Genomic DNA, 115,880 nt, shown 5'->3' with positions numbered 1-115,880 from the left:
TTTTAATTATGTAATCTATTTTGATTATAGCTATTATAATATCTAGTCATTTGGAGGACTTCTAGAGCTGAAGTACTGAATCCTTTTTGGACTTTTAATAAATTTGAGTTATTTTTCTTTTGGTTTCTCACTTTTCTAACAACTTTTATCTAACCTACTAAATTTGAATTATTGAAATTGATTTTAATTGTTATATTAGTAAAATATTAACATATGTGGAAACTGGGTTCATGGGAAGACAGATTGTTGCCTGTTTCACATTTAATTGAATACAAATATCACTACTTTAAATAAAGCGTCCAAAACTGAGAAACAGTGGATTCCAATTGATTCTCCCGATTATGGGCATTACATCAATAAAATACTATCTATTTATGGGCATTTTACTCTGAATCATTACATTTATGGGCATTACATAAATGTTTGTAACTAAAATTGAAAAACTGTTACACTAATATTTTTACGAAAGGGAAACTGGGTGTCCTGTATTTAATATAAACTGATTTTTGTGAAAGTAAAAAACATATTGCCCATAACATACCTGCTCTTTATGATTTTTTTACATTACATCAACAAAATACTAGCTATTTATGGGTATTTTACTCTGAATCATTACATTTATGTAAAATACATAAATGTTTGTAACTAAAATTGAAAAAGTGTTACACTAATATTTTTACGAAAAGGAAACTAGTAAATTTTGTATTTAACAAATTTTAAATATGTGAAAGTAAAAAAGTTTTTGCCCATAACATACCAGCTCTTTATGAGTTTTTTTGCATTACATCAACAAAATACTAGCTATTTATGGGCATTTTACTCTGAATCATTATATTTATGTAAAATACATAAATGTTTGTAACTAAAATTGAAAAGTGTTATACTTATATTTTAACGAAAGGCAAACTGGTAGATTTTGTATTTAACAAATTTTAAATATGTGAAAGTAAAAAAGATTGCGCCCATAGCATACCAACTCTTTATGGATTTTTTGCATTACATCAATAAAATACTAGTTATTTATGGACATTTTACTCTGAATCATTACATTTATGTAAAATACACAAATGTATGTAACTAAAATTGAAAAAGTATTACACTTATATTTTTACGAAAGGGACACGGGTGGAATTTGTATTTAACATAAATTAAATATGTTAAAGTAACATTACAGGTGATTTTATTAGTTACTTAATTTGTTGGCAAGAAACGAGGTTTCTTTTGCAAAATTTGTTCATTAGATTTTTCCAAATAATTGGGGTATAAAGGTAAATTTTTACAATCTTTTGCTAGCAATAGGCCCTAATTTCCTCCTAGGCAGTGACCAAGCTAAGATCTTTTTCTTGGGGGGGGAGGGGCCAAAATGATTGACAAACAAAATTATTTTAATATGTTATGTTCAAAATAATTTTCATCTATTTAAATATATGGCATCCTAAAATATCAAATATTAACTTTAATTATAAAGCTATGTCTGTTTAACAAATATGTAGTATAGTCATAACTAAAATTAAGACAAGAAATAACATATGATTAAATATCTTATACGAAAAAATGGACTTTTCATCCTCAAAGTTTGGGTGGTTGGTCAATTTCATCCTCAAAGTTTCACCTCAAACACATTGCATCTTCAAAGTTCCGTAATTTTGGCAAATTAAGGACAATTGACGGGAAATGAAGAATTGATCGTTAGAACCAACGATTTTACCCATAAATGGTACTCTGTTCTTATAATGGAGGAAAGTCATAAAGAACTAGTGTTTCATTGGAGAACGAGTTTATTTTTATTTTATCCGATAAATAAATTTGTTTATGAAAAAATGGGTACTCTGTTCTTATAATAGAGGAAAGTCATAAAGAGCTGGTGTTTTATTGAAAAATGGATTTATTTTTATTTTATCCGATAAATAAATTTGTTTATGGAAAAATGGGTACTTTGTTCTTATAATGAAGAAAAACCATAAAGAGTTGGTTTTTTTATTGAAAAATGGATTTATTTTTATTTTATCTGATAAATAAATTTATTTATGGAAAAATGGGTACTCCGTTTTTATAATGGAGGAAAGTAATAAAGAACTGGTGTTTTATTGGAAAACGAGTATATTTTTATTTTATCCGATAAATAAATTTGTTTATGGGAAAATGGTAATCTGTTATTATAATGGATGAAAGCCATAAAGAGCTGGTCTTTTATTGAAAAATGAATTTATTTTTATTTTATCAGATAAATTAATTTATTTATAAAAAAATTGGTACTCTATTCTTATAATGGAGGAAAGTTATAAAGAACTGGTCTTTTATGGGAAAGTGATACTTTATAGAAAGTGGTCGCGATTTGGTTTATGAAATTATCCCAAATAAAAATTTAGAATAAATTTGTTTGTTTTGAAAGTTGTATAACGGTCATTAAAACTCCAGAGATTGGCAAAAAATTTTTGGGATTGCAGAAAGGCAAAGGGAAGAAGGAGAAGAATGGAGCTTTTCGTCCGTTGCAATTGTTCCGTTAAAAATGGCTCCATTCGGTTTTATCCATTTTTGTTAGGTAAAACCGTTGGTTCTAACGATCAATTCTTCATTTCCCGTCAATTGTCCCTAATTGGCCAAAATTACGGAACATTGAGGATGCCTTTCTGCAACCCCAAAATTTTTTTGCCAATAATTCAAGGGAGAAAAAAGTGTATTACTATAGTTTAAGGGGTAAACTGCAATTAAATATATAGTTAGTCATGATTTTATTGCATTTAACCCCAACAATTAACGTTAGGCATAGTGTATCCTGGTGCAAAAACTTCAATTATTATAAGCACTGGTTATGACATACCGAATGGGTGTGGTAATAATAAAAAATTAGTTTAAATGTCAAGCATACAAAGGTACTTGAAAATACTTTCACATCAGTGCTTAATAAATAGTTGGCAGTTTGTTTTACGGTAACCAATTTTGTTTCCAAAACTTTTAATAAATGAAACTAATTTTGTCTCCAAAACTTTTAATAAATGAAAATTAAAGAATAGGAAACACTAGATAGATATGGCTTTGCAAAAACTTTGATATAATTATTGTGTATACGAATTCAAATTCATTTGCTTATTAATGAATTTGAATTTACGTCTAATTGAATTAATTATAAATAGGCAGTCGAAATCTGTCCATTTAATAGCCACTAATTAATTGGTTTTATTTAGCTACCCATTTCAAACTAATAAAATCACATATCCATTTGGATTAACATGGTGAATAAGAGAGCAATGAAAAATAGAAAAATGTCGAGGGGAAGTGCTGCATGAACAGAGAATGTAGAAGGGAAGGGAAATAATGTTGTGCTTTGCTAGCAAATAATAATAGTAATTCTATTACTATTATTATTATATTAAAGGTAAATCCGCCAACCGCACATATAATTTAGGTATTCAGGCAAAATCTTAGAAATAGCTTTATTCAGGCAAAATATGCTCCAACTGCACAAAAAAATGGCCCATTACACCAAAAATTATTTTTATTATTAAACAAATTCAACTCACATACATGTATAAGGAATATTTATGGAATAAACAATTAAGAGATATTATTATACTCCCATTTTTTCACTTCACTTCCCCATGTAAAGTAATTTTTTTAATGTTAGTAAACTTCGTTGGAATTAAATTTGTAATATAAACCTTAGAGTTTTTGAAATTTTGTATAGTTTTGCAAATATTAGGGAAGGCCGTGTGAATATATCAAAAACCTATAGGAGGTTTCTACAATTATGTCTAATTTTATAATTAACCAAAGCAAAAGGCAAGCAAATGCATGTAATATTTTACTTCAAGTAATAACAAGTTTAATTCAAGTAATAGTAAGTTTTTATACATAAATAGTAATTATTACTGATAACATAGCAAATTTGATTAATAATCAAGATTTACTGATTTATGGGACACATGTACTATTTTACTTTAAAACTTATCTCAAACTAGTATTAGGAAGTTTATTTGAAATAACGATAAGATGTTTTATCAATAATTAAAGGTTAGTACCTTAGTTAATAAGTAATCATAATATACTCGTATAATACATGATTATAGGTATAATTTAAATTTTTTTTGCACTTATTTATTTTTAAATACTATGAAAAATAGTATGAACTAAACCTACTCTCCAAAAAGTAAATTTCGGATATAGAGTAGTAATTTATTTTTAAAAAAATTAAGTTGCATATTTATTCCAATTTATGCATGAAAATACATCGATCGGTGCTCTCTGGATGCGTCCAAACTCCAGTGAATGTCTTTAAACTAAATTCTAATTAAAGTAGTATCCAAGATAAAAAATACTACTCGTATAAAAAAAATCAATATAATTTCGCTAATAACAATTAAATTTGAAGTTTTAAAATATGCGTAAATAGTAATTTAGTATAAAAATATAATTAGTATGAAGAGTATAATTGGCATAAATAAGTGTATTCAGTAAGTCAATATTGTAAACCTCCCCTGAGGTTTCTCTTCATTTCGCTTGACACCCCTAAAGTTCTAAAAATATCACTAACCTACCTTATTTTTGTTGTTTGTATAGCAAGATTTTTAAATATCCTAACTACCCTTTTGCTCGTTAGATAGGAATATTCGTAAACCACTTTGTTTATTTGAAAAAAGCTATCATTATTTACATGGTATTTCTTTTGTATTACTACTACATCATAATGCTATAAATCACGGATAAAACTAAAAATTTGAAAAGTAAAAATGAAATTTGAAAACAAATACACTTGTATAGTCATACCTCATTTGATCACAATCACAAAAACTACAAGAAAAACAAAATTCTATTTATTATAATTTAGAAATACATTATTGCATAGTTATCCATTATTCCAGGTTCAAGTGCACAACAGTTTACATTGACATTTGCAAGTCTAATTGTATATATGAATTTACCATATATATATATATATATATAGACATACATATGTATATATATAATTATATAGTTTGAAAATGTATGTATGTATACACATTGTAAAAAAAAGTAAGAAATTTAGAGAATGAAAGAAAGATTTAAAATTTAAATATGATGATAATATTTGAGAATTCTTCACTTTTGATATTGACATATTAAACTACTATCACGAAAAATGAAATTTTACTCAGGGGAGTCCAATGATATTTCAGATAACGTCATCCGAGGCTCTACAAAGTTATCCAATTCACAATATATTTATATAAAGACATACATATCCATATATCTATATATATATGTATAAATGTATATTTTTAAAATGTATGTATGTGTATACACGTTCTAAAAAAGGTAGGAAATTTATATGTAAATGAAAAAAATTTAAAATTTAAATATGAGAGTATTATTAGAGAATTTTTCACCATTGATATTGGCATATTAAACTGCTGTCACGAGAAACGAAATTATACTCAGTGGAGTCCAATGATATTTCGAAAATATCACTCATCCGAGCTTGTACAAAGTTATCCCATTCACAAAAGTATATATATAGACATACATGCTAGGATATATACAAATATATATTTTTGAAGCATTTATTTTAGCCGCCAACTCCATAACGAATATGTTTTTCGTGGTAATTCCTGTTTATTTTATATGCGTACAGTGTTTAGTTTCTCCGTCAAGCTTGGCGCCTTTTTCAATGCCCTTAGTTTCGCTCGCGGCCCTCTGCCTTTGGCAGTTGATTATTTTAGGCACTCCACCTTTCCCATTTATGCTTTCAAATGCCCCCAACTTTTCATATGACCCTTCCACTCAACTTCAACACCCAACCGCTGTTCAAGTTCTAGGTTATAAAATGCCTTTACTCGTGTCCATCCAAGACACATTTCCTATCATCTGTGGCCACAATCGCTTGCCCCGTCTTTTCCCTTACCTTTCCACACCTCTTTTTTGACCAATAAACATACCACAGCAATATCCAACCAACCATCATCTTTTGCTAGTGAATTCCATCCATTAGAGAAAATATAAATCAATCTCGTCCAAGATGGCAGACGCAATCCTATCCTTTGCAGTAGAGAATATAGGCAAATTGATTATTGAAGAAGGAAACTTTGGCGTTAGCGAGCAAGTTAGACTCCTCCGTGACGATCTCGAACGGATAAAAATATTCTTAAGATAAGCAGATACGAAACAGTCTGCAAGGGACACTGTACACCAGTGGGTTCCGCAATTTAGAGCCGTCGCTTATGAAGCAAGTGATTTGGTTGAAGATTATGCTTTGAGGCTTTCAATTTCAAGCAACAGAGGCTTTACAAGTACTCTAAAGAGGATGGCTTGTATCGCCACAGAAGGTTACACCCATCATGATTTGGGTGTAGAGATTCAAAGTCTGAGAACTAGGATCTCTAATCTCACCAAAAATTTTGGCGAGTATGGGCATGTAATGGCCAGAGTGGAGGAAGGGGAGTCGAGTGCTCCATCCAGGCAACAACAATTAAGGCACACTTACTCCTTTGTGGCCGACGAGGATGTGGTTGAATTGCCTAATGATGTTCAGGTGCTGGTTAAATATTTGCTGAATGAGGTGGCAGAGCACAAAATAAGCGTGGCTTCGATTTTCGGCATGGGTGGTATAGGCAAAACGACTCTTGCTAGAAAGGTATATCACCATGGAAGATTGCAGGATTATTTTAAAGGTTTTGCTTGGGTTTGTGTGTCACAACAATGGCAACCAAAAGATCTCTTGTAATGCATTCTACTCAAGCCTATACCTGAACAGAGCAATCAGATAATGACGAGCAAAGAAGATGAGCTGGCAAGGCTGCTTCAACAGCACTTGCGAGCTAGGAGATGTTTGATAGTCCTCGACGACATTTGGTCAACAGAAGCTTGGGATTGCCTAAAAGACGCAATCCCAGTTTCGGAGCATGGATCCAAAATTTTGCTCACAACTCGTAATAGAGATGTGGCAGCACATGTTGATCCAAATGGTTATCACCGTCAACTGTATTGTTTGACCAAGGAAGAAAGTTGGGAATTGCTACGAAAGAAATCATTGTGGGCGAGTAATGGTGCAGGTAAAAATTTTAAATTTTCTCCTTTATTCACATTAAATGCATTTCACGTAGAAGGATATGTGTATTTGTGTGTGTGTTTGTGTGAGACTGAGGGTCCGTTTGTTTCAGTGTAAAATTTTTTCCCAAGGAAAATATTTTCAGTGAAAATCATCTTCATAGGCAAAAAAATTATTTCCGTTCATTTTCAGATGTTTGGTGCACTTTTGAAAAATAGACCTTGAAGACAAAAACCCACAAAGAATGTTCCCCTCAAAGATTCGTCAGTTTCCTTCCGCCAACGACCAGAACTCCCATCCACACCTATATCAATTCTTCACCCCAATCCAAATACTTCAAATTCCAAAAAATTAGATAATGCTCCATGATCAAGAAATCCATAGTATTGCAAACCCATTACCATTACAGATCATACCGATTACCTAATCACTATGTCAATGGAAATTGCATAAAAAATGAGATCCTTATCATTGGCAGAGTTCTATCAAATGAAGCACTTTACTGATGCTTACAAACAGTACTAAGAAAGATAAGGAAGATGGGGAGGTGTCTTGTGGTGGTGGTGGGGGAGGTGGCTGTGGGTCTAGGTTAGGCACAATAGATAATTTTCAATCATGATCTGAAAATTTTCGATTTAGTAAAGGATCATGAGACTGATAAGCTCTCAAATTTTTTCCTGTTAAAGGGATCGTGAGGTTGATGAGCCCTAAGAGTTTATTGGAAAATAACTTCAGTACAACAAATGTGGAAGTCATTTTACTCCTGATTGCGTAAAAGATTTTCCATGGGAAAAAATTTTCCCAATCTTTTTGGCTGCCAAACACCAGAATTTCTTGAAAATATTTCTGGAAAATATTTTCAGTCCAAACAAACAGACCCTGATAGTCCTACAATTTCATCCTCATGGCAAATAATTTTAAGTACATTTTTGACTTGCTAACCAAGACATATAAGACATATTTCTTGTATATCAGTGCCAATTTTTTTGATAGCCTTTCTGAAATTTTTAACAATTGAAATACTACAATGGAAACATAAATCCTTTTGTATTGTCACCATTTACTTAAACGGACTTGTTCAGTTAACAGACTGTCAAGGTTTGTGTATAATTGTTCAATGATAACATGATGCTAATGAATGATAGATGCGTCGTAGTTGATATTAATTTAGTTTGTTTAATGCTACACAGGTTGTGAAGATTTGGACAAGATGGAAGAGTTCGGGAAGAAAATGTTGCAATATTGTGGGGGTCTTCCATTGGCCGTGGTGGTTCTAGGTGGAATTTTTAGAACTAAAAAAACACTCTGGCAATGGAATGAAGTGCATGAGAATATCAAATCCTATCTGGCTAGGGGAGAAAAAATTGGAAAAGAAGGAAAGGTGCCAAAGATTTTAGCTTATAGTTACTATGACCTCCCTTGGCAACTAAAACCATGTTTCCTTTACTTGGGTAAATTTAGGGAAGATTCCGACATTGGAGTAGAGAGTTTGTATCAGATGTGGATAGGAGAAGGTATGATATTTGAGAATGATAGAAGGGAGCAAGAAACAATGATGGATGTTGCAGAGCGTTACTTGGAAGAATTAGCAAACAGATGCATGGTTGAGATTAAGTACAGGAGGAGGGGAAGCGTGCAGTGACAAGGTTGGAGTCATGTCGGCTTCATGATCTTATGAGAGATTTGTGCTTAGCCAAGGCAAAAGATGAGAATTTGTACAAGGTGGTCAATCGAAGTACTTCACGAGATTCTCCTCCTGCAGTTGTAGCACCGTATGGTTTAGTCCTTCGTTTGCTTCCAAGAGATGGAGCTATCTCTAAATACAACTTTCTGCCAAAAGAACAAATTAAGCATCTTCGCTCATTCTTGTGTGATTCGTTGGTGTCCCAAGTTAAGAATTTGAAGATGCTCAGAGTTTTGGCAATTTTATACTTCGATATGGCCTCCCAAAATTGTTTTCGCAAATCACCTCTAAGATATGTCGGCAATCTTATCCATTTGAGATATTTGAGATTGAGGGGTGAGGGTATAAACTTGCCATATTCCTTGGGCAATTTAAAGTGTTTGGAAACTCTCGATTTATCTGGTAGTTCTTCTTCTTGTAGAATACCGAACGTGCTTTGGAAATTGGAACGTTTGAGATATCTTTATCTTCCAGACTGAAGGTGGTGGGACGCTTACCCTAAGCTGCGGTTAAGCAAGCAGCTGGAGATACTTGAATCATTCGATAACAGGTTTTGCTATCCTAAAGAAGTATGCAAATTATGGAATCTCAGAGCTTTCAAAGCAATAGTGTATAAAAATCTTGGGGACCTGGAACACATCATCAATCAAACTTGGATTGCATACGCATTAGCTCACTTAGAATCGTTGACTTTGATTTTGGCAGCAACAGGGGTTTGGATGTTCTTTCAAGGGTGTTGTTTAGTAGGAATATTCATGAATTACAGATCAGCGATAGTTTATGCAAGAAATTACCGGATTTCCAATCCCATGTGTTTCCTGATCCTGCAAGACTTACTCGATTAGAGCTGTATTATACTTATATTGAGGAAGACCCAATAGGAACACTAGAGAAGCTTCCTAAACTGAGAATACTAGAACACTAGAGAAGCTTCCTAAACTGAGAATACTAGAACTTGGGTCATATTCTTTTCTGGGCCAAGAAATGATCTGCCACTCAATGGGATTTCCCCAACTAAAACATCTTGGGCTTCATCGTTTGTGTAATTTACTGCAGTGGACAGTGGAAGAAGGGGCCCTGCCTAAGCTCTCAAGTTTATGGATTGGGGTGTGTGAAGAATTGGAAATGATTCCAGATGGGTTGATATATGTAACCACTCTAAAAGAGTTCAACAACAGAGTTATGAGAGAGAATGGTCAACAAGGAGCAGATTATGATAAAATAAGCCATGTGCCTTTGGTTAATATCCGCAGGTACTCTTTTTTTCCTTTTACCTTTTCCTTCTCCAATTTTTCTCCTTTTAATATTCAATCTACGGTTCTTGAAATTCCCTTTTTCTTAGCAATCTCAATTTTGATAAGCTTCACCAACATCATTCAATATTTTCTTTTGTCTTTTTAATGACTATTGCATTTTTTATAACTTTTTTTCCCTCTTCGGAAGAAACAGGATCATAGTATTTGCTCTGTGAGATGCTTTTTAATCCAAATATTTATTTTTGTTTATCTAAGACATCATCTAATGCAATTCTTTTTCATGACCAGTTAACGAATTTTGGTGAAGAGGGAGTAAGCTCATATTTGAATGCATTGTGTTCCATCCTGTAAGGTAAAATCAAAAGATTTTGCTTATTTCCTCATCTGTGGAATTGGATTGACATAATCTCTCACGAATTAAATTTAGTGGATAAGTATGTGTCACCGTCGTATAATGTGACAGAATGTTGCATGGCATAAAAAGTGCCTATCAACTGCTTAAACTATTTGTTCTTTCCATTTAATTGTTTTAGATTACCATCCCTATTTAACCAAATATCTTTGATTAAACTTAAATCTGTTTAGATAGAGAAGGATCAGGTTCCCTTCAAGTCTTATTGATATCAAAACCAACAATAAGAACTCGCGTTAATTCAATCAAGACTATGTACTTTAATTTCTAGTACAAATGGCATGACATGTTTGTTGAGTGATAATGCACTTTGATTCCTAGCCACCAAGTCGACTAGGGCTAGGTAGAGTTAGGATCTTTTTTCACTTGGAAAGTTATTGGATTTTTTTTACATAATTTAATACACACACGTAACTTTTTATATGTATAAATTTATTCATTTAGACCAATTCCTGTATATAAATATACATCAAACATTGAAAGAAATATAATAACCATACAATCGTATTAATCCTACCCCAATCCCCCGTTGAACTACAAAGTTAGTGTTTCAAAGTGGTACAGTCTAGTTATCTATTATAGAATTTTATGAGACTACGTATTAATATGGGGAGAAGAAACATAGGATTCTCTTGCCCAAGTGTCACTTAAGTTCTCCCTTAGATATGTTTTTATGCATATCAATTTGTCATTTTACTCTTTCTTTATTCTCTGTTTTTTCTCAAAACATTTTTAGTTGTCACTCCTATTTTCCTAATATATATATATATATATATATATATATATATTTATACTTGTTTTGCAGTAAATGAAGCAGTTGATCAACCCCCACCTTGAAGTGATCCTCTCATTGCGTAATTATAGCTATACTATTACTTCTTTTTTTTTTTTACCGGATTGCTACATTTGGGTTGAGTCCTTTTTTTTTTGTGTGACTTTTTGCCATAATGCTGCTGAGTTAACATTTTACTCCATTCACAACTGTCTTGTAAGAAAAAAAAAATTACCATGACTTGCTTTTCTCCCTCTCACATCAAATTACTGATGTTAATGGAAAAACTAAAATTTCTCCTAAGCTTCTTTTGGCCAAAGATGTTGAAATGAAGGATGATGAAAATAAAAAGAAAAGAGAAGCATTAAGTGTCTTGTCTTTTAAAGTTGCCGAGGAAGTCCTTGTTTAGTAGATCTCATAAAATACAGGTTTTGGATTCAAAACCTGACATGATTTAATAGGTCTATCAACCTCATATCAGCCCCACAACACTAACATGGATGTAACCGGAGTTGTAGGCTAGAGTAAAACCTAATTCAAGTAGTGAGTAATATGTTATGCGATAAACTAATCGTGAGTTATTGTAGTGACATGACAAAATTTTGGCCCGAAAGGAATCCATCTTCAATAAATACAGAAGTAACTGTTCCCAAGTGTTAAATCAAACAAAGGCAAAGAGGGGCTGGTGGAGTAACATTGCTCAAGCATTTGATGGATTCTTGATGACTTCCCAGTGGATCCTCTATTTGCTTAATTGAATTGGTAGTGTTTTTGTTATATGAACTCACTTTTGTGCACTGCTACATTTTAGTGAGTTGTTTTTGCTTATTCTCATGCTGTGTTTTGACAACGTTTGTGAGTAGAAATACAACTGTCTTCGTAACAGTTTTATCCAACTTTCAATTTGTTTTCCAAGCAACTATAAGTTACTACAAAGTTATATTAATCAGTCAAAGTTTCCCTAGGCTGTGCCACGAAAACAGTGAATTGAAAATAGAAAGCAGAAGTGTCAACAACAGCATGAAATCTCAAGCCTTTTTTTTTTTTTTGGGCTTTTTCCGTTGAAATGCATCTCCTAGTTTCTACTCGTTCTTTTATCCACTGCTTCACTGCAAGGGATCATCTACTAGTTCCACGGCTTCACCTCTCCACTCCACAAAACTTATTAGAAATCTCACAGAATCACACTTTTGAAGGTGCAACTTTTCCCTGTGGGCCGCCAACATAACTTTTGACTCTTAGTCATAGCTAGGCTCATAGCTACTCACTTGGTCCCGTGAATGAGGAATTTTTCCGGGATGTTTGCGTGTAATTTGCACGAAGAAGTACATGGTGACGTATTGATATTATTGTTTGTTCAGTGGTGTTTAGATTGTAATTTTCTATCGAAATATTTTTTTATATTTTTTATAAATATATTTTTAAATTATTTTTTCTTGTATCAAATTGTTTTTGTTCAGAAACTGAAATAAACACACATGCCCTATAATTAGACTAAACACACCGGAGTTAACAGTTAAATCGGCTCAAGAAGAGCAATCTAAGCGGGACCTATAAGAAATATCCATCCAACCAATTGGTTCTTGTATCAAATTATTACGGTATATTTTTTAAAAAAAAATTAAAAATAACGATTCAAAATGGGATTTTAACTTCTAACTTTGCAGTTTCACGTTTGAACAACTGGGCCCTATCTTTCATGCAAAGCAGTGAAGCTTATAGATACAAATATTATTTTAGGTGAAAGATACACATAAATATGGGACCTCAATTGACTGAATCAATTGGTGAATTTAAATTAGATAAGATAAAATCCTGTATACACTTTATAAAAAAGAGAATGACAAAAAAAAAAAAAAAAGATCGAGATGGCTTATAGTAATTACTGGCTAATTAACTAGGTAATAAATTCTATTATCATTAAAAAAAAAGGGCTTTAGTGAAAAACTGAGGGTTGAATTTTGATAAGATTTGACCCCTTTTTGCCCAACTATGGTCCCTATCCTATAAGTATAGTTGGGTGGCATATAAAGCTCCATGAATCGAACAATCAAAATTGTTCCAACCCATGAAAAAAGTGGAGCCGTTCCCTAAGCAACTAGTGACTTTAAGGGTATTATTTTCAACTGCAAGATGTGAACAATATTGGAGGAGCCAGGACCCTAAATTAGAGAGCGCAATATGGGAGTATCATTTTTCGACATAATAACACTGTTTGATACACATTTTTGTTACATGTATCGTTAAATCTAATTTTGTGACTTTAGTTTAGCAATAAGACCATTCTACTTATTTGAGTTACGAACATAAAAATTTTAGAAAAAAATTTTAAAATTATTTCTTATTAGCCTTAACATACATTTTCCAACATTTTTGTGATCTCAAATAGTTCACATAAAAAAAATTGCTATAGTCAAGTAAAATTTTCAAATAACTTTCAGTGCAAATGGATCAATGGTTATATAACTTAAAGTAGATCCAAGAGTCCAACAAAAGATAATTATTATGATATCTTAATAGCTTAGGGGGCAATGCAACTATAAACGGTAATTTTACAAAATCTGGGGGAGGAGGGAGGGCAAATATAATATAATTTAAAATCTTCACAATTTTCCTAAGTCTGTCGTGATCTTTACCAAAGTTAAGGGGTTGTAATTACCCACCTTCAACTATATATGGCTCCGTTGGGTGTGAAAGCCTGGAGTAGCAGAACAAATATTATCCCTCTGGATTACCTATTTACCTTTATCTAAAATTTTTTAAACTCATAAATTCATCCAATTGTGTCATTATTTTTCTCTTGATCTCTAGATTAACATACTAAAAATGGTTTTCTTTTTGTGAATACCTTGGCATTCAATTTTCTCGAAACATTTGAAGAATGAAAAATGAATCAAAATTGTAACAAAATTTGTAAGTATCAATCAGAGGGTGAAACTTAGTCAATTTCACACGAAATTTATATATAACTAATACAACTAATAAAATAGACTATGAATGGTGTTGATTTTTGAAATAATTTTTATATTAATATTGTTGGAGTATAATGAAGAGAAATTCTCTCCAACACTAAGAGCACATGTTAATTCCATCAAGGCTATTTAGTTTTTATTAATTTTTTTGAGCCAACACTATTTAATTTTATTCTCAGTACAGCATTACATATATTTGTCAATGGCAAACACTTGGGTAGACTCTGTCTACATAGATTTAGCGGTTCAAAATTTATCACATCATTTCATTAACTCAAGTATTGGAGATGTGGCAAATTTGGACTATCAAATCTACAAGTTTAGATCTACCCAAATTTTTGCCTTTATCAAGTGGTTATATACTTTCTTTTTTTTTAAAAAAAAAAAGAGGGGCTTCAGCCCCTTATTTTATTAACCCACAAGTAAAAAGTACACGGAGCTCATGAAATGCCGAAGTGCTTACAAAACCTCAACGTCGGAGAAAGGAAAAAAAATCTAACTATATGCTTTTAAAAGCCCTAATGTGCGGAAACAAACGGAGGTCCATTCCAAAAGCAGCACGAACACTTCTTTACTGAATTCGCATCCCCTCAAAAGAATCAAAGAAGCAAGAGCATCAGCTACTGAATTCGATTCCCTAAATACATGAGAAAGATCAACCTGTAAATCGCCAAGGTTCTCAATGTATTAAACAAGGACCACCTTACGGACCATCTCCACGAAGCAGGTGAATCAAAACTGAAGAGTCAGTTTCTGCAAGAAAAGGGCGATAACCCTGATTCCATTCTTACTTACATTATATACTCTGATTCCATTCTCACTTACATTATATCAAGTGGCTATCTATTCTTGAATTTTGTGAGGCTACATAATTTGGGCAAAACAAACATGGGGTTGGTTTGGAAATTTTTTTTTTCAAATATTATTCTACTTGTATTATAAACATAATTTTCAATCACCTTTTTATCTCATACATATCATATCACAAAAAATACTAAGTATTTAGTTAAATAATTTTACAAACAATCTCCTATCCAAATGCACCCATAGATACTCGTTGGTGAAGTACATCCTCAAACCTTTTTGTATGCGTATTATGTCCTTTTTTAAATCTTACTTTGTTCTCTTCTTTTTTCTTCTTTTTTTTTTTACGTCTTTTTGTTTTTTTCCTTCAGGCTTTTTACTTGTGACTCTTAATATAAACTTAATGTTCATACTTGTTTTGCACAAAGGGAACGCTATTGAAAGAGTATCCACCCGCAATACAGAGAGATGCCGTGATGGATTAATTGAAATGCTGAAGTAGTTGATGAACCCTGACATGCAAGACAATCCTCCCTCCTGTTGCCTAATTAAAGATAATGTTATAATGATTGAAGAGGCGATTTTTGGCGGGTAGTTGGACCGACCTAAATCAGACCTCTCTGGGTTGAGGTGAGGTGTATCCTCGTGGCCGAAGTGGATGGCGGGGCTTCTCCCCTGGTATCACTCCGACGATTAAGTTAGTATGAGAACGAGAAAGATAATAGTATATGAGAATGAACAGTGTGTCTTACTTGTTGGGAGTGTGTAGGGTATTTATAGAGTGAGAGTGGAAGGCAGGACGGAGGTCTTATGCCGGTGGGACCCATGTCCTGCCATTACGGCTCTGCTCCCTGTCAGATGGCCTGACTCTGACACTGTAGCCGCCCGGACAGGGTGACGAGGAGTCCTTTGCAGTAGCCATTAAGTGCAACAGTGCTTTTCAGATAAAGCACACTGAGCCCGGGTGATGTCAGGTGTCCTGACATCATCAGCGTGCAGCTGAGGTGGAGGTGCCGAGATCACCTACCCGGTAGACTAGGGATTTAGCCGAGCTTAGGGGATAACCCCGAGACGCGGACGAGCTCTGATGAGGGACGAGGTGAGTTCACCTCGGGCATGCGGGATGGCCGAGGTGAGCCTCCTCAATAAGCCCCCCAAGCATCGGGAGCTCCGGGCTAGGGAGGTTCCGAGGCTTCCTTGTGCCGAAGTCGTAGAAAGTCGGAGTCCCGAAACTGCTCCGAGAAATGCGGGGACGTGACACGTGGGCAGGTCAGCTGATAGGACGTGGTCACTGGTAACCGTCGCGTCGTGAAGTAGTGGGACGTTTCGTGCAGAGGGTGTCAGCTGAAAGGACGGGGCATTAATGAGGAGAGAGGGAGGCACGGCGTTTTGAATTCGAACGTGGCCGTCCTTTCGCATTCTTGCCGCCTCTTCGGATTCTCCTGGGGCCCCTATAAATAGGGGGTCCCTTTTCACCAGCTCCCCACACTTTTTCCTCTTTTGCTGAAACTTGCCAACTTTGCGGGTGTTGCCGAGGTCAGCCTTCCCAGCCGAGATCACTGCCGAGGTCATCAACTTCGTCCAGTTCCGTAGACAACAGTAAGTATCATTTTTTCATTTCGTCTTACACACATGGCCAAAACGGCTAAGACCCATAGAGAGACCGTGACTCCGAGCTATCGGACCGAGGTGAGGCCGGATCCTGAAGAAGAAGCGACGACGTCCAGCTCGGATGGGTCGACGCCGAGCTCTGGGGAAGGATCCACCGAGGAGGCCCGCGAGGAGGTTGACGTCGAGTTGGAGTCATCCGAGATGAGCGAGGGTGGCTCCGAAGTGGCCTATGATGAGGAGCTCGGTGTCGAGATACCACACGACGAGGACGCACTGGAGCCTGTCGCTCCCGAAGATACATCCAACATCGACTTCGGCAAGATGCCGAAGTTTAGAAGTCGCATCGGAAGGGATAGGGCCGTGAAGGTGATAAACAATTACCCTTTCCGGTCGGGGTACGAGATCACACCGCCCGGGGTGGATGACTCAGCCGAGAAGCCCCCCATTGGCATGGTGGCCATCTATGTCCAACAGTTGGAGGCCGGGCTGAGGATGCCCACGTCGAGGTTCTTCAGGGACTTACTTCGTCACTTCGGCGTGAGGATTACCCAACTCACCCCGAACGCGATCCGCATCATTATTGGGTTCGAGATGCTGTGCCGACATCTGGAGGTGACTCCGTCTGTCGACCTCTTCCGCCGATGCTATACCCTCAAGGCGCACGGGACGGACAAGGGATGGTTTTATGTTGGCAATCGGAACAATGCCATTCCGAAGTTGGTGGTCGGCGCTCCCAGCTCAATCAAGAATTGGAAGCGTGACTACTTCTTTGTGTCCGAAGTGGACTTCCCCAGGGGCTTTTGGTGGAGGCCAATCAAAGCGAAGGCCGATCCCTCTGCTGGGGATGCCAAGGAGGAGGACTTCCAGAAGCTGATGGGGTCGGGACTTCGGATATACAGTCTGGACTACCCCGAAGCCGTGCTGGTTGACGGGGGAATTAGCCGAGCTTTGATTCCTCCTGACAAGACTCCCTTCACCTCCACTAAACTTAAGATACCTTGTAATTTTCTTTCATAGCTTTGATTTCACTTCGGTTAAGGCATATGATAATATTTGCTCTTTGTGCAGTGACCAAATTGTCCGACATCATCACGTCGAGCTCAGGTGCCGAAGTGGCAAAGAGGTCGAAGAGGAAGAGTTCCGGCGAGACATCGGCGCCCCCGCCCAAGAAGAAAACACAAGGGCAGCCTCCCAAGACGTCGGCCAAGGAGACCACCCCCACCACGGCAGCTCAGAGCAGTTCGGCTGCTGCTGCCGCAGGGTCCACTTCGGTACCAGAGGGGGTGCCACTAGGGGTGACCACGGCACTTCCACCTCAACATGGCCGAGGCAAACAGCTGAAATCTCCGGTCAACGCGGTGACGGCGACTTCGCTCTGGAACCGGTACCATAGCCCCCCAGTGTTTTCTGGGAAGGATAAGTCTCACTCCGGCGAGCAGTGGTGTCCGGATTGGTCGCTCAAGGTCAACGACCGATGCTCGAATCCTCGGGTCGCCCAAGACCTGGTGATGCAGTCTACTCTGCCAAGAGACTTGGATTTCACAAGGAAGCTGACCCCGGCCGAGATGCTCCAAAGCGTTATGGTGACCACGGCCTCCAACACAGCCTTTGTGGCCGAGATGGCACATCGGTACTGCGAGTTGCTCGAGGAGCAGGACACCGGCAAGCTGCAAGATCAGATTGCCAAGTTGAAGAAGAAGCTGGTGGTGTCTGAGTCTGAGAAATCCGAGCTTCAGAGGCAGCTCAAGGAGGCCGAGGCTAAAGGGGAGGAGGCCGAGATCACAACCAATAGTCTGAGATCCGCTCTTGAGGAAGAGCAGAAGAGGGCCGAGGAGGCGAAGAAGAATCACGAACAATCCCTTGATAGCGCGAGGACCTCGGCCGTCGAGGATTTCCGGAGGTCCGAGACCTTCATTGGGGATCTCGGCCAGCTGACAAGGCCATCCTTCATGCTGGGCTTCACTTCGGCCATAGACCAGGCCGCAGCTCATCTGCCCTCCGAGGCTTTGGAGTCCTTGAGGAACAGTGCTCACTATAACGAGGACTCCACGGAGCTGTGCGATCGGATGGCCGAAGGCATCCGAGCCGGGAGGAACCTGGCCGAGGTTCAAGACGAGTTCAACAAATGGCTGTCTGAACTCGACGAAGCGTTCGAGGAGGAAAGAGGAGAAGAAGCCAATGTAGGCCTCGGCGAAGGGACGGGTGAAGTGCCTGGAGGGAACATCGGCGAAGAGCATGGAGAAGAGCTTCACCCCGGTGGAGAGGAGGCCGGAGAGAAGGCTGCCCAGGAGGGAGCCGAAAAGGGGAATGGAGCCGAGACAGGGGTCTAGGCTCGTGGGTCTTAAAGGGGTGGCCGAGGTGGAGAGCGCTTAGTAGCACTCCGACCTCGGCCTTGTATTTTTTGTAACGCTCCTTTGTTGAATGAAAGTTTATTTCTTTTCACCTCCGCACTTTAATTTCTTGCTTTGACTTCGTCTGTTTTGACTTCGTCTGTTTTGACTTCATCCCTTGCTTGTCTCTCTTTATTTTTTAATAACGTGAAACCGATGTTGAAAAATAACGTAGGATCCGAAGTCATATCTTGATTAAAAATTCAAGCACAATACATTTTGAGGTTCTCGGCGTGCCAAGACCTCGGCACTAATGAGCCATCTCGGTAGCTCAGTTTACAATATCCCTTGAGGTCAGACTCCACAACTCGGTAAGGGCCTTCCCACTTCGGGCATAGTTTCCCTTGCGGTTCAGCTCGGCTGACTGAGTTTTTCCTCAGAACCAAGTCTCCAGGCTGGAATCGACGGTGCCTGACACGGGCATTGTAGTAGTGTGCCACTGTACTCTTGTAGGAAGCTATCCGGGCTGAGGCGAGGTCCCTTCGCTCATCGACGAGGTCGAGATCCAACTGCCTTTCTTCGTCGTTCACCTCGGCTGCATAGGCTGCGAGCCGAGGGCTGGGGGTAAGGATTTCGGCAGGGATGACAGCCTCGGCTCCGTATGTTAAAGAGAAGGGGGTCTCTTGCGTGGCCGACCTCGGCGTGGTCCGATAAGACCAAAGGACACTAGGGAGTTCTTCGACCCAAGATGTTCCAGCTTGGTGTAGTCGAGTCTTGAGGCCATGCAAGAGAGTTCGGTTGAAGTTTTCTGCTTGGCCGTTGGCCTGGGGGTGGCCTACCGAAGTGAAATGTTGTTTGATGCCAAGGTTTGTGCACCAAGTTTTAAAGGGGTTCTCGGCAAATTGCCTCCCATTATCCGAGATGATCACCTGAGGTATGCCGAAGCGGCAGACGATGCATTTCCAAAAGAATTTTTGTATTGCCAGCCCGGTGATGGTCCTCAGAGGCTCGGCTTCAACCCATTTGGTGAAGTAATCCACCGCGGTTACCAGGAAGGTATGACCCCCGACGGCTCGGGGGAAAAGACCTATGATGTCTGTCCCCCATTGCTCGAATGGCCAGGGTGAAGTGATGGGAACCATGAAGTTTGTGGGCTGGTGATGTTCGGGTGCGTGGACCTGGCAGGAAGGGCAGCCGAGAACGAGGTCCTGGGCGTCTTGCCGAACTGAAGGCCAGAAATATCCAAGAAGCAAAGCCTTCTTGGCTAGCATTCTGTGGCCGACGTGAGCTCCACACAAGCCCTCGTGGATCTCTTGGAGGACGTGGCGTCCTGTCTCGGGAGTGACACACCTCAGCCATGGGCCGATGTAGGAACGTTTGTACAGCTCTCCATCGCGGAGAGCGTACCGAGCCGCCTTGCGTTGTATTTTTCTCGCCTCGGCTCGGTTTTCAGGGAGGACTCCTTGACCTAAGAAAAGGATGAACGGGGTCATCCATGATTCTTCAGAGTGCACGGGGCAGGCCACCTCTTCCACGTATCCTGGTTCACTCAGGACTTCCACTAAGACAGTTTTGTTGAGGTCAGAGAATGACGTAGAAGCCAGCCGGGATAAGGCGTCGGCTCGCTTATTCTGGGAACGGGGTATTCTTTGGATTTCGAAGGACTCGAAGTACGCGGTGAGTTGGTGTACTTTGGAGAGGTATCGTTGCATGGTCTCATCCTTGGCCTCATACTCACCAAGGACTTGGCGTACGACGAGTTGGGAGTCACTGCGGACGTGGATTTGTTGTGCGCCGAGCCTTCGGGCCAGTTGGAGTCCAGCGATTAAGGCCTCGTACTCGGCTTCATTATTGGTGGCTGGGAAGCCAAAGCGGAGGGCGTAAGAGCACACTTCTCCCTGAGGTCCTTCAAGGAGAAGTCCAGCTCCGCTGCCGTCCCCATTAGAGGATCCATCCACATACAATGTCCACAGGGATGGGGTGTTCACCCCGGCAAGGGAAGAGGTGGACTCTGGACCTTCCGTGAAGGTGAGCTCGGCCAAGAAGTCGGCTAAGGCTTGAGCTTTTATGGCGGTGCGCGGCTCATACGACAGGTCGTACTCCCCTAATTCGACGGCCCACTTAGTGAGGCGCCCGGAGGCCTCGGGTCGAACCAGTATCTGTCGGAGAGGCTGGTCGGTCCTGACGGATATGGGATGAGCCAAGAAATAGGGCTTCAGCCGCCGAGCGGCGTGAACTAGCCCCAGCACCAGTTTTTCCACCTGAGTGTATCGGGTCTCCGGTCCGCGGAGAGCTCGGCTGACATAGTAGACGGGCACTTGGGTGCCCTCGTCCCGGATAAGAACAGCGCTGACGGCCTCATCAGCTGCGGAGAGGTAGAGGTAGAGCTTCTCCTCGGGACGAGGTGAAGCGAGAGTGGGTAGGTGATGGAGGTATTGCTTCAGTTTGTCGAAAGCAGCCTGGCACTCTTCCGTCCAGGCAAACTGATCAGCCTTCTTGAGCACCTTAAAGAAGGGCAGAGCTTTCTCAGCTGATTGGGACAGGAAGCGATTCAGCGCGGCCAGGCGTCCATTTAGCCGCTGGACTTCTCGGATGTTCCGAGGTGGGGACATGTCCTGAATGGCTTTCACCTTGTCGGGGTTGGCCTCGATTCCTCGGTGGAAAACCAGATACCCCAAGAATTTTCCCGAGGTGACGCCGAAGACGCACTTCTTGGGATTCAGCTTCATCCTCGAGTCTCGCAGGACACCAAAGACTTCCCTCACGTCTGCTAGAAAGGATGAAGTGGCGAGGCTTTTAACGAGGATGTCATCCACATAGGCCTCCACATTGCGGCCGATCTGATTCTGGAAGAGTCGGTTGATCAGCCTTTGGTAGGTCGCCCCGGCGTTCTTTAGCCCGAAGGGCATGGTAGTGTAACAATAAGTACCTCGGTCGGTATAGAACGCCGTTTTCTCTTGGTCCTCCTCACTCATTCCTATTTGATGATACCCTTTGAAGGCATCTAGGAAGCAGAGGATTTCATACCCCATCGCCGCGTCGACGAGGGCGTCTATCCTCGGCAGAGGATAGCAATCTTTGGGGCAGGCCTTGTTGAGGTCGGTGAAGTCGACACACATTCTCCATCCTCCGGTGTCCTTTTTTACCATGACTGGATTGGACAGCCAGGTGGGATATTGGACCTCGTGGATCATCTTGGCCGGCAAGAGATTGTCGACCTCATCCGATATGGCTTGGCTACGTTCGGGGCCGAAGTGCCTTCGTTTCTGTCGCACAGGTCGGGCCTGCGGGTCAACGTTGAGTTGGTGAGTCATGAGCTCGGGTGTCACTCCGACCACTTCATCCGCAGACCACGCGAAGACGTCTCGGTGGTCTTTGATCAGAGAGATCATTTCTTCTTTCAGGGGTGGGGGGAGTCCCGCCCCTACTTGGACCACTTGGTCAGGTTTCGCTTCATCCACGACCACCAGTTCCACCTCATCCCCGGGCTCCAGCCTGTTGGGCTCTTCTGCCTTCTGAGGGTCGATGCAGTCTATGGAGAGGACCGCTGGCCTCTTTTCTTCTGACCTCGGTGAGGGCCGGGGGGTGACTGCTGCTTGAATGGTGGCGAGGTAGCACTCCCGGGCGGCGCCCACATCGCTGCTTACCTCGGCCACCCCCGCAGATGTTGGGAATTTAAAGCTCAGGTGGTAGGTGGAGTATACGGCTCTCAAGGCATTGAGCGTGGGCCGACCTATCAGCATATTGTAGGGGGAGTCTGCTTTGACCACCGCAAAACTGACAGGCACAGTTCGGCAGCGTGGATGACGCCCGATTGTTACCACCAGGGTCAGCATGCCTTCCGGGTGGACGACGTGTCCCCCGAATCCCACGAGGGGAGTCCTGACAGGAGTGAGTTGCTCCCTGGTCAGTTTCAAACTTTCGAAAGTCCGGTAGTACAAGACGTCTACCGAGCTTCCGGGGTCTACGTAGACCTTTTTGACTACTTAGTTGTTGGTGAGGACTTCAATCACAAGAGCCTCGTGATTGCTGGAGGCCGCAGGAACGGGGTCAGCGGGACCGTAGGTGATGACCTCGGACAGCCGAGAGCTCGGCTCGGCCACCTCCATCTCGGCCTGGCGGTAGGTCCGCTTCCGGGAGTTCTGGCTGTCTCCTCCCGTTGGTCCTCCCGCGATGGTTTTGATCACCCCGGCGATGTTGGGGCCGTAGCCCGGTGAGCCATCGCGTGGGGGCTGCTTGTCCTCCCTACGGTCTTCGGGACCTCGGCAATGCATGTTCGTGTCCCGTCGGTCGTCGCGGCGGGGGCCCCGGTTCTCCCGGTGGGAGACGCTTCGGTTGAAGCCTCCATCCTTGCGGACGAATTGCTTCAGGTATCCCTGCCGGATCAAGTTTTCGATTTCCCGCTTCAGGTCATTGCAGTCTTCAGTCTCGTGCCCTACATCACGGTGGTAGGCACAGTAGAGGTTCGAGTTCCTCTTATCTCTCCTCCCCGGAATTTCGGGAGGGTTGCGGCCGATCTGATTCTGCCTCATCACAGCCAGGACGTGGGTCCGGCTCGAATTGAGGGGCGTCAGCTCGGCGTCCGAGGTGGACGATCTGCCTTTCACGATCCGGTCGAAGACACTTCGGCGGTCTCGGGGTTGGTTTGAAGTGCCACTTGGGCCTGGTTCACCTCGGCCAGTGTCTTTCCTCCTCCGGGGATCTTGCCCCGTACGAGATGCTTGGGCTTCTCGCTTCATGCGATTTACATCTTCACTTCGGATTCCCTGGTCCACTCTTTCCCAGAGCTCCCGGAGTGTACGGGGGTACTGCCGATGGATTTCGGTGTTAAAGATCCCTGCTACTAACCCGTTGGTGAAGGCAGCAATAGTTACCTGCTCGTTCTGGTCAGGTATCTGTACATTCTCCTCGTTGAACCTTTGGGCGTACGAGCGAAGTGACTCGCCCTGACCCTGTTGCAGGTTCAAGAGGTAAGCTGAAGTCTTTGTTATTGGTCGAGACGACACAAAGCGGTGGATGAACCGGTCTATCAGCTCATCCAGGGAGGAAATGCTCCCCGGTTCTAAACTCCAGAACCACTTCCGGGCGGTCCCGTGCAGGAAGATGGGGAAAGCCCGACAGATCACGGCGTCGGGGACGCAGTAGAGTCGGAATGCGGAGATGAAGGCACGGAGGTGATCCTCGGGGTCACCTCGGCCGTCATAGGTGTGCAAATTTGGAAGCTTAAAGTTTGGGGGCACCATCTCCCCATTGATGTCATCAGTGAAGGGCGGAGCCCTCATGTAGTCAGTAGCTAGGCCCCCGGGGCGCCGAGGTGGATCCTCGGCGCGTTTCCCTAGCAGTCCTCGGGAAAATGCCCGGGAGATGGAGGCAATCTTAGAGGTCGCCTTGGAGGAGGCGCGCCTGGAGGTACTCCGAGAGAGGCGCCCCTCGTCGGAGTCCTCGCCTGAGGGCACTTCAGGGGACTTCGTCGGTCTCCTCTTGGAAGACTCGGCTTTTTCTTTTCCCTGCCTCTTGAGGTACCTTCCTAGTTCCTCAAAGATGTTGGGGTTGTCCGTGACAAACTCGGCCATCTTGGCGATGGCCTCCTCATTGTTGGGCTGGGTCCTTTGGGACCCATGTTCCTCAGAGATACGATCTTGCTGGGCTCCGGATGTCTGCCCAGCCCCAGTTGAGGGAACTCTTCCGCTTCTGGAGCGCGTGGATCTCATTTTAGCAGTAATCTCGTTCCCACAGACGGCGCCAATTGAAGAGGCGATTTTTGGCGGGTAGTTGGACCGACCTAAATCAGACCTCTCTGGGTTGAGGTGAGGTGTATCCTCGTGGCCGAAGTGGATGGCGGGGCTTCTCCCCTGGTATCACTCCGACGATTAAGTTAGTATGAGAACGAGAAAGATAATAGTATATGAGAATGAACAGTGTGTCTTACTTGTTGGGAGTGTGTAGGGTATTTATAGAGTGAGAGTGGAAGGCAGGACGGAGGTCTTATGCCGGTGGGACCCATGTCCTGCCATTACGGCTCTGCTCCCTGTCAGATGGCCTGACTCTGACACTGTAGCCGCCCGGACAGGGTGACGAGGAGTCCTTTGCAGTAGCCATTAAGTGCAACAGTGCTTTTCAGATAAAGCACACTGAGCCCGGGTGATGTCAGGTGTCCTGACATCATCAGCGTGCAGCTGAGGTGGAGGTGCCGAGATCACCTACCCGGTAGACTAGGGATTTAGCCGAGCTTAGGGGATAACCCCGAGACGCGGACGAGCTCTGATGAGGGACGAGGTGAGTTCACCTCGGGCATGCGGGATGGCCGAGGTGAGCCTCCTCAATGATTGTTGTAATTTGCGGGATTGTTGGGTTTCAATGGAATTTCTTTTGCTTCTTCTCGTGTGGTTTGATTTTTGACGACATTTGTGTCATTTTGCATGTAATATCTTACTTCATGCTGCAATTGTTGTTGTAGCATAATAAATTGCCAGATTTTGCTTTTCATCCTCCTGCCATTTCTCAAATTACTGGTCGAGACTAGGGCTGCAAACGAGCCGAGTCGAGTCGAGCTTTGAGCTAATCGAGCCGAGTCTCGACTAAATTTTACCAAACTCAAGCTCGAGCTCGAGCTCGACGAGCTGGCAATTTTCGACCTCGAGCTCGACTCGAATCAAGTCGAGCCGAGCTCGTGCTCGAAAAAAATAAAAAATAATTATTTTATTTTTAAAAAAATAAATAAAATAATATTTTTTCTGAATAAATAATAAAATATTAAGGATATATACGTAATTTCACTATGAAAATAAAAAATAAAAAAATATATATATAATATACGTAATTTTATTATTAAATAAAAATAAAAATAAAAAATATATATATATACTCAAGCTTGCGAGCCGGCTCGCGAGCTAACGAGTTTAATATTTCGGCTCGCGAGCTAACGAGTTTAATATTCTGAGTTCGAGTTCGAGCTCAAGTTTGACTCGAGCCGACTCGAGCTTGACTCGAGCCGCTCGCGAGCGGCTCGATTCGTTTGCAGCTCTAGTCGAGACAAAGATTCTCCTGAATTGTCTTGTCTTGGCCGAATGCCTGGACATTAAGGGTGATGGAACCAAAAAGAGAGAAACATAACTGGCTTGTAAGACCAAATTTCCAGCCCTGCTTTAATATAAGGGTAAATTACTTTTTACTTTCTTGTAGTTTGATGTTTTATTACATAACCCCTATGTTTTAAAAACTTATATATAACCTTTTCGTGGTTTGAATTAAAGTGCTACCGTTTAGTTTTTCCATTACAACTAATGGTCAATAGTAAAAATCAAAATCAAACTAATGAATTGATAAATTCATCGTTTCACTACTGTTTTTTCTTTTTCCTTTTTCCTTTTCTTTCTCTCTCTCTCTCTCTCTCTCTCTCTCTCTCTCTCTCTCTCTTTTGTGGAGAAGAGATGATTTTGAAAACCTATACTTTGGCCTTTAAAATCTCAATTTTCTCCAAATACAATAGAGATGGAAGGAAATAAAAAAATAAGAAACAAAAAGATGAAAGGAAAATATAAAAAAAAATAAATAAGAAACAAAAAATACCAATTCTTTTTTGACTGCAAGTCTCATTATAGGTTTTTAAACCAAATCTTTAATGGTATTTTTTATTTCTTATTTATCAATTTTTTATTTCAATTTCTTCTTTTTCTATGTTTGGAGCAAAAGAAAATCTATGTTTGGAGCAAAAGAAAAAGAAGTAATGAAACAATAAATTTTCAATTTATTAGTTTGATTTTTGACTTTTTACTATTAACTGTTAGTTTTAATGAAAATAATTAATGGTAATACTTTAATTCAAAGCATGAAAGGGCTATGTATAGGTTTTTAAATCATGGAGGATTATATGGTAAAATAATAAACTACAGGAGGTAAAAGATAATTTATCCTTAATATAATCATTTCCTTTTAGAGGAATGCCCAAATTTTGTACTTACAAGCACATTGTTCAACATATGGACTAGATTTTACCACAGCCTACCGCTCCAGTTACATTTATGTTGTGAAATGGTATTAGATTGATAGACATAAACTTGACAAATCATCTGAAGCTTTTAGGTTTAAGGGCCTCAAAAGATCAACTCTTATATAGTATGGTATGTTAGAGCCATGTTATAGCATGAAAGACCAATTAAATCATGTGCGACTTTTGGGTTTTAAGGGCCTCAAAAGTGTGTAGTTTGATCTCAACCAATTAACTTGTGCCGTTTGAATTGTTTTTTTAAGAGTTTTTATATATAAAAAAAATATTGTACCGATTTGATGTATATGAGATAAAAAAAGTGATTAAAAAATATATTCAGAAAAAATATAAAATTCTATTTTTTTTTTAGAAGACTACAATCCAAACAACGTCAACTTTTAACAAAAGAGAAGCCATGATAAATAAAGAAAGAAATAACTATTCCAAATGTTAAAATCTAACAAGACAATGAGAGGCTATGCGCATTAGTTGTTAGGTTTAATCCCAAAAAATTGACAAACGAGAATAATAAGGTTCTTGCCAACTTAATAATAACAATAATAAAATAAATAAATCAAACAGAGAAACACAAGAATTTACGTGGTTCGATCCAATTGACCTATGTCCACGGGCAAAGGGGTAGCATATTTACTATAACTGAAAGAGAGTACAAAAGAGATAGTATAAAACCCTAGGAAATAATTCCTAGGTCCAAAAGGCATCCAAAACTGAAAACACAAAAGAGATTAAATAGCACTAAATGGTCTAAAGGCCCATGACTTGCTCTTTGGGTTTGATACCAAACTAAAACTCCTCTCTGGGGTGTGAGCCCCCAAAACTCTCTTGGACTAGTGCATATAGCACTTGGGCTGATATCCTTAGCACAATTAAACTCATTTAATTTCACTATATTGATAACTATCACAAGGAGAGATTTTTTTGTTAAACTCCCGATGTGGGATATAAAGACACACTTAACAAATCTCCACCTTGGCATATATCCAACATCAGCAAATAATAGACAAATAACAAACAAGCTTCACCTGCTCCATAAAAGTTCCAATGGATCTCAACAAACCACAAAAGTCCCAACGAACCACAACGAGTCACCAACGAACCAAGATATAAAAGGCTCAATAGGTCCCAATGAGTTAAATCTCACAAAAGGTTCAACAGATCCCAAAGGGTTAAAAACCACGAACATAGTAATCTTACTCCACCTTCTTCTCAAAACCCTCAACAAGTTCCAATGGGTCAAATAACTCTTCTTCAAAACCTAACTGAACTCCAACGAAATTTTTTTTTTCTTCACCCTCTGTAGCGCCCAAAACCTGTTATTGTCATCAAGAACCTAAAATCTGACCTGACCCAAAACCTGAAGCTCTAATACCAGTTTGTTACGTTTGGTCCCAAGAAATTGACCAACGAGAATAATAGGGTTCTTGTCAATTCAATAATGACAATAACAAAACAAAAAAATTAAATAGAGAAGCACAGGAATTTATGTGGTTCGGTTCAATTGACCTATGTCCACGGGTGAAGGGGTAGCAGATTTACTATAACAGAAAGAGAGTATAAAACCCTAGGAAATATTTCCTAACTCCAAAAGGCACCTAAAACTGAAAACACAAAAGGGTCTAAATAGTACTAAATGCTTAATGGTCCAAAGGCCCATGACTTGCTCAATAATACCCTTAGCACAATTAAACTCATTTAATTTCACTATATTTATAACTATCACAAGGAGAGATTTTTTTTTTTTGTTAAACTCCCGATGTGGGATATAAAGACACACTTAACAAATCTCCACCTTGTCATATATCCAACATCAGCAAATAATAGACAAATAACAAACAAGCTTCACCTGCTCCATAAAAGTTCCAATGGATCTCAACAAACCACAAAAGTCTCAACGAGCCACAACGAGTCACCAACGAACCAAGATATAAAAGGCTCAATAGGTCCCAACGAGTTAAATCTCACAAAAGGTTCAACAGATCCCAAAGGGTTAAAAACCACGAACATAGTAATCTTACTCCACCTTCTTCTCAAAACCCTCAACAAGTTCCAATGGGTCAAATAACTCTTCTTCAAAACCTAACTGAACTCCAACGAAATTTTTTTTTTCTTCACCCTCTGTAGCGCCCAAAACCTATTATTGTCATCAAGAACCCAAAATCTGACCTGACCCAAAACCTGAAGCTCTAATACCAGTTTGTTAGGTTTGATCCTAGGAAATTGACCAACGAGAATAATAGGGTTCTTGTCAACTCAATAATGATAATAACAAAACAAATAAATTAAACAGAGAAGCACAGGAATTTATGTGGTTCGGTCCAATTGACCTATGTCCACGGGTGAAGGGATAGCAGATTTACTATAACAAAAAGAGAGTATAAAACCCTAGGAAATAATTCCCAACTCCAAAAGGCACCTAAAACTGAAAACACAAAAGGGTCTAAATAGTACTAAATGTTTAATAGTCCAAAGGCCCATGACTTGCTCTTTTAGTTTGATGGCAATCTAAAACTCCTCTCAAACTGAAGAGTGAGCCCCCCAAAACTCTCTTGGACTGATGTATATAGCACTTGGGCTGGTACCTCTAGCACAATTAAACTCACTTAAGTCCACTATATTTATAACTACCACAAGGAGAGATTTCTTTGTTAAACTCCCTATGTGGGATACAATGTCACACTTAACAATAGTACTAGTTCTCAAGTAACTAGATGTTCTAATGTGTTTGGATTATGCATTATTTCCACATTATTTACACACACTGACTTGGTTGTATCATCAATTTATTTTTCAATAATTTTTTCATCTCACATACATCATATCAAAAAAGTGTTACAGTATTTTTTTACAAAATTATCTCAAATAATTTACTATCCAAACAATTCAGACGCAATTCTCCATTTGCCAAATTGAATTAGTAGTGTTTTGATCATGTTAATTTGCTTTTATGCACCGAATTTGGGAAAGATTTATCAATGCATTGCTCCACGTTTTACTTAATTAGTTGTGATTGCTGTATTCTCATGTTTTGGTCTGTTGTCATAAAACTTGATTCAAATGTGGATTTGATTTTGAAGCAAGATAAATTACTTTAATACCTTTGGTCCTTCATTGCAAAGCAATATAATTAGTCATGCTTATCCTGGTCACTACGCCTTGAGATTTTGATTCAATGATTAAAGTTTAAGGTGGTAGACATAAAAGATCCTGAGTTAAAGCGTCACTGTATGTGAATATCTCATTTCTTCTTCCATTACTTGTAAGTTTATTTATGCTATTATTTAGTTACGTATTACTCCAATGATTATATGGCTACTTTTAATTTTGTTTAAAAAATTGCACAAACTACCGAGCCTCTTTTCTAAAGACCGAGGAAGGAAGAATGCTTCTATTGCTTTTGCTTTCATGTCCATAGAGCTTTGGCTTTCATGTCTCTAATTTGCTATTTTGCTTTCATAGTGGTTTGCTTTCATTTCATGTTCATGGTGCTTTTGCTTCTTTTTTTTTAATTAATTTATTTCGGTAGGACATAGCGCTTTTGATTTCATGTTCCCTGTGGGGACGGAACGAAATAATGCACCGTGTTGTGGGGACGGAACGAGCTGGCCAGCTCCTTGAAAATTCAAATGAGCTTGTCCGTGCAGAAATTCAATAGCATACAAAGTTTCCAGACTTCCAATGTCAAGATGTGAAAGCCTTCTAACATTTGCCAATATCTGAGTCAGATAAATTGCTCCCCTTGCAATGTAAAAATAAAACCATCATCTTTTGCTAGTGAATTCCATCCATTATAGAAAATATACATCAATCGCATCCAAAATGGAAGAAGCAATCCTATCCTCTGCAGTAAAGAATATAGGTAAATTGCTTATTGACGAAGGAAACTTTCTACAAGGCGTTAGCGGGCAAGTCAGGCTACTTCATGACGATCTCAAACGGATACAAAGGTTCTTAAGATATGCAGACACGAAACAGACTGCAAGGGACACTATACAACAGTGGGTTCCGGAGTTCAGAGCTGTCGCTTATGAAGCAAGTGATCTGGTTGAAGATTATGCTTTGAGGGTTCAAATTCGAAGGAACGGAGGCTTTACAAGTACTCTAAAGAGGATTGCTTGTATACCAGCAGAAGGTTATACCCGTCATGATTTGGGTTTAGAGATTCAAAGTCTCAGAACTAGGATCTCTAATCTCACCAAAAATTTTGGCGAGTATGGAAATGTAATTGCCAGATTGGAGGAAGGAGAGTCTAGTGCTCCATCCAGGCTGCAACAATTAAGGCGGACTCACTCCTTTGTGGCTGAGGAGGATGCGGTTGGACTGCATAACGATGTTGAGATGCTGGTTAAATATTTGCTGAATGAGGTTGAAACAGAGCACAAAGTAAGTGTGGCTTCGATTTTTGGCATGGGAGGTATAGGCAAAACCACTCTTGCTAGAAAGGTATATCACCATGGAAGATTGAAGCATTATTTTAAAGGTTTTGCTTGGGTTTGTGTGTCACAACAATGGCAACCAAAAGATCTCTTGCAAGGCATTCTACTCAAGCTTATTCCTGAACAAAGAAATCTGATTATGACGAGCAAACAAGATGAGCTAGCAAGGCTGCTTCAACAGCACTTGCGAGCTAGGAGGTGTTTGATAGTCCTTGACGACATTTGGTCAACAGATGCTTGGGATTGCCTAAAAGATGCAATCCCAGTTTCAGAGCATGGGACCAAAATTTTGCTCACAACTCGTAATAGAGACGTGGCAGCATATGTTGGTCCAAATGGATATCACCTTCAACTCCGTTTTTTGACCGAGGAAGAAAGTTGGGAGTTGCTACGAATGAAATCATTAAGGGAGAGTACCGGTGAAGGTAAAATTTTTCCGCTTTATTAACATTAAATTCATTTTATGCAAAATGCCAAGGTGTATAAATTTAAATAAATAAATAAATAAATTATATATATATATATATATATATATATATATATATATATATATATATGCATGCATGCATGCATATGCCAAAAAATTATAGTCCTACAATTTCATCCGCATGACAAAAATTTTGAGGACATCTTTGAATTGCTAACCAAGACATATAAAACATGCTTCGTGTATACCAGTGGCAATTTTTAATGATAGCCTTTCTGAAATTTTTAACAATTGAAATACTACAATGGAAACATAATTCCTTTTGCATTGTTACCATTTAGTTAAACTACTTGATCTTTCTTTTTTCCCAGATCCATATAATCCAGTAGATTTAAGAAAAAAAGGATCTCTTAGAATAGCCCTTTTCCTTGACTATTGATAGGTCTCAAGTCTTTACGTTGGGAGACTTGTTCGATTAACAGTCCGTTAAGGTTTGCGTATAGTTGTTGACTGGTAACCATGATGCTTATTTCTCATTATGGAAGATCTACTGTGATTGAACCATAGATTATATGAGAAATGAATGACAGATGCGTCATTGTTGATATTGAATTAGTTTTGTTTAATGCTGCACAGGTTGTGCAGATTTGGCCAAGATGGAAGAGTTAGGAAAGAAAATGTTGAAAAACTGTGGGGGTCTTCCATTGGCCGTGGTGGTCCTCGGTGGAATTCTTAGAACTAAAAAAAGCCTCAGAGAATGGAATGTGGTGCATGAGAATATCAAATCTTATCTGGCTAGGGGAGAAAAAATTGGAAAAGAAGGAGAGGTGCCAAAGATTTTAGCTTATAGTTACTATGACCTCCCTTGGCAACTAAAACCATGCTTCCTTTACTTGGGTAAATTCAGGGAAGATTCTGACATTGCTGCAGAGAGTTTGTATCAGATGTGGATAGGAGAAGGTATGATATTTGAGAAAGATAGAATGGGGCAAGAATCAATGATGGAAGTTGCTGAGCACTACTTGGAAGAATTGGCCAAAAGATGCATGGTTGAGATTAAAGTGCATGAAGGGAAGCATGCAGTAACAAGGTTGAAGTCATGCCGGCTTCATGATCTTATGAGAGATCTATGCTTGATCAAGGCAAAAGAGGAGAATTTGTATAACGTGGTCGATCAAAGCACTTCACTAGATTCGCCTCCTGTAATTGAAGCACAATATGGTTTAGTCCTTCGTTTGATTCCACAGGATATCTCTGAGTACAACTTTCCACCAAAAGAACAAACTAAGCATCTTCGCTCATTCCTGTGTGATCCGTTGGAAGACGAATGGCAATATTTTTCAGGGGTGGAAATGATGTCCCAAGTCAACAATTTGAAGATGCTTAGAGTATTGTCAATTTTATTCTCCGATATGGCTTCTCAAGATTGTTTTCTCAAATCACCGCTGGGATATGTTGGTAGTCTTATCCATTTGAGATGTTTGAAATTGAGGTGTGCTGATTTAAACTTGCCATCTTCCTTGGGCAATTTAAAGTACTTGGAAACTCTAGATTTATCTGAAAGTTTTAATTGCAGAATACCGAATGTGCTATGGAAATTGGGGCGTTTAAGATACCTTTATCTTCCAAACTTCAAGAACTTTCAACCTAAGCTGCGGTTGAACAAGCATCTGGAGATACTTGACGCATTCGATAATGAATTTTGCTATCCTAAAGACATATGCAAATTATCAAATCTTAGAGCTTTCAAAGCAAGAGTGTATTACAATCTTGAGGACTTGGAACAGATCGTGAATCATATATCAGACTTGGACTGCATGCGCATCAGCTCACTTAAAATCATTGGCTGTAATTTGGCCTGGATAGACTCCAACAACTCGAACAACAACAACAGGGGCTTGAATGTTCTTTTAGGGGTGTTGTTTAGTAGGAATATTCATGAATTAGAGATCATGGGTATTTTGTGCAAGAAGTTGCCGGACTACCAATCCCATATGTTTCCTGATCCTGCAGGACTCACTCAATTAAAGCTGTTCAATACTCAGATTGAGGAAGACCCAATGGGAACACTTGAGAAGCTTCCTAACCTACGAAGACTTGAATTTCACTTAGAATCTTTTCTGGGGCAAGAAATGATTTGCCACTCAATGGGATTTCCCCAACTAAAACATCTCTGGCTTGAAGATTTGGGTGACTTAAAGCAGTGGAAAGTAGATGAAGGGGCCATACCTAAGCTCTCAAGTTTACGGATTGAGTATTGTGAAAAGTTGGAAATGATTCCAGAGGGGTTGAGATATGTAACTACCCTAAAAGAGGTTTCTCTTGCGGGAATGCCTGAAGAATTCAACAATAGAGTAAGGATAGTGAATGGTAAACAAGGACAAGATTATCATAAAATAAGCCATGTGCCTTCAATCAATATCCGCAGGTACTCTTTCTCTCTTTTTACTTTTTCCTCCTCCAATTTTTCTCCTTTTAATTTTCAATTTACCGTTCTAGTTCCAATCACAAATTTGATAAGCTTCAACAACATGATTCAATATTTTCTTTGAGTTTTTAGTGACCATCGTGTATTGTTATATCTCTTTTCTCCTCTTTGAAGGAAACGGGATCATACTACTTGTGTGAGATTCTTTACAGTTTTAGCTTCCAAATATTTATTTTTCTTTATCTACAACATCATCCACTGCAATTCTTGCTCCTTGACTAATTAAGGAATGTGGTGAAGAGGTAGTAAGTTTATATTTGAATGCTTTGCCTTCCATCTTGTAAAGGCAAAATCAAAAGATTTTGTTTATTTCCTCATCTTTGGCATTACATTATCTCTCATAAATTAAATTTAATGGATAAGTATGTGTTATCGTCATATAATGTACTCATCAACAATGTTGCATGGCTTAAAAAATGCCTTCCAACTGTTTAAACTATTTGTGCTTCCCATCCCATGTAATTGTTTTAGATTACCATCCTTATTTAATCAAATATCTTGGAATATTCTTAAAATCTGTTTAGAATTTGATGATAAAGAATGATCATGTTGCCTTCAAGTCTTATTGATGTCAAAACCAACCATAAGAGCACGTGTTAATTCAATCAAGACTATTTTTTTTTATTCGTCATCCCTAGTTCCTAGCCCTAAGTGGATTAGGGCCAGATAGAGTTAGGATATTTTTTTTCACTTGTAAAGTTATTGGATTTCTTACATAATTTGATATGCGTGCATGTTATATGTATAATTTTTTATATGTAGACCAATTCAATTTTATTTATGGGCAGAAGAAACATAGGATACTCTTGCCAAAGTCTCGCTTAAGTACTCCCTTAGACGTGTTTGTATGCATATCAATTTTTCACTTAACTCTTTCTTTATTCTCTATTTTTTCTCAAGATTGTTTTAGTTGTTGTTACTCCTATTTTTCCTAAATCATACATTCATACTTGTTTTGCAGTGAATGGAGCAGTTGATCAACCCCTCACCTTCAAGTGATCCTCTTGTTGCCCAATTATAATTATACTAGTATTTTTATTTATAGGATTGCTACATCTGGGTTTTGTCTTTTTTTTTTTTTGGGTGTGGTTTTGTGTCATAATGCTGTTGAGTTAACATTTTACTCCATTTACAACTGTCTTGTAGGAAAAGAAGTGTGTTTTTGTAATATGCACTGCTACATTTTAGTTGTTTGTGAGTAGAAATACCACTTGGGATCCTCGGTGACATGTTTTCTATGCCAACCCAATGCCACCAATAGTGTTGCGCCAAGTGTCATGTTATTATTTACACTTGTGTTAAACCAAACCAAGCTGAATTATTAGAAAATTAAAGTGTAAATAATAACATGACACTTGGCGCAACACTATTGGTGGCATTGAGTTGGCATAGAAAACATGTCACCGAGGATCCCAAGTGGTAGAAATACAGCTTTCTTCGTAACAGCTTTATCCAACTTTCAATTTGATTTTCAAGCAAATAAGTTGCTGCAAAGCTACATTAATCAGTTAAAGCTTCCATTGGCTGTGCCACGACAACAATTAGTTGAAAATAGAAAGCAGGACTATCAATACTAGCATGAAATCTCTAGCTTTTTTTTTTTTGCTTTTCATTTTTGGGTTTTTTTCCCCGAAGAACGAAGATAGGAGGAGATGCATCTACTGGTTTGTACTCAATCTCTTATCCACTGCTTCACTGCAAGAGATGGCTCAAGTCCCAGAAGTAATTCACCTCTACACTCCGCAAAACTTATACTAGAAATTTCATGGAATCACACTTTTCAAAGTGCAACTTTTCCCTACAGGCCGTCAACATAACTTTTGAGTACTCTTAGTCATAGCTAGGCTCCTAGCTACTCACTTGGTCCCATTGAATGGGAATTTTTCATGGATGTTGGCGTGCAAATTGCCCTTAGGTATATATCGTGGCATATTGTTTGTTCAGTGGCGTTTGGATTGCAGTTTTCTATCAAAATATTTTTATGTTTTTTATTAACATATTTTTTAATTATTTTTTTATATTAAATCATTACCGCATATTTTTTTATAAAATTTTAAAAATAACAATCCCATCGTGATTTTAATTTCTAATTTCCCAGTTTCACGTTTGAGCAGCTGGGCCCTATCTTTCATGCAAAGTAGTGTAGCTAACAAACACAAATTTATTTTAGGTGAAAGATACTCATTGAAGTAGATAATTATGTGATAGAATTTAATGTCAATTATTTGGGCATAGTCAACTAACTAATATTCCGTACACATAAATATGGGACCTCAATTGATTAAATCAATTGCTGACCTTAAATTAGATCAGATGAAATCCTGTATAGAATGACCAAACCAAAAAAAAAGAGAGCTGGGTTTTAGTAATTGGTTACCGGATACTGCAAGGAGCCTCGGCCACCGGCAAAGGGGCTTTGAGGATTTTTTTTTTTTTTTTATCAGTAACGATACATTTGTATAACCTACTCTATCCTAATCTAGGCGGAGGGGGAGCCTAAGAAAGCTGTTGTAGGGACTAGTAGGTATACAAACCCAACTAGATCAAGAGAGTGCTATGACATAACTCTTAGATTTTTTTTTCGCTGCACAGTCTTAAGTCCCTCCCTGGTGGCCACTAGGCCATTGGCCCGGTGGTTCAAGGGGGCTTTGAGGATGATGAGCATTTTTATTAATAGTATTATTTTTTGGAGTTGGAAATTTGAAAGGGACCAAACACTGGGTATGGCCTAGCAATAAGGTCAAATGATTTTTTCTTTCCTCCCTTCCCTGTTTGTAGAAAAATCCAAAAAAAAAAAATTAGTTTAAACATCTCATGTTTCTGAAAAAATTCTATGATAGACTTAAGATATTAGTCTACTGAACTACTGCTCAAGCTAAAAATTTCCAATAAATACTATTGGGACTAAAGGCAGCCCAACAACTTAAATTCTTAATACTTTCAGCTAATAGACAATCTGATTTTGGATTAATTACTGACTATTTAATTAGATGATAAATTTTGTTGTCATGACAAAAGAAGGGTTTTAGTAGAAAACTGAGGGTTGAATTATGATGAGATTGAACCCTTTGTGCCCCACTATGGCCCCCATCCTATAGGTTTAGCTGGGTGGCATATAAAATTCCATGAACTGATCAAACAAAATTATCCCAGCCCATGAAAAAAGGTGGAACCGCTCCCCTAGTATTATTTTCAACTGTATGTATGCACAGTAGCGGAGTCAGGACTCTAATTCAGGGGTGCAATATGCAACTACATATCAGGTCCGATGTGAAAACACTATTTGATAGACATATTTATGGTGTTTTCAATTATTTATTCCATGTAATTTCATAGTTGAAATGTACCTATAGTTAATTTTATAGGTATGGCTTAATTATAAGTGAGTTGATTCACTTCAAGAGTATGTTGTGCGTGTATTTGAAAATTACACTATAACTAGTTAAAATAATAACATTCAATTAACTAGTCATTTCTTTTGTAAGAGCAATTAGAAATTTCATGGCCCGAGGACCTTTTTATTATTATTTTTATTACTTTTATCATGTTTGTAGTGTAGATTTAATTTATTGCATTTGTGATAGTTTAAAAAATAAATAAGTTCAAATAGCATCGGTAGTTGATCATCTTTCTTTTTGGAATTAATACCTAATATCTCTTACGCTCGATAAACAATTTATATATTTGTGAAAAAATAGAATATTTAAGTTTTTAAAATTTGGAACAAGGAAAAGTTTCGTCACCTCCCTACCAGCCTTCTTGTCATAGGAGAACCAAAACAGCTCCTCTCTCCTCTCATCTATGTCCTTCACCCATTATCACCTTTCCATTACATCCCTCTCCATTGCATCAGTTTGGCTTGATTTTAGGGCTACATTTAAGAGAACAATGAGACTGTCTCAAAGTTTCTTGAAGGAATAACTGCATTTCAAAAACTTAAAGGGAGGAGCTAATTAAATCCACACCCCCCCATCTTAAATCCACGCCTTAACCACCAATATGACAAAAAAGTTCCTATCGCTTAATGTCTTTCGCTTATAACTATTTACAATTCTAGAATTATCATTTCATGCAACAACAATTTGCCATAACAATATTCTTTCAATTATTTCCTAATTTTCTTTTAATTCATTAATTCCTTGTTCTTTTTAATAATTGACACTACATTAAGTGTCTTTAAACAATCATAAACTCTTGAAACCAATCAAGCTAGATAATAGAGTTAGAGATCATAGGTAGTACGAAAGTGCTATTGCACAGATAATTTCATCATTTCAATGTAATAGATATGTATCCTACAAAAGAAACTAAAAAAAAGGAAGATCAATTGATCCATGAATTTGGTACAATATTTGGCAAACAACCAAAAACCTCTGGTGGGGTTATACATAAATGTTGAAAGATAAGAAATTTTTATAGGAAACGTTAATAATATGATAATTTTAATTCTTATATATTTAGAAAAACAAATTAAGAATACACATCACACATCTTATGAGCTCAAAATTTCTCTAAAGCCGTGAGAATTTTGCTGAAAACATTTAAAAGATAAACTAATTTAGAAAAATGGTTAAAAGATTCATGCTAAGCAAATTGCTTGTAGTGTTAAAAAGGCAAAATTTAGAATTGCAAAACATTAGTAGAAAAACCATTGACTGCTAAGGGTCTTAATCTCATATTAGTCTTTAGGTTTTGATTTAACTAAAATTGTTTTCAATTCCTTAACAATTAGGTGGATAGAGTGTTCAGTGGGCGAAGTTGCGTTGGTGGCCATGTCTTCATGGGGTTGTTGGTGGGTGTGCACACCAAGCTTTTAGATAGGAACTTTATTTTGCAATTTCATTTTATTTATCAAACCTGTTTATTACAGTATGAAAACTCCACGTGCTTACTTTTATGTTGAGAAAATAGTGGAGAAGTTAGATTTGTGGGCTAGTTGGGGATAAGAATTATGTAGATGAGTACTATTAGTACTTTTTATGGGTGCAGAGCAAGCTGTATCCTTATACTGTATAGTTTAGGACAAAAATCGTCTGTAGATTTCAATCACATGGATGGGGCATCTTGAAAATATGAGATTATTTGGAGTGAAGTTATAGTGTTGGGTACTACTTAATGTAGCATGTGTTTTACCATATTTATAGAAGCGGCCTTATATTTTTCCAGATGGAGTGGTGTTTTTGTTGAAGGTTTGGTTTTTTAGAAATTTGAAATTATTTGATCATCTTTTGTGTAGCGGGTACAACCTCTACTAGTTTATGTATTGGTGGAATTACTTGAATGTCCTTTAGGAGACATTGATTAGTAGTATAAGTGTCAATTATTATATTCAAGAAACATAAGGTCATCTTTGATGGACATCCAACTGCCCATTTTTTTTATCGCAATTAAAGTGAGGAGAACGTGGTTAAGAAAGAAATTTATATCTAAGCATCTCTCACCTTCACCACTTCGAATGTCCTCTACTTCAAATTCTTTTGTTTTGTTCTTTTTGCCTTCCGTTCAATGGTTATTTGTATTGCTATTGTCCCTTGAGTTTGAGAATGGTTCTCCGACACAACTATTCTTGGTGGTTCAGTTTGAGGTGAGTTTTCCTTTTTTTTTTTTTAAATTTTGATAGTGTGGTTTGCTTTGTCTTCATTCCAGATTTGGTTTACTTTTGTGAGAAAGTAATTTCCAGTTCATATTGGATTCAAATTGCTGCTATGTTGAATGTTTAACTAGTAAGATTTTTTAGTGGAAAGAGTCCTTACTCTAAATGAAGAAAGTCCACAAAGGATTTTGGTTACTGTGTATAATTTAAATGGTCTGGTTTCTGGGAAAAGGGTTGGAGCAATTGTGAGGAGAAGTTTTGCAACGGGTGTTTCGAATAAGATTAGTAAAAATACTACTGCAATTGCTCATTTTTATCGTGGTTTGTATTGCATTTGAATTGTTTGGCAAATCCATCCAATCCTTACTCCCATGTAACTTAAAAACTACTGCAATTGCTGCATTTATAGCATGCTTATCTTCTATAGTTGTTTGCCTTGCTAATAAGTTGATTGATTTGTGAATTGATTTTGTGTTTGTTGCATTATAAATCATGTTGAATTGTAATTTGTAGTTAATAATTGCTTATATTGATTTGAGTTTGTAGCCAAGTTTATTGTTTTATACATTTCTTGATATTTGCTTAGGCTATGCCTTTTTATTTCTACCACAAGATTTAGCATCCCTCAAATACTATTCTAACTAATGACTCATAACTAGGGATGGTAACGGGTGCGGGTGCCCGCGGGCACCGGCCCCACAGGGGTACCAATGGGGCAGGGCGGGGGCGGGGGTGGGGGTGGGGGCAAAATATTCACCCCCACCTTAAAACGGGCCGGGGGATGGGGCAGCATACACCCGCCCCATCCCCCGCAAAAAAATAAAAAATAAAAAAATAAAATATATATACACACACACAAAACAACCCTAAATTTCTTAGAGCTGCACCTTCACGTTATCTGCCGGTTGCCGCATAGCCTGGACCTTCCACCCTCTTTTTTCTGCGTTCTTCATACATGCACCCAAGTACGTGAAGCAGAGTCAGCCGTCTTGCGTTCTATGGCACGCACGGCTAGGCCATGAAGATGATGAGCGGCCTTGGTTTTTATTTTTTATTTTTAATGGTTTGAGCAATTGCAAGCTAGGGATAAATGGATAATCACTTACCCTGACTCAGGAGTCGCCGCCACATCTTCAGCTTATCAGCTTTTAGTTTTCCTCAACCACGTAAGATTAAATTTTTTTTCCTTTCTTTTTTGCTTGGAGGTTAGAATCTTCTTGCTTTTGTTTCAGTATTCTACGCAAAGGGTTTGTTGGGTTGGGTTCTTTGCTATGAACTAAAAAAAAAGGGGTGTTTGTTAGCTTGGAACTAGAGTATAATTATGAAAACGGGTTCTGTCTTGTGCAGGAAATTATTGATTTGATTTGATTTAAATGCTGGGATAGACCAGAACTACTATGGCAATTCCTAATGCGAGGATAAATCTGTTTCCTAACTTTAAGCTTGCTGTGTTATTCTTCTTATACCCTGAATCTATGTACTTTAATCTGTTTCTTAAGATTTGGTTTTTTTCCCTACGGGGGACTGCCGGGCAAATGGGGCGGGGGCGGGGGCGGGGCAGGGGATGGGGGGCAAAGGGACGGGGGATGGGGGGAGTTATTTGACAATGGGACGGGGGATGGGGGAAGGATCCCCCGCCCCACCCCCCAGGGATCCCCACCCCCGCCCCATTGCCATCCCTATTCATAACATATAAGAGTTGAACTGTGACCTTTCGACCCTACTCAGAATCAAGTACTTCAAACCAAAATGCAAACTCAATGATTTGTAGAGGAACAATAATATTAATATAATTTGTTTAGGAAAGCAAAACATAAACAAATAGTTAGTGTTTAATAAAAATCTTTGAAGAAGAAAGAGACATAAAGAAAAAAATTATAGGAAAAATCATTTAAAAAGTTTCTCATATTTTTTGTAAAATAAATTTGTTATCCCTCACTTTTAAAAATATAATTTTATGTCCCTAATAAATTCACGTTAGTTAAATTTGGTCTTTCTCTAAGTTTCTGACTAGCATATTTGACTACATAATACATTTTGACTAAAAAATTCTACATATTTTTGTTAGTCAAGTACTATCTTTTACCAATTTGCTGGATGGGGCCGATCTTAGCGATGCTTTCTGCATTTTTGCGTGAGTGGTGTGTGTGTGTGTTTTCTCTAATATTTGTGAAAGAAAAGTGCTGTCTTTTTTTTTTTTTGTCTAAAATACTTTAATTTATTATTCATAGGGAATTTAAGAATATTTTGAATTTTAAGGCTTTTTTTGTCAAGAAGTCAATTGACTTTTACTGACTAAACAAACCTAGACCTCAGATCATACTCCAAAAGCCGACGAATTTTAAGGCGAAATATGCGAAAATAAACACTTCGTATGGATTAGATATGTTGAAGGTGCTTTCACTATGGTTGTTTGTTAGGGTGTTTTTAAAATTAAAAATTTTATTGAGGTATATTTTTAAACTAAAAAAAAGTTACCACCCACCACCAATGTCCTCTTCCCTCTTCCACCTCCATTGCCGCTGCCACCCCCATCCCCACCCCTCTCCCTCCTCCCTTCTTCCCGTCCTTCCTCCTCCTCCCTCTTCCTCCTCCTTTTCTCTCGTTCCACCTCTCCTCCCTTCCTTCCCCTCCTTTCCCCCACCTCTTCCTCATGAGGGATAAACTGGCTAGACAGGTTTCTAAGTCCTTGAGATGGTGTAATTTGGGTAGCAACATCGTGGCTATTGAAGTTTATAGGGATGATCTGTTGCTCTTATCTCAACAATTGCTAAAGAGACTGGAGATTCCGCAGTTGAATCCATCCTTCGCTAAGACTTCGTCTAAGTTTGAGGAGTAGTTAATGCACCAGTGTGGCATTAGAACAAGTGAAAGGGAAAAAAAAAGCATGGTCGACCACCTAAAGGTTCGTCATCTCAAGGAGTAAAGGCTTATTTTTCTAATATTTAATGTCGCTACCAGTCAATATTTTGGTATGGAATATAAGAGGTATATCTCAAGTTGATTTTGCACATTATTTGAAGGAATTGTGTATTTATCATCGAATTCAATTATTGGTTGTGATTGAACCTATCACGAATGATCAACATTTGCAAAGGGATCAATTGCTACTCGGGTTTGATTATGGTAGATTGTTCATTGGTGGAAAAATATGGGTTTTTTAGTCTGTTGATTTTGATTATTCTTTTGTTACTTTGGCCAATCAGTTAATTCATATTTCCATATCTTTGGGTTCAGCTGGGGCGGTGTTTTTGTCTACTGTGTATGCTAAGTACTCAAGGGTTGGTAGGAGGTTGTTATAGGCTGCCTTGGAGTCTATAGCAGAATTGGTTCAAGGGTCTTGGATGGCGGCAGGGGATTTTAATATGCTGGCTTCAGTCGATGAACGTTTGGGAGGTTCTAGACCAAGGTTAGGTGAGATAGAGGAATTTAATAATGCCATTCGAGGTGCTAGTTTGGTTACTTTAGATTTTGATGGGTCAGTTTATACTTGGACGAATGGCCATCTTTGGCAGCGTCTTGATTGAGTGTTAGTTAATGCGTGTGGATGCAGTTTTTACATCTTCTCATGTATCACATTTGGCTAGAGGCTGTTCTGACCATTGCCTTTTATTAATTAAATGTAATGAAGGTTTGCGGCCTAGGGGTTGTTTTCATTTTTTAAATGTTTGGACCAGGCATAGGAATTTTTTAGATGTAGTTAAAGACTCTTGGGAATAGCCGATGCAAGCAGTGGGTATGCAAGCATTTTTTCAGAAATTGATGAGATCAAGGAAGTGTCTTAAGCAATGGAATTATAATGAGTTTGGTAATATTAATCAGAATATGCATCAAGCACAAGATGCAATGTTACTGGCTCAGTTGGTGTATGATAATTCACAATCCATTGAATCTAAGATTGAGCTTAATGAAGTGATGCCTAGGCATTCTAGGGAATTGGCTATTGAGACTGAGTTTTGGCGGCAAAAGTCTTCAGTTAAATGGTTGTAGGTTGGAGATGCTAATACTGCATTTTTTCATGTAAAGGTGAACAGAAAAGGAGTCAGAACTATATTGCTCATATTCGTCAAGTTAATGTATGGTTGGTAGATGCTTCAGCAATTAAGGATTCTGCTGTCTAGTATTTTTCCCAACTATTCGGGTATGATCCAGAGGTGGAGTGGATTGACTAGATTCCTTTTCAGTTTTTGAAGGTACAAAATGTGTCGAATGAGCTATTATCCGCTTTACATATGGAGGAGGAGGTTCACAAGCATGTGTTTGAGATGGATAGAGATTCTATTGTAGGGCTTGATGGTTTTTCGGTCGCTTTTTATCAGCACTACTATTCTATTATTAAGCAAGATCTTTTATTGTTGTCGAGGAGTTTTTTAAAGGAATGGAGCAGCCACGTGGATTTACAATATGGCTATAGTGTTAATTCCCAAGAAGCAAGGGGCTGTAGAGTGGAAAGATTTATGGCCCATAAGTTTATGTAATGCCAACTCTAAGCTCATGTCCAAAATTCTTGCATTTCGGATTAATGGTATTTTGCATGATCTAATATCTCCATACCAGTCTAGGTTTGTTCCGAGTAGAAATATCTTTGATAATATTTTGCTGGCTCAGGAGCTTGTTTCAAAATTGGATAAAAAATTGAGGGAGCCTAATCTTATTATTAAATTGGACATGGAGAAGGCATACGATCGAGTTAATTGGAGTTTTTACTTCAGATGTCGAGGGCTTTCTATTTTTTGAAAAAGTTGTTGATTTGTTCTTCGGAACCTTTTCTAATAGTTGATTTCTGTGATAGTTAATGGGGAGTAGATGGGATATTTGAAATCCTATATGGATTCATCAAGTAGATTACTTGTCTCTAACCCTTTTTATTTTGGTTGTAGAATATTTGGGTAGGGGTCTTTATGAGGTGCTTGATTCAAATAATTGGTTTTTCACTACTTGGGTGGTAGGATTCCTTACCTGACATTTGCTGATGATATGGTTAATTTTACAAAGGTGTCTAGGCATTGTCTTAGGGAATTTGGGATTTGTTGAGTTTTTATCAGTGTGTTTTGAGTCGAGTAATGTTGAGAAGAGATCGTATCTTTGTTCTAAGCATGCTATAGCAGCTCAGTGTAGTTTGGTGAAGGTATATTTCAATTTAAGAGGCAAAAGCTTCCTATAAAATATATTGGGGCTCCTTTGTCCAATGAATGTAACAAAAGGGTGTTATTTGATGGTCTTTTTTGTCAAATTCGTGCAAGGATTTTGGGTTGGAGTACGAAGTTCCTATCCCTTGGGGATAAAATTATTTTGTTACGGCATGTTTTAAATTCACTGCTTTAATATTTGTTACAAGTTGTGCAGCCCCTAAGTCTGTTCTTCAGCATATAGGTTGGTGATTTAATCATTTTCTATGTGATTGTCGGGGTGAGCATCGATTGCATTGGCATTCATGGGAGGCTCTTTGTTTTCCTTTATAAGAAGGTGGTTTAAATTTTATAGCTCTGGATGTTGTGTCAGAAGCATTTGCAATGAAATTATGGTGGAAATTGTGTGCAAATGATTCGTTGTGGGCTGGCTTTATGCATCATAAATATATTAAACATGCTCATCCAATGTCTAATTTTTCAACTGTAGGATCTCCTGTTTGATGCAGGTTGCTTTGTACTCAGATGAGAGCTGAGAAGCCTATTTTTTGGAATATTGGTCAAGGCATGATTGATTTTTGGAGAGACAAATGGGTATCTGAAGAGCCGCTACAATATTTATGTGGGTTGGATAACCCTTTTTCTTTAGGGTTGCTGAATTTATTCTTCTAGATGCTTCATGGAATTTGACTCGCTTAAGGGAATGGCTACCTCCGATTCTAGTTGCTGCAGTATAAGACATTCTGCCGAAGTTGTCTGAGAATGATCAGCTTGTTTGGAATTTATCAGATGATGGGAATTTCTCATTTTCCTCTGCTTATGATGCTGTAAGGATGAGAAGGAGTGTATCCATGGTTTCCGAGATTATTTGGAACCCATTAAACCCTTTGAAGATGTCCTTTTTGGCTTGGCGAGTTTTTCATAAGGTTTTGCCCACGGATGATGTGTTAGCATCTAGAGGATTTTATTTGGTCTCTAAATGTGGCTCTTGCGAATCTTGTGAAACTTTAAGACATATATTCTTTGAAGGTGAGTCGGTTCTTCAAGTATGGCAGCATTATTCAAGGTTAGTTGGGATGGAGTTCTATGGGGTTACTTGTATTTCATCGGCTCTTTATGTATTGGTGTTTTTCATCGAAACCTGGTAAATCAGATCATGTACGTTGTTTGATTCCAATTGTCATTCTTTGGTTTTTGTGGATTGTCGAGAATGAATGTGGATATCAGGAATTAGCCTTTTTTGTCCCATAGACTGTATTTAATATTAATCGGTTCTTTTCTGTGTTGGGGGAGCGTCTACATTTATTGATGCCAGTCAAATTGATGTGGATGGGCAGACATTGCTAGCTTCATGGTTTCGTGTTGAGCCTCACCTAAAAAGGTGTTGTATTTCACTTCAATGGCAGTCTCCGCCGGCTGGATTTTGGAAATTGAATACGGATGTGAGTCTTAGAGAGGGGATAGCTTTAGGGGGTGGTATTGTTCATGGAATTAATAGAGAATTTGTGTTTGCTTTTTATAAGGAGCTTGGTGAATGAAATGTTTTGTCTCCTGAAACTCGGGCTCAATTTTTTGGTTTGCAAGAATGTCTACTGCGCAGGATTTTTCCATTGCTTGTTGGAGTGGATTCTCAAGGTTTAGTGCTTATTTTTCAAATTTTTAAAATGGTGAGGTGGCCTTTGTGTATCACTATTGGGAGGATTTTATCACTTTTGGGCCGACTTTCAGCTAAGGTTTTCCATGTCTATCGAGAAATTAATTCTGCTACGAATTTTTTGGCCTTTTTACAAGGTTTTTCATGCATCATTTTTAATAATGTCACAGATTTGTCGAGTCAATAAAGGGCTATTTTATAATTAGATAGGCAAGGTTTTACTTATATCCGTACTTCTTTTGTAAGGAAGTAAGTACTCTTCGTTTGTTGTTTTATTGTTTATCATGTAGCGGAGGTTTACTAAAAAAACAAAAAAAAAAAAAACCATGTGCCATTTCAAATATTTTAGCATTCAATTCAAATTAATTGAGAAAAATTAGGGAAATAGAGAATGTAGGTACTGGCTAGGAGGATTTTATCATCCATGTTATTTTTTTACTCATTTTATCAGATCTTGTTGAGCTCTACAAGTATACAGTTAGAGTTGACTAAGTCATTGCTGTGACTAATAACAGCATAACAAGAGCACTTGAAAAAAATGTGTACTTTTGTCAACTCCAGTATTAGATTTTATTAAACTTTTTTCGTTGATTAATTAAACCTAATCCCAAATTGAACTCGAAAAGTCGGTAACTTTAGAAGCCAATCCAGGGATTTAACTATCCAACCTAAACCCAGAATTAATGTGGGATAACTAGCCTAAGGGGGGAACTCTGCTGCTAAGTGGGAAAAAAATGTATACTTCTGCTCCTCATTTTTCCTTTTTTGGCCTGAAGGTTAGTCTTTAGTAATACAAAGCAAAATTGCATGTTTGACAACCAAAGATTGATCGTATGTTTTGGGACCAAAAAAAAAAAAAAACGTCGAAATAGCAAACTTTATCAGGTTTTGATTTGTATGTAAAATATAGACTATTGGTTCACGATAACACTTTAGGTTGTGTTTGGATTGCATTTTTCATGATTTTTCATGGAAAAATTACTGTAGCGATTTGATGTATGTGAGGAAAAAAGGTAATTGGGAAATGTGATCACGGAAAACGACGTAATTTTCGGACGAAAAATCACAATCCAAACAAGGCCTTAATTTTTTTTTTCATAAACTGTCACTTTTTACTAATAACGAGAAAGCTTGTACCAACCATATACATGCAGAACAAGTGCCGGATCATAGCAAAACAACTACCTATTCATGAAAACAGTACCTTTTTTATACACTTTTACTAATGCTTTCATCAACAAACTTGACTAGGAATACAAAAAAATAAAAATAAAAATCCCTTATTGCAGTTAACAAATGCATATTCCAAGAACTAAAAAAGATTGCAAGAATAACGAACACATGTTAGAAGCAAAATTTATAAGAAAAAGCATGTTAATAGGAAGAGTTTTGAAGTAAAGGAGAAAAAAAATACCTGTAGTGGTGTCTTTGTTGAGAATCAACGAGGTTGAGAAACTAGGGCTTGTTGAGAAATATGGCAAATGGTGTGCAGTCTAGAAAGAAAACTGGTAACCTTACATTTTCTTTTAGAAAGTCTCTTTAATAATTGTTAAGGTAATTTGGCTTTTGAGTGTAACCACAAATGTGTTGCCATTTAATAATTGTTAAGGTAATTTTTTTTACACGAAATTTCCCATTTAAATGCGTTGCCATTTTTTGACTTTAGGCTTTAACCCATTACCTTTCTATAAAATTTACACCAAATTAAGAACCTAATTAAGAACCATTTGACCAGTGCTATCTATTTTTACTATTTATTTTTTGACTAGTTAATGAAAAGTTGAAAGACGAACTAAACTATTCGATACTTGAATCAAGTTTGATTTGATAAGAAATCGTTCAAGTATGATTTGCTAGTTAATCAAACCAAATTTGAACAATAATTAATGTTCGATAAACTTTCAAATTCTGTTTGAATTGAATTTTATAAGCATAAAAGTGAAATATACATGTAAAAAGTTCAAACTATTCAAAGTTCACTCGATTTGAACTCCATAAAAATTCGTTGGAGCACGATTTGAGAAGTGAACAAGTTAACTTTTTTGTCAAAATAATTAAACCAAATTAAACAATATGGCGTTCGGTTTATTTAGTTTCGTTTACACGGCAAGTTAACGAATTAGGCTGCTTTACACAGCAGGCTAACTAATGCATCCCTTTCATTTCCGTCTGCCGCAAAATGAACGTTTCCCAGTCCCCGCCCTCGACCATTCCTCTCTTCCCTCTTCCTCCCTGCTTCTTGACTTAAATCCCGATCTCTATAGCCAATTCCACTCATTTCAATACCCTAAATCAAAACCATGAGCAGCTCCATTCATCTCTTCTCCATAAACCCAATTAATTTCCGCCATTCACTTTATTCAAACTCCCAAAACCGTCAAGTTCTGTCCCCATTAGCTTGCCTGAATGTGGACGTCCGGGCACCAGATTCTGTCTCATCCAGGCCTCCAGCCTTAGGACAAAATGCTCAAAGGGCTAAAGAGATAATGGAGGAGGAGAAAAGGGTTTGGTGGGAACGTATGCTAGAGCCCTGTTGTGCTCTCCAGCGGCAAAGGTTGTAAGTTGTACGATATTCATGGTCGAGGGTATTTGCATTTGAGCTCTGGGATTGCTGTAAATGCCTTTGGCCATGGTGATCCTGATTGGCTGCAGGCGCTTACTCACCAAGCTAATACCCTCACCCATGTCAGCAACATATATTGCTCTGTTCCACAGGCAAAGTTTTCCTATTTTTTTTAAATTATTTTTCTGCCTCTTGTTTTTGTTTATTTAACAATTCAATCAATAATTGGTATCATCTGAGCAAATGGATTTCTTTTAATTACAAGTGAGTGATATGGAATATATGTTTTTTATGATTTTGAAGGTCTGTTAATTGAATTTGAAATCTGTTTCAGGTTTGAAACTGGTGTGGATTCTAGGCGAGGAAAGAGATAGTAGTATATTGTAGTATTTTGGTCTTAAAAGCATGTGAATTATGTTAGTTGTCGGTGCTTTAGGACTTTCTGGACTAGCAAATTTGATTTGTTTGGGAAACTATGGATGGTATGATGGATGGCTGTTCAGTTAACTATTCAATGTAAGAATTTCCTAGAAAGACTAAATGGATGTTCTACATTTCATTCTCAGTTTTTCTGTGTGCAAGATAAATGTTATTAAAGTATTGTGGAATTTTCAGGTTGAACTTGCCAAGCATTTGGTTGCTAGCTCATTAGCTGATCATGTATTCTTTACGAACTCTGGTATGGAAGCAAATGAAGCTGCAATAAAATTTGCAAGGAAATTTCAGAGATCTTTGCACCCCAGCAAAAAACAACCACCTGAGGAGTTCATTGCCTTCAGCAATTGCTTCCACGGGAGGACTATGGGAGCTCTTGCTTTAACAAGCAAGAAGCATTATAGAATTCCTTTTGAACCAGTGATGCCTGGAGTCAGCTTTCTGGAATACAGTGATATCCAAGCACCAACAAAGCTGATAAGTATTGGCAAGATTGCAGCTGTTTTTGTAGAACCTATCCAGGGTTAAGGTGGTATATACAGTGCCACAAAGGAGTTTTTGGAGGCATTGCGCACAGCCTGGATAGTGCTGGGGCGCTTCTTGTTTTTGATGAGGTAAGTTACTGTGTCTCAGGAAATTATAGCATTTTTTATTAAGACAGCAATTGGGCACAAGGAACACTGAGTACTAAGTGAGGCACAAGAGCCATATCGCATATCCCCATTTTTTTGTTGCATAATAGGTTTTCTAGAAGCACAGGGAAAGTGTGCCTAGGTGCTATTCGGGTATCCCATCCTGCAGCTAACTCTTGGTGGCTGTTTCACGTTTTTCTTTTTGATTTCACATCTTGGATTTTCATTAAAGGAATTGCTTAACAATTGTTGCCACTGACATTAATGCTAGGTCTATCAGACAGTCAAAACATGGGATTTAAGATTGAGAAAGATGATGTGATGGAATACTTCTTGAGTTGAAATCAGAAAAAAACGCTCCTCAGCTCATGAATCTACTGAGCTCCTCCATCCAATGTAGTTCTTAGTGCAAATTCTCAATTACTACAATTGGATGCTTATTGCATTAAACCTTTTACATGGTAAATTAATCCTGAAATGTTTGGAAGACAAGGATGCTAAACATCAAATCTGAATGTACTTGTTTGATTACTCCATGGTATCCCTTATACTACTATCTGTTTAATGTGTTGTTTACCAAGAGGGACTCCTAATGCTTTCTCTATCCTATAGGTTCAATGTGGCCTAAGTAGGGCTGGTTATCTTTGGGCTCATGAAGCTTATGACATATATCCAGATATGATGATTCTTGCCAGACCTCTTGCTGGTGATCTACCAAGTGGGGCCGTGCTGACACCTGAAAGGGTTGCTGGCAGCATCAATTTTGGAGATCATGGTAGCTCCTTTTCTAGCAATCCCCTTGTTTGCAGTGCTGCAATTGCTGTACTGGATAAAATCTCGAAACCTGGGTTTTGGCCTGTGTCGTGAAGAAAGGCAAATATTTTAAAGAATTGTTAGTTAAGAAACTAGGGGGAAATCCACATGTGAAAGAAGTATGGGGTTTAGGGCTTGTTATTGGCATAGAGCGGGATGTATCTGCCTCACCACTTCTTGATGCATGTCAACAATCTGGTCTTCTCATACTCACTGCAGGGAAAGGCAATGTTGTTAGGCTTGCCCCTCCATTAGTCAATATGAGAGCAGGAACTAGACACTGCTGCTGAAGTCTTGTTCGATAGCTTGCCAGCTCTTGATGGGAGTAGCAAGAGTAGCTTGAAATGATAATAGCTAAGTTATTTGTTAAGAGCTGACTTATGTTTGGTTCATGGAAGTGTAATATACATTGGTCACTATGTTGTATCAGCTTTATGTGCTATTCTATCTTAATATACCTGAAAATGAGACCGTTAATTGTAGTTTAGATAAGGAAAAGTTTCACTGCTTGAATTCGTACTTACTTTTCTAAATTTTTTTATTATATATAGTGGGTCTCAATATGGTGTTTTTTCAATGCGGGTTCTTGGTCTTTTCCATTTTGAAGAGGACATATTATTGCATAGTTGATGTTCAGCATCACGACAGTTTTCTACTTCCAACTCTTCCATGAAATATACTTTTTATACTTTGAGTAGATGGAAATTACCAATGGATAATAGTAATAAACTAAAGGGTTAAATGCACTAGACCCCCTTAGATTATATAGTGAGTTGCGGTTTAGCCCCCTAACTCGTTTAATAGGCAATTTTCCCCGTTTATTCCATGTTTAGATAAGATTACCCCTTCTATCTTTGATTATTATCATTTTTATTATTTCCTACCATTTTCATTTTAGTTTCTTCCCTTTTTCTTTTTTTCTTTTTTTTTTATTCTCTAGCTTTCATGTTACTATTATTATTTGTATGCCCTAAATAAGTTCTTATTACTTTGTTTAACTTGTATACTAGATTGGTGGAGGCTTGTTTATTTGTTAGTTTCCAATGTCAATAATTGATAAGAAACTCTATAGATGACAAGATCTGTTTTATTACATTTTGGAGCCTATTTGATCTCACATTTCATTCAAAGGTAGCGAAGAAAGGTACCCAAGAAGGTTTAGTGATGTTTTTTTGAAATTACTAAACATCATCATCATTTCTTGGCCTCAGGAAGCTAATTTACAGATAATATGGTTCGAATGCTTGTAATTCAGGAGCCTATGCTGGACCTTTCCAAAAGTGTTGATTTCCAAGTTATATAAATGTGGAGACTGCATTGGCAATAAGTTAAGCAATTTTTTTTTTTGTTTATTTATTTTGTTTGTTTTTCAAATGCTAGTATTGATTTCATGGCTTCACAATATGCATCATTTCACACAATTATGCATCTATTTCACATCCTGTACTAGATCCTTAGCTTTCGTATTTCTTTTTGATTCTGTTTAAAGACTATACGTCCCACATTAATATTCCACAGAAATCCAGCCACACTATAAAATCTTTAGCCACTTTACTCGTTGCCAAAGTTCTTTATAAGCTTCTGCTACAAATCTTGGGTAAGATAGAAGGAAGTTCTGAAACTTTTTCCCTGTTTAACACATTGGAAGATTAGAGGTAACCTTAATGCTGTAACATCTAGTGGGGCTGATCCAGATCTTGGATCCATTATGAATTCTCAGACACCATCGTTCATCATATATAAAGGAAATTAATCTCTCGAAAACTCCTTGACTTGGAACTGGAACAGCAGTTGAAATAGAAGATTTTGCTCAGAAAGGATTGGGCAGGTTTCTTATGAATGACATTGGGATATTATGTTCATAGATGATAATGAAAAAAATAAATAAATACTTAATTCTTTTCAATGGCCACAAATGCAAAGCAATATTCTGATTATCATTGGAACATGGTCTATGCATAATCTTACTCTTCCTTAATACCGAAATTTTTGATTAATTTACAGCAAATACATAATTATCGAGAACAACAGATACAGGCATCATTCCACCCAATTTATGTCAAATTCCTTCACTTTTGTCAGCCACTTCTGAGTGTTTTGCGAAACATAAGGCTTAGATGGTGCCTGGTCTTCGTTAGGCGCCAAAACTTCCATTTTTCTTTCTTTTGCTAAGCTTGCCTGCCTGTTAGGATGCCTCACCTTAAGTGAAAGAAGACGTGAAACTTCATGAAGACCTCCCCATTTCTCCAATGCACGTGCAATATCAAAGCGACCTGAAAAGTATATGTTGATTAAGATATTTAAAGGCGCGTACTTGCTGAAGAACTATTTAGACATATACATGTTCTGATGATGTTAAGTTCAAATTATGCATCCACATCAAAATCACTCTAGCATATCTAGACTTCATTTCATGCGTATAAAAGGATTACCAATAAGATTTTGTGAAACTTTTTATGCATAAGACAAGCTGGACCAGCTAGTGCAAAAGTTGAGTCTTTTTCTGGTTATAAGTAAATTCTAAAACATTATCACTGAAATGACAAGAAAACAAGATGAAATGTATTTTCTGCACCTGCTTGCTCAAAAGCTTTTCTGCTGGGCATGAATGATGGGTCCATTCTCCAACTCTTTTGGAACCAACTTATCTGTAGAATTAGACATTAGTCCAGCACAAAGATTTCAATAGAGAAGTCAAGCACACTGTTGTAAGTACGTCGAGGTCTAGAATGCTAACCCTTTAATTTCGATTCTGTCATAGGCTTAGCAATCTTTAGTTTTTTTTTGTTTTTGGTTTTTTTTTGGGGGGGGGGGGAGCTAGCTGCATGATTTTCTCATTGACTCAGATTTTCAATAACTAATAACTAACCTCTTCTTGCAAATTCTCAAGGTTGTCCCAATAACCTTTTGGCTTGCGGTGTTTGTATGCAAGAGAGAGATTCATCAAGGCAGCTATTCTTCTGAATCCTCCCATGCGCGTGATTGCCTTCTCAATGTCCACCCTTCCATGCCTCCGAAGTTGCTTTCTCATGGGCATAAAGCCTTCTTGTCCATGTTCAGCTATAAAAGTGAAGAGTTCAGATTTGAGAACTTCAATGTCTCTCTGCAATCCTGGAACTTTAGGTCTCTGTCTAGATGAATCTGAAGCAGTGGAACTCAAATTTTGATTAGCCGGCTCATCATAACTGGCAGAATTCTCGTTGGAAGATGAAGCAAAAAGCTCATTTGTGTAAGCTGAATAGTCAAATGCCTTGGAAGTGTTTTCAGCAACCTTTGTCTCAATATAATCTCGAATTGCACATAAATTTGAAGGGAGATCTTCATATATCACCTACAAGTCCATAAAATTTTGGCAAGGATGATTGATAATCAATTTGATGGATTCTAATGTCACAGCAGATATAATTATGAAGATTAACAGAATCATTTCCTGGAATTTCATCTTTTGTGAAAAGGACTTTCAACTGAAAAAATTATATATGCCATCACATATATGTATACGTATACATCAATGCACACTAAAGTGACGTAATTCGACAAGGAAAACACTATATTCTTGTAATAAACAGCAATGGAGACAAACCTCTTCCATGATAGCTTCAGAAAGAAATGAATTCTTGCGCATTTTTGACTCCACAGTGTATTTCAACAGTGTGTGGTGATTCCCTAATTGTTCTAGACTCCATTTCCCCCTGAATGAATCAAAATCGCCTTCAACCTGCTTAAAGCTAATCTCTTGTTCAAGTACTTCACACAAGTCAAGTATAACACGTGCATGAAGTACCATGTATAGCAAACCCTTGCAGCCCTCCTGAAAAAGCACAGCAATAAGATTGTACATATGAGACCAACATGGACATTTCTAAAGGGAAACAGCATCAATTGATATATCACCATCAATTGTTAGTATGAAAACAGCAGTTTGTACCTGAAGAATGCGAACTTTATTGTTCTCGCGTGACAGAATCTTGCTGATAGCTAAGTTTGGAACTATCCTGCACTAGTTAAAAGAAAGCAAAGAGAAAGTTTCATTTATGCTGGATCCAAAATGTAAAAACTTTATTCTATGTACAGTGTGTACATAGAAGATGTCGTTCAGAGGAAACAAAAAAAAAATTCCTCTCTTTTTATTATCCTCTAATATGTCAATCTTTATTCCATTACTACTCCTATTGTCATTCATACACACACACACATACTCACTCTCTCTCTCTCTCTCTCACTGCATGCAGAGACACATGAATTTCCTCATTCCTCCACTCTAGCTTGATAGCTAAATGAGATTAATTGTTCAAAAGCAACAGGGGCTGTTGTTTTATAATTTAATACAGAATAATCATTTGCTCAGGCTAAGCATCATGGTTCCAGCTAAAAAGCATCAGGGCTCTAACTCAGAATGATCCAACCTTTTTATTAGAAAGCCTACAACCTTAACTCCTTGTAGATATGAACCTTTTCAGTTCGTTATACTATTATAATAGATAGCTAAGCATTTCATGACTCCTTGATCTCGAAAGAACAAAAACAAGGATGAGAAAAAGAAAGAGATATTGCTATGAGTTGTATTCTCTGTTTCATTAAGCTAAATAACATTCCAAGGGAAACCATATCCTTCTAGAATCATATTTCTAAAAATACCTAGACCATGCAAAGTATTCAGAATATCCCATTTTTTATTGTTAATTAGAACATTTTAAGCTAATGATTTTCTCAAGGTTGTCAGATTCAGTAGCCTGTGCTTGAAACTGTAAATTATCATAAACTTTCCAACAATGATCTTAATTCAACTTCTGTTTTAATATGGGGTGGAAAGAGAGGACCAAGAGAGAAAATTTAAATCTAGAGACCGTGCAATGCAGAAAGTTCAATTTCTTTCAAGACGGCAGTTTCTCTTGCCTAAATTTCTACTCGTGCCAAGGTTTAGCATATTTTCTTCCTGTTGCTGTGGGCCTTGAAACATAAGGAGATTATTCTTATCATCCTCAGTGGACAATTGATTTTATATGTATTGGAAAACTGAAGCTTTCAATAAATTCAATTCGTGCAAGAATGAATAGCGCTCCATTTACAGAGAAAATGTACTTATCACATGATGATCCAGTTGAAGATGGTTTAAGATCAATTAGAATGTGGACAATGATTTCAGGTTACTGAAAAGGACATCCACGAAACATATTAGTTTCCCTATTATTCTCCAGGATTCAGAGGTCTGAAATGAAAGTCTTTGTTACTTACTCAGGAAGTCTCTCATACTCAGTCAAAATATTCCAAACTTCAGGCACTGGAGCTTTTACGGTTATGCTAGCAATAACACAACGGTGAACACCTCCATTTTCCTTCACAAGAAGACCAAATGATGGGTTAGACAGCTTTCTCAGACATGGCTTTCACAGGTAAATGCAAGGTTTCCTGAAGAGTCATCAGTTACCAAAAGGCCGTCAAATCTTCGAAGATGAACTTCATCTACCATACATGGCTTATCAAGCTTGCATACTTTCCCAAATACTCCCCAATTACTGCTTAACTCACTTTTTGCGGGAGATAAGGGGCTCAAGGTAGCCTTGAGTAATTTTTCTTTTAATTCTCCAGTGGGAAAATCATTCTTGTCTGATGCAACACCACTGACATCTGAACTTGTGGAAGTAAAGGAGTCTGCTAATGTTGTAACTGGAGGAGCTTCATCAGTCAATGAATTCTGGCTGTTCTTGAAAGTACTTTCAGCTCTGCAAGCCATGGCTTGAAGATTCACAGGAAGATCTGAGCTGATTATTCTCTCCAAGAAAATTGCAGGGAAGTTGAATGTTGGTATGACATTTAGCTCATAACTCAAAGTAGTTTTTGAGAACCTGCAAAGTCCACAAGAGACGACATTATAAACTAAAAAAAAAAAATAAATTGTCTGCATCATTTGTGTGACTAAAAGAGGAGCTGATCACCTTTAGACACATCATTTGCTTGAAGCTTATCTAAATAAACTATTTAGTTAAAGTGTACCAGTTGCTTCCCTATTCTGACTAGGTACTAAGTAATTTGAGTTACATTTTCCCTATCCTAAGTGACAAAGTCATTGATGATTTACCATTGTCAGTATCATACATAAATTTAGCCATGCAAAACAGGACCTCATATTACTGAGTGATCCAACTGTAGCATAATTGAAGAGCAAAGAAAGAATTTTGTCATTCTTTCTATGATCAGTGGACAATCTGCCAATCTTCTGATAAAGGTATCATCTCTCATATTGAAAATAAAGGCTAGTCCTTATGGTAATCGCTTTTATTTATCAGTTTCTTATAATGGTATATGAAAGAATCGTCACAAAAAATAAAAAATAAAAAACCTGTAAATATGATGTATCTGTCTCTACATAAGAAGATTAAGACACAAGTTTAAGATATATGACAACAATAATAGATGTGCATAAAGTTGAAACAATTATTAGCTGAACGCTTTAAAGATGTGATCATCGGTCATGAAGTTCAAACTGTTAATACAGCACACAATATTATGTGATGTCAAAGGTTTGTTATGCGACACTCATGGTAAAAAAGGAAGATTTGGATCAATAACACTTATATTTTAATCGAGCCACCATCATCTTGCAACTGCAGAAAAGAAGAATATGAGGCAAATTTTCAAAAAGGAAGCAAGAAAGGAAGTAAATATGATTACATTGCAAGCAAGATCTAGAGGATGACCAAAATTCCAACGCATGTTTGTCTCTGTCACTAAAGATGTTTACCAATGCTATGTAAAGGTAAACAATATCATTTTCGTTGAATCAAGGCTCCAAAACTAAAAGAAGAGGCTACATTCATGCAACAGTATCATGGGATTCATTCATAATTATGATATTATTTAATGATTTTTGGGGAAAGACCACCTTGGTGTTAAATATATTACAAAGTTTTTTTTTTTTGGGGTTGGGGGGGGGGGGGGTGCGGGGGGAATGGATAAACCTTGCCTACGAGAAGTTCATTTGACTTTATGTTCCTTCATTCAGTTTCTATCTTTTGCACCATTTTGTTAGAGTGAATATGAGAATAGTCATTCACGTCACTAAGCTAAGCTTCATTATTCAATTATTTAGTACAGTTTTGAGGTACATGTTTGCCAATGAGATGCATAACCAGCATGGATTGCCAAAAATGTTAAGAACAAATGATACATGAGTCTTTAATCATCCTCAGAAACACACATCACCAGGAAGGAGATGCAAAATATGTTACACCAGAATTTACCTTTTACCAGATTTGACAGACCATTTTCCTTCAAACTTCTTGAAATCACCATCAACCATGGAAAACTGGAGTTCATGGTCATTTGCCTGAATAAATGTCATTTACAAATAGTTAAAAACTGAGATAAAGTTATCACATAAGAATGCCTTGTTACTGCTACCTACTCTATCAGAATGGACAAGTACAGTAACGCTTGGAAAAATCTTCTTTGCCCTCAAAAATAGTGGAAATACCAGTTCTGCCCATGCCTTTCTTTTAACTTCTCAACTAAGGGAAGGTCTAAACGAATCTAGTTTCTTAGCAGCATTGCTTGTCAGGAAACGAAGATGGATATGATAGTAACTCTTTTGTTATTAGAATTTCTCCTGCACAATATCAGTAACAAAATGACGGACTGTAGAAGGATAGGACAGCTCTATAATCTAATACATCATAATTAATATCATGGAGCTCCTTGAATGGGCAAAATGTTTTTCAAGATCCCTCAGGCACCATGCTCAAAGAACTGCACCAGTTACCTTAAAGCGTTGATGTATATATTCGCCCTTGCCCTACTCATATCTTTATCAAAGTTCAATAGTTAAATGTTCTTCACTTGAAGAAAGTTTCTATGTAACAGATGAAAAAGCAATTTGCAGCTCAAATAGCAGCCTTACAAATACAGTTATGGGCATATCAAGTAACGTAAGGCAAATCTATGATTGGAGAGAGTTTTCAGAGCTAGTTTCCGTCTGTTCTTAGCACAACTTTCTGAATCTTTAACTGGACATCTAAAACAGACACCATCATACTGTTCAAGATGCTCACTGAAGTTTGAAACTCTTGGAGATCCAACACAACCCGAGCTTCTATGTGCCAATAAAGAGCTCGTTGCAAGCCTCTCTGCTCCAACCAAATACGTCCGGGATGTGGACAAGGAATTCTCATGCTGACAAATGGTTATGAATAAAAAGAACCAATCAACTACTACAATCATGTTTATAGAAAACTAGTAGCACATGAAGCATACTGTAATGTGATTGAAATTAGCATATCCGTTAATTCCCAAAAGACTGAAAGTGATGTTATAGAAAATGAAAATCAATTTAAATATGACCCACTAGCAAATGTTGATGGAGTGTAAAGGTACAAATTTACAGAGGTTGAAAGAGCAAAGAACTGCAATTTTTAGTTAAATGACAAGAACCAGAGGAAGCTTCTGATGCTTACGGTGATGGAATATTTAAGGGCAACAAGTGACATATCTAAAACATTGTCATAAGGGCAACAAGTGACATATCTAAAACATTGTCATAATGCATATCTGATTCCTGCAAAAACTTCATCCAAGTGAAGCTTTTTAACGCAATATTGTGTAAGGAAGTAACTCTAATTACACTATGTCTCCATTTATAGATTCTAGAACAACCATAGTACAATGAAATCATTAGAGCTTAAAAGGACATCTGTAATATGACCCATGCTAGAAATCATTAGGACATATGAAATGAACATATGCTAGGATTGATTGGAACCCTTTCTCTCCTACGCTTCCACATAATCCCAAACAAATTCTGGTAAGATTTTCATGGAATATAATGAACAAGGTTGCTGTCTACCATTTTTCTTTTCCTGATATGGCATGACCTTCCATTATTGCATCCATGTATCATGCACTAGCTCAACTTTACACTTCAATCAGTACTAAATGGTCCATTGCTGGCAACTTGTACTACTAAGTCAGAATCATCTTAATATTCTAGAGATGAAAGATTTCAAAACGAAATTCTGTGCATACAAATAGTCCCACACTCATATCCCATATTCTGAGACAAAAAAAGCGAGGTACCGTCATTAACTTTACATTGTGTATTTCATGCATTCCAAAGCATTTAAGTTTTTATGAATCACACCTTTTCTGAAACAATAGAAACAAGCCTAATTTCCAGTTATTCTTCAATTAGAAGCCAAGTTCTTTGTATTTGTGAATCTACAACAACAGAGGTATAGATACAAATACATTCTGGATCTTAAAAGCATATTTGACAACAGCAAGAGTTAGTATTAAGAACAATTACCATTCCAAGCTCCCAGGACATGAGAGAACCAAGATTTTGGACAATGGATCATTCATAAATTACACATGAATATTTCAAGTAAAGGATACTTCTTTTCCTCTTCTCTAAGGATAGCAAGTTACAGAAGTGAAGAAATTGTGGTATCCTTAACCAAGAAAGTTAAAAAAAAAAAAAAAAAAAAATCATAGACAGGAAAATCCAGTAGCAGCACCACCAAAAGCATAAAATTACTCAAGTTTGCCATCAGTTGGAAGAGGAAAAAAATGTGTGCATGAGTTTACCTACTCACAAGATTGGGAACGAAATCAGCAAGCCGTTCATAGTCGGTAAGGGCATCCCAAACAGAAGCCACATCTGCATTAACTACTACCTCAGCCTTAATTCTACGTTCTCGCCATGATATCACTTGAACTTCACAATGGACTTTTCTCTCCTCCTCCTCTTCCTCTGAACTATAATTTTTATGATGGTTTCTATATTTGCTATGACCATCATTTGGCATATGACCATTGGAACTCCATTTTGGTTTATCACTGATGGAACACAAGGCAACACATCTCTTTTGCAGACAGGATTTGAGACCACAAGTTATGTTCCTCAGTTTGCATTCAAAACTGACATCGGGAGTAAATGCTAAATGAATCGAGGTTGGAGCCTTGCTGATAACCTCGATCATGGAGTAAAGTTGTCAGTTTAAAATCTAGAGGCGCTTGTGGCCACTGAATTTTGTTGGTAAACCACGCTGAAGTCCCAGTGCCTGTTGTTTTCCATATAAAGCACCATAACTCAAAGTTAGTTAGTAATGCTTTGAACTGAAACAAAGACACTTTGAATCGATTCTCTTATACAATTTTGAGATTGTAGCATATTCCATGTAAAAGACTAAGTTATTATTGTAGAACAGATTAACTCCTCCTTTCTATATACTGTAATGTAGAACAGATTAACTCCTCCTTTCTATCCACGTTTCAAGGACGCGGCTGAGTCCGAGTCGATCCGGCCGACTAGTCAACAGAACTTCAGCTTCCATTCAGCGACCAGTCCGCAGGCTTTCACCATGATTTTCAGAGACTTTTAGGGTATAAAAAAACAAACATTAAAAAGCAAAAAAAAAATTTACCCGTACCCAATTTATGAGCAATTGCACAGGAAGACAGCCATAACAAATCAATCTTTAACCCAAAATTCTCTCTTTGAAGACTCTTCTTCACTAAACAGCAGCAAGTGGGTGGCAGAGATTCAAGAGAAGGAGAAGGAAGAATGAAAGGGCGAAGAAGACGAGGAAGCTTTCATCATATGCAATGCACGGGCGGTGGTGAAATTTGGAGCTGAGAGAGGAGAGGGAGGAAAGAAGAATGAAAGGCAGCCTTACTACTCCAGAGTGGAGATGCCGAGATGGACATTTTCCCAATCTGGTTTGAAGGTTGATGCAGTACAAATCAAACAAAGAAAGATAAAGGGATAATTGCAAAAACCTCCCATTTCTCACAATATCACTTGAATTTAAAAAAAAAAAATCTAATTTGTCTTGTATTTTGGATATTTTTGTCCTAGGATAATTTTAAAAGAACTCCTCTGAAGTTTTTGACAATTTCATTTACCTTCCCTCAACTTCTAAAATCTCACGTGCCTCCCTTCTTTGGCTTTTTTTTTTTTTTGCACAATATTAAGCCAAATCAATTAAAGATGGGATAAGAGAGAGAGAGAGAGTATTGTAAATAGCTTTTAGATTTAGCTTCCATCGGTTGTTAGTGCTAATTTCTGAATCTTTAACTGGACATCTAAAACAGACACCATCATATTGTTCAAGATGCTTACTGAATTTTGAAACTCTTGGAGCTCCAACACTACCTGAGCTTCAATGTGCCAATAAAGAGCTCGTTGCAAGCCTTTCTGCTCCAACCAAATACGTCCAGGATGTGGATAAGGAATTCTCCCGCTGACAAATGGTTATGAATAAAAACAACCAATTAGCTAATACAATCATGTTTGTAGAAAACTAGTAGCACATAAAGCATACCATAATGTGATTGAACATTAATATATGCATCAATTCTCAAGAGGCCGAAAGTAATACTGCAGAAAATAAATATCAAGTTGAATATGACCCACTAGAAAATGTTGATGGAGTATAGAGGTACATATTTACAGAGGTTGAAAGAGAAAATGTTTGGTTGACTAATGCCAGAAATCATCAGGGCATATGAAATGAATACATGCTAGGATTGATTGGGGCCCTTTTAATCTTATATGCTTCCGCACAATCCTAAAAAAATTCTGGCAAGATTTTCATAGAATATAATAAACAGTCTACCATTTCTCTTTTTCCTAATATAGCATGATGTTCCACTACTGCATCCATGATCCATGTATCATGCACTTGCTCAACTTTACCATTTACCCCTCAATCAGCAGTATATGGTCCATTGCTGGTGACTTGTATTACTAAGTCAGAATCATCTTAATTTTCTAGAGACGAAAGATTTCAAAACGAAATGCTGTGCATACAAATAGTCCCTCACTCATATCCTCCATATTTTGAGACGAAAAATGAAGCACCATTATTAACTTTATATTGTGTTTTTGCGCATTCTAAAGCATTTAAGTTTTTTAAAAATAGTACCTTTTCTGAAACAATGGAAACAAGTATATAATTTCCAGTTATTCTTCAATTACAAACCAACTGAGCTCTTTGTAATTGTGACCCTACAGCAGCAGGGGTATGGACACAAGTACATTCTTTTGATGTTAAAAGCATATTTGACAACATAATAGCAGTTAGGATTAGGAACAATTAGCACTCCAAGTTCGCAGGACATGAGAGAACCAAGATTTTGGACGATGGTGTTGGAATGTATGCCCTAAAACAATGTATTTGTTTTTATTTTATGCATTCCTAAATTATATGTTTTGTATTTTAATAACTTCTTATTTATCTGTTAAATATTAGATATAACTGATAAAGTCCTTAGAATGTTTACTAACGTGATGGTAGTCACAAGAGTTGATGACTATGAGATATCAATTGCTTTTATAGTAATATTCTTAAAATTTCCTAGTTATAGTACTAATGAAATAGGACATCTTTAGTACGGTAAAACTAGTACACAGTCAGCCTCTAATTAATGTAATTAGTGGTTGTTCTCATCAACTATGGTATGATGATACCTAGGCTAATGTGTAGCTGATTTGGAAAGTACAAATGCATTGGATTGATCCATTTAGAGATCTCGTTAGGATATCTATCTAGTGCCAATGGTGTATCTCTAGTGAAAAATTGTGTAAGTGATCCTACGACTTGAGATCACCATAATATCTTGAGTGTGAATTGCTACATTTTGACTCTAATTACTTGTTACTCTTCGTGAGTACCTTAAAGTGTAGAAGTTGGATGTAGTGTGAAGCATGTAAAGAAAATGGGTGATTGAAATAGGATTTACCACTCCGATAGAAGCAATTGATATCCGGATGGCCACTAGTGAGAAATTAACCCTAAAGTCGACTATTAGGTAAATTGAAGAATGTCTTCAATTTAACCTAATTAAGGGTAAATTTCGGGAACTAGAAAATATGATTAGTCATCAGGGAATTGGCACTTATTCCTTATTCCTGACTAATTGGATATCTTTGGTGAAAGGATAATAATTACACGGTAATTTTTCACGGAAAGGTTAGGTCAAATTCCCTTGACTAATTCCGAATAATTGGGCAATCACGATGTGTTGCTAGACACCGCTCGTGATTTATAATTATGGATTAATTGTTTATTATAAGTTATGATAAAATAAAGTCGTTTATTTTATCTAATTATTAAACCTTAATTATTACCAATACATTCGGGACCTATTGGGTCACACGCAATAGAGATTTAATTTTGGATTGAAACTATGTAAATTATCAGGGTTTAATTTTAAAAGAAAATTAATCCTAGGCCTTTTTGAGTAGATAAGAGTAAATGGTTATCTCTTATCTATCAGATAATGATAGATAGAGTCTTGTGTGATGAGAAGTCTTATTGTTTTGATTTTGAATCAGACAAGAAAACTCATCATTCTATCTTATCATATATCTCTCTCTCTCTCCAATTGGTTTTTTTTGGGGCTGATATACAGATACAGAAAGTGAGCGTCACATACGAGAGAGAGAAAAAAATATACGTTCAAAAGAGTAAGAAGGCTAGCACCTTTTTCTCTTCAATACATAGTTCGTGAGACGATCTAGAGTTGCTCTAGCGTGGATATCAGTAGAGGCAGGACGACTGGACTACTCAAGGGCTGACCATCCTCAAACAACGCTGCAGGGAGACGCCACTTGGATTAAGGTAATCCTAAAACCCTACTTTTAGTACATCATACGTAAAATCTAGGGTGATTCCTGGATGATTTTAGGGAAAAAATTTTTAATTTTCCGCTGCGTAGTGTCCCTAAAACCCAACAGTGGTATCAGAGCCATCCTTAAGAATTTTACGTATGATGTTAAGCAATTTTGGATTCATGGATTAATACTGTTGATTGGATTTAATTAATATGCGAAATTATGGGAAAATTAACTTTCGTTTTTCAAAAAAAAAAAAAAGGGTTTTCATGAAAGTTTTTGAAAAACTGCATTAAGCGCACGAAGCTTTGGAAGCTGCGGACATCATAAGCACCTGTTTTTTTTTTTCCCCCTTCTTTCGTGGATTTGCGTCACCCATGGTCATAGTTAATCATCTGCAAAAGTTGCAGGATGATCATTGAACCAAAAGAAAAAAAAAAACTGACAAAGCAAGTTTGCGTTTGCAAACCTGCAGCTGCTGCGATGTTACGGCTACAAGGGCTGCCGCCAGCTGCTGCTGCCATGTGAGGCCATGGTGGCTTTCCTTGGTGGCAATGGGAGATTGTACGTCTGGTGGTGGTTGTTGGGTAGAAGAGCTATGAGCTCTCTGGGACAAAAGCGCAGCAAATTTGCTGCAGGCATCGGCAAGGGCACAACAGCCTCCTCATGGTTGCTGCCCATGATCTCCGGTGGCTGCTACAGGAGCCGCTGCCACTGGTGGTCAGTGGAGACTCCAGTGGTGGTAGCTGTTGCGGTGGTAGCTCTGCTATCCAGCAAACAGGCGCGATAACGAAGAGCAGCAGCAATCAGGCACGGGAAAACTTTGCACCTTGGTGTTGCAGCCGAGTGGTTGCTTCCAGTGATCACCCTGGTGGCTGCCACTGGGAGTTGCTGCCGTTGATGGTCAGTGGAGACCTCAGCGGTGGTGGCTGAAGTGGTGGTGTCCAGAGGTAGTTGCCGAAAATGCTAGAAAACAAGAGCAGTAGTGGTTTAGGAAACTATTGTTTTGAGAATTTGAAGTTTTAAAACTTTTGACAGTTTTTGAATTAGATCCCTTTTTAAATTGTTAAAAAGTGTTATGGGATCTATTATTCATATTTATTAGGTTGGGAATTGATTCACAATTAATTTGATTAATTGAAATTATCTTTCCAATTATTTTCCTAATTTAGTTAGGAATAACAATGACCTAATAAAAATTAATTTTACCAAAATTTCTCGCATATGCATGGACCCAAATTTTGTTTGGGACCTTAGGAATTAAATCCAATTAATCCATGAATTGAGATTGTTTATTTTACATGCTTTTCTTTTATTTAAAGTTGTTTAAATTGTGAAAATGCATGGTGGATGGTTGTGCATATAGTACGCAATATGATTGTGGTATTTTGGAAGGTTACAATCATTCTAGGTTTGAATGGTTGTAATTAATTTTAAAATAGGGCCTGCGTGTCCTGCCTTTCTTATTTTCTAATTGTAATTTCTTTTCTCATCTAAATTCCCCCCGAATGTAACTCGGGGTTTCTTCTATACTATTTGTAATGTACAATAGATAGGAATAGATGATAAGAATTTATATTATTTATATAGAAATTGTAACTTTGAAAAGAAGAAATGAGGCATACTACAACGAAGGGGTTCGTCGCGGTATTAAGATTTTAGTCACATGCTAATTTTCCTAATGGTCGGGGAAATTAGTTTAGGAATATCCACAACCATCCACGATTTAAATTCATGTTTATACGTTTTTGAAATGGTTATGTGCATGTTTATTGATAGACCAGACGAGCAATTTTTCCAAATTTTAATTATAAAATATTTTGGAAAAAGGAGACAAATCCCTCAACTGCAATATTAAATCAATGAAATACCTTCCATCATTATAGTTTAAAACAAGAGTAGTTATTAAGTGCTAGCTTGTTGGGATTCACCCAAGGCTGCCTTACTTACTACGTGTTTTTGCTATGAGAAATGTTCTCAAAGAATGATGGGTTTGATTTAACTAAAATTATTTGTTGGGATTCACTCAAAATCATTAATTTTAGAGGTAAGTGTTGGGTTGGTTCTTATAGATTTAAAGTCAAGAGTTGACGCCCAACTGAACTAGGAATTACAAATAAGTTGTAATTGGTGAAATACCTACCTTTCATAATTATTTTCGATTTGTTGGGATACACTCAAGATCGAAATAAATTAAGATGGGATCCTAGCCACTATGGAATTTTAAAAAAATTCCTGAATCAATTTAAAAGGGTAATTGATTTGAGAAATATAGTGGAAATAAAATCATAATTTTTGAAGTTTTTATGATTTTATTAAACAAAACATTTTCTAACAAATTCTATCTTTTCATTTTGTTGTAGAATGAGTAACAATTTGAGCCTTCGTACTATTCTTACTGATTGCAAACTCAACGACACGAACTTTCTTGATTGGCATCGTAATGTCCTTATCGTTCTCACTCATGAGAAGATTGAGTATGTACTTGATGGTCCAATGCCTCAAGAGCCTGAACTTACTGCACCTGCTGTTGTTAGAAATGCTTATAAGAAACATAAAGATGACAATAGGGAAGTTTCATGTATCATGGTAGCTTCCATGACTCCTCAGCTTCAGCAGCAGCACATGAACATGGGGGCGTATGATATTGTACAACACCTGAGAGAGTTGTTTGAACAACAATCAAGGACGGTTAGATATGATACCTCTAAAGAATTGTTCAGGTGCAAGATAGCAGAGGGAACACCTGTTGCTCCGTATGTCTTAAAAATAATTGGGCTAATTGAAAAACTGGCCGAATTAGGTTTTAAGATGGATCAGGAGCTGAATGTTGATTTAGTGCTCCAATCTCTGTCAGATTCTTTCTCACAGTTTGTTATGAACTATCAGATGAATAATCTGCAGCACACTTTGTCTCAATTGTTGAATGTGCTAAAAACTACTGAGAAAGAAGTCAAAAAGGGAAAAGGCTCTACTGGTGTGCTTGTCGTTACTTCCTCTAAGAAGAGGAAGAGGCAAGAAAAGGGATTTAAGAAATCCAAAAACAAGCCCACCCAAAAGCCCAAAAAGGCAAAGGTGGACCAGTCCAAAGCAACCTGCTTCCATTGTAATCAAACTGGAAATTGGAAAAGGAACTGCAAGTCATACTTAGAGAGCCTGAAGCAAAAGAAGCTTGCTGAAGCTTCATCATCAGGTACATATATGATTGAGATTAATGTGTGTACTTCCAAATCAAACTCTTGGGTATTAGATACCGGATGTGGTTCTCACATTTGCACATCTATGCAAGGTCTAAGGGACAGTAGAAACTGAAAAAAGGAGAAGTCACCCTACGTGTGGGCAATGGAGCAAAAGTTGTTGCTTTAGCTGTAGGGACTTATTATATCACTCTACCCAGTGGATTGATTTTAGAATTATTAAATTGTTATTGTGTTCCAACACTTACTACAAACATCATTTCTATTTCCTGTTTGGATTTAAATGGGTTTCGGATAACCTAGGAGAATAAATGTTGTTATTTTTCTAAAAATGGTGTGTTTTATGGTTCTGGAAGTTGGAATAACGGTTTATATATCCTAGATCTTGATCATCAAATTCTCAACGTGAGTAAAAAAAAATGAGAACAGATAAACTAAATAAAACCTACCTGTCGCGCCCCACTTTTCGATGAGTGTGTGTGTGAAAGTGGAATGTGAACGTGTGTAAATGAAAAGTAAAAGGGCATGGGACTTGAGAATGCGACGATTTGGCCAAACAAAGTTCAAAAGGGGTTTTTAATGAAAAATGGAGTCGCCACTTGGTATAGAGTTAGGGTGTACCAAGTCACCCAAAAAAGAAATTTTCTAAAGGAAAGATAAAAAGAAACCCCTTTTAAACGACTCCTAGTCCACGTAAACCAACGAAAAAGGTTCGGGAGTCACATTTGACGAAGGGAAAGGCAAAGATAAAAATCCAAGGCACCCCTTCGACCTAGCCAAGGCTAGTTGCGTGATTTAGCCCCACATTTCCTAATTTTTCTACCCAAGGTATGTATCGCATGTTGGATATGACTATATGAATGCAAAAACCTAGACCTAGGGGGACATGGGGGAAATTTCTCTTCAAAGGTTGAGTGGTGCCAATCACATTAGTTGTGAAGCCCAATAATGATCCTTTGGAGAGGTCACACATGATCCTAAATGACGTAAAAATGAGTGAAATGCATGCCATGTGAAAATGTGAGTTTGTGTGAAGTGAGAAAAATGATAAAAATAATAGGATGTAAGTGGAGGTGTGCAAATGTCTTTACAAGGTTAGGTGAGTAATGAATGATAATGTGAAAATAACATAAAGTGCATGTGTGCGAGTGGTATTATATAAAGTGTAAGTAGTTGAATGAAAACGTGCAAAATTAAAGTAGTGTGATAGTGAATGAATAAAATGCATGAATCCTATAGGAATGCATCAAGACGGGAACGGGGAGTCCTAACTTTGTGACTTTAATCTTCCCTTTGATTAGAAGGGGGAACTAGCGTGCTAAGGCTATTTGTGGAGCCACACTCGCTCGTTTCCCTTGTCGAAAGGGGACTCTTCAAGCAAATGTACCCTATAACTAGCATGAGGTGCAAAAATCTTAAAATGAGGGGAGAAGGGGTTCGAGGAGCATGCCAAATGATAAAAACTAGGAAAAATGCATGAAATGTAGTGAACATGCAAATATGCACTAACGAAAGGGGAACGGCCTATTGGGTCTAGCGTTGGACTAGCCCTTTCTAAGAATTTCCTACTAGCGTTGGACTAGTGGAAAACGGGACAATGAACCACAACTAGCGTTGGACTAGTGTGGTGACATCCATTCATCCACCACATTCATTCATGACTATAAAAAGCGAGTAGACATGCGAATCACTTATAAACACGTAGCACATAACACTTAGCATGCTCGACTAGATGCAAGAACCTAATAAAGCGAATTAACACATAGCAACAAAGGCAAACAATGAATCTAATGAACCTATTACATTTGCTAACTAAAACAGAAGGGGAAGGGGAAAATGGACAAAAATGCTCGCCAGGCCCTATCTATTACAAGCCAAGAGGTGTACACATACCCCATAATGAATAACTTAAATAAAAACAAAAGTAAATGAAATAAATGCATGGAATTAAAGAAAGGCAAGGAAAGCGAAGTAGACATGCATATTCACATAACACGTAGGAGCACGTAGGGTCAAATGAAGTGCACATAAGGGATAGAGTGTACCTCCCTGGAAATGGAGCTCTAGTGGGGTGAAGTCACTTATTTATCCTCCAAAATAAAAGAAATGGTCAAGGCACCAATTTATTTGGGAAAATTAAAGAAAACATGCAAACACGGGCTCACATGGTCATAAAACTCTTAAATTCATGCATAAAGTGCAATTTAAACAAAGCATAGTAGTTAATTGAAGCAAACAAGCAATGAAGTTGTAAAATTAAAAACTACCAAGGACAAAATTGAGGGAATTATTCAATTGATTGGGTCATAGCAGCATTAGTTAAAAGCCAAGGGGTCAGAGTGCAATTTTTTTTGAAAATTTTTCATGCAAACCATGCAAGCCTACGAAAGAAATTTTGTTTCTGCAACTAACATTTTTCTGCAATTCAAAACTAGCTGCACTTCCTCATAACCTGCAACTCTAACATGCAAAGTCATCCAAATCCTCTAGCATAACTTGCCAACATCAACTCAGTCAACTAGTGTTTGTTAAACAGAAATTCTGGAGCAAAATGTGCAAAGAAAGAAAAGAAAACAACGAGAGGATGGGGGGAAAACATTTCTGCAATAAGACCGACAAGACTGCTGCATTTCTCATCTCCAAGCTTTGATCAAAACCATTCCATCTAAGCATATAACCATTCCATCATTGCAGGATTAAGGTAGAACATCTGGTTTGACCGACAACAAAAGAAAGAAAGAAGAGTGCAGCAGGAGTTTTTGCAACAACAAAACAAACAAACTACTGCATTTTTTTGTTTCACTTAGCTGAGACACATCCATGCAAAGCAACCCAAGAAATTCTCAACGGATTTGATAACTCAACTCAAATACAATAACTTGGGGCGAAGGGGAGAGGAAAGATAACAACGGAACAGAATGCTAGGATCATTTGCTGGGAATTCGAATCAGGCTTCCAAGAAACAAAAAGAAACAAACCCAGCACAAGATAATGAGTATGGATGGCCTTTACCACTAACCTCTAAAACATTCCCATGACATCTCAACCAAACGGCAAACAAGTCAAACATTGTAAACGAAACAAAACTTCAGCAGTCCAAGGATGGAGAAAGGATCTGTCCATGCCGCTGCAACAAGCCGAGAGCTTCAAGCTTAGCTTGTTGCAGCAGATTTTTATGCGCAAACTTTAAGCGCAATGCCAACATGAAAGCAGGCAACAGGAATATCAAAGATTCCTCCTATTTTCAACATAAAACTTTTATATTTAAGCACCAGAAATTCGGACAACAGAGAACAGATATAGTTCTGCAATTTTCCAGCTACGGTTCCCTATATTTTTCCATCAAATGGGTCTTTCATCCAAGCACAGTCAACATCCCAACCCAAACATCACACCGTAATCTTAAGCAAGAAAGGACAAAGCTCCACATCCAAACATACAAACAACAAGGGGAAGAGAATCGGCCAACATGGAAGCAAACGCAGAACCATCGAACGGCAAAAGAAAGCAAATAATAACTAAAGAAAGCAGCTTTCTACTATAAAGGATGAGGGTTTTACCTTAAACACATAGTAAGGCGTGGGATGATGATTAAAGAAAAGGCACAGGTGGTTTCTGCCGGCTCTTTGAAGGTGCGTCAGTGAAGGACGGTGATGATGATCCAGTCCCCTTTGTGCAACCTCATTTGCGATCTCATTTCTCTCACTCAGGCCTTGTCCAGATCTTTCTCTGTTTCCTTTTTCAGCCCAGCCGTCTCTAGTCTCTCTCGTAGCTCTCACCTCATACCCTAGCCGTATCTCACCTTTGATCTTTTCTATTTTTCCGGATCTTTTCCTCTCTCGATGAGCAGCATCAGATTGCTCTCTACGAACAGCCACGGCTTCACCACCGCAACAATCACCCTCACTCACATCCTCTGAAATGGCTCCGGCACCCACAGCCTTCTCTTTCCTTTTTCTTTCTAGCCCTCCCAAGCTTTCTCTCCTGTCTCTCCTCTTAGCTTTCTCTCTACCGCCGTAACTCCCTTGCTATTCACTCTTTTGATTTCCTCTCTCTGCGGCTGCTGCTTTCTTTTTTGCTTTTATATGGAACCAGTAGCCCCCAAAACCCTCACCCGAATGGTGAGAATGAAGGGCTTACCCTTACCTTCACATCCAGCCTTCCAAAGGGCATCCGTGGCTGTCCTTTGCACGCTGCAAAAAATTGCAGCGTGCCTGCCGCGACATTTTTCCTCTTTTTTTTGTTTGGAATATTAATTAAACAAAATTGATAATAAAAATAAATAACAAAAATAATTTAATTAACATTGGATAAAATAAATAAACTAGAAGCAACAAAGTGCAATTTTCATTTTCCATTTTTCATTGTTTTTCCTCCTTTTTTCTCTTTTTTCAAAGTAACTTAACAAAAATAAATAAAATGCTAAAAGATTGAATTTAAAAGAAATAAACATATTTTGTGAACAATTTTACGTTAGAAACTTAAAAATTAAAAATAAAAAATAAAAACAAAAACTAAAAAACTAAAAAGTGAATAAAACTTAACACGACAAATAAAAACTAAGAAATAAATAGTAAATTATGCCACAAAAATTTGGTGTCTACAGTTTGCCCCTCTTTGTCCGAGTTTTGAAAAAACTTGAGACAAAGAAGTAGACACCAAATACTTACCTGTGTTATTCGGCTGCCCCTATTCGGAGGACTGACTTAAACAAGGAATTTCAAATATGAGACTGGCCCGAACAGAATTATAAACGGGATAGACCCGGACATAAATGTAAATGGGATAGACCCAAACGAGAACTTTAAAACGGGACTGACTGGAACAAGAAATTTAAAAGGGGACTGACCCCAACAAGAAAATTTAAATCGTGGGACTGACCCGAACAAAATTAAAACATGGGACTGACCCGAACAAAATTTAAAATCATGGGACTGACCCGAACAAAATTAAAATCATGGGACTGACCCGAATAAGATTGAAAATCATGGGACTGGCCCGAACAAAATTTAAAATCATGGGACTGACCCGAATAAGCTTTAAAAGTCATGGGACTGGCCCGAATAAAATTGAAAATTATGGGACTGACCTGAATAAAAATTGAAAATCATGGGACTGACCCGAACAAAATTAAAATCATGGGACTGACCCGAATAAAAATTAAAAATCATGGGACTGACCCGAATAAGAGGTTTAAAATCATGGGACTGACCCGAACAACCTTAAAATCATGGGACTGACCCGAATAAACTTAAAATCATGGGACTGACCCGAATAAGAGGTTTAAAATCATGGGACTGACCCGAACAACCTTAAAATCATGGGACTGACCCGAATAAACTTAAAATCATGGGACTGACCCGAATAAGCTTTTAATCATGGGATGCACGCTAGTGGGACTGACCCACGGCTAGCGGTAGGGTAAAATGAAAGGCGCACTAGTGGGACTGACCCAACGGCTAGTGGCGGTACAAAATGAAATGCTCACTGGCGGGACTCACCTCACGCTCCAGTGGCTGTGAAAAGGAAATGCTCACTGGCGGGACTAACCTCATGCTCCAGTGGCTGTGAAAATGAAACGCACACTGGCGGGACTAACCTCTGCTCCAATGGCTGTGAATGAAATGCACACTGGCGGGACTAACCTCTGCTCCAGTGGCTATGTGAATGAAATGCACACTGGCGGGACTAACCTCTGCTCCAGTGGCTATGTAAATCGGGACTAACCTCTGCTCCAGTGGCTATGTGAATGAAATGCACACTGGCGGGACTAACCTCTGCTCCAGTGGCTATGTAAATGAAATGCACACTTGCGGGACTAACCTCTGCTCCAGTGGCTGTGAAAATGAAACGCACACTGGCGGGACTAACCTCTGCTCCAATGGCAGTGAATGAAATGCACACTGGCGGGACTAACCTCTGCTCCAGTGGCTGTGAAAATGAAACGCACACTGGCGGGACTAACCTCTGCTCCAATGGCAGTGAATGAAATGCACACTGGCGGGACTAACCTCTGCTCCAGTGGCTATGTGAATGAAATGCACACTGGCGGGACTAACCTCTGCTCCAGTGGCTATGTAAATGAAATGTCTTGACAATTGGACAGTGGGATCAAACCCGAGCCTGCCGTGATGAACTTGATTTGATTTTTGATTTTTGATTTTTTTGATTTTTTTGATTTTTTTGATTTTTTGATTTTTCCTGACTGAGAGAGACTTGTCGAAATAATTTGCCCCAGTGTGACGAATTGGTCAGTGGGATTAAACCCGAGCCTGCCTTAGTTGGTGGTACAAAATCCAAGCCCAACGTGAACTTTGTGAAGTTGGCGGCACGAAATCCAGGCCCAACGTGATTTTTGTGAAGTTGGCGGCACGAAATCCAGGCCCAACGTGATTTTTGTGAAGTTTGTGAATGGTCAGTGGGATAAGACCCTGTCCTGCCATCCAATTGGTCAAGACATTGAATTTGATTTGTCAAGAAACAAGAATTTGAACTTGATTTTTGATTTTTGACTTTTGAATTTTTCTGGTTTTTTTTTTTTGAGAGAATCTTTTTCAAAAATAATTTGCCCCCAGTGTAGGGCCCTTTTCCTTCTTCGGCATCTGCCTTCCACAACTCAGAAGCTTTTCGTCGACTTCAACTGTGAATACCTGCACAGGGGGCTTACATGCACTCAAATTTTCATGAAAAAGGCAGCGTGATTGATTTGAAAGTCTTGTTTGAGTCTTTGACGAAATCCTCAAATGGACTATAAAAAATTTGCCCCAGTGTGGGCTTATTTTGTGAAATCTTGCAAATAAAAATTTTGCCCCAGTGGGCCCATTTGATTGCAAAAATTGATTTGTATGCCTCGCCATTTATTTTGAACAAAAGTAAGAAACTGTGTTTCCTATATAATGTGAAGAAATCTGAACGTCTTGCTTAAAATCACACAGGAAATTTCATGATGGATTTCTCAAAGTAATGCCAAATTACAAGTGATTCCTCCCTCACTTTAGCATCGATGTTTTGGGTAAGGGGTGTTATGTCCGATTTGGAAATGGGAGGTCAAGATTTGTTTTACTCTGGTGCCCAAATGGTATGTAATCCCTTCAATACCACACCTTAGTGAAAGCAAAGAGTTTGTCACCCTTATTTTTTAAGAAAACTTAGTCAACATACAAGCTTTATAGGCTTGCAACAAAATGGGTAGAAGCGATAGCTAAACCTGTGAAAACTGGTTATACTCCCATGATCACAAATGATTGATGGATTTCTTATGAGCATAATCCTCACTTTGGGTTGTCATGAAGGAATAAGTCAATGATGGACTTTATTAGCTTGTAATTTGGCTTGAAAACGATAGTTAAAGAATAAGACTTTCAAGGACATTGCACCGAAGATCGCATTTTCCAAAATTGCCCCTATTTTGAACTCAAAGATCTCAGAATTTGTTTGCATTTTCTCAACATTCACCAGCATCAAATCTTTTTGCATTTTTCTCTTGCATTCACTCTCTTTCCCTCAACTTGGTGGGCTTTCACAGGGTGAGTAGCGTCAACCCCATACTCAAGCAATTCAGAAATACAGCTAAAATTTTCCGGCATTAGAAATTCTCTTGACAGGGCCGTTGCAGAGAACAGAAGTCAGGACTTTCGGCTTTTGTAATGGGGTCAGGTGGGGTGTTTAGAAAAGTTAAAGCTTGAAAACGGATTTCAAAAGTGGTTTGAAGAATCTGAGATCGCATTGTTGCGTCAACCCTATTTAGGGTTAAATCAGAATTTGCTTCTGTTTATGCTCAATTGAGGCTTTTCACTTTCACTTTCTTTCTTCTTTTGACTTTTCGGCTTTTTGCCATTCTTTGAAATTTGCCCCAGTTTATTTTTGAACTGAGGTTCTCTTTTCTTCTTTTGTTTTTGATTTTGTTGCTTTCACTTTTTCACTTTTTGAAATTTTCCTCTTCAACTCAAACTTGCCCCAGTGTGGGGTTTACGATTCTCAGGGGTTTTGCCGAACGAAATAATTTATTCTGAAGGCTCAAAAGGGATAACTAGGGATAGATGCTTGATCGGAAAAGAAGAGGGCCTGACTTTTATTCCGTTCCTTACAATAATTCTGAAAGGAAACTTTCATTAATGAGAAATTTTTGGCATGTATCTGAATTAACTGATTGAGGAAGACCCTTGTTCATCCATATTTGTGAAACATAGGTGATCCGTGCGGACAAATCTCTTCCTTTTCTTTCCTTTTTTTTTTTTCAAAATTGGAACCCAAGTGGAATCAAATTTCCCAATTTGCAGTTCCCTCCTTATTCTAGCATTTTTACTTTTCCCTTTTTTGGAAAATTCTCCAATCTCCCTCCCCAATGTGGGGTGCGATCATATGTACACTCGAAAAGAACCACCAATTTTAGCTCAAGTGAGGATGCAAGGGATGATCAGTGTTTAGGTTGTAGAAACGACGGCCAAAGCATCATTCTCACACCTCATGACAACCAAGTAAACGATTGCTCGCTGAGAATCCATTCCCTTTTGAAAATCTTCCCAATGTAGGGTAGTGATCATTAAAGCTCTTATTTGAAACGAATTTATTCTTTCAAAGGCTCAAATGGGAGAGCGAATGATAAAATGTGTATAGGTAGAGAAAAGAATGCTCGAAGTATCATTCCAAATTTTCAAAACAAACAAGAATAATGCACATTTTTGCTTTCACTTAGATGTGATTGAATCGGATTAGATACCTTGAACATTTTCAAGCAAAAGTTGCCCCAATTTGTCAATCAATGTGACTGACTTTATTTTGGGATTAAGTGAAGGAGAAAGGTATCTCATGGGGCCTTTTGAGTGACCCTTTTTAATTTTTGAACACTCTTATTGTGTAGCTCGGATCAGCAATCTAGTGTACACAAGGATTTTCGAAAGCATACACTTGCAAATTTTCAGGCTGGAGGTCGAAAAACTCTCAATTCGGTCTTATTTCTTAAAATTCATCATGAAATCTCTTAAAGAGCTCAAAAAAGAATGAAATGTACACGAGTATTATACAAAACAAATAATTGTCTGAACAAAAGCTTCATTATTGCCAATGTTTGGAAAAAATTTTAAAAGTAATACACATGAGAAAAATTCTAAAGAACTCATTTACACGTGTATACACACTTTTCTCTCTTAATAGCCCCCTTTTCTTTGAGCAATGAAATCCCTTAGATGTTTTGCACGAGCGCCTTCAGACGAATTTTCGAATTCACATTTGTAGGGTCTGCCCAAGAATCCAGTAATTTTCAAACTTTACCCGATCAAAATTGTTATAGAAGGATATTTTCACCTTATTTAAATATTCTTATGAATGCAGGGGGAAAGGGGAAAAAGAAAAATACCCAGAGTTAGTAATCAAGACTACAAAATCGGTATGCATGCCCTATGGGGGAACCCTTTTTGTGCCAAGGGTAGGTCTAGCATGAAAATGCAATCCTCCAGAGCAGGCACTATACAATACCTGATGGATCCAATCAGCTTATGAGGTGAAAAATAATTTGAAAAATTTGGCCCATTGGAATGAGAAGAGACGTTTGTCAAAATGAGGACCTCGTCCGAAAGGATTGAGCACTTTTGATCGATACAAGAACTTGCAAAAACGCACGGGTTTGACCTTGACGAACTTCCTATCGAAGAGATTGGAATTCGTTTTGACAACTTTTCTCAGTGAAGCACGGGTCAAAACTGCAACTGATCAAATGGCTGGATGCAATAGATGCTTTTCTCAAAATCGACTAGGTTTTCCATTTTGAAATTCGACATTGAAATCCTAATTGGTCAAATGAAATTGACAATTTATTAAAAATCGACCGGATTACCCTAAAAAGGGAAACAGGTCAAATGAATTGAATAAAATTTAATTTATCCAAAATTAATCAGATCACCCTAAAAGGGTAAATTGATCAAATAGATTGAACGAAACTTGATTTATTCAAAATCGGCTCGGTTGCCCTAAAAATGGGTAAATTGGCCAAATGAATGAAATTGAATTAGTGATTTATTCAAAAATCGGCCGAATGACACTAAAAAGGGTAAATTGGTCAAATGAATTGACGATTTATTCAAAATCGACCAGGTGACCCTAAAAAGGGTAAGTTGGTCAAATGAATTGATGATTTATTCAAAAATCGACCAGGTGACCCTAAAAGGGTAAATTGGTCAAATGAATTGATGATTTATTGAATGAATTGGCAAAATGGATTGGTTGAATTGTCCGGCCATTGGTTATTTCAAAATTATTGAGGTGCATTAGTCTATGACCTTCTAAAAATCAAATTTTGGCCTCAATTTATTTATCGTCTCAATAGGAGGAGGCATTTGTGAATTTCTTCAAATTAATGTCCTTTAACCAAGGGATTTTTACCAATCTTGATAAAAGGGCCAAAAAGTGATTATTAGATGCTCATATTCCAAAGATCGCTCCATGAAAATGATCGGATCCCACCTTACCTTGTGCACTACCCCTTTGGATGGTACATGAAATATAAACGTGCAAGTCTCATTGGATTATATATCCGAGACACAGGGCGGTTTATTCCTAGCACAGGTTCGCCTAAATGGCATTCCCTTTCTAGGGTTTATGCATGATGCCATTTTATTAAAGCAGTAAAACATGCAATTTGAAATGAAATCATGACCTAAAAGGACCTTTTATACGCCAAGGTAGGCTTAGAATGCTATGCAATTATTAATCTATGAATGCAATATCTCAAAATCTTTAAACGTGCAATAACCTATCTACGAGGGTAGGTTCTAAAAGAAGGTCATGCCAGACCTCTTATTTGCTAGAGTTTGTGAATGCAATGGGGACACAAAATCAAGAAAAGTTAGTTCAGCCAGATAAATACACATAACACATTGTAGCATCGAAATCAACACAAAGAAATAAAGCAATAAAAGGGAGAAAGGGGTTGGACCCCTCCCCTCGTGAATAGTGCCCCTAATAGGGTAAGACAGACTCTACCCTAGGTAAACTATCATGGATGCATGAGGTATTGGCTCACTAATGCATCTAGACTCGATAGGTCTTAGGTCCCCGAGCCTTCAGACTTGGAAACCAAGGGTCATCAATCTCAAGGTTCTTTGTCGGTGGCTCGAGCGATTCCCCAGACATTGCTACGCACACGTCGTGTCACGGCCACATGTCTGAGTGAATCTATCAAAAATCCTCAATCTTCGATTAAAAGCTATAGGCTATTAACCCAAAGCTTAAAGCGGAAGATTAAGTGACCCCTCGGATCGTGCTACGCACACGTCGTGTCACAATCACACGTCCAAATAGGTCGCCTAAAGTCCTAATAGGGTGGAGTGGCGTGACAAGCCACTAAAAGAAAAATAAATGAAGGGTGAAAAATTTAAAACGTATGCACGTATGCTAGTGCTCGTTTGGAGGGGAGGGATCAAGAACCAACGCGAGGCTCTAGGGTATGTCCCCCACCCAAATGCAATGCAAAGCGCGAAATAAAACAAGTAAAATATACATCCAAACAACCAATCATACATACGTGAGTGAGGGAGTAGTTTGATACGCGCGTGAAGCGAAAAGTCCTAAAAAAGAAAAATGCAACCCTAATATCCAAATGCAATGCATAAAAAGGGTAGAAAAAGGAAAAAAATAGCTAAATCAAATGCTTGGACCCACTTAGGAAGTCCCCAGTGGAGTCGCCAACTGTCGCGCCCCACTTTTCGATGAGTGTGTGTGTGAAAGTGGAATGTGAACGTGTGTAAATGAAAAGTAAAAGGCCATGGGACTTGAGAATGCGACGATTTGGCCAAACAAAGTTCAAAAGGGGTTTTTAATGAAAAATGGAGTCGCCACTTGGTATAGAGTTAGGGTGTACCAAGTCACCCAAAAAAGAAATTTTCTAAAGGAAAGATAAAAAGAAACCCCTTTTAAACGACTCCTAGTCCACGTAAACCAACGAAAAAGGTTCGGGAGTCACATTTGACGAAGGAGAAGGCAAGGATAAAAATCCAAGGCACCCCTTCGACCTAGCCAAGGCTAGTTGCGTGATTTAGCCCCACATTTCCTAATTTTTCTACCCAAGGTATGTATCGCATGTTGGATATGACTATATGAATGCAAAAACCTAGACCTAGGGGGACATGGGGGAAATTTCTCTTCAAAGGTTGAGTGGTGCCAATCACATTAGTTGTGAAGCCCAATAATGATCCTTTGGAGAGGTCACACATGATCCTAAATGACGTAAAAATGAGTGAAATGCATGCCATGTGAAAATGTGAGTTTGTGTGAAGTGAGAAAAATGATAAAAATAATAGGATGTAAGTGGAGGTGTGCAAATGTCTTTACAAGGTTAGGTGAGTAATGAATGATAATGTGAAAATAACATAAAGTGCATGTGTGCGAGTGGTATTATATAAAGTGTAAGTAGTTGAATGAAAACGTGCAAAATTAAAGTAGTGTGATAGTGAATGAATAAAATGCATGAATCCTATAGGAATGCATCAAGACGGGAACGGGGAGTCCTAACTTTGTGACTTTAATCTTCCCTTTGATTAGAAGGGGGAACTAGCGTGCTAAGGCTATTTGTGGAGCCACACTCGCTCGTTTCCCTTGTCGAAAGGGGACTCTTCAAGCAAATGTACCCTATAACTAGCATGAGGTGCAAAAATCTTAAAATGAGGGGAGAAGGGGTTCGAGGAGCATGCCAAATGATAAAAACTAGGAAAAATGCATGAAATGTAGTGAACATGCAAATATGCACTAACGAAAGGGGAACGGCCTATTGGGTCTAGCGTTGGACTAGCCCTTTCTAAGAATTTCCTACTAGCGTTGGACTAGTGGAAAACGGGACAATGAACCACAACTAGCGTTGGACTAGTGTGGTGACATCCATTCATCCACCACATTCATTCATGACTATAAAAAGCGAGTAGACATGCGAATCACTTATAAACACGTAGCACATAACACTTAGCATGCTCGACTAGATGCAAGAACCTAATAAAGCGAATTAACACATAGCAACAAAGGCAAACAATGAATCTAATGAACCTATTACATTTGCTAACTAAAACAGAAGGGGAAGGGGAAAATGGACAAAAATGCTCGCCAGGCCCTATCTATTACAAGCCAAGAGGTGTACACATACCCCATAATGAATAACTTAAATAAAAACAAAAGTAAATGAAATAAATGCATGGAATTAAAGAAAGGCAAGGAAAGCGAAGTAGACATGCATATTCACATAACACGTAGGAGCACGTAGGGTCAAATGAAGTGCACATAAGGGATAGAGTGTACCTCCCTGGAAATGGAGCTCTAGTGGGGTGAAGTCACTTATTTATCCTCCAAAATAAAAGAAATGGTCAAGGCACCAATTTATTTGGGAAAATTAAAGAAAACATGCAAACACGGGCTCACATGGTCATAAAGCTCTTAAATTCATGCATAAAGTGCAATTTAAACAAAGCATAGTAGTTAATTGAAGCAAACAAGCAATGAAGTTGTAAAATTAAAAACTACCAAGGACAAAATTGAGGGAATTATTCAATTGATTGGGTCATAGCAGCATTAGTTAAAAGCCAAGGGGTCAGAGTGCAATTTTTTTTGAAAATTTTTCATGCAAACCATGCAAGCCTACGAAAGAAATTTTGTTTCTGCAACTAACATTTTTCTGCAATTCAAAACTAGCTGCACTTCCTCATAACCTGCAACTCTAACATGCAAAGTCATCCAAATCCTCTAGCATAACTTGCCAACATCAACTCAGTCAACTAGTGTTTGTTAAACAGAAATTCTGGAGCAAAATGTGCAAAGAAAGAAAAGAAAACAACGAGAGGATGGGGGGAAAACATTTCTGCAATAAGACCGACAAGACTGCTGCATTTCTCATCTCCAAGCTTTGATCAAAACCATTCCATCTAAGCATATAACCATTCCATCATTGCAGGATTAAGGTAGAACATCTGGTTTGACCGACAACAAAAGAAAGAAAGAAGAGTGCAGCAAGAGTTTTTGCAACAACAAAACAAACAAACTACTGCATTTTTTTGTTTCACTTAGCTGAGACACATCCATGCAAAGCAACCCAAGAAATTCTCAACGGATTTGATAACTCAACTCAAATACAATAACTTGGGGCGAAGGGGAGAGGAAAGATAACAACGGAACAGAATGCTAGGATCATTTGCTGGGAATTCGAATCAGGCTTCCAAGAAACAAAAAGAAACAAACCCAGCACAAGATAATGAGTATGGATGGCCTTTACCACTAACCTCTAAAACATTCCCATGACATCTCAACCAAACGGCAAACAAGTCAAACATTGTAAACGAAACAAAACTTCAGCAGTCCAAGGATGGAGAAAGGATCTGTCCATGCCGCTGCAACAAGCCGAGAGCTTCAAGCTTAGCTTGTTGCAGCAGATTTTTATGCGCAAACTTTAAGCGCAATGCCAACATGAAAGCAGGCAACAGGAATATCAAAGATTCCTCCTATTTTCAACATAAAACTTTTATATTTAAGCACCAGAAATTCGGACAACAGAGAACAGATATAGTTCTGCAATTTTCCAGCTACGGTTCCCTATATTTTTCCATCAAATGGGTCTTTCATCCAAGCACAGTCAACATCCCAACCCAAACATCACACCGTAATCTTAAGCAAGAAAGGACAAAGCTCCACATCCAAACATACAAACAACAAGGGGAAGAGAATCGGCCAACATGGAAGCAAACGCAGAACCATCGAACGGCAAAAGAAAGCAAATAATAACTAAAGAAAGCAGCTTTCTACTATAAAGGATGAGGGTTTTACCTTAAACACATAGTAAGGCGTGGGATGATGATTAAAGAAAAGGCACAGGTGGTTTCTGCCGGCTCTTTGAAGGTGCGTCAGTGAAGGACGGTGATGATGATCCAGTCCCCTTTGTGCAACCTCATTTGCGATCTCATTTCTCTCACTCAGGCCTTGTCCAGATCTTTCTCTGTTTCCTTTTTCAGCCCAGCCGTCTCTAGTCTCTCTCGTAGCTCTCACCTCATACCCTAGCCGTATCTCACCTTTGATCTTTTCTATTTTTCCGGATCTTTTCCTCTCTCGATGAGCAGCATCAGATTGCTCTCTACGAACAGCCACGGCTTCACCACCGCAACAATCACCCTCACTCACATCCTCTGAAATGGCTCCGGCACCCACAGCCTTCTCTTTCCTTTTTCTTTCTAGCCCTCCCAAGCTTTCTCTCCTGTCTCTCCTCTTAGCTTTCTCTCTACCGCCGTAACTCCCTTGCTATTCACTCTTTTGATTTCCTCTCTCTGCGGCTGCTGCTTTCTTTTTTGCTTTTATATGGAACCAGTAGCCCCCAAAACCCTCACCCGAATGGTGAGGATGAAGGGCTTACCCTTACCTTCACATCCAGCCTTCCAAAGGGCATCCGTGGCTGTCCTTTTTTTTTGTTTGGAATATTAATTAAACAAAATTGATAATAAAAATAAATAACAAAAATAATTTAATTAACATTGGATAAAATAAATAAACTAGAAGCAACAAAGTGCAATTTCCATTTTCCTTTTTTTCATTTTCCATTTTTCATTGTTTTTCCTTCTTTTTTCTCTTTTTTCAAAGTAACTTAACAAAAATAAATAAAATGCTAAAAGATTGAATTTAAAAGAAATAAACATATTTTGTGAACAATTTTATGTTAGAAACTTAAAAATTAAAAATTAAAAATAAAAACAAAAACTAAAAAACTAAAAAACTAAAAAGTGAATAAAACTTAACACGACAAATAAAAACTAAGAAATAAATAGTAAATTATGCCACAAAAATTTGGTGTCTACACTACCTCTGGCACTGTAGGCTTGGTCATGTAAATGAAAAACGCATCTCCAAGTTATATCAACATGGATACTTGGATTCATTTGATTATGAAACATATGATACATGCGAAGCTTGTTTACTTGGAAAAATGACCAAAATGCCCTTCACTGGGAAAGGGGAACGAGCCAGTGATTTACTTGGGCTAGTACATACTGATGTATGCGGCCCAATGTCGATCACTGCTAGAGGTGATTTTTCATATTTCATCACCTTCATAGATGACCATTCGAGATATGGTTACGTGTATTTAATGAAATACAAATCTGAATCCTTTGAAAAGTTTAAGGAATTCAAAAATGAAGTAGAAAAACAAACCAATAAAAGTATTAAGACACTAAGATCTGATCGTGGTGGAGAATACTTAAATGACGAGTTTGGAGTTTATTTAAAGGATAATGGAATAGTTCCACAATGGACTCCTCCAGGTACACCACAGTTAAATGGTGTATCTGAAAGAAGAAACCGAACCTTATTGGATATGGTTCGTTCTATGATGAGCCATTCAAGTGCCCCAAAATCATTTTGGGGATTTGCATTAGATGCAGCCTCTTATACTCTTAATAGAGTACCCACTAAAGTTGTCGACTCCACACCATATGAGATATGGAAAGGAAAGAAACCAAATCTGTCTTATATAAAGGTTTGGGGCTGCCCAACTTATGTGAAGAGGGCAGAGTCAGACAAGGTTGAAACTAGATCTGACAAATGTTTGTTTGTAGGGTATTCAAGAGAGTCTATAGGATACTATTTACAATCCAATTGAGCAAAAAGTGTTTGTTTCAAAACATGCTATTTTTCTAGAGAAAAAATACATTCTAGAAAGAAGCAGTGGGAGTAGAATAGATCTTGAAGAAATTCAGGATTATCCAACAAACATTGAACGATCTAATGAAGAACAGCTTCAACCACATAATGATGGGGCAGATACTGAAGCTGTTGATACACAAGAGCTTCGTAGGTCAGTAAGAACACGCTCAATTCCCAAGAGATACCAATTTCTTGTGAGCCATAACAATGATGTTCTAGTCATTCAAGATGACGAACCTACTACCTACCAAGAGGTAATAAGTAATTCAGACTCCTCTAAATGGTTAGAAGCCATGAATTCCGAAATAAATTTCATGTATGACAATAAGGTGTGGACCTTAGTTGATCCACCTGAAGGGATAAAACCTGTAGGGTGTAAATGGATCTTCAAAAAGAAGATTGACATGGATGGTAATGTGGTTACCTATAAAGCTAGGCTGGTAGCCAAAGGCTACAAGCAGAAAGAGGGAATCGATTACGATGAAACTTTCTCACAAGTAGCTATGCTTAAATCCATTCGAATATTGCTTGCCATAGCAGCATATCATGACTATGAGATTTGACAGATGGATGTAAAGACCGCGTTCCGTAACGGGACATTGCATGAGAATGTGTATGTGACACAACCTGAAAGCTTTACATCTACAAATCCTAGTCAAATATGTAAGCTACAAAAGTCTATTTATGGACTTAAGCAAGCATCTAGGAGTTGGAACATCCGATTCGATGAGACGATCAAAGAGTTTGAATTTCTCAAGAATCCGGATGAACCTTGTGTGTATAAGAAAGTTAGTGGGAGTTCGATTATTTTCCTTATTTTATATGTAGATGACATATTAATAATGAGAAACAATATACCGATGTTACAATCGGTAAAGGGTTGGTTGTCGAAAAACTTTTTCATGAAAGATTTAGGAGAAGCGGCCTATATATTAGGCATTAAGATCTATAGGGATAGATCTAAAAGGCTACTGGGTCTTTTACAATCTACATACATAGAGAAAGTGCTAAAAATGTTTAGCATGGATCAGTCTAAGAGGGGTAATTTACCTATGACTCATGGTATAAGCCTTTCTAAAAACATGTGTCCAAAAACACAAGTTGAGACTGATAAGATGCACAATGTTCCATATGCTTCAGCAATTGGATTAATTATGTATGCTATGTTATGTACAAGATCTGATGTCTCCTATGCTCTGAGTGTCACAAGCAGATTTCAAGCTAATCCAGGTGAGGGTCATTGGATAGCCGTTAAGAACATTCTTAAGTACTTAAGAAGGACCAAAGATTTGTTCTTAATATATGAAAAGGGTGAGTTAGAGCTCAAAGGCTACACTGATGCGAGTTTTCAATCAGATAAGGATGATTGTAAATCACAGTAAGGCTTCATTTTTACTCTTAATGGAGGTGCTGTCTGTTGGAAGAGTTCCAAACAAGACACCACAGCAGATTCTACAACAGAGGCTGAGTACATTGCGGCCGCGGAAGCAGTTTGGATCAAGAAGTTCGTAACTGAACTTGGTGTGGTTCCAACCATTGTTGATCCGGTCACTTTGTATTGTGATAACAATGGAGCTATAGCTCAAACCAAGGAACCTAAGTCTCATCAGCGATCCAAACATGTGCTTAGGAGGTTTCACTTGATTAGAGAAATCGTTGCTAGGAATGATGTAAAGATAGAAAGAGTCTCCACAGAGGATAACATAGCTGATCCTCTTACTAAAATTCTTCCTCAAAAGAAGCATGATAGTCATGTATTATCTTATGGGATGAAAAACATGGATAATGTGTTTTAGTGCAAGTGGGAGATTGTTGGAATGTATGCCCTAAAACAATGTATTTGTTTTTATTTTATGCATTCCTAAATTATATGTTTTGTATTTTAATAACTTCTTATTTATCTGTTAAATATTAGATATAACTGATAAAGTCCTTAGAATGTTTACTAATGTGATGGTAGTCACAAGAGTTGATGACTATGAGATATCAATCGCTTTTATAGTAATATTCTTAAAATTCCCTAGTTATAGTACTAATGAAATAGGACATCTTTAGTACGGTAAAACTAGTACACAGTCAGCCTCTAATTAATGTAATTAGTGGTTGTTCTCATCAACTATGGTATGATGATACCTAGGCTAATGTGTAGATGATTTGGAAAGTACAAATGCATTGGATTGATCCATTTAGAGATCCCATTAGGATATTTATCTAGTGCCAATGGTGTATCTCTAGTGAAAAATTGTGTAAGTGATCCTATGACTTGAGATCACCATAATATTTTGAGTGTGAATCGCTACATTTTGACTTTAATTACTTGTTACTCTTCGTGAGTGCCTTAAAGTATAGAAGTTGGATGTAGTGTGAAGCATGTAAAGAAAATAGGTGATTGAGATTGGATTTACCACTCCGATAGAAGGAGTTGATATCCGGATGGCCACTAGTGAGAAATTAACCCTAAAGTCGACTATTAGGTAAATTGAAGAATGTCTTCAATTTAACCTAATTAAGGGTAAATTTCGGGAACTAGAAAATTTGATTAGTCATCAGGGAATTGGCACTTATTCCTTATTCCTGACTAATTGGATATCTTTGGTGAAAGGATAATAATTACACGGTAATTTTTCACGGAAAGGTTAGGTCAAATTCCCTTGACTAATTCTGAATAATTGGGCAATCGCGATGTATTGCTAGACACCGCTCGTGATTTATAATTATGGATTAATTGTTTATTATAAGTTATGATAAAATAAAGTCGTTTATTTTATCTAATTATTAAACTATAATTATTACCAATACATTCGGGACCTATTGGGTCACACGCAATAGAGATTTAATCCTGGATTGAAACTATGTAAATTATCGGGGTTTAATTTTAAAAGAAAATTAATCCCAGGCCTTTTTGAGCATATAAGAGTAAATGGTTATCTCTTATCTATCAGATAATGATAGATAGAGTCTTGTGTGATGAGAAGTCTTATTGTTTTGATTTTGAATCAGACAAGAAAACTCATCATTCTATCTTATCATATATTTCTCTCTCTCTCCAATTGGTTTTTTTTTGGGCTGATATACAGATACAGAAAGTGAGCGTCACATACGAGAGAGAGAAAAAAATATATGTTCAAAAGAGTAAGAAGGCTAGCACCTTTTTCTCTTCAATACATAGTTCGTGAGATGATCCAAGGTTGCTCTAGCGTGGATATCAGTAGAGGCATGACGATTGGACTGCTCAAGAGCTGACCATCCTCAAACAACGCTGCAGGGAGACGCCGCTTGGATTAAGGTAATCCTAAAACCCTACTTTTAGTACATCATACATAAAATTTAGGGTGATTCCTGGATGGTTTTAGGAAAATTTTTTTTAATTTTCCGCTGCGTAGTGTCCCTAAAACCCAACAGATGGATCATTCATAAATTATACACGAATATCTCAAGTAAAGGATACTTCTTTTTCACTTTTCGTCTAAGGATAGCAAATTATGCAAGTGAAGAAATTGTAGCATCCTTTAACAAGAAATTTAAAAAATCATAGAAAGGCAAGTCCGTTAGGTTTATAAGTAAAGGATTATGTCCCACATTGATTCTAGACATGAAGAAAAAGTGGTTAATATATAAGTAAGGATTTGAAATCTAATAGTTTAAGCTTTTGGGTCAGAATTGGATTCCTAGCTTACATATTGGGCTTTTTGGTGAGATCTCTGTGTGACCCCGAAATTTTACTTGTCTTTATAGCTCTTATTTGAACTTACTGGCCTTAGATTCTTGGTTGTTTTAATGGTTGAATTTGAGCCAAGGGAGTGAATTTTGTTAAGAAAAGTTTCATAATTTCAAGTTGTTAGAAAATCTAGAAATTTTCGCAGGAGACTCTGCGCAAAATTTGGGAATAGGGGTGTGCAAAATCGAAAAATTCTGATTTACCAACCAAATTCGAATTGAATTTGGAATTTGGAATTCGGTAATTCGGAATGAAAATCAGAATTTCGATTTCGAATTGGTCGAATTCAGTAATAAGATTTTTCAAATCAGAAATTCCGATTTCGAATTCACAATTCGAAATCGAAATCGAAATTGGAATTCGGAATTCCTATTTCGATTTCAAATATGTTTTTCATATATATATATATATAATATAATATAACATTTATATTATAATAATAATTTTTATATTCATGAATTCGGTGAAATCTGAATTCCTATTTCGATTTCAATTTCGTTTTCACACATATATATAATATTTTTTTATATATATGTAATATAATATTTATTTAATAATAATAATAATTTTTATATTCATGAATTCGGTGAAATCGTAATTTACCGAATTTCGAATTGAATTCGGAATTGGTGAATTCGAAATCGAAATCGGTCGAAAATTCTGATACCAAAATTCCGAAAAATTCCGATTTCAAAGTTTCGAATTACCAATTTCGATTTCGATTCACACCCCTATTTGGGAAATTGGCTATAACTTTGTATAGGAAAGTCGGAATTGAGTTCCGTTTGTTGCGTTTGAAACTAGACTCATAAGGCTTCCTATGGTGTAAAATTTAGAGTTTGATTCAATTTCTATAAATTCCAGAAAATTGATAGAGTTGACTGAAAATTTTGCTCTGCACATGTAAATATAGGAATGTTGTAGTAGCTTATGACTCAATTTAGACCAACTTATGGACTGAATCTCTTTGAGGTGTCTTCTAAAGATTATTAGTATTTGAAATCTAGTTTTTAACAGGCCAAGTTGTATGAATTTTTTATATTTATAACTCAAGTTATGATTTTTCTAAAGGAAGGGCATAAGTTAGGGTTTTTTGTGCATACTAGGGTTTTTTGTGCATACTAGGGTTTTTGATGTGTCTTTGGTGCATTTTGGTAGTGTGATCGCTTGGTGAGGTGTGTGTACTAAATTTGGTGGATAAGAATAAGTATTAAGTAAGAAAAGTGTGTGATTAGAAGTGTTAATAATAAGTGAGTGAACCATAAGTAAAAACACTAGTACGCATGAATTAAGGAAAAACGGCTTGAACCGACATGCACCGTTTGCTACCGATTGAGTGCACCACTTGAACACTACTTTATTATCTTAATCTCCTTGTTATTAAGTGAGCAAAATCAGCCCCAAAATATCCTCAAGCCAGCCGAAATTTTGGACCAAGAAAAAGAGAGAAAAGAAAGGAAAATGAGAATTATTCTTGTGGTAACACTTGTCGAAAGCATAGGAAATTTTGACCAAGCATTTTTCTTTCCTTCTTATCTTCTTCTTGGCTCCATTTTCTTCCATTTTTCTTCCATCTTGGCCGAACTTAGGAGAGGAAAAACAAGAGAGAAACTTTCAACTCCAACCTTAGATTTTGCCTTGTTTGAGTGAAATCAACCGAACTAAACCGGTTAAACTTCTCTTTTGGTGTTGGGAAAGCTTTGTGTGGTAAAATTTTTGGAAGAAAGGGGTTTAGTTTTCATTTACAAGCAGCCTTTGGAAGGTATAATGCTTACCTTTCCTTTTCTCGTACTTATTCTTATTAAATTTGAGAAGGAAGCTTATGTCCTTGGTTTACTATGGTGAATTATTTAGTTTTGGATGATATAGTGGAATGTGTAGTTAGGGTTTACATTTTTCAGCCTTGCTTATAATTGTTTATCTAGTAATTGATGGTATTGAGCTAGTAATTGATAGTTTTGGTGATATAATACTTGATAGCAGTGAGTTAGCATATAAATTTTAGAGTAGAAGTGAATTTCCAGCTTTGATAGTGGAATCTGCCCTATTTTGGCACTGCATGTTCGTCCATGAGAGAGGCCAAATCAGGTCTTGATCAAAACATGAAAGTTGTAGGGAATTGAGTTATATAACTACCTATAAAATTTCAGCTCAATCGGATTACTGTAGATTTTGAAATGACTAAAATACCCCTGACTGCAAAATGCTCAATTTAACTGACAGTTTTCTATTTTCTCTGAGATTTCATTTTTTGACCTTGAAAATGCAAGAACTGGGCATCAATGTGTTCTTAGGACATGTAGGTATCTGTCTTAGCTTCGAAACGTCATAAAATTTACCCCAATCTGATAAGCGTAGCTTCACCTGTGACCAAAACGCCGGAAGATATCAAACCTGTTACTTAGCCATTCGTCTTTAGAATTGGTTTCCAGCTTTGATTTTGATGGTTGCATTGCTAGAATTGCCTTGTGTTTGGATGAATTTGAGCCTAGTTGAAAGGCTATTGTGTTAAGACTGCTTATGTGTGAATTTGGGCTGAGTTGAGGAAAATAATGAAGCCATAAATAACTGGAAAATAGCTAAATACAAAGGGCATGCTGTCCAAATTTTCACTCAAGGGTTAAGCTTGTGTACTCGCGACTTGAACAAAGATTTGAAATCGAATTGAACTTGGATTGTCTATGGTATTCAAGTCTTCTTTCGTAGAGGTATATAAGTTAAAATTTGGCCGAAACTCATACCTTGGAAAAATGAAAGTAGCGACCATTCGGAATATGTTTTCCTCATCTTTTAGCCACTTTACGAACTTAAACGTTTGACATGTGTTTTTTAGGGTGTGATAAGCAAAATGAATACTACTTAAATGAGTTTCATTTATTTGATTTTCTGAAACGAAACTCCTATGTTTCGAACTCTAGAGAGTTTTACATTTTTAAATGATATTTTATCGCAGATTTAGACTCCAACCAAGGAGTTGGACCTGAACGTGATTTTGAAAAGCACTAGACCTTTGGTGAGTGCTTCTAAATACATGATTGAACTTGATACTTGATTAAATTCTTTACCAACGTGATCGAATAAGATTTGCTTGGTTTGGTTGGGCAAGTGTGTACTTTATCGCACTTGATCTAACTCAACTAATCACTTGATATTTCATTCATGCTTGTACAAGTGACTTGATTTGCATTGACATGTACTTGTATTTGTACTGCTTGATTTGTATGTGCTGAGCGGTAGTATGTACTATACTCAATACGAGTGGGAGGTACCTCTCATTCCCGTCTCCGTACTTTTCTCTTGACTAAGTCGATTGGTCATCGACTATAGTGACTACTTGGGAACCTAAACCCCACTGGCTAGTTAATCGAGTCGAGCCGGCAAGGGTTTGGTCGATTAGATAACGAACCATGGGTCTCTTGTTTTGTTGAGTGGACTGGTACCTCCTCGACTAATCGGTATGTTCTAATATTACCACCAGTGTTTAGTTGGTGTTCGGACCCGGTAAGCGGGTTGAATGGTGGACGAATTGGTGTTAAGCGAAACACTACTGGATTGGTTACTTTACTTGAAGGTTGACGGAGTGTCAACTAATACTTGATCAAACTCTGGTGAAGCAACGGGAAATTGGCTCCTGAGAGTCATCTGTATCTTTATACTTTGATTGTTATTCGTAGTGTTATTGTTTCTTTTAGAAAAGAATTTTTCACTCGCTCATTTTGAGATTTGCTATTTGAAGTGTTATTGCTCACTTTTATGAACTTGTTATGCTTGCTACTTTGCTACTTTAATACTTGTACTTTTCAATAATGATCAACTTGATATTTGAAATCTCACTGAGTTTTAGCTCACTCTATTTCGTTAAATTGTTTTCCTTACAGGGGGAACGAGTTAGGGCGTGAGACTGGTACATGCTAGTATAGTCTAGTTTTTGAAAATTTTGCGATTGTACTCGGACTAGTCGCTCAATTAGGGTTGAATGTATTGAGAACTTAAATCTTGTGATATATTTGGGATTGTATGGATGTTTGAAATAGAAATGAATGTATTTGTATGTTCTAAATTTGGGAACTGTTATTTCTTTTATTCTTGAGGTTACACCCTATTTTCTTGACGTGAGTGAGTGAGTTCTGGTGAGAGTTGAGCAGGCGGTCCGCTAAACCCTGGGGTAAACCCTAGGGGGAGGTGGGGTCGTCACAATCTCTCAAGGTATTTCTCCCTAGCAAGTAGTATCAGAGTTTTCGGTTGCAAAACTAGACTACTCATGGAAAAATGAATTCTTCTCGGAATTGAACCGGTGAAAATTCTCTTCTTGTGGTGGACTGAAGTGTTAAGAAATTTGGCTAGTATTGGACCAGGTATACCATGAGTTTGGCAGGAACTCCAGTTGGTGTTAGACCAAGAAGTCAAGGGCTGGCAGGAGTCTAGAATCTAGTTTGGATGTTAAAGAAGAACGGGTCTGTGATTAGAAGAAGATGTGACTTGTGTTAAGGTGGGATTACGTTGAATATTAAAGTATACTCAGAGAAGAGTTTATAAACTTGGATTTAATGTGAAAAGTTATTCATGAAGAGGGGGATTTGTTAAATTTATGAGTAAATGATTATATCCCACATTGGTGTGGGTCCATGATTAGGAGAAAAAATGACCTTAGATGTTAAGGTGGACTTGTGTTGAATATTAAAGTGGGTTCGGAAAAGAGCTTATAAACATAGATTTAATATGAGGGTTACTCATAAAAGGGAAGATTTGTTAGGTTTATGAGTAAATGATTATGTCCCACATTTGTTCAAAAGATGGAGAAAGAGCGGTTAATATGTAAGTAAGGGTTCGAGACCTAACAGTTTAAGTTTTTGGGTCAGAGTTGGGTTCTTGACTTATATATTGGGCTTTTTGGTGGATTCTCTCGAGATATTTCTCCCTAACAAAGTCTAGTAGCAGCACTACCAAAAGCATAAAATTACTCAAGTTCGCAATCAATTAGAAGGGGAAAAAAGTATGTATGAGTTTGCCTACTCACAAGATTGGAATGAAATCACTAAGCTGTCATATTCACTAAGGGCATTCCAAATAGAATCCACATTAACTAATACCTTAGCCTTAATTCTACACTCCTGCCATGATATCACTTGAACTTCATAATGGATTTTTCTCTCCTTCTTCTCTTCCCCTGAACTATAATTTTTATGATGGTTTCTGTGATTATTATGACCATAATTTGGAATTTGACCATTGGAACTACATTTTGGTTTATCAATGATGGAACATAGGGCAAGATACTACTTTTGTAGACAGGATTTGAGTCCGTCTATTATGTTCCTTGATTTGCATTCAAAACTAACATTGAGAGTAAATGCTACATGAATCGAGGTTGAAAACTTATTGGTAACCTTAATCACGGAGTGAAGTTAATTTACTAAGGAATTTTTGATTAGTTTTACTAATGGGGTAATTGGATTAGTAAATGCGCTTGAAGAGATTGTCATCTTGGCTATGTTGAGATGATCATACACGGTAGTTAGTATGAAATGGGCTTCTATCAATGGATGAGATTTATTGTATAAATATTTTCATGTATGTAATATTAGTTATATAGAGAGGACATGATCGTTAATGGTATTGAATATTTCTTGAAGTTATGGGAGTAAATTGACGTAAGATTCATAACTAACTTTGTCCTTATTATACATGAAGTATATTGGCAGATGTTAATTTGGTGCTAAATCTAGGTTTGATTATAATTCTGTATATATGTAGACAGTCATAGTTTAAGAGTTATAAGCCATTTATTTGTACGGGTAGCGAAGGATTTTATATTATGTTTAGTAAGATTTAAGGATCCATGACTGAAAGGAATGTATGATATTTTCATATAATATTAGGTATAAGTTGTCACTTATTAGAAGGACTATAACATATTTCCCATCAATGTAGCCAGTTTTACTTGAATTTTGGAGTATACTCGGTACTTCTTGTTTAAGCATCCTAATCAAGTTTTATTTGTTATGTGTGAAGTTTGGCTCAAAGATGTGACTCAAAAAGCTTGCGATAAAAAATTTTATTTCTTCACTATCCTATTTATTGATCTTTAAAGTTGACTAAAAGTTGGCTTTGAAAGCAACTTAGAATTTGAGATTTTTTTTGTTGTAGTTATTTGGATGATTTTTACGGTATTTTCTTAGAACTTCAAAAATATGTATACATATATTTTATTTTGTCACATCAATCTTGTGCAAGTTTTCAAGATATATTAGTTCGGTTGATGAAGCCAGATTGAATTTATCATTAAGCATTGATTTCTCTACTGGATTGTTGTTGACTTTCAGAAGTTATTGTATTGTAGATTCAAGATTTTAATTTCGGATATGATAGCCAATTGTTAGGCACTACAATGAAATATTCTGAAATTTTGTAAGGAACTAGTTGGAAGGTTAATGATACCTAGATATTGGAAATAATACGTCATAGAATAAGAAAATGAATTATTTTGCAGTGGAATTCAGAGAAATATAATATGTGGAGCAGGTTATGATTATTAGGGCAATGATATTATGGTGAATTGTTGCAGTTTATGGGTCTAAGGAAATGCTTATCATAACATATTTTATAAGAAGTTGACATAACAATTATTGAGGAAATGCTTATCGTAACATATTTTATAAGAAGTTGACATAACAATTATTGAGGAAATGCTTATCATAACATGTTTTATAAGAAGTTGACATAACAATTATTGATAGCGAGAAGTAGAAGAGGGTGAGATCATGTTTGGAAATTTAAAAGTTCGTAAGTTTTGTGATGACCCAGAAAAAAAAATTATTTTCTCACTTACCAACTAATTGCATTTCTATTTAAATTATATTTGTATAAAATTTGCATTCATTTAGTGATCTACTTGTTAAGTGATAAACGAGTTTCTCTTGCTTGTTTATTTTAACCTTCGAGCGATTAATTTCTTGAAAATTTTGATTTCACGACTTATTAGTGAATTTGGCCAAAATCCTAGAAGAATATAAGTTAAAATATTAGTGAAATTAAGAAAGATTTTTAAGAGTTAAAAGAAGGTTAGAAAAGTTAAGGGTTAATAGCAAGAAATTTAAATGGAAGACACTATTTGGACGCTAGTCAAAGTTGACTTAAAAACCTTTCTTGTGACTAGTTTATTAGCTCAGAAATAACCAGAATGCCCTCATTTTGCTTCCCTTGATGGCCGAACCCTAGAGAGAGAAAGAGAGAGAGAGAGAGAGAGACTCCAATTCTTCTTGAAATTCTTGAAGAACCAAACTTCTCTTTCACCAAACTACTTGAACATTTGGAAGATCTTGAAGGAAAACGCTCCTAGGAGTAGATCTTGCCATCTTCTTGGGTTAATTTTGCTAAAGATTGGAGTTTTGAAGAGGTAAGTGGCTAATCTACTTCATTCTTTTGCTTTTCAAGTAATTTTGGACTAGATCTTGGTAGATCTATGGTAATTATGGAAAACCCATGGTGGGTTTGAAAGTCTTATAGAAATTTGGTACTAGGTGCTTTAATGATCTTGGTATGTTTAGATCTTGATATATTTGGCTAGAATTTGGTGGATTCTTGTCTCTTGAGATCCTAGTATTAATGATCGACGAAATCCATGAGAATTTGAGTGTGATTTATGGTGGATTGTTGGTGAAAATTGAAGTATATATATGCTGAAATTTCTGTTTAGGTGGCCAATTATCATGGGCAAATTTTCATCTTTACCTTCCGTGAATTTGTGGCTTGTTTGTACACTTGTGCTGGAATTTTTTTAGGAAATTTGATGCTACTTGATTCTATATATGTTGGTTGGATTATGTTGAAAATTTGTAAGAAAATGAAGTGGTGATGTAGGTTATCTAGTTGGAAAAATGTAAAGTTGCAAAAGTTGGAAAAATTTGTCTAAGTTGGCCAAATTTGTGAGACAAAAACTCCAATTTTAATTTTCTATTTAAAAACTAGTTTTGGTGGAATTTAGTTCAAAAGGTTCTATTGGACTTTGATTTTGGTATGTATAATGATTTTGGATCAAAATTTTGAAGTTAAAAAAAGGGGAAAGTAAGATTTCCTCCAAAGTTTAGTGATTGACAACTTTATGGAGTGATTTGACTTTGAATCCTTGTTTTAATAAAGTTTTGGTTGATCTAGTTCAAGAAACCTTATTAAACTCTGATCCTGGTTTGTGAAATGATTTTGGGACAAAAACTACGAAAGTAAGTAATTGAAAAAGTAGACTTTTGCTATGATTTGTTTGTTCAAAAACTTGTATGAGTGAAAAGCCTTGTTCAAACTTTTGAAATGCTTTTGCCCTAATGGAAAGTTGTATTTTACTTGAATTGCCGATTTGAAAGCTTGAATGGGTTGAAGTGTCTAGGACACTAAAGTCGACTAATTTGTAAACAAAGTTTTCATGCTTAAGTAAATTGATTTGGTAAACACTAGGGGTTCACTTATATGTTGTAATTGTTTGCCAGGGCTGCAATCTAAGCGTGTAGGTGATCCTTCTGTAGACGCTTAAGTGCTATTTGGTGAGTGTTTAAGTGCATGGTAGCACTATACAAATGTTTGATATGTTAATAAGTTTGAGAAAATGATATGGCTGTGAACTGTCGTTCTTTTGAACTTGTTTATGAACAGGCGAGTGTGTATTTTATCGCACTCGACCCTACTGAATTGTTATTGCTATAAGTGAATGTGATATGATATCAATGATATGTGGGGGCCCCAAAACTCAATGGCTAGTTATTCGAGGTTGAGCCGGCAAGGGCTTAGTCAACTCGATTAGTGAACCTTGGGTAATGTATTTATGTTGGATCCATACTATTCTGGGTATACTCGAGTGATACCATTCATTGTGTGTGGGCCCGGTAGTGGGTGAAAGGTGGACGGAGTGGTGTGAAGTGGAGATTCTACATGGCCATGAAAGTTGAAAGAGTGTCACCTACTTGAATTACTGATTGATCAAGTGTTTGCCAGTGCTCAATATCCTTAATGATGTGCTTATATGATGCCTCTTGTTGACTTAAAATGTGAAATTATTGCTTTCTTAAATTGCATGTCTTTCTTAGACCTCACTGGGCGCAATCTCATACCTTTCCTTTTGTTTTCCTTAGTAGGGTTGGTTCGTCATTCGGGAAATTAGCACTTAACTTTTATTTTAATTAAATTAAGTGATTAGGGTACTACATTATTTTGAATATGAATTGAAAACTTAAATTCTTTTTTTTGCATTTTAAGTTGCTTCGACAAACAACTGGATACATTAGTTGTATTTAGCGTATTTTGTGGTAAGATTGGATATTGGATTTGATTTTGTGGTTTGAAAACGACTCTTGACGAGAGCTGGGTAGGTGGTCCACTGATACCTTAGGGTACGCCCTTGGAAGAGGTGAGATCGTCACAAGTTTGATCTATTTATCATCTCATAAGTTTACAAGTAAGGACAGACTAATATCGAAGTCATGACTTGATAGTTCTATTGCAACGGGTGATATTATTGGGATACTCCTACCCGACAGTTAGTGTAAAACAGGCTATGATCAATTTGAAGAAACATCCCGAAGTTTTGTGAATAATGGTAGAAATTTTGAGGACAAAATTTTTTTAAAAAGGGAAGAGTGTGAGAGCTTGAATTTTATACCTAATTGCATACACTATCATTAGAAATTTTGAACGTGCAATCTTGTTGGATTGTTGACTACATGAAATATTTAATTGATTACCTTATACTTAAGTGTACTAGAATATTTTAAATTCATGCATGATTCACGTTCATGAAATTTAATACAAATTAGACAAGAAACTAGTGGGGTAATAGTGAGATGGAATGAAAGTGCATGGTTTAAAATTTTATCTATTCAGCCATTTGACACTTAGCTTGAGGTGGACATTTGTCCAACTACTAAACCAAGCTAACATGACCTTATTTGACCCTTGACATGCAAAACAATTCTTGACCGAGGGAGAGAGAGAGAAAACATTTCTGGTTCCTTAATCTTCCAGCCAGCAACCGAGAGAGAGTGAGGGAGAGAGTTAAACCATTTACTCTTACCAATTCAAAACAAGAAAGAGAGTTGAGAGTGAGGAAGACAATGCGGCTTCTTGGTGTCCAAACCAGCTACATTGAGGGAGAAACATTGGAGCATTTGCCTTTGAGAAACCGAGGGAGAAGTGTGAGGACCCGCAAATTTCTTATGTTTTTCCTCAAAAATGCCTTTTATTTGAAAATTATTATTTATTAAAGCCTCCTACCCAATTATTCCACAATAAGTGCAGATAAACCTAGAAAGTAGGGTTTCACTCTTCGTTTTCAACATTGGAGCAAAATGAGGGTTTTCGCAATTTTCCGCCGGATGAATTTTCGGTATGGAGCAAGGATCAAATTTGGTGATTAAAAGTGACTTTTAAGTGGGAAATAATATGTGATTAGGAGCAATGATATAAAGTTAGTGAATGGGAAGTAAAAACCCTAGTACATGTGTTTTTAAGAAAAACGGCGCGAACCGGCGGGTCCCGCGCACTACCGATTGAACGCACCAATTGACCACCACTTTCTTACCATACAAGTTTATTGATATTTGAGCAAAATATCCTCTTAATTGTCAGCTTGTTTGACCGAAAATTAGAGGCTAGAAATAGCAAGGAAAGAAAGAGAAAAATGAAAGGTGGAGGTGGCGACACTTGTCGCCATCCTAGAGTTTCTTGGCCAAGTGAGTAACTAACCTTCTTAAACCAATTTTCTGCACTTTTCCTTCATTATTTCTGCTCCATAGCCGACCAAAGAGAGAGAGAAAAGAGAGAACAGGAACAACTTTCTTCTTCTTGAATCTTAGCAATCCAAGTGACAAATCAAATTTCCAAACCGGTTAAAGTGCTAATTGTGAGTTGGGAAGCTAGAGGAACTAGAAATTTTCAAAGGAAGTGGAGTATCACTCTTCCAAGCTTTGTTTTTGAGGTACTAAATCTGATCATGGTCCTTGATCTTTTAAATCTTGCTTTAAGATGTTATTTAGCTTAAGTTTTGGCTTGATTTCAAGATGTGCAAGTAGTTGTGATGATTATTGGATGAGATATGCAAGTTAGGGTTTAATAATTTTCTGCCTAAACTTGTTGTATAGTTAGTATATGTTGTATATAAGGTTATATAAGGGGCTTTGGTAGTGATTGGAACAAGAAATTTGAGAAAGTTTCATTGAAGACCAAAAATTCCAGAATCTGGAAAATTTGTTCCCCTTTCTGTCCGGTTTTGTAGCCCTATGTTAGAGGCCGAATTGGCCTTGGCTTAAAACATGAAAGTTGTAGGGAATGACATTTTAGAGGTGCCTGCAACATTTCAGGTCAATCAGAGTAGCGTAGCATGATAAAAGTCGAAATTACCCTTGCTGTCCTGTTTCTACCCGAACCTGAGAACTGCGACTGTAATTGGTTATTTTGGGTTGGAATGCTTCGGATTTGATTGTTGAGGTCTTCTGATGAAATGTAGCCCTGTATCTTAGCTTTCGTATGGCTTTGGAATTACTTGATTTGAACTTCGGTAGCCTGTTTTATGATATTTACGTCAGAATGCGTTTTGTGAATCTGTTATTGCGGTTTTGGTGTAGTATATTACATTTTTGACCTAGTTACACTCGAAACTAGATTGAGTGGTCTTCTTCAACATTGTAGCCCCTTAAGTCCTGAATATTCCTGTAAAATTTTAGGTCAAACGGATTAGTGTATCCTGAGTTATAGACAAAACACTCAGGCCTGTTTTTGACATTAGTTTGTGCTGCGTTTTGAAGTTAGCCTCTGACCGTGCATTTTTCCGTTTTGATCCCGTATGAACTGGGTGCTGATCCCTTCATAAGAAATTTAGATCTTGGTCTCAGCTTCAAAACGGTATAAAGTACGTCGAAATCCGAGTTCCATAGCTCTTGTTATGACCAAAATAATATTGATCGTCAGAACTGCTTTGTATGTGGACAGTTCTGACGGGTACTTTGACACTCAAATTTCGTTCTGTTATGAGTGGATTCAGGTCTTGGCCAAAACATCCAAGTTTTAGCCTTATGTCTCAGCTTTCTAATGCCTTTGGAATTTCCTGATTTGGATTTGGGAGCTGGGAGTTATGGTCCAGCGAACAACCCTGTTCGTCACCCTAAGACGTAAATTTCTGGTACTGTTTTCCACAATTTCGACCTGCTTCCATTCAGATCTAGATTAAAGTGTCTTCATGAGATTTGTAGCTCTTTCTCATAGCTTCGAAACGGTATCTTTCTCACTTTGATCCGACATTTCTAGCCTAATATTTGATCAAATCGGTTTGAGATGGCAGATTTGGCCGTTTCCTTTTGCCGTTCCGTGCACTTGCATGTGCCAATTTTGCCGTTTCCGTACTTGAGTGTGTCGGCTTTTGCCGTTTCGCTTGTTTTAAGTATGTTAGTAGCCATTTGTGATATATTGTGACACAATCTTCTATTTCAGACGGTGGTGAGCTAGGTGGAGCCGGTGGGGCCTACTAGCTACTTTTCGCGACGTGAATTTTGTCCTTTTGTTATCCTTGTTCGTTGGGTAAGTATTCAGGCCGCTCTTGTGTGTTAGTTGCTTATGTGTTGCGATATATATGAAGAGGGTACCTAGGCGAGGGTGTACTTTATCGCACTCGACCTAAACCCTAACTTACGCACATATTTGTACATGGCTTGTGTATATGAGCAATTTTGGAACTAAAACCCTTGAGCTTGTGGCTCGGGGTGACTTTTGAGAAATTTTGTGAAGTTTGTGAGTTTGGGGCCCGATCTCAATACCTAGATGGACTATTCGAGCCGGTTAGGGCTTGGTCGAAGTCAGTCCAACCTGGATTGAGGTCACCAAGTTTGTGAATCCGGTTCACCGATTATGTGGACCAAGTTTGTGACCCGAGCTTGTGACTCAAGCTCAAGTTTGTGATTTCGTTCGCCCGGGCAAGTTTGTGAGATGACTGGCCAGAGAGGGTGATAAGGTGTACGGTGGGAGAACAAGTGGAGTTCTACGGACCATTATTTGTGGTCGACGGAGTGTCGGCAGGAGATCATACATGGCACATGAATTGGCTTTGGAGCCACCCGTATCCTTATTATGTGATGTTATTTTTCTGCTTTTGCTTTACTCTTACTGAGTAACTGTTGTTACATGAGATTTACGCTTTTGCCCCTGTTTACTTACTAAGCATATAGCTTACCCCTTTCCTTTTGTTTTCCTTAGCAGGGGGCCGACGCGGGGATCGCTCGGGAAGGTGTTTAGTGTTTCGATTATAGACGAGTGAACTTGTACTTGTTTTAGTGTCTCGATTTTAGTTGACTTGTACTTGTTTGAGTTTTATCTTGTAATTTATTTGAGGACTGTAGTGCTTGAGTGAGTCCCGGCGAGAGCTGGGCAGGCGGTCCGCCAAACCCTTTGGTACGCCCTAGGGGGAGGTGGGGCCGTCACAGGTGGTATCAGAGCTTAGGTTTCAGATCTCTGTAGTGTATCCTAGGCTTGAAGTTTAGGATGCCGGACTGTGGGATTCGATTTGACTTGAAAGTTAAGCGATTGAGGGATAAAACCTTTAGCTGCTTTGCGTGGTCTCTTCGCGGAGTGACCCTGGACTAAGTGGTGAATAAGTATGAGGGACTAAGTGCCCGTTCGAGCATAAGCTATGAATTGCGAATGTTATGGGCCTTTAATCTTTTCCGTGGTATTTGAGGATCATAGATAGGTACGTCGGGTAGGAATTTCGATTGTAGATGTTTTACTCTTGGGACTGGCCAGCTCGAGACGTGAATCGTCTTATTTCGGATTCTTGTGCCTGAGTACTCCAAAGTTGAAGTGGTATTAAGTACCTGAGACTTGTACTTTGGGGAAACATGAACAGGCTTTGTTCGACTGAAAAGAGTATAATAGGTCAATGGACATCTAGTTTGAATGATAAGTGACGTGAGAGACCGGACGAGGTTATTTAACTGGGACCGGGATGATATCGTCCTTACTTTTGATTTGCTTTTATCCCGTTATGACATGACATTGGTTTGAGTATTTGTGCATATGGTTATTTGTCTAATCATATGATTATTTGTGCATATGACATTGGTTTGATTATTTGTGCATATGAGTATTTGACATGATATCGCCCTTATTTGTATGGGTGTATTTGATTATCTGCCTTCTTGATATATGGTGTATTATGTGTGTATATGTCTTTTGTGTAATTGGTGTGCTAGAATTCGATTGCTTTTGTCGCTTTACTGCATTCATTCATTAAAATACCCTTTTGAAAAAAAAAAATTTCGAGAACGAAATTTCTTTAAGGGGGAGAGAGTGTGAGGACCCGCAAATTTCTTATGTTTTTCCTCAAAAATGCCTTTTATTTGAAAATTATTATTTATTAAAGCCTCCTACCCAATTATTCCACAATAAGTGCAGATAAACCTAGAAAGTAGGGTTTCACTCTTCGTTTTCAAGATTGGAGCAAAATGAGGGTTTTCGCAATTTTCCGCCGGATGAATTTTCGGTATGGAGCAAGGATCAAATTTGGTGATTAAAAGTGACTTTTAAGTGGAAAATAATATGTGATTAGGAGCAATGATATAAAGTTAGTGAATGGGAAGTAAAAACCCTAGTACATGTGTTTTTAAGAAAAACGGCGCGAACCGGCGGATCCCGCGCACTACCGATTGAACGCACCAATTGACCACCACTTTCTTACCATACAAGTTTATTGATATTTGAGCAAAATATCCTCTTAATTGTCAGCTTGTTTGACCGAAAATTAGAGGCTAGAAATAGCAAGGAAAGAAAGAGAAAAATGAAAGGTGGAGGTGGCGACACTTGTCGCCATCCTAGAGTTTCTTGGCCAAGTGAGTAACTAACCTTCTTAAACCAATTTTCTGCACTTTCCCTTCATTATTTCTGCTCCATAGCCGACCAAAGAGAGAGAGAAAAGAGAGAACACGAACAACTTTCTTCTTCTTGAATCTTAGCAATCCAAGTGACAAATCAAATTTCCAAACCGGTTAAAGTGCTAATTGTGAGTTGGGAAACTATAGGAACTAGAAATTTTCAAAGGAAGTGGAGTATCACTCTTCCAAGCTTTGTTTTTGAGGTACTAAATCTGATCATGGTCCTTGATCTTTTAAATCTTGCTTTAAGATGTTATTTAGCTTAAGTTTTGGCTTGATTTCAAGATGTGCAAGTAGTTGTGATGATTATTGGATGAGATATGCAAGTTAGGGTTTAATAATTTTCTGCCTAAACTTGTTGTATAGTTAGTATATGTTGTATATAAGGTTATATAAGGGGCTTTGGTAGTGATTGGAACAAGAAATTTGAGAAAGTTTCATTGAAGACCAAAAATTCCAGAATCTGGAAAATTTGTTCCCCTTTCTGTCCGGTTTTGTAGCCCTATGTTAGAGGCCGAATTGGCCTTGGCTTAAAACATGAAAGTTGTAGGGAATGACATTTTAGAGGTGCCTGCAAAATTTCAGGTCAATCGGAGTAGCGTAGCATGATAAAAGTCGAAATTACCCTTGCTGTCCTGTTTCTACCCGAACCTGAGAACTGCGACTGTAATTGGTTATTTTGGGTTGGAATGCTTCGGATTTGATTGTTGAGGTCTTCTGATGAAATGTAGCCCTGTATCTTAGCTTTCGTATGGCTTTGGAATTACTTGATTTGAACGTCGGTAGCCTGTTTTATGATGTTTACACCAGAATGCGTTTTGTGAATCTGTTATTGCGGTTTTGGTGTAGTATATTACATTTTTGACCTAGTTACACTCGAAACTAGATTGAGTGCACTTCTTCAACATTGTAGCCCCTTAAGTCCTGAATATTCCAGTAAAAGTTTAGGTCAAACGGATTAGTGTATCCTGAGTTATAGACAAAACACTCAGGCCTGTTTTTGACATTAGTTTGTGCTGCGTTTTGAAGTTAGCCTCTGACCGTGCATTTTTCCGTTTTGATCCCGTACGAACTGGGTGCTGATCCCTTCATAAGAAATTTAGATCTTGGTCTCAGCTTCAAAACGGTATAAAGTACGTCGAAATCCGAGTTCCGTAGCTCTTGTTATGACCAAAATAATATTGATCGTCAGAACTGCTTTGTATGTGGACAGTTCTGACGGGTACTTTGACACTCAAATTTCATTCTGTTATGAGTGGATTCAGGTCTTGGCCAAAACATCCAAGTTTTAGCCTTATGTCTCAGCTTTCTAATGCCTTCGGAATTTCCTGATTTGGATTTGGGAGCTGGGAGTTATGGTCCAGCGAACAACCCTGTTCGTCACCCTAAGACGTAAATTTCTGGTACTGTTTTCCACAATTTCGACCTGCTTCCATTCAGATCTAGATTAAAGTGTCTTCATGAGATTTGTAGCTCTTTCTCATAGCTTCGAAACGGTATCTTTCTCACTTTGATCCGACATTTCTAGCCTAATCTTTGATCAAATCGGTTTGAGATGGCAGATTTGGCCGTTTCCTTTTGCCGTTCCGTGCACTTGCATGTGCCAATTTTGCCGTTTCCGTACTTGAGTGTGTCGGCTTTTGCCGTTTTGCTTGTTTTAAGTATGTTAGTAGCCGTTTGTGATATATTGTGACACAATCTTCTATTTCAGACGGTGGTGAGCTAGGTGGAGCCGGTGGGGCCTACTAGCTACTTTTCGCGACGTGAATTTTGTCCTTTTGTTATCCTTGTTCGTTGGGTAAGTATTCAGGCCGCTCTTGTGTGTTAGTTGCTTATGTGTTGCGATATATATGAAGAGGGTACCTAGGCGAGGGTGTACTTTATCGCACTCGACCTAAACCCTAACTTACGCACATATTTGTACATGGCTTGTGTATATGAGCAATTTTGGAACTAAAACCCTTGAGCTTGTGGCTCGGGGTGACTTTTGAGAAATTTTGTGAAGTTTGTGAGTTTGGGGCCCGATCTCAATACCTAGATGGACTATTCGAGCCTGTTAGGGTTTGGTCGAAGTCAGTCCAACCTGGATTGAGGTCACCAAGTTTGTGAATCCGGTTCACCGATTATGTGGACCAAGTTTGTGACCCGAGCTTGTGACTCAAGCTCAAGTTTGTGATTTCGTTCACCCGGGCAAGTTTGTGAGGTGACTGGCCAGAGAGGGTGATAAGGTGTACGGTGGGAGAACAAGTGGAGTTCTACGGACCATTATTTGTGGTCGACGGAGTGTCGGCAGGAGATCATACATGGCACATGAATTGGATTTGGAGCCACCCGTATCCTTATTATGTGATGTTATTTTTCTGCTTTTGCTTTACTCTTACTGAGTAACTGTTGTTACATGAGATTTACGCTTTTGCCCCTGTTTACTTACTAAGCATATAGCTTACCCCTTTCCTTTTGTTTTCCTTAGCAGGGAGCCGACGCGGGGATCGCTCGGGAAGGTGTTTAGTGTTTCGATTATAGACGAGTGAACTTGTACTTGTTTTAGTGTCTCGATTTTAGTTGACTTGTACTTGTTTGAGTTTTATCTTGTAATTTATTTGAGAACTGTAGTGCTTGAGTGAGTCCCGACGAGAGCTGGGCAGGCGGTCCGCCAAACCCTTTGGTACGCCCTAGGGGGAGGTGGGGCCGTCACAAGAAGAAAACAAAACAGTCTGCAAATTTCAGCTTTTGTTGTGAGCAAACAAGGGAAAAAACCTGATAAATTTCCCTTATTTTCTCCCTACCTTAGTTCTATAATGTCTTAACTTGAACTACATCAAGAAAAGAGGAATTTAATCCGGGAAAAAACACTTGAAAGCTGGAAATATTTCTGCTAAACACACTAGATGAAATCTGTCTGCAATGCTGTGGCTATTTCTCACAAAATCTGTTAAGATCAATTTGTATGCAACACACACACACACTCTAGCTCTTTTATCCGGTCATGCATGCCGAATTTCACTTTAAGAAAAGAAGGATCAGTGTAAAAACTTGGGGGAAAACTCTGCTTAAAAGCTGTTTACTTGCTGGAAGTTTTTTGTGTTGGCTGAGATGAAGAATGCTTGAGTTTCACAGCTTTTCATTTGAAATTTTGGAAGAAATTTTACTAGGAATGCATGATATATGTTTTATCTCTTGTCCTATATAAGGTATTTATCTTTGAAACTAGTGAAACGTTGGTAAACTTGGTGGAAAATGTTGAAAGAACTTGCTGGAAATTTGTTGAGATGGACGAGAAAGAAAGGAAGAATTTTTCCAGTTTTCCTCTATGAAGTTTGGCTGCAAACTTTCATATTGTAGTTCAATACACATTATAATACCTTAATCTTAACATGCATGTTGGATTTGAGTGTAAAATGAAGAGTTTTATTGGATAAAAATTTGTTTTCAAATTGTTGACTTGCTGGGATTTTTCAATCTTTGGCCGAGAGAAAAGGGGGGTTGGTTTCCCAAACTTATATCCAATTTTTTTGGAATTTGACTTGAAGAATTCTTGTTATGTTCTCCTTCTTTGTTGTATATATGTCGTGTCATGTGTTTTGCTTTTGGTTCTAGAGAAAGTTGGTTGTTTTAAGAGAGAAAACTTAAGAAACAATGCTGGAAATTTTGAAGAGGGTTGAGGAGAGGGAGAGCTGAGAATTTTCAGCTTTAACTCCATAACTTTAGTTGTTATTAAGTATATCTTTGATTCATATACCTCTTAATATCTAAAACTTGGCATGCATTAATTTAATTGATTTAAGCAAGGAATTTGGGTTAGTTTGCAAGAAAATTAGGAATGAAATTCCGGAAATTTAATTTCATAAATTTGGCTGAACTTGAATTGGTTATTTGTGTAGCTTGTAGCCGTAAAATTTCAAGGGTTTTGATGAAGTGTTGCTTCCCCACTATTTTACTAGATGTATGTTGGTTGCATGATTGAACCCCCTTGAAAATTAAAAGTGGAATTGTTGTGTGAGAATTTGGGAAAGGTGAGCTGGTTGCTTCACCTAAATGTGGCTATAGCTTAAAACCCTTTTGGAATTGTGATTTGGAGCTAGGAAATAGCATGTATGTAGATCTTTTCTTAAGTGTTTTACTAAGTGAATAGTTAAATAATTACGGTAATTATAAATTGTCTCAAGAGGCAATGGGGTGCAAGGAGGATACCTCGAAGCCAAGGTGTAAATTGTTCTCTTAGAGTGAGTGTTCTATATTTGTTTGTAATGATTGAATACATGATGAACATAAATGTTATGTGTTTAGTTGACCAATACTTGTTGGGTTATTGATGTTTGAATTGTTTAGAGTGACATTTGTCAATTACTACTGTTTTACTGAAAGGCAAGTGCATAGTTTATTGCACTTGACCTCGGTGAATTTTGGAAATGTTAAATGCCTAATTGTTACTGCAATTGTGCATGAATGTAAGCCGAATGTGTACTTTATCACATCGACTAAATTGGGCCCCAAACTCCACCATTGGACAATCTATTCGAGCCGGTAACGGGCTTGGTCGAGTAGGCTAAAAGACCTTGGGTACTGAAATGTTTGGTATACTCGAGTATTACCCCCTTAATGAGGCGCCTATTGAAGTGATGAAGTGACTAATGATTGAAGGCAATTTTTTACTATTTGGAGAATATACAGAGGAGATTGGTGGAGTGTGAAGTGAATTGCAGGAAGTTGTGCAATGAATTACTGAACGGAGCTAAGTGTTACGTTTGGAAACGGACGGGAGCCGTCTCTAGAGTCCATATCGGTACCGTATCCTTTGATATTGATTGTGCTATTTGATTGTTTTGTGAATTATCCTGCTATTAATTGGTTTGTTACTCCTGTTATATTACTGAAAGTGTGAAATGTTGTGTTTAAGGTTGTTTATTTTCTTAGAACCTCACTGGGCGTAAGCTCACTCATTAGTTTGTTTTTCTTAACAGGGGTTGAAACATAGAGTCGAGGAATGGTGAGTTCAAGAGTAGAAGTCTTTGTTTCAAGTAAATTGCCATCTTATTTGTATTTAGTAAATTGATTGAACAACTTGTATTTGATTTGTTTAGTAAGTGACGGGTGTGGCGAGTAGCCAAAAGTATGCCCGAGACTTGAATTGTACTTGGATGAATCCTTTCGTACTTAATGTTATAGTTTTACTGACTTTATCATTTTTAAGGATTGTACATATTAAATGTTGTGGGTTGAGATGGCTTTTCTTTTGTGGGAATGTATGATGGACTGTTAATTGCTTTAGTTAATGAAATGTTATCTCTCAAGTTAAAGTGAGTGAGTGAGTACTAGCAAGAGTTAGGCAGGCGATCTACTAAACTCTAGGATATGTCATAGGGGAAAATAGGGTTGTCACAAGTCATATGCCCTAATGATCAAGACGAATGCCCAAGCATTCAAACAAATTTTTCTTTTAGGCATTCTAGCACATTTTCCCTTATTTTAAGCTCCAGAAGAACATCCCAACTTGATTTTCTCTTTGCTTGGTTGGGGAAGTTGAGTCTCTTAAGCAAAACTTGCAATTTCCAAAAAGTTTTCTTATGTTGGCTTAAAAATTTAAGTTGGCGAACATGGATGTAAATTTGGAATTTAATGATGTAAAGGAGGTGAAGTTTCAAAACTTTGTAACTCACATTAAGGATACTCTAAAGAAACAACTGAAAGACAGTGCTCTGGAAAAGAGTTTTGCAACTATGATAATTAGTTTGCGAGATGGCATCAAACCTTTTATGCAAATAATCATTGAAGCTTATAGTAGTTTGCCGAGTTTCTGCTCATGATCACATTAGTCATACAAACAGGTTTTATTTTAATTAGTTATACAAATAGGTTTTACTTTTCTTATGTGGACATAAGATTATAATTTTTCTTTATTTTATCTAATCTTTTTTTTTTGTGTTTCAGTGTATGTGTGTATGTGTACATATATATTATAATATTTTTGTATTTTTATATTTTTAAAATATATAAAAAATAAAAATTTGTGGGGCAATGTCATCCCATTTGGTTGGATACAAAACATCCTACTCAAAGTCTTTGCTTTTTAAAACACTGATTCCAATCTAGATAGTTGTGTATCCTAACAAAAGAAAGCTGTCTCATCCTTAATTCAAGCATTCAGGGACACCTGAGAAGAAAAATACGAGTATTCAGGGATACCTGTAGGCTACAACACATTTGTGCCATAAAACAAGAGAGATGCCCCATGCCCAATGTCTGAGAAAATAAGCTTTACATGCAAAAAAATAGACATATGGTTGAAATTACACAGTGGATGGGTGTTGAAAAGAATTATTAATGAATATGTCCAAACGATCGATCTGTTAAGCATGGAAAGTTAAAAGAGTAGCATTCTTTTTAAGTCTCAAAGAAATGAAGAGCAAGGTACAATCTACCAATTTAGGGAATTCAAACTCTATTTTTACTTGTATTTTTCCTTTTTATAGTGCAAGAATTTTTAAATTAAGGTTAAAATCACTTGGCTTCAATCATGAACAAATAATTAATATTAGGACTAAATAGTTAATAAATTGAACGAGAAAGGGAAGACATCAACACTTAGAAGTTATCGCAATTGAAGACTTAAGTCGATCAATCCTTACTTTTGATGATTAACAAACAAAAATGATCATTTGCACTGATGTTTTTAGTGAGAATTTTGCTAGAATAGGTGCTCAAATATTTGGAAAAAATAAAAAGAAACGAAGATTGTCACTTAGTATCAAACACAGTTTCGAAAGCATAATACTTGATCGGACGTGCAAAGCACCACAATGGAAATATCCCCCTATCATGGGATATAGTATCGGATGCATAATCAAGGGTTGACTATCCAAATATTAAAGCAAATAACATTGGGTGAAGTGTCAAACATAACTCACTCTATCGGCCATCCAAAATGTTAGGAAATTGGCTTAATTTCTTTTAATCAAGATCATTATTTTGTGTGAAAAGTAACTAGTTTCCTAATTGGTTTTAGTTGCTTGAAGTAGCAACCAAGGAATTTCCTATTTTGTTTAGTATTTAGAAGTTATTCCCTATTCTATATATGTCTAGGAATTAGCATTAGTTTTCTATTGTTATTTGATTTTTTGGCCAAATAATGTTCTTTATAAATAGGTAGATTGGCATGCTATAAAGACACACAAGAAAAGGAGTGAGAGAGTTCTTAGTAGATATGAGAGTTATACAAGAGTTGGGCTTTTGGATCAAATTGTAATCTTGTAGTTCTTTTTTTCTCTCACAATAAAAACAGTTTTTCTTTCTATGGATGTAGGCTTGGTGATTAAGCCGAACCATGTTAATTCTTGTGCATTGTTCATCATTCGTGTTAGTTATTGTTTTCTATTAAATTATTGGTTTTCCCTTTTCTATCTCAAGCAGTTGGCTTGATACCCTAACACAAAAATCAAATGCAAAACTTGGAAAGCTATTGATCTCTTTCAAACGCATCTATTGGAAAGAAAACATTTGGATCTCGATTGGTTGTCAGATGCATGATTTGGATGCAAAGCATTTGATTTGGACGTCTGACAGCTCCAAAGGTTAGTTTTTAACAATTAGATTTTTTTGACTGTTGGAGAATTTCTTAAACCAGATTTTCATCTTCTATAAATATTTCAAGGCCTAAAATATCATAGCAACTTCTGCCTACATCGAACACAAGTTTTTTAGAGTGATTTTGCAAGAAAATACTCCTTTCTTCTACATTTGTAGTTCTTTCTTTGTGAGGTTGAAAAGTTCAAGTATTCTTCATTGTTTGGGTGAGTATTCAAATGTAACTTAGAGAGAATTAATTAGGAAGAATTGTAAATTCCTTGACTCAACTATAGTATGAAAACTTAGTGTAAGTAAGGGGTAAGCCTTTCTTATTACAAGTTGGTTTGCTTCATTAATATTGGAAGAAGCACTTAGTGGCTTGACCTCTAAATTTAGTAAAACTTAGTAGTGAAAGGAGGTGCCATAGAGGGTACCATCTCAATTGGTTTACTTTCTTTTTTAATTTATTATTTTTTTCTTGCTTATTTGTGTGATTTCATTGTTTTATCTCTTTTTACTTTCTACTTGTTTAAGTCTGTGATTATTTAGATAATTTGGCTAGTTAAAATTGGGTGAAAATTTATCATATTTTGTTCAGTTGTTAATCAATCTAATTTACCCCCTCTTAGGTTGCACTAGAGTCTTATAATTGGCATCAGAGTTTGATCTCTTAGAGATTAAACTCAATTGGCTTAGGAGTAAATATGGTAACCAACAATACTTTATATTTAGAGGGTGTTAATTATGTTAGTTGGAAAGAATGTATGAAAATATTTTTGCAATCTATTAATACTGAGTTATGGTATATTGTGAATGAGGATTCATATGAAACTACTATTTTAGATGTGAATTTGGGTGAGTTTAGACCTAAAACTACAAACGAATTAAATGCTCAAGATAAGACTAATCTTACTTCGCATGCCAAGGCTATGAATATTTTGTACAATATTTAGATGCCGGTGAATCTACTGAAGTTAAAAATTGTAAGTCGACTAAAGAAATATGAGATAAATTCAAAAAAAAAACTCGTGAAAATAGTGATGATATTAGAGAACAAAAAAAAACTTTGCTTATTACCAAATATGAATCTTTTACTATAGAGTCATATGAAAATATTAATAAAATGTATTGTAAATTTAATGATATCATTAAAGATCTTGAAGTGTTCGGTGAGAAATATTCTTTAGGTGAAAGAAATAAAAATATTTTGAATAGTTTTCCTAAGGAATGATAAAGCAAAACTACTGCCATAAAAGAAGCAAAAAGTTTGAATTCTATATCTATTGAATCTCTTATGACTGCTCACTGCAATTGCTATAATAATCAACCAGGCCCCTCGTCATCCCTCTTACCATAATCCCTTCAAGCAACCCCACCCTTCATTTCAATTACCACTAGCTCCCTAAACCACACACATCCCAACTCCCCTCCTTCTAGTAGGGTTGCCTAAAACCACCAAGCACTTGGAGACCAACTAATACCAACTCCATCCTATCATGGCAATGGCAAAATGGCTACTCATTCAATACTTCTCAACTTGGAATATACTCGAAATTAAACAATAAAGAAAAAAAATTTCTGGGGAGAGAAGGAGAGAGAACTGACCTTCAGGGAATGAGAGTTTGTCTGAGTAAAGAGCTCTGGAAAGATAGAGAGGTTTGGAAGTGATTTGGCGGGATAAGGTAGTTAGTGGCCAGTGTTAGTTAGGAAAGATGAAAGAATTAATTTTACCCTTTTTTGAGTTAATTACATCTACCTCCCTTATGATTTGACCAAATAAGATCTCCAACCCTGAGGTTTAACAAAATAATGGTCTCCACCTTGTGCATAACAGAGTCTAAATACCAAGTTGAAATAGAGTTTTATTTCTAACATCATATTTTCTTCCTGAAAAGAAGTACTAAAACTAGGCACATCAGAAGAATAAATATCCTCCAAAATTTAGGAACATACTAACAAATTCTAGACAAGAACAAATAGCGTCTAAAAGAAAACCAGCCAAAAAATCCAAAAAAAAAATTAAGTTCGTAAAAAAATTTAAAGATCCATGAAATAATTCTAAGAACCTTTTTGCCCAAGTACAAAAATCATTCAGCAATTTTTGTTAATTTTTTCTTAAAAAAAATCGACGGCTAAGGATGTTTCATGGCTGGATTTCGTGTTTATTTTGTTGAACTTTCTTGAATTCGAGGTTAAAAATGTGTTAAATGGATTGGGATCAATGAACAAAGGACACAAAGCGAAAGAGTTGATTGGCAAAAGTGTTGTAACCTTACGTTTTGATGGAGGTAAAGTTTCTAGATTTAAAGAAAAAAGGGAAGAGATGAAGGATCATTTGTTAGGATGGAGGATCATTTTGTAATATTGTCAAATCTCGAGGTTTAAATATTGTAATATTGGTCAAATCTTAAGGCAAATATATGTAATTAGTCCAAAATTTTATGTATAACTAGCACAAGTGGTGAAATTAATACATTATGAATTGCTGTTTTTCGAAAATAATTTTTAAAATAATTTTATTGAGGTGTACCAGAAAGAAGTTCTCTCTAATACAAATACAATGCAGAGTGACGGGCTTTTAATATACGTACAAGTTAAAAAAATCCGAAATACACCCGTTTCACTGCAAATATACAGGTCAACTAGTAGTTTAGGGTATATATCGAGTTGATCCCACGAGGAAGATTGAACAATCACTGGTGTTACTAAAGCTTCTCTATTATTTAGACTATCAATGATTTATAAGAAGTAAAACCTACTGAACTTATGCAAAATAACAAATGAAAGCTCCTTAGGTTATGGTATCCCTAACTACTTATGCAAGTGCTATATTTGGATCATTGAATACTACTATCTAAGCTAGTTATGGTGTAATTTCCTTCTGCATTTGAATCCTACTTTCGTAGTGAATCAATTATACTCATAACTAATCCATACCTATTCTCATGGTTATGAAATTAGCTACAAGTTCATTTCTTCAATGAAATTACATGAAATGAATCACTAAAACCACATAGGTGCACTTCTACTCTCGTGAGTGTACTCCCTATGTTTAACACTTCTTGAACCAGTGTTAAATCTCAATTTGCATTGCAGAAACAACACCTTAGATAATCACAATCAATGGTACCAAATTAATCATGATTTAAAGAGCTAAAGTGCTAAATAACTTACTCAAATAATAGCTTCAAATAACCAAATAATGAACACTAGCAATTATAGAAAGTTCAACCAAACCCAAGGCATAAACTTTAGAAACACAAAATAACATATAAATCCATAACTTGTATATTAACTAAACTTAGAATCAAGTACAAAAGATAAAGAGTTGGAAAGAAAAAATAACCCTTGTCACATGAGTTCTTTCCTTGCCTTCTTCATCTCCTTCTTCATCTTTGCCTAGCTAATAAACAAGAAGGATGAACTACTACTCTATACTAAACTAATCTAACACTAAGAGAATGGAAAAGCTATATTTTTGCAGACTCCAAGCTTCTCCCGTATGATCCCTTTAGACCTCCCAAATGTCTCTACATATAAACTACTCCAAAGCTCATTTTCCACTGGTCAAACTTTCCACACTTGATTCCCAAATCTGAAATTGTTAAGATAGTCAATAACAAATGTTTTTGACTTGAAAATAAGCCATATTGTCTACCCTTTTGTCTTCTGAAGCATGTGCACCGAATTCCCTTGCAACTTATAGCTGGAAAGTAGTCTGAACACAAAGTAATGGCTGAACAAATTGCAGAAGTTCGGCTACAAAACGTGCCTACACAAAACGCGGCTTGCAGTCGCGTTTTATCAACTCGCGTTTCAATTCTGTGTTTTTGGCTTCACTTCAACTGCAATTTTCTCTATGATGGAGGCCGAACTAACTTTTGTCTAAAACACAAAAGTTTTAGCCCTTTGAATTATCTTTCCAATGCTTCAAAAATCATCCAAATCGGAGCTTTGTAGACTGAGATATGACAGCAATACTAACACCTGATCAAATCCCTGTTTTCAACTTTGGACAGCAGTGTTGAATTTTGGTATTTCGACTTTTTGACTGAGTAATCGGCTGAATTGGATTCTGATGTCTTCATACTAAATTTAGATCTATCTCTTAGCTTAAAAATGGTATAAATATCACCTCAATCCAATCTGTGTAGCTCCAGATATAGTTAAAATACCAAAATGTGTCAGAGTTGTCAAAGCTGACTTTTCTTGATTCAAATTACATTTCTCCTTTTACACTTCATATTTTATTTTCACCACTTTAATCCATTTTCAATCATCCAAATATCTTCTCAATGCACTTCATTTGATGATTGAATCATTAAACCTACAAAATATGAAGTTTTTACCATAAAAATCAATAGAAATGCAATGTTAGCCACTTTAACATAAAATGTAGATTTTTACCAAAATCTTAGTTATTTTAGTTATAAAACTAAATAATCAAACTAAAATTAAATAATAAAACACACTAAAAAAACGTAAAATATATTCTTATCACAGTGGAACCTAGTTCTATTCAATGTCAATTGTTCATCTTCGTAGCCAATGAGAATTCATGAAATAGGTGTCAAATCTTGCATTTTCCTGATGTTGCACTACTTAGGTGGCATTCCTTGATTAATTGCCTTTTCCTGATAAGAATATGACAATTTGGGCATTTGATAAAGATTTCAAGACTTGGAGCAATACTAATTATATGGTTTTCAATTATACAAAATGTAGCAATTTCATTATGTGGTAGTTTCCCGTTCACTCAATTTTTGAACAAGAAATTACCTTGAAACCTGAAAATGGATGAAGAATTACAACGCATTTTAGAGTATCATATTGAGAGATTTTTTTTATAACTCCAGTTAACATTCGATCCATGTATCATTACTCCTTTAAACATTTAAACCATCCTTAATTCTTAAGAATATTTTTATGAGTTGGTGATGAGTAAGGCAAAAAAAGGAAAAAAGTTTCAAACTAATATCTTTTTATGAGTTGACAAAAGTAGAAAAGAATGGAGAAAACTCTTTACATTTTAGTGAAGAATTGTATTTTTCTATTGCCAACACCTGTACCAACAAAAATATTTGTCACTAGCACCTACACCAACAAAGATATTAGCAAAAATATTTTTCACATTAATTAGCATAGCATATCACTCCAAGAAAACTGGTTTTTCGCGAATTGTGCATCAAAAAGT

At 37.3% G+C, this 115,880-nt stretch overlaps 2 protein-coding genes, 3 long non-coding RNA genes and 2 pseudogenes across 13 annotated transcripts; 6 read left to right on the top strand and 1 right to left on the bottom strand.

The window, feature by feature from the left end:
• Positions 1-5,880: 5,880 nt before the first annotated feature.
• Positions 5,881-11,026, top strand: LOC140021306 (putative disease resistance protein At1g50180; annotated as a pseudogene).
• A 20,213-nt stretch (positions 11,027-31,239) lies between these two features.
• On the top strand, positions 31,240-35,299 carry LOC113718931 (probable disease resistance RPP8-like protein 2). Its single transcript, XM_027243866.2, has 3 exons — positions 31,240-31,728; positions 32,367-34,158; positions 35,180-35,299. Exons 1-3 carry the CDS (start codon positions 31,275-31,277, stop codon positions 35,193-35,195), a joined length of 2,262 nt encoding a protein of 753 aa, XP_027099667.2. The 5' UTR covers positions 31,240-31,274; the 3' UTR covers positions 35,196-35,299.
• A 7,051-nt stretch (positions 35,300-42,350) lies between these two features.
• Positions 42,351-46,186, top strand: LOC113717332 (uncharacterized). The gene is made up of 2 exons (XR_003454344.2): positions 42,351-42,716; positions 45,431-46,186. It is a non-coding gene; the product is annotated as an uncharacterized lncRNA (long non-coding RNA).
• A 2,708-nt stretch (positions 46,187-48,894) lies between these two features.
• Positions 48,895-51,550, top strand: LOC140021305 (acetylornithine aminotransferase, mitochondrial-like; annotated as a pseudogene).
• Positions 51,551-52,953: 1,403 nt separating this feature from the next.
• On the bottom strand, positions 52,954-62,205 carry LOC113719094 (uncharacterized). Of its 9 annotated transcripts, none has more exons than XM_072072375.1 (11): positions 62,187-62,205; positions 60,617-61,092; positions 59,086-59,206; positions 58,279-58,364; positions 56,466-56,883; positions 56,273-56,373; positions 54,966-55,032; positions 54,621-54,848; positions 53,907-54,368; positions 53,613-53,685; positions 52,954-53,310 (listed from the first exon to the last, which is right to left on the bottom strand). In XM_072072375.1, the coding sequence occupies exons 2-11, from the start codon at positions 61,009-61,011 to the stop codon at positions 53,078-53,080; spliced, it is 2,184 nt and encodes a 727-aa protein (XP_071928476.1). In that variant the 5' UTR covers positions 61,012-61,092; positions 62,187-62,205; the 3' UTR covers positions 52,954-53,077. The 9 variants fall into 9 exon arrangements, with proteins under 9 accessions (XP_071928476.1, XP_027099921.2, XP_027099922.2 ...); XM_027244120.2 differs by lacking the exon at positions 62,187-62,205 and adding an exon at positions 61,462-61,981; XM_027244121.2 differs by lacking the exons at positions 59,086-59,206; positions 62,187-62,205 and adding an exon at positions 61,462-61,981 and having other exon boundaries at positions 60,625-61,092.
• Positions 62,206-95,428: 33,223 nt separating this feature from the next.
• On the top strand, positions 95,429-101,670 carry LOC140021722 (uncharacterized). Its single transcript, XR_011825667.1, has 3 exons — positions 95,429-95,619; positions 100,692-100,778; positions 101,451-101,670. It is a non-coding gene; the product is annotated as an uncharacterized lncRNA (long non-coding RNA).
• A 3,162-nt stretch (positions 101,671-104,832) lies between these two features.
• LOC140021723 (uncharacterized) lies at positions 104,833-105,908 on the top strand. The gene is made up of 2 exons (XR_011825668.1): positions 104,833-104,921; positions 105,594-105,908. It is a non-coding gene; the product is annotated as an uncharacterized lncRNA (long non-coding RNA).
• Positions 105,909-115,880: the final 9,972 nt, after the last annotated feature.

The sequence above is a fragment of the Coffea arabica genome, chromosome 11e (genome assembly GCF_036785885.1).
Source record: "Coffea arabica cultivar ET-39 chromosome 11e, Coffea Arabica ET-39 HiFi, whole genome shotgun sequence".
In the NCBI taxonomy this organism is placed as follows: Eukaryota; Viridiplantae; Streptophyta; class Magnoliopsida; order Gentianales; family Rubiaceae; genus Coffea; species Coffea arabica.
Note: the sequence above shows the minus strand (reverse complement) of the source record. Positions and strands in the feature narration are given on the sequence as shown.

Bases quoted from the DNA above. Each gene is read 5' to 3' on its own strand.
- LOC113718931 (XM_027243866.2), top strand. From the start codon at position 31,275: ATGGGAGGTATAGGCAAAACCACTCTTGCTAGAAAGGTATATCACCAT. The intron at 31,729-32,366 runs GTAAAATTTTTC...AATGCTGCACAG, and splicing joins AAGGGAGAGTACCGGTGAAG to GTTGTGCAGATTTGGCCAAG.
- LOC113719094 (XM_072072375.1), bottom strand. From the start codon at position 61,011: ATGATCGAGGTTATCAGCAAGGCTCCAACCTCGATTCATTTAGCATTT. The intron at 59,207-60,616 runs GTAAACTCATGC...ACCATTTGTCAG, and splicing joins GTTCCCAATCTTGTGAGTAG to CATGAGAATTCCTTGTCCAC. The intron at 55,033-56,272 runs GTAAGTAACAAA...TAACTAGTGCAG, and splicing joins GAGTATGAGAGACTTCCTGA to GATAGTTCCAAACTTAGCTA.